Source organism: Sarcophilus harrisii, chromosome 3 (assembly GCF_902635505.1).
Source record: "Sarcophilus harrisii chromosome 3, mSarHar1.11, whole genome shotgun sequence".
NCBI lineage: Eukaryota > Metazoa > Chordata > Mammalia > Dasyuromorphia > Dasyuridae > Sarcophilus > Sarcophilus harrisii.
The window spans coordinates 556,987,680-557,131,858 of NC_045428.1; the positions used below are offsets into that span (position 1 = coordinate 556,987,680).

At 38.2% G+C, this 144,179-nt stretch overlaps 5 protein-coding genes and 2 long non-coding RNA genes across 9 annotated transcripts; 2 read left to right on the forward strand and 5 right to left on the reverse strand.

Moving 5' to 3' along the window:
• Positions 1-18,064: 18,064 nt before the first annotated feature.
• Positions 18,065-43,619, reverse strand: LOC100917674 (selenoprotein N). Of its 3 annotated transcripts, none has more exons than XM_031962557.1 (12): positions 43,348-43,619; positions 42,683-42,800; positions 36,927-37,069; positions 30,670-30,816; positions 29,979-30,103; positions 29,163-29,300; positions 28,268-28,361; positions 23,222-23,404; positions 20,286-20,391; positions 19,929-20,041; positions 19,724-19,822; positions 18,065-19,100 (listed from the first exon to the last, which is right to left on the reverse strand). In XM_031962557.1, exons 1-12 carry the CDS (start codon positions 43,576-43,578, stop codon positions 18,948-18,950), a joined length of 1,650 nt encoding a protein of 549 aa, XP_031818417.1. In that variant the 5' UTR covers positions 43,579-43,619; the 3' UTR covers positions 18,065-18,947. The 3 variants fall into 3 exon arrangements, with proteins under 3 accessions (XP_031818417.1, XP_031818416.1, XP_031818418.1); XM_031962556.1 differs by having other exon boundaries at positions 30,616-30,816; positions 43,348-43,618; XM_031962558.1 differs by lacking the exon at positions 23,222-23,404 and having other exon boundaries at positions 30,616-30,816.
• A 6,612-nt stretch (positions 43,620-50,231) lies between these two features.
• On the reverse strand, positions 50,232-51,677 carry LOC116422816 (selenoprotein N-like). Its single transcript, XM_031962562.1, has 2 exons — positions 51,379-51,677; positions 50,232-50,748 (listed from the first exon to the last, which is right to left on the reverse strand). The coding sequence occupies exons 1-2, from the start codon at positions 51,535-51,537 to the stop codon at positions 50,614-50,616; spliced, it is 294 nt and encodes a 97-aa protein (XP_031818422.1). The 5' UTR covers positions 51,538-51,677; the 3' UTR covers positions 50,232-50,613.
• A 4,934-nt stretch (positions 51,678-56,611) lies between these two features.
• Positions 56,612-65,096, forward strand: LOC116422818. Its single transcript, XR_004233353.1, has 4 exons — positions 56,612-56,700; positions 62,573-62,683; positions 62,883-62,968; positions 65,045-65,096. It is a non-coding gene; the product is annotated as an uncharacterized LOC116422818 (long non-coding RNA).
• LOC111719887 (selenoprotein N-like) lies at positions 57,838-76,168 on the reverse strand. Its single transcript, XM_031962560.1, has 12 exons — positions 75,842-76,168; positions 75,391-75,502; positions 74,986-75,131; positions 72,244-72,456; positions 71,357-71,481; positions 67,976-68,113; positions 66,924-66,999; positions 61,800-61,988; positions 60,843-60,948; positions 60,517-60,629; positions 60,307-60,405; positions 57,838-59,393 (listed from the first exon to the last, which is right to left on the reverse strand). Exons 1-12 carry the CDS (start codon positions 76,016-76,018, stop codon positions 59,226-59,228), a joined length of 1,662 nt encoding a protein of 553 aa, XP_031818420.1. The 5' UTR covers positions 76,019-76,168; the 3' UTR covers positions 57,838-59,225.
• An 84-nt stretch (positions 76,169-76,252) lies between these two features.
• Positions 76,253-101,407, forward strand: LOC116422817. Its single transcript, XR_004233352.1, has 2 exons — positions 76,253-76,584; positions 101,111-101,407. It is a non-coding gene; the product is annotated as an uncharacterized LOC116422817 (long non-coding RNA).
• Positions 90,997-109,741, reverse strand: LOC100917415 (selenoprotein N-like). The gene is given in 13 exon segments (XM_031962559.1): positions 90,997-93,957; positions 94,797-94,895; positions 95,007-95,119; positions 95,333-95,438; positions 96,269-96,457; positions 102,315-102,390; positions 103,385-103,522; positions 105,957-106,081; positions 106,615-106,830; positions 108,482-108,627; positions 108,887-108,998; positions 109,338-109,370; positions 109,372-109,741. Coding segments are annotated over 13 exon segments (1,665 nt in total). The 5' UTR covers positions 109,516-109,741; the 3' UTR covers positions 90,997-93,789.
• A 10,899-nt stretch (positions 109,742-120,640) lies between these two features.
• On the reverse strand, positions 120,641-121,874 carry LOC116422815 (selenoprotein N-like). The gene is made up of 2 exons (XM_031962561.1): positions 121,598-121,874; positions 120,641-121,128 (listed from the first exon to the last, which is right to left on the reverse strand). The coding sequence occupies exons 1-2, from the start codon at positions 121,835-121,837 to the stop codon at positions 120,994-120,996; spliced, it is 375 nt and encodes a 124-aa protein (XP_031818421.1). The 5' UTR covers positions 121,838-121,874; the 3' UTR covers positions 120,641-120,993.
• Between the last annotated feature and the right edge of the window lie 22,305 nt (positions 121,875-144,179).

Genomic DNA, 144,179 nt, shown 5'->3' on the forward strand with positions numbered 1-144,179 from the left:
CAACAGTCTTTCTTTGAACTGCAGCTTCTGAGCTTAATAATAATTCTCTGATATGGATGTACTTATCATCGCTAATCCACAGTTATGAGAAGAAGTGCTTTTGCTTATCTGCATGCATCTTGATGAGGGCCCCTAGTCAGTCAATGGCCTCGTGCTAAGCAATAATGATTTTTAAAAAGAAAAAGACAAAACTCAGCCTCTAAGCTCAAGTTGCTAATGATCCTGTATCAAACTATTGTGTTTCTGTGCAACAAGAAAACTGCTTGGTTCTGCACACATACATTGTATCTAGGATATACTACCACATATTCAACATATATAGGACTGCTTGCCATCTAGGGGAGGGGGTGGAGGGTGGGAGGGAAAAATCGGAACAGAAGTAAGTGCAAGGGATAAGGTTGTAAAAAAATTACCCTGGCATGGGTTCTGTCAATAAAAAGTTATTATAATAAAAAAATGAAGAAAAACAAACTATTGTGTTTCAATAGTTTTTCGGGATCCAGGATAACTAGCCTCCCTGGGCCCATTATTTATTTTCCAAAACTGATTATTGGGAATTCAGCCTCAAACAGCAGCTTTGAAGTTTTTCTGGTGCACTCATCACTCATTCATGTCTCCAGCCAGGTCATACTGTGAGGAAAACTGTTTCTGCTACTTCTTCATTTGTATTGTTTAGAGAGTAATTTTGTATCATACGAAGCATAATTTCTGGTCCTTTGACCCTGAACCATTTCAAGAGCAATCATCCTTCAGGTTGCTCTGTTTCTCATCAAGTTTTCTGCAGATTTTTGCTAGGGCTATGCTGATAAATATTTGACAACCAGCTTTCTGGGAGGAAAAGTACACACAAAACACTCAGAAGTTCAATTAGAATTTTTGATATTTTCTCCACCACTTCTTAAGGCTAACCCCCTCCCCCCCAAGAATAAATCAAGTTCTAAGCCTAATATGAGCCAGTTTCCAAGGTGTGAATGCTTACACTGAAAAATGGAACAATTGTCTTTGTGAACCATTTGGAGTTGGTGCCAGCACATCCCTGTTTCTTCTTGAGAAACCAGAGGTAATTGTTTGCCTGTTTTCTGTAGTCTACACTTGAAAGAATGTTCTATTCCAGACAGAAAACTAAAAGCACTTATGTTAGAATGACTTGCTTGTTACAGCTTGAGAATTCAAATGTTTTAAGTATTTAGTGAACAATATAGTTTAAAATTTTTTAAATGAATATTATTGAGCCATTTTTAGTGTTATCTGAATTTAGGTACTAGCTGAGCTGAATTTTCCTAAGTTGAATTATTCTTTGCTGCTTGTAAATCATATTCTGATCAGTTTTTTATTTCTAAGAAGAGATAAAAATTTGGCAGCTTCTGTTCATAATCAAGACCAACTCTGCATTTTGTTTGCAATCTAATTGCATCTGCTCTGTCAGATTTCATTGCTCTTCTTTTTATTAGTCTTTCTTTTTGAATGTCCACTAGAGTTACAAACTCAAATAGTCTTTCCCCTTTTCAACTTTATGACAGAATGAATTGTAGCATGAATTTTCTTATCAATTTGACTAACCAAGAATGTCCAGGGTGGAGTAGAGGAAGCATTCAGTTGAATTATCCCAGCATTCCCCTCCAAACAACTTTAAGATAATGCCTCAAGTTGAATTCTAGAATGGCAGACCCAATCAAAGGTTGGGGTATGCCAATCTTTCAGCCCAAGAAAACTTGAGAAGTTAGACAGCAAGATCTATGGCATGAGGGTAGAGACTGGCTGGGAGCCCAATGTGGGTGAAACGCCAATGATGGGACTAGTGGTGTGACAGAAACAGCACCAGCAGCTTCAGGGACTCTCACGCCAAAAATGGTAAGGGGATCTGAAAGTAATCACAGGGGTTCATTGCAGTGGATCCAGATCTGCACTTGCTTGGCAACTTTGAAGTGTGTGAGAGTCATGTTTTAAAGTTTGAAAGAATTCAAAGAAAATCTCTTAAAGTCACAACAGAGTTTATTTACACATAACTGGTGGGCTAGCCTCTAAAGGAAGTCTAGCAAATTAGAAATAGTTCAGGAGGGCTTTATATACTGAAAATTTGGGGCTTAGCTAGCAGGCTAACAACTTATAAGGTTGTAAATTATAAAAGAAAGATAAGAAAGATAAAATTTAGGAAAAGAGACAGGTAAGAGCTTTTACAGAAAGACAAATAAGTTAGAATGGGATTTTTACAGAAGACAAATAAATAGTAACAGAGAAGGGGTTTTAATCGCTCCACATTCTTTAATTAGATAATTAGTTTCTGTTGCTTCACATTCATCAGCTAGATATGCAGTTTTGAGTAGGTCCTGAGTTCTGACTTGTCAACTTTATTACCTATATTCGCTTTTGGGTAACAATTCAAGGTGGAAGAAGACAACTTTTGGTTAAAGGGAGTGGGGATCCTGAGGAGCTATATCATTTGCAACCCCAACTGTTCAGGAGACCAGAGTGCAGACCACTTTTCTCCAGATCTCACCATGTTGGAAGCACTGAAAATGTCCAAATACCTAAAATTAGCTCTGAAAATAGTAGGCAAAAAATTCTGAAGTTTGGAACAGTTCTCCTCCTTCCATTCCCACTTCCACCAGAGTACATCTTCAACATAAAGTTCAAACTCAAGAAATAGATTTTTAAAAAAGCACAAACAACAACAACAACAAACTTTGACTATAAAAATCGATTGTGCTAACAGGAAAGATAAAGACACAACAGCTACAAGCAAAGTTTCAAAGAAAAATGTGAATTGGATACAAACCCAACAAAAATTCTTTGAAAGGCTAAAAAGTGATTTTAGAAATCAAGAGTGGTAGAGTAAAAATCAGGTAAAGAAATGAATCAAGGAAAAAATTATGAAAAGTCAAAACTTGGTAAAAGAGACACAAAATAATGAAGAAAATATCTTTAAAAAGTATTGGACAAATGGAAAAAGAGATACAAAAGCTTACTAAAGAAAATTAGCCTTAAAAATTAGAATTAGGCAAATGGAAGCCTCCATGGAAGACTCCATGGAACATCAAGAAACAATAAAACACAGGCAAAAGAATGAAAAACAAATTGGAAAAACAAGTGACTTGGAAAATAGATCAAGGAAAGATAATTTAAGAATTACAAAATTATCTGAAAGCCATGAACAAAGAAAGAGTCTAAAGATCACACTTCAAGGAATTATCAAGGAAAATTATCCAAATATCCTAGAACCAGAGGGTAAAATAGAAATTAAAAGAATCCACCAATCACCACACAACAGACATCCCCAAATGGATACTCCCCAGGAATACTATAGCCAAATTCCAGAATTCCCAAATCAAAGAGAAAATACTTCAAGCAGTTATAAAGAAACCATTCAAATACCTTGGAGATACAATCAGTATCATACAAAATTAACTACCATGTTAAGAGAATATGATATTCTGAAAGGCAAAGGAGCGAGAATTAGAATCAAGAATAACCTATCCAGCAAAATGGAGTATAATTTTTCAAAGGGAAAAATGGATATTTAATGAAATAGCACCCAGCTTCTTGAACTGTGGGTTATAACTCCATACGTGGTCTTATAACTGAAGGTGAGAGTTGCAAAATTATGACTTACTATCAGTATATGTTTGATTTGTAAACCTATTTCACATATTTACATACCTAGAGTATGTAAAAATTTCTTGGGCAAAAGGGATTGTGAGTGGAAAAAATTTAAGAATCTTTGAAATAGAGGCCTTTCAAACATATCTGATGAAAATATCAAAGCTGAATAGAAAGTTTGACTTTCAAATACAAGACTTAAGAGAAGCACAAAAAGGTAAACATTAAAGAAAAACCATAAGGGAACTCAATAAGGTCCAACTGTTTACATTCTCTATGGGATGAGGATACAGGTACTTTCGATTACTTTATCTTTATTATGGCAGAAGGATTCTGCATAGTCAAAGGGTGCAAAAGTTGAAAATGTTGAGATGGCATAAAAATAATGGTTGGGTGAGAAAAAGGATGCCTTGGGAGAAGGAGGAAGGGAGAGGTAAAATGGGGGAAATTTTCTCATATGTAAGAGGAACATAAGGAAAAGCCTTTGCAGTAGATAAGAAAATGGTAATAGTGGTGGGGATGGATAGGCAATGCTTGAACTTCACTCAGATCTAAATTGATTCAAAAAGAGAAATACACATATATACACACACATACACCCCCTCCTCCCCAATTCACCCCACACCACACTCAATTAGGTATAGAACTTTAACCTACCCAAAAGGAAAATAGAAGGGGAAGGGAATCCATGAAGAGGGTGATAAAAGGGAGGGCAGATAAAAGAACCCAGGGATCAGAAGCAAAACAGATCCTAGAGGAGAGGAAGAATAAAGAGATAGAGAAAAGTTAAAATAGAGAAAAGAAAACAAGTTGGGGGAAATGCACAATTAGTAATCAGAACTGGGAATATGAATAGGATATGAACACGAATTGTTCAGTCACAAAATAGAAGTGGATAGCAGAATGGATTAGTAGCCAGAATTCAACAATATATTGTTTATAAGAAAAACACTTGACCAAAGAGACACAGAGTTAAAATAAGGGACGAGAACAGAGTTTATTATGCTTCAGTTGATGTAAAAAAGGCAGGGGTAATGGTCATGAACTCAGACAAGAGCAAAACAAAGAAACTACATTTTGCCAAAAGGTATTATAGACAATGAAGTAATATCAATATTAATGCCCTAAATGACATACTATCTGATGAGAGTAAAACTCTGCTTAATCTGAGAGAGCCTTGTAAAGTTATGTAAAATCACCAACAAAACGTATATACAAACCCAAATGGTCTTGCATCTTCTGGAGACAGGATTCTCTTAGACTCATGCATAAAATGGGTCTTCAGAAAATGTCTCCTTTGATATACAAACCCAAATGATCTTGTATAAGCGCTTGGAGGAAGTCTGACAGGATGTCAATTTTTGGACTCATGCATAAAATGGTCTTCAGAAAATGTCTCTTTGCAGATCACTTCTCTCTTGAGAATGATATGTTCACCAAGAAAGTCTCTTTTGGTGTTTCTTTAACAATAAAAGCTTTTTTTTTTTTTTTTTTTTACTATAACCTTTGAGCTTAGCAAAATTCCTTCACTGTGAACCTGTGCCTTGAAGAACATGGAACCTCACCCATTCCTTTCTAACCTCTTCTTCTGTACCCCCAGCCCTCATCACCATCTAAATTCTTTTTTCCCCCTTTAAAAAAAGTATTTAATATTTTCTCAGTTACACTTAAAATAATTTGTACATTTGTTTTAAAAACTTGAGTTCCATATTCTCTTATCCCCATCCCCAACCCCCATTAAGAAACCACATGTGAAATTATGTAAAACATTTCCATAAGTTATGTTATGAAAGAAAACATAGATCTCCCACCCTAATAAAAAAAACTATCAAGAAAAAGAGAGAGACTGAGAAAGAGAGGGAGTGAGACAGAGAAGGAAAGAGAGAGACAGAAAGACAGACAGAGACAGAGACACAGAGACAGAGACAGACACAGAAGGAAAGAGGAAGAGAAAAAAAAGGAGGGAGAAGGGAGGGAGAGAGTCTATTCAGACATAATCAATTTCTTCTCTGGGTATGGAAAGGATTTTTCATCATAAGTCCTTCAGAGTAGTCATGGATCATTGTACTGCTAAGAATAGCAAAGTCATTTATAGCTGGTCACCCAGAACGCTGTTATTACTTTGTATACAGTACATTTCACTTTGCTTGAATTCATGAAGGATTTTTTCTGACAGCAACCTGTTAATCATTTCTCATAGAGCAACAATATTCCATGACAGCTACATATCACAATTTATTCAGCCATTCTCCAATTGATAGACATGCCCACAATTTCCAATGTTTTTTTGCCCTAAGAAGAGGACTAACATCCAAATTCTTCCCCCCCAATCCCAGGATTTCTTTTTATTGTAATAATAGCCTTTTATTTTCAAAATACATGCAAAGATAGTTTTCAACATTCACCCTTACAAAACCTGTGTTCAAATTTTTCCCCTCCCTTCCCCTAAGAGCAAGTAAACCAATATATATTATTCTTCTATATATATATATATATACTTCCACATTTATCATAGTATTTGAATTCTTTTTTTTTTTTCTGTTTTCCGTCTCATTCCAGATCTTTTTGCTTTCTTTCTTTTTTTTTATTTATTTAATAGCTTTTTATTTACAGGATATATGCATGGGTAACTTTACAGCATTAACAATTGCCAAACCTCTTGTTCCAATTTTTCACCTCTTACCCCCCCACCCCCTCCCCTAGATGGCAGGATGACCAGTAGATGTTAAATATATTAAAATATAAATTAGATACACAATAAGTATACATGACCAAAATGTTATTTTGCTGTACAAAAAGAATCAGACTCTAGTATTTGAATTCTTAAAGGAAGAGTTAAATGAATTGCAGAAGGAAATAGTGAAACTATACTAGTGAAGGACCTCAACCTTCTTCTTTCAGTGTTAGCTACATCTAACCATAAATAAATAATAAAGAAGTTAAGAAAATGAATAAAATCTTAGAAATCTTGAATATGATAGCCCTCTGGAGAAAACTGAATGAGAATAGAAAGAAATATACTTTTTTCTCAGTTGCGCATGATACCTTCATAAAAACCAATCATGTATTAAGGCATAAATTTCCATAATAAAATGCAGAAAAGCAGAAATATTAAAAGCATCTATTTCAGACCACAATGCAATAAAATTACATTCAATAAAAGGCCATGGAAGCAGAGATGAAAAATCAATTTGAAACTAAATAATCCTAAAGAATGGGTAGGTCAAAGAAGAAAACCATAGAAACAACAATTTAATTAAAGATAATGACAACAATGAGAAAACATACCAAAATTTGTGGGATGCAGCCAAAGCATTACTTTAGGATAAGCTTTATAGCTTTAACAGTATTCATTAATAAATGAGAGAAAGAACAGATCAATGCAACTAAAAACAACTAAAAAAAAAACAAGAAAAAGAACAAGTGAAAAATTTACAATTAAACATCAAAGTGGGAAACCTGAAAATCAAAAGAGATATAAATACTATTGAAAGTTAAAAAATTAAACTAATAAATAAAACTAAGAACTGGTTTTATGGGGGAGGGAAGCTAAACCATTGGTTAATTATATTTCAAAAAAGAAAGAATAAAACCAAATTATCAGTTTCAAAAATGAAAAGGGTGAATGCATCACCAATGAAGATGAAATTAAAACAATTATTAGGAGTTATTTTATCCAATTATATGCCAGTAAAACTTGACAATGTAAGTGAAATGAATATTTACGAAAACATAAAATTCCCAGATTAACAGAAGAGAATACCGAAACAACTCTATCTAAGAAAAAATAAATTGAACAAGCCATAAATGAATTTCCTAAAAAAATCTCAGGACCAGATGGATTTACAAGTGAATTCTACCAAATATTTAAGGAGCAATTAGTCCCAATTCTATCTAAATGATATGAAGAAATAAGTAAAGAAGAAATCTTACCAAATTCCTTTTATGATGCTTATATGGTTTATATGCCTAAACCAGGGAGATCAAAAACAGAGGACAAAAACCCTATAAACCTATTGATGCAAAAAATTATAATAAAATACCAGCAATGCATTCATTTCTCACATGGTCAGGTTATAAAGGTCTTTAAATGTCAAATAGAATGGGAATTTGATTTGTTATGAAATTTATGTTATGAAAATTAAATTGGAAAAATGAAATTTAAATTAGAAAATTGAAACCCACAAGGGCATCAAAGAACAATCCAGGATGGAGGTTTTAAATTTGAACAAAAGTCTTCTGAACTTTGCCTCCAGAGGAATATAAGCTCCTTGGGGTCAGGGACTGATTTTTGTACTTAGGAGTTGCGGCCTGAGAATCCTTTGAACTTTGTCCCTTGCACTTGGTAAGTGGTGTAAGATTTTGGTCTACATCCAATTTCTGTCAGACTACTTTCGAGTTTTCTGAACACATTTTTTTAAACCAAATAATGAATTCTTATCCCCAAAGTTTAAATCTTTATATTTATCAAATACATGATCAATGTATAGCTTGTTTATATATAGTTGCTTGCATGCTGTCTCCCTCATTTAACTATAAGATCTTCTAGGTCATAAACTGTCTTTTCTTTGTATTTGTCCTAGTGATGCGGATTTACTCTCTTCCCCTGTCAGGAATATGGCTATTTTCAGGTATAACCAATTTCTGGACTATCCTGTTTGTATAAAGTGATTGTGAGGATGGGGCTTTTTATCAGACTCCATTGTCTATTTCCCAGTTCTAACCTGCCAGTCAATCACATACCCAGGCCTAATGGCATGTTCTTTTAATGAATTGTTCCAAACTCCTTTCCTTGATAATGATAACTATTGTTCTCCCAACTCTATATTTGCCACTCCTGCCACCTATTTTGCTTCTTATTTGTCTGTAACCTCGTCCCCTAAATAAGTAGGAGACACCCCAGAGGAAGAAATAAAAAAAATCCGAGGAGTTGCATGGACTATTTGGTAGAAAATCATTAATTAGCTCTATGCTTCTCTGAGACATGACAGCAACCCCTATAGCTTTCTTGACAACATGGAGTCCACACAGATGTCAGATATTGATGCTGAAAGTTCCATTACAAATCTATTGATTTGTAGGTGAACTGCTGAAGATGTTTGACTAATGAAGATGCTTTTAGAGATCTAAGATCAGAGTCTGGTAGCACTTGTGTTAATGAAAATGGTCTAGTCATAATTATAGAGATTTATCCAGAGCTAAGTCTCAGAGTGACAAAAAAACTGCCAAGAAACACTGATTAAAACCAAGAAAGTAATGGCAACGGAGGTGATTGAATCACATGCTTCTTCAGGAAGGTCATTAATTACCTATGAGTTTTTCAAGCAATGAGGCATCTAAATTGCAGTATAATACATGAAGAAGAAAAAATAATCATCTTAGAAGATAGGATATTCCTGAAGAAGCCTCCATACACAATGTTGTTTCATAAATGGAAAGTCTTAATTCAGTCTTTTATATTCCATTTTCCAATAGTACTGATAGTTTGCCAAAGTCAGTTCCCTTCCCCATTCTCGGCTTCTTAGGCCTTAGCCATTGTCATGTACTCTTCCATCCAGTGATACTGACTTCTTTGATCTTGCTTGCACACAACACTTTTTTCCCCACTGGCTGTCCCTCCATGATTGGATTTCATTCTCTTCTCATCTATTTCCTGGCTTCCTTCCAATTTCAGCTAAAATTCTACTTCCTACTAGAAGCTTTTCTCAATCTCTTTTAAAGCCAATGCTTACTCTCTATTGATTATCTACAATTTATCTTCATATATATTATTTATATATAATTTCTTGTATTTTGTCTTAACCATTAATTGTGAACTCATTGAGAATACAGACTGCCTTTTGCCTTACTTTGTATTCCAAGAACTTAGCATAGTGCCTAACATAGAGTAACTGTTTGATAAATTTTTGTTTATTGACTGATCAGTTCTCTTCATTTGGAATACAAAAATGAGAGGGATACTGAAGTAATAATATATTAAATTATTCTTTAACACTATGTTACAAATATATTATTAGATATTGATAGTCTATTTTTGAGATAGTCTGTTTAACATTAAAAAAATTGACTATAGAAAATGTTGTTTTGTTCTTTATATATGGCAAAGTGGGCTAGAAAGAAGATCTCTAATGTGATATTCTTCATAAAAAACATTATTTGCTTTTGTTACCTTTTAAAAAACTATTTTTCACTTAAAAACTTGGAGTTTTTAATATTTAATAGTGAATTGTAATTTCTCTATTAGTTTAGTCTAGAAACTGTTTAAAAATGCAACATGTAGAAGAAAAAAACTACTGTGACATTTATTTAAAAATAAGTTTTTGCTAATATTTTCTATTTCTTATATTACCATAATGTTAAATGTAGCCTTTCTCCTGCATCTAGAGAACCAATTCCATTTGACAAATAATATTTGTTTAGAGAGGAGAGAAAAATCAGCACAATTGATACATAAATTGAGAAAGTCTGAAAACCTATCCAATGTATAATACTTGTGGACTTTTCACCTCCGTGAAGGGGCATCTTCTCATATCTCTTTGTTCAAGTTTTATTTGATCTTTATAATTTTATTTTACTTACTTTTGGTTTTTGGTGTTTTGTACTGTCCACATACCTGCCTGTCATTGCCTTCTCTAAAAACTCTTTAAAATTCACAAATAAGCCAGTATCTGTTATCCCCTGTGTTAGTAAAATATACTTTCAGGAACTTGACTTTAGGTAATAAAGCTATCAGCAAGCAATTAGAATTTTCATGTATTTTTAAAGGATATTCCTCTTGGGCAGAAAGAGAAGTAGAAAAATTATGTTATTCCATAGCTCATTCCAGAAGAAAGGCTTAAAGGAAAAAATATTGGCTGTGTTTTATTTTTCTAAAATTCAATTTCATTTTACCCTTTCTTCTACTCCCCTATATCCATTGGGAAAGCAAGAAAAACAAAACCATTACAAATATTAATAGTTCTGTAAAACAAATTCACACAATAGATAGGGGAGAGAGTGAGAGAAAGAGAGAGAGAGAAAGGGAGAGAGAGAGAGAGAAAGAGAGAGAAGAAAAAGGAAAAAAAGGAAAAATTTGGAACTGTGATTGGTCATTGTCTTGATCAGATTTCTTTAATTTTTTAAAATATGATCTTTTAATTAAAGATTCTTATTTTCAAAATATATACATGGATAGTTTTTCTACATTGATCCTTACAAAACCTTGTGTTTCAAATTTTCTCCTTCCTCCATTCCTCCCCTAGGGGCAAGTAATCCAATATATGTTAAATCTAATATATGTATACATATTTATACAATAATCTTGCTGTACAAGAAAAATCATGTCAAAAAGGGAAAAAATGAGAACGAAAACAAAATGTAAGCAAAAAACAAAAAACAAAAATGCTATGTTATGATTCATACTATCAGAGTTCTTTCAAAGCTGATTATTTTTACAATATTGTTTTTCTTCTATAAATTATTCTACTAGTTTTGCTACCTTTGCACCAATTTATACAAGCCTTCCCAGGTTTTTCTGAAATTATTTTCTTCATTATTTCTTATAGCACAATAGTATTTCCTACCATACATAAACCATAACTTATGTACCATTACCTAATTGATGGGCATCTTCTCATTTTTCATATTGTTTGCCATGATACAAAAAGTTTTTTGTAAATATTTTTGTAAAGAAAAGTACTTTTCTTCTTTGTTTGATTTCTTTGAATGTAGCCTGGTTAGTAGCAACATTGCATTTTCAAGATATGTGCAGTTTTATAGCTTTATGGGCATAGTTCCAAGTTGCTTTCTAGAATGGCTGGACCAATTTACAGCTCTACCAATAATGTATACTAATGTTCTCATTTTCTCATAGCTTCTCCAACATTTGCCATTTCCTTTTTTGTCAACTTTGCCAATCTGATGACTGTGAGAAAATACTTCAGAGTTGCTTAAATTTATATTTCTCTAATTTTTAGTGATTTAGGGCATTTTTTCATAATTATTATTAGTTTGTATTTCTTCCTCTGAAAATTGCTTATTTATATCCTTTTCCATATATTAGTTGGGTAATGGCTTGCTTCTTATAAATTTGTTACTGTTCTCTCTATAGCTTAGAAATTAGATTTTTATCAGAGAAACTTTAAAAATCCTCATTTCCTTCTTCTCTAAATTTTTGTTCATGTAAAAACTTAAATTTTATATAAACAAAATTGTCCATTTTACATCCTACTAACTTTTCTGTCTCTTGTTTGGTTATGAATTCTTCTTCTATTCATACATCTGACAGGTAATTTTCTTGTTCTTCTAATTTGTTTATGGTATTATCCTTTATGTAGCCATTTGGAATTTATTTTGAAATAGTATGAGAGATGGTCTAAATCTCCCAGGCTATTTCCTATTTTTCCAAAATTTTTTTTTATCAAATAGTGACTTGTTATTCCAATAGCTGGATTTTGGAATTAATAAAATACTAGATTACTATGCTTGTTTCTTTTTGTATATCTTTATATCAAATTTGTTCTACTGATCAACCTCTTCATTTCGTATTCAGTTATAAATTATTTTGATGATTATAGCTTTCTAGTATAGTTTGAGATTTGGTATTACTAGGTCCCCTTTCCACTTTTTTTTCCTATGGATTTCCTTGATTTTCAATTTCTCCATGTGGATTTTTTTCTGGCTAAGCAATCTCTTGAAATTTAATTGCTATAATGAATCAGCAAATTAATTTAGATAATATTGTCATTTTTATTCTATGAGTTTGCCCTACCCATGAGCATTGTATACTTCTTTAATTATTTACATTTTAAAAGTATTTATGTAAAAATTGTTTTGTAATTATATTCATATAGTTCTGCATGTATCTTGACAAGTGTATTCTCAAGTGTTTTATATTATTTGTAGTATTTTAAAGTGCAATTTTTAATCTTTATCTTGCAGATTGATATAGTTAGTAACATAGAAATGCTGATTATTTGTGTGGGCTTATTTTATATTCTACAACTTTGCTGAAGTTGTTTCATAAATTTTTTAGTTGACTCTGTAGGGTTTTCTAAGTAAACCACATCATCTACAAAATATGATAGCTTTGTTTCCTCATTGTCTTAGCTTCATGTAATTGCTATAGTTGGTATTTCTAGAATGACATTGAATAGCATTTGTGATAGTGGACATCTGTGTATTTTACCCTTGATCTTATTGAAAAGACCTCTAGCCTATACTCATTAAAGGTAAACCTGGCTATTGGCATTAGATAAATACTACTTATAATTTTAAGGAAAATAATGTTTATTCCTATGTTTCTGATGTTTTAAACAGGAATAAATGTTGTATTTTGTCAAAAGCTTTTTTTTTGGAATCTATTAAAGTAATTATATTATTTTTGTTGTGTATAGGGTGTTTTTTAGCTCTTAATATGATTATGTTTATAGATTTCTTATCATTAAATGAGCCCTGCATTTATTATATAAATCCTACCCACTCAATAGTGTAAGGTCATTGTGATATATTGCTGTACTCTCCTTGCTGATATTTTATTTAAATATTTTTGTGCATCAATATCCATTAGGAAAATTTGATCATAGTTTTCTTTCTGTTTTGGTCCATGTTTCTATCATAGAAGAAATTTGGTAGAATCTCTTTCTAAATCTATTTAAAAATTTTTATAGTATTAGACTTCATCATTCTTAATCCTTCTTTAAATCATTTTTAAAAGTTTCTCTGAAAAATCTAATTTCTAAGGTATTTAGGGGACAGTAATAAACATTTAAATATTGAATACAAATTATTCATTTGTAAAAATATCTGATTCTGGTTTTTTCCTTTTTGGGAGCTAATTGGCTTTCTTGTTCTGTTAATATATGAGAATCCAAATTTTTTGCAAATTTTTATCCTTTTAATTTAGATGGTCAATTTTGTTGTCATATAGTTGAACAAAATAGTATCTGATTCTTGCTTTTCTTTCTTCATTGATTGTATTCACCCTTTTCACTTTTGATAACAATAATTTGAAAAAAAAGATAATTTGATTTTGTTCTTTCTTCTTAAAAATCAAATTAGCTTATGGATTGTCTATTTTGTTCACATCCCCCAGCAATAGTTCTTAGCTTATTTATTAGTACAACGGTTTTTAAAATTTGTTTCATTAATTTCTTCTATTTTCAGGGTTCTTATTTTGATGTTCAATGATTTAATTAATAATTTAATTTAATTTCGTTTTTAATTTGTTGGTTTTCTCATTTGCTGCTTTTTTAAAAGTTTCACACCTAATTTGTTCATCTGTTCTTTCTCTATTTTAGTGAAGGAAGAGTATAGAGAAACAAATTTTCCCATATTTAGGTATATTGCCTTGTTTTTTATTATTATCTTTAATGAAAGGATGGATTGTTTCTATAATTTGTTCTCTTTCCCACCCATTATTTTTTTTATTATAGCTTTTTATTTACAAGATATATGCATGGGTAATTTTTCAGCATTGACAATTGCAAGACCTTTTGTTTCAACTTTTCTCCTCCTTCCCCCCACCCCTTCCCGCAGATGGCAGGTTGACCAATGCATGTTAAATATGTTGAAGTATAAATTAAATACAATATATGCATACATGCCCAAACAGTTATTTTGCTGTACAAAAAGAATCAGACTTTGAAATAGTGTACAATTAGCCTGTGAAGGAAATCAAAAATGCAAGTAGACAAAAATAGAGGGATTGGGAATTCTATATAGTGGTTCATAGTCATCTCTCAGAGGTCTTTCGCTGCCACCTGTCACGACCCGTGAGACAGAGCGTGTGGACCCTAAAAGAAAAGAGAAGGGGCAAGGGACAAGAGACGCGAAGAATGGAGACAAGACAAGCTTTCTGATCAAGTCTCGTTTATTGTGGGCAAAAGTACAAGCATTTATAGCAAGAGGAAATGAAGTAGGGGTCACACAAACTCAGGACAGAGGGGCCCTAGACAAAAGATTAGTTTCCTGCCAAAGGATGAGTTGACCAGGGTCTTTGGTGAGTAGGAAGCTCCAGGATGTGATTAGAAGGTGCCTAGATGTCTGCCTATTCAAGGTTAAAGCAATCTTAGGAATGTGGTCTTATCACCTGTAGATTAGTGCTGGCTCCCCACAGCCCTTTTTAAAAAATTTTATTAAAGCTTTTTATTTACAAAACACATGCATGGGTAATTTTTCAATATTGACCCTTGCAAAACTTTCTGTTCCAAATTTTCCCCTCCTTCCCTTCACTCCCTCCCCTAGCTGGCAGGTAGTCCAATACATATTAAATATGTTAAAATATATATTAAATACAATATATGTATACATATTTATACAGTTATCTTGCTGTACAAGAAAAATTGGATCAAGAAGGAAAAAAAAACCTGAGAAAGAAAACAAAAATGCAAGCAAACATCGACAGAATGAGTGAAAATGCTATGTTGTGGTCCACACTTAGTTCCCACAGTCCTCTCTCTGGGTGTAAAAGTCTCTTTTCATCACTGAACAATTGGAACTGGTTTGAATCATCTCATTGTTGAAGAGAGTCACATCCATTAGAATTGATCATTGTATAATTTTGTTGTTGCTGTGTATAATGATCTCCTGGTTCTGCTCACTTCACTCAGCATCAGTTCATGCAAGTCTCTCCAGGCCTTTCTGAAATCATCTCTTTTCTTACAGAACAATAATATTCCATAATATTCATATACCACAATTTATTCAGGCATTCTCCAATTGATGGGCATCCATTCAGTTTCCAGTTTCTTGTCACTACAAAAAGGGCTGCCACAAACATTTTTGCACATGTGGGTCCCTTTCCCTCCTTTAAGATCTCTTTGCTACCTATTCTATAGGATTATTTAGTTTTTAATGAACTTTTAATCTTCAAAGGCCATTGCTGAATATAATTTTTATTGCATCATTGTTAGTGAAAGATGCATTTAATGTTTTTATTTTCCCATATTTTTTGTTTGTGAGTTTTTAATGGTTATTTGTGTGTGTGTGTGTGAAAGTGTTGTGTATAACTTAGAAATAGGTATACATTTTCAAAATTCTCATTCAATGTTCTCTAGAAGGCTATCATGTCTAACTTCTTAAAAATTTTATTCAACTCTTTAACTTCTTTCCTGCTTATTTTTTGGTTAGATTTATCTAGACCCAAGAGAGATAAATTGAAGTATCCCACTCTTCAAGTTTTGTCTATTTCCTATAATTTATGTAACTGTCCCTTTAAGAATTGCATAGAGTCCTGACCAGACCCCATTCTTATGTCTGCAAAACTATTTTAGCTAAGATAAATGACTCACTATAGCTTTTTCTTGACTTTAATTATCATGGAACTTCCTCAATAACCTTCCTTCCTTTTGAGTTCATTTTCCAGATCTTCTCTTCAGAAATTCCCCCCAGAAAACTACAATTGGGAGAGGGAAGATGAATTTCTCTGTATTGGCTATAATTTATAGATGGGAAAAACTGAAAGTTTAAATTAGACAGATTAAGTGACATAATATTCACATGCTCAACTGAGTGGGTTAGGTTTCAGTTCCCACTAGAAACATTGATATTTATAACTAGTTTCTGTAAGATTTATGGCAAGAGCCAAGGTCTTCTGATTCTTACTTCAGTTCTCTCTTAGACATTCCATAACCTCTCTAGACTTTTAGGAATTGAATCAATCCACCAAGGGAAAGGTGTTTTCTTCCATTTTTGTCTTTCTTTGGAAGTTAATCATCTAGTTGGTTAAATGACCAAAAGCTACTATCATGACTAATATCATTCATAATGTCCAGGCTAGCTCTCTGGAGGGCCTTAGGATCAGTCAGAGTCAGGATCAGTCAAAGTCCTTGATCTTTAGGAGGAGAAGTGAAGGAGGCAGGCAAGTTGCTACGCAAAAGATGAATCTTGGACTCTGGAATCTGGAGCCTGAAATCCTCTCTCCTCAACTTACTGTGGTAGTGAGACTCTAATCCTTTCCCTCAGCCCTCCAATCCTTGCCTCTGATTACCTTATCACAACACATTCAGCAAGTGTTAATCCTGAGAGCTCCTCCTCTTCCTTTTCCTCTTCTTCCTCTTCCTCTTCCTCCTCCTTCCTCTTTTATTTTTTCCAGATTTTTTTCTTGACTTTTAACTTCATGTTAAAGTTGGGTTCTGATATTGCCAAAGGACTATCAAACTGTGCACACATACTCTTTGATTCTGTAGTGTCTCTACTGGGTCTGTATCCCAAAGAGATAAAAAATAAAAAAGTGAAAAGGACCCACATGTGCAAAAATGTTTATAGCTCTTTTTGTAATGACAAGAAACTGAAAACTGAGTGGATGCTCATCAGTTGGGGAATGGTTGACTAGGGTATAGTATATGAATGTTATAGAATATTATTGTTTTATAGGAAATGATGAGCAAGATGATTTCAGAAAAGCTTGGAAAGATTTAGATGAATTGATGCTAAGTGAAGTGAATAGAACCAAGAGAACATTGCATACAGCAACAAGAAGATTATGTGATGATCAACTATGATGGACATGACTCTTTTTAATGAGGAAATTCCAATAGACTTGTGATGGAAAGAGCTATCTGCATCCAGGGAGAGTTATGGAGGCTGTATGTGGTAAAAAATATAGTATTTTCACCTTTTTTTCCTCATTTTTTTAACCTTTTGTCTGATTTTTCTTGTTCAGCATGACAAATATGGAAATGTTTAGAAGAATTGCATGTTTTTTAACTTATATTTCTTGCTGTCTATGGCAAGGAGTGGGGGATAAAAAGGGAGAAAAACTTGAAACACAAAATTTTGCAAGGGTGAATGTTGAAAACTATCTTTGCATATATTTGGAAAGCATAGCTTTAAATGTATTAACTGTGCTGGTGCTTCTGCTTACCAGGGACTGTGTATGGGCAACGTAACAAAGTTCTGCACCCAGTGCTAGCAAAATGTACCCGGTAATCTTTCTCTGACCAATTGTTTGACCTCCTTATTGTTTGTGGGCTAAACTATCTGCTTCCTTTTTACTCATATGAGGCCTACTGCTGGCTTGCCAGGGGCAGCCTGAATTCTACTCTCACTCCAGTGAGAGGGACTTTTCCTGTCAGCTTTCTCAGTAATCTTGGGCTGGAAAGTTATTTTACCTCATCATTTTGTCAGTTCTGCCACTTCAGAATTTATTTTGAAGTATTATTTTAAAGTTGTTTAGATGGGAATTTGGGAGAACTCAGGTGAGTTCTTGCCCATACTCTGCCATCACAGTTTTACCCAGGCTAAAATTTTGAAATCATTATTACTAGTATTTGAGGATTTCTTGAGACATAGGGTTCCCCTACTGATTCTTGCTTTCTGCTGTAAGTACCATACTTCTCCAGTGCATATGTGGTTAACAGGTTAAGTCCTTGTTCTGGCACCCAATTTATGTTTAAGTCAGAGCTTGTGGACAATGAGAATACATTAAATAGAAAAACATTAATGAATTCAGATGTGAGAATAACACATAAAACAATGGGAATTATTTCAATTTAAAATTTTATTGCAAGCAGTCAGGAAGGAGGAGCAGGGAAAAGAAAAAAGGAAGACCTGATATATAATTCATACATGCTCACTAACTAACACACAGGTAGCTCACATAAGGGCAGTGCTATATGGGGAACCCAGAGACACAGGTCTTTAGCAGGAAGGGGTGACTCTCTGGAGCTGGCTGAACTCAGGGGTCAGGGAAAACATTTTGGGGTTTGCAAAGCAGGGAGAAAAACAAACTGGTGGAAACAAAATTTGCTAACCTTCAAAAATGTTATTGTCAGTATTTTTCTCTGAGTATGTTCTATAAGCTTACAGACTCTCTTAAAGGAGACTCATGATGGCCTCAAGTCTATCAGGTCTACATATTAACTATTGGTTCTATGTATAGTTTCTATAACTTCACCTAAGGGGAGACTGTCATAATGGCCTCAAGGTCAAAAGGCCCAAATATTATAACATTATTTAAAAAAAAATTTCACTCCATCCAGAAGCAAAGCTAAGGAAGCATCAACAGATTGGAAAGAGGACAACTGATAATTAGATCCTAGGAAAATAGATAAAGAGAAGTCTACTTTATTAGATTTTTGTTTTTAAACAATTATCTTATAACCAATATATGCTACAATTATACGAACCTTAGAAACATAGAATATTAAAATAATTGGTGAAGAGAGGAGAGGAGAGCAGGTTTAGGGTACAATGCTCAGAGGTGCTACTAGAGATGTGGCTCAGACCATCTTAAGAAAACAAGTCTTGGGAGATTATAGACATCAGTAGGAGATGGCAAAGGTACACCTGGGGTTTCCACTGAGGTTTATAACTTTTTCTTCTCTGAATCCCAGGCTATGAGGGAATGCCCTGCCCTGCCCATTATTCCTTTAAAAGAAACCTCCAAGCTTTCTTTGAAGAAAGGGCTGAGCTTGAGAAAGTCCTTTCTGCAGGAACTGTTCATACATCGTTACTGAGTTCAGTTGTTTACCACTGCTTTCCTTTGAGACTTGGCACAGCTCATTAGCACTTATGTGGTGGACCTGAAATTCAATTGAATAAACATTTGTTTTCCAGTCTTGCCTGATAAATGTTCGTTTGTAATTGAAATGACTGTCAGTGGATCTGGAAGAGAGATAAGATTTCTGCCAGTTCTCTAGCACTTGGGGGCCTCTCCCAGCTAGCTCCTCTGAGCCAGGCCGAGGACATCTGTTTCCTGCTCTTGGCCTTCCTGGCCCCCTCTTCAGATCCCATTCTTCCCTTTCTCCCTTCTGGGGTAGAACCAGAGATGTCAACAGGGGCCCCTTGCCAACAATGTCACTCTCAGGTTTAAGAACTAATCACATGCTAAAGCCCGTAGCCTTTCCCCATTTTCAGTCTCTCCCAATCTGCCACTAAACCCAGGTTTCTCTTAATGTCTTCCACAATATTCATTTCCACTCTGATGGAAATCAAGGGAAAAGTTCCCGAACTGCAATATACTCTGTTCCCTTATATTTCAATAAATTCTACCTATCCTTTAAGGCCTCAACACCAATGATGTCAGAGAAAGTATATCCTGTTTTCTTTGCATATAGTGGATGCAAAATCAATACTAGTGTTTACTGACTCAAAAGAGAGGATGTGGAAAGTGGGCAGGCAGAGAGGGCAGAGGAAAGGCACAAACCACAGTCCCATTGGGGAGGCAGAGAAGGATCATCACATGATCGCTGTACTTTTCCAGGAGGAGTTCGGCCAACTTTTTGTGAGATTTATTATCTTGGTTCTGGAGGCAAAGAAGAAGATAGGACTCTTTTTTTTTCTCAGCTCCTTGCATTGATGGACCTCCCAAGCTTGCTCTGGCTCAGCAGTTAGCAACCGCCCTTGCTCACCTGAATCTCAATCAGCTCATGCACCTGAGACCAGCTGCTGATAAAATTCTTCCGGAGAAGCATGAGGATGAAAGGATTTCCTAATACTTTGTCTCGCAGACACTTCCCAGGACCTGTTCCCAAAAGCAGAATGTTGTTTATACTTGACAGTGTAAATGAGAGACAGCGACAGTCTGGACCTCTCCATGGAGAATCCAACTTGACCACTGCGTCTCTCACAGATCCCTCTAGTGTATCCACTCTCAGAAATTTCATGAATTCTGAGTGGCAAAAAGCTTCCACTTATTCCTCCTCCCTGTGTCCTCCTCTTCCCATTTTCCCAGTCCTCCAAAACCTGCCTGCAGGGAGACTCCTCACCAAAGCAGGATTGATCATCCAGGGATCCCCAGAGCACAATGGAGTGCACCAGCTTTTTTTCAATCCTGGCTCGTTCAAATGCTTTGATAAGAGGCAGGTAAGTGACCTGAGAGAAAGCCAGATAAAGTTTCTTTAGACCCAGGAGGGAAATGCTAGATCCTGATTCCAGCCTCAGAACTCAGTAGTACTAATATGCATATTGCATCAAGAAGGCAGTTTGTTGGGAGTAGTTAGCCACTGGACTTTTCAGGGGTTGCTGCAAAGAACTATAGCCCTCCAGCATAATACCAGGGAAAACAACGTAATTGTCGCTCTGGCTTTTAGATAAACTACAGCATGATTTTTTTTTTCCTGGAAGAAATCACTTAGGTATATGACTCTGAAGTGCAAACAAGTCTCCTCCCCTAAAGAGAAGGTGAACGGGCTTGGCAAATACTTATCTATGCTTTAGTTTTTAGGATAAGGAATTCTTCGGGAAGATGGAAGAAATTATTCAAGAAAAAGACCATGAAGGAAAATGTTCTGAAGGAACAATGATTGATCAACATCAGGGCTGAAAGGTTGACAGTGGGAGAATTTCCCCAAGGGAAAAGGGAAAAGATAAAAGAAGGTTGATACGAAACATTTGAGAATTATCAGTATAATGACCAACCATGATTCCAGAAGATTAATGATGATCTTACCCTCTGGCACAGAGTTAGTAATAGGCCCCAAATGCTCAGAATGAGACTTATGGTTTTGGACATGGCCTTTTTGATAATGAAATTATAATTTAATAATGAAAAAGAAAAAATGGAGTTTCCTGGATATTCTGAGATAAAGGTAGCTTCTAAGGATCAATGGAAGGATGAGGCATTTAAAGCCCTCAGTAACCTGGCCCCTTCTTACCTTTCCATTCATCTTAAACCTACTGCACCCATGTTCTCTGTAATCCAAAGATATTTGGCTTTCTCAAAGTCTATCACTGACTTCTCTGATTGAGCATTTTCAATGGCCATCCCCATGTCTAGAATTCCCTCCCTACCTATCTTTGCCTGTTGGATTAGCCCAGTTGAAATTATACCAAAAATAAAATCCACACCTGAATCACCAAATAGGGTTTTGTTTTTCTTCAGCTCTGTTCAGCAGCAAAAGAATAGGAGGAAAGGTTGCAAATGGTTGGGGGAAATGTTTATTTGGCAAAATAAAGACTAAATTGATTATTTAAAAATATTTTTAAACTTATAGAGAAGAAAATAGATATGATGTTATTCCTAGAGAGTCTGTAAGAAAAGATGGCTGAAAAAGCAGAACGGTTTCTTTGATACAATAGCAAAGGATCTTTTTGAGGAAGAAAAGTGACAGGTAGCTCAACAGGTAGATCAACAGATGTTGGTTCATGTCTTTTGGCCTACGTAAAATATAATTTAAGTGTGATCCAGTGGCTCATGGTATTTAAGGAAACTTGGTGAGTGGAAGAGGTATTGAAAAACTGGAGCAGTCTGTCCAAGTTTTTAATGAGAGAAAGAAGACAGTTTCTGCAAACTATATATAGATAAACTTGGTACTAACCAGAGGAAAAATACTAAAACATTATTTGATATGTGCCTGGGGAGCACTGAGATAGAAAAGTGCTGATCACAAGTTCACAATTGTTTACCAAGAACAAATTATGCCAGCCTTAGCCCATTTTCCTTTAATACAGGTTCCTAGACTGAGGATTCAGGGGAAGGCTCTACACTTAGTATGCTGAAATTTTAATAAGTCATTTGACAAAGTCTTTTATAATGGTCTTGGTGACTAGATAGGACATATATGTCTATTTAAATGGACATCAGATTTGAAGATAACACAAACATAGGAGGAATAGCAGACATACAATGGTCTCATCACATAAAAAAGATGTATCAAATTTGACAAGATTAAATTTACTAGAGACAAAATATAATGTTACATGCTTATATTTTTAGACAAACTGTTACAAATATAGGATGGAGGAAACACTAGTTAGCAATTCATGTGGGAAAAAAAAGACAGGCTTAACTGACTTAAACTCAAAGAATTAAGAGAATTCTCTTGTAAATAAAAGTTAATGCCATTTTAAATGACATTAAGAGGTAGAGTGACTAAAACAAAGGAAGCTTAGCTCCTCTATGTTCCTGGTTTGAGAGACACATTTTAAATGAGATATTGACAATTTAGCCCATTAAGGGGATAAGAAAGGAATAGAAAACAACACCATATGAGGAATGGTTGAAGAAACTGGGGATATTTATATCAGAGGAAAGACTGCATAGGAGCCTTGATAGCTGCCCAGAAGTTTATTTGGATGGCTGTCATGGGAAAGAGGGACTAGGTCTACTTTTGCAAGTCAGAACTAGAATCAAGGGTGATAATTATAAACAGGTTGGGACTCAATAAAAGGATTGGCATAAAATGGAGTAATTACTTCAGGAATAGTGAAATGCCACTTGAGGTACTTGGACAGAATCTAAGAATCGCTTGCATGAGGATGTCCAGGAGATTTCATGGATTAGGTGGGGACAGTATGATCCTTAAGGTTCATTCCAAGTCTTGCTTTCTATGATGGTATTATTCTAGGCAATTTCCCACTAAGGATTTACATATTTATATATATTTGAGTGCTAACTTCTACCCCAATGTCTTTACCTGAGAAAGCTTATATTTCCCAAAGGAAAAGGGAGCTTTTGATAGGGCCATATTTTCTATTCTAGTATTTGGTGTTAGGAGTAACAGAAAGATGCAAGGTTCCTTTTGCACTTTTCCCTCAAATCAAAAAGCATCTCTTCCATTATTCACGGAGAATTGTAAAAACCTTGTATCTAACTTTTTGCCCCCTGCTTCTGTCATTCTTGCTAACATCCTAGCAACTCCCACCAATTTGTCCTAGAAGGGCCAATCTGATTCTGCCCTCTAATCAGTCTAGATGACCTTACCTTCAAGAAGGGATACATGGCAACTTTTAGCCTCTGGACTGCCTTCTCCCAGCTTATCTCCTTCTGCCACACAATGTCCTCAAAGACAAACTGGCTGGACTGCTCAGAGGGTCTTCTGTAGGTTATTTTGCCCTTCTTGTGAATCTCAGTTGATCCTGACGGTCCCCAAGACTCTAGCTCCATCTGAGAGAGTAAGAAGTCACTGATGACTCAAAAATTCCCTAGTGAATTTTCTGGTTATGGTCTGGGGAGAGATTAGTCCTTTTGTGAGAAGGAAGCATTTTTCTGGACCTATCCTGAGTGGTCCCTATGATCTGAGCTCTGGATCAGTCTCTTTGAGAGGATTCAGAAGAGGGAGAAGATGTGATTCTCACTCTCCGAGGGCAAATTAAGGTGAGCAAAAGTGTGAGTGGGATATATTATGTTGCCAGAAAGTCAATTTGATACATTCAAAGAGAGAAAAGGATCCAGCCATGACTGTTTAGTTGCATTAATTACAGATCTAGGAGTCTGGGTTAGTTAACTTTAGATGGTTAGATGGAAATAGTGCTATGGTTCAAAGTTGGTTCCTCAAACAAGCCAATGAGATTTGAACAGAGAAAACTCTGTCCTTTACCCTCGAGGCATATCCCTCACTGCATCTAGCAATGTGTCAAGCACATGTATGCTTTCTTCTACAGGAAGCTTTTACCAATAACCTCAATTATAGACCTTCTCCAATTGATTACCACCAATTTAATTCTGCTGATATTGTGTTAGTATTTGCAGTCTTTCTCCTCATTAGGGTATAAGGTCCTGAAGAGCCTTTCTTTATAGCCCTCGTTGTTGGCATAGTATTTGGAACATAATGGGCACTTAATGTTTATTAACTGATTGTTAAGCTGAATCACAAGTTACAAGGGAGTAAAATATAGAGGATCTCACTTATGGATGAACATTTCATCCTACTGAAGATGATCTTTGTTAGCTAAGTGCTATATAATCTTCACATGCACCAGTAGTGACAGGAGCATCCAGGAGAACGACACTAGGTTATCTTTGTACCTTTCATCAAAGTTAAAAGGATTCTTCTCTTTCATAGTCCTTCTGGACCATCGCCTCAAAGCCCAGAGTGTGACTTCCTGGAGTAAGAAGTTGAATGATTGAGCTGAAGTGAGGGTCAAGGTTTGGTTTAGCCATTTAATTGGCTATTACCTCTAGGACTGAATGTGAAATTCTCTGTTGGAGTTCATAACTTGGCCCTTCTTACCTTTGTAGTCTTCCTTCTCCTTACTTTTCCCCATGTGCTTTGTGAGGTGGTGTCACTGGTTTCCTTGATCATCTGCAACTCCCTTTTGGGGGCATTTTCTCAGGCTGGATCCTATGCCTAAAATACTCCTCCTTCCTCCCTCTCCACTTTCCTGGTCTCCAAGTTTCAGATAAAATTCCACTTTCTATAAGAAGCCTTTTCCAATGTTCTTTAATGCTAGTGTTTTCTCTCTGTTGATGTTCTCCATTTTGTATATAATCACTTGCATGTTGTTTCCCCCATTAGACTGCGAGTTCCTCAAGAGTAGGGATTGTTTTTGCCTTTCTTGTACTTAGCACAGTGCCTGGCACATAATAGGTGCTATATAAATGCTTAATGACTCATTGAACTCTATATCTACACAGAATGAGAATATGTACAATGAGATTAAGAGGAAAAATTATGGAGAAGAGGAAAAGTAGCATATAACTAGAGAAAAGCAAATGTTATAACTGAAAAAAGCAAGAGAATGGAACCTATAAAATTAGGCACATAAACTTGACTTTGGTTTCTGGAAAAATATTGGAATATTTTTGTAAATTTGTAGAATAGTGACCACTTCACCAGAAACAAGACCAGACTAATCTACTTTTTTTATTTGGGTTAATTAGATTAGGAGAGGAATGCTGTAGTTATAGTTTACCTAGATTTCAGATTAATTTTTGTCAAAGTCTCTCATTTTTATAGATAAGTTGAGGATTTATGAGTTAGACAGATGTTCAGTTAGGTAGATTTATAACTGGTTGATAGATCAGATGAAAAGAGTAAATCATTAATAAAGAGTTGATGGTTAGTGGAAAGAGAAGTCTAGTAGAATGCCTTAAGGATGCCAATTCCCTTGCCATTTAACACATTTCATCAATCACTTAAATTAAGGTATAGATGGCATGCTCATTAAATTTGTGGATGTCACCAAACTGGGAAGGATAGTTATCAGTTTTCAAAAGAAATCTCAAAAGGAGAGATTACCAGGTTGAATCTAAGAAGAAGGATGACTTGATATCAATTACACAGAAATGATCTGAGAATTTTAGTGGACTGCAAATTTGGGCCTAATGTTATACTAGGCAAGAAGTAGGAACAGAAAAAAGTGGCAATTCTGTAGTTTTGACCCTAAACAGTGATTGTGCATTTAGTCTCTAGCTCAGATTGAGACAAATAGTCAAGCAACCAGGACAAGTAACACAGATCAAAGGGAAACCTGAAATTCTGTGGCTGGAAACCTGCAGAACCCTCCAGGTAGTTGACAGAGGATGCAACCATCAGTAGTTTACTAGAACTAAAACTAAAGGAAAGCCTACATTTGTATCACCCAGACCCAAATCAGAGTCAGGAGCTTGTAAAGCTCAGAATAGGAGGGCAGCAATCAGACTTTGTCCTAGAAGATCATACCACTTTGGATGCATTAAAAATTTGCATACCCTGGCCTCAGCTGCCCTAGAGATAATTGTAGCGCAGAATATTCAAAATCCAGAGGAAAAAATAACAGGACTCCAGAGAATACAAATCAAGGCCAAAAAAGACACATATATTTTTCCCTTAAAGGTTCAGAATCAGATGTTAACATGAAGTCCCAATCCAGAAAGTACAGCTCGAAGAATATATGTATATTAAACAAGCAAACAAACAAACAAAAAAACCTCTTCTACTTTAAGGAAAAAAGACAAAAAACATTTATTAAATGTTTATTATATGCAGAAACTGTAATAGGTTTGTTGAATGGTATTAATAAATGAATGAATAGGTATAAACGAATAGTTATGATAATCTTTGAGATACCTAAGACAGAAACCTAGAAGAAGAAAATTCAAAACATCTACAAGAAAAGTGTCAAAGAAAAATACAGATTGGATGCAAGGTCAACTAGAATTTCTGGAATAAATGAAACAAAAATTTTTTTTTAAAAGAGTGAAAATAATTTTATAAATGAAATGAAAATGGTACAGAAAATGATTAGAAAATACATGAGTATTTTGGAGGAGATTGGAAGGTAGAATTGATGGCTTAGTACAAGAGATACAAAACTTAATCCAAGTCACTGGCCATTTGAAAACTAATGACTCTATCAAACAACATAAAATAATAAAACAGTCAAAAGACTGAAAAAAATACCAGTAAACTAAGATATTTCACATGTGAAACAACTGATCATCTCACATCTAAAACAACTGACCTGGAAAACAGATCAAGAAAAGGTAATTTAAGAATCACTAGATAATCTGAAAACTAGGACCATAAAAAGAGCCTGGATATCATATTTTGAGAAATCATAAAAGAATACTGAACCAAAGGGCAGAGTAAAAATAGAAAAAATGATCTATTGGTCATATCCTGAAAGAAATTTAAAATAAAAACTCTCAAAAGCATCATGGCCCAAATCCAGAACTTTTGGGCATACTCAAAATGCTAGATGGCATCCAGAGAGAGCCTAAGTACTGAGGCGCCACAGTCAGGATCATACAAGATTTGGCAACTGTCAGAATATAAAAAGGGGGAGTATGGAGTGCTTAGAGGAAAAGAAGAGACATCCTAATTGTGAATTATGTTGGAAGAGAATTGCTATGCTGGACTCTTAGAGATGGTGCTGTGTCTCTGAAGAATAGAAGAATGGAAGAAAGAAATAATGAAACATGGGAGTAGAACAAAGTATAAGCTGTCACATTTAAGGAATAAATTTGTTCACATTTCTCCTATTTTAGGATAAAGATTATAGTTAAGTAAAAATAAAGATCTAGATAGGTTTTTAATGAAGATTTTAAATCCCTACTAATTTAAGCTGGTAAGCTAGGAACTCCTCATTTCCCATAATTACACAAAAATTTTGGGATTTTTCGGACTTTTAATATGTTCTAGGAAATTCATTACTGGGAAAATTTCATTATTCTGGAAGATCAAATCAGCTTTACTACTAATATTTCCTTAATACCCTCTGGCCCTCTTAGTGGAGGGTGGAGCCATAATAAATAAACAGCCTTCTTTTAAGATTGACTTCTCTATCATGGCCCTACTTTAGGTACCTTTTCCCTCCACCCCTTTTCAATTTCTTTTTATGGGATGTCTTCTCCCTTTAGATTCTAAGTTCCTTGAGAACAGGGACTATCTTTTTTTGCATTTGTATCCCAGTGATTCACACAGTGCCAGACACAGAAAAGTCACTTAGTAAATAGATATTGACTATTGTTGAAGTACTAGGTATTGCCATTGCCTAGAAACAGAATAAGCCCAAAGCTACATTTCACCAAAAGAACAGGAATCTCCTAGATTGGAGTGACTATTGACATCTAAACTATGAATTTTCAAGGGAATCAGATCTTAAGCAGATTTTTCTTGGGGAATATTCACCATTCGCCTTCACACAGAGTACATTTGTAGAGTCCACCACTGGGGCAGCTAGGAGTCACAGCAAATAGAGTAGAGTCAGGAAGATCTGAGTTCAAATCTGACCCCAGACCTATTAGTTGTGTGACCCAGAACAAGTCACAACTGTATTTGCCTCAGCTTCTCATCTATAAAATGGGGACACATTGGAAATGGCAAACCACTCCAGTATCTTTGCCAAGAAAACCACAACTGAATGATGGAACAACATTCAGGCTATACTTTTCCTCTATAAACAACAGGGGGTCCAAGTGAATTGGACACTTTCCTCTCTGTAATCTTGTTCCTAGTGCAATATAATCAAAGGAATTACTTAGACTAGAAGATAGAACAGAATTGTAGAAAAGCTCTGTCCAAATGAAGCAGCAGATCACACACACCTGAGGGAGATAGCCAATATCCATGTTCATTTTGGTCTTGGGGTTGCCATTTTCTTCACCCTGGTAAAGCCAATCCATTTCCACATTCAGAGGCCTTATAAAAGAAGTACATATGAGGGTTTGATGAGTGAAAACCGAAGAAGTTGGCTTATATCAATGAGTCAGTGGTGTCAGGGCTGAAGGCAGTGGCTAAGAATATACTATTGAATGGATGGCTTCAAAATGGGCAGAAATCTGGAAAGGAAGTTGAGGAAGACAAATAGAGACTCAGAAGTCTGACAAACTAGAATGATCATCTCAAGATTTTAACATGGAAGAAGAAGGCTGAATTTTTGGTAAGTAAAATTCTTTCAAAATAATAAAAGGGTAAGTCCAAAAGTTATCTTAGGACACTTCCAAGGGTCTGAACAATACCTCTCTCCCTCTTCTATTTCCATTTCCTATAAGCTATCACCTATAAGATTACTGAAATCTGGAATATACAAATATTCCATCTGCAAGTTGTTTCTGTTATGCAGGATTTTTCCAGGTATGTGGAGACCCCTCAGAACTGATTAGCTAGGAGAATGTCTTTGGAAGGGGACGCTATCACAGGTAATCTTCAGATCTACTACTCTGGGGAGCTTTTGACATCTCAAGGTAAGGAGAAACTACCTTCTCCTTTCCTAGGCCAAATTATGAAAATAGATGGGCTTTCAGGGTTGTATCTGTGGGCTCCCTTCACTTTGTTTCCTTCCTGTCAAAGATGCTGTTATCATATCTTTTCCAGAAAAATATCTCTGAGGAACAAGGAAAGGAAACTTGAAAGTGATAGTAATATATTCTGCTGTCTTTAAGACAAGTCAGAGTCCCTCACTTGGCTGAATTGCCCCAAAAGGGGTTATGAAAAACCTACTTGTGATTGGGCACAAAGAGCTTGAAGTCACGGACATGGGAGGAATCCTTGGAGAGAATGATGTGTCCAGTGAACTGTCCTGGAGAGAACCAGAAGGGGAAGAGGGGTGGTTCATTGAGCTGGAACTCAGCATGGATCCTATGACCAGAAAGGGTAAAGAATCTCAGAGTTGGAAAGGCCCTCAGAAGTCATCCAAGTCAAATCATCCCTGAACACATTCTTTTCTACTTCATCCCTGAGAAGTTGTCACTTAACTTCCACTTGAAGAATCAACAATGGGATTAGAAAATAGCCCACTCTATAGTATATTAGTGCTGAAAGGAACTGTGGAGATAAACTAGTTCATTTGAAAACAGCTATAATTATTAGAAATATTTTCCTTATATCAAGTAAAAACTGCATCTTTGCAACTTGCATTCATTGTTCCTACTCGGTTTTGTGGGGCCAAGGAGTATAAGCCTAATCCTCTTCCTGCAGCACAGCCATGATGCCTTCACTAAATCTTTAGGTTCAAGAGTTCAAGTTCCTTCAGCTAGTCTTGCTATGGCATGGTTTCCAATCCCGTCACCATCCTGGTGACTTTTCTCTGAATGTATTCCAAAAGTAAGCTTGGCTAAGAATTCTGTCTGCAGATGGGAGAAACTCTTCCTATCTTCCCCCCCCCCCCCCCCCCCCCCGCCAAAAAAAAAAAAAAAGCTGGCTGGGAGTGATTAAGGTGTTAAGATATTCTGTAGATTCTGTTCAGAAAGATAGACTATGCCCACTATTCCATCCCAGCTCCCGCAGTCTAGAATGTAGGCAATGGGCAGTACTTGCCTGAAGGCCACTGTGTAGTAGAGGTCGCTGATGGCCATAAGGCAGGCCACTGTGCCCCGAGGACCAAATCGGGTCTTCACAAAGAGTCTTGGGTGGAACATGCTCAGGAGTTTAAAGATCAAGTCCTGTGGGGAGGCAATGGCCGACAACTTGGGAGCCTTCCCCAGGACATCTGCTTTCCTGAGGTTGAAATAGGTAACTGGGTCAAAATGTTATTGGTGCACTAAATGATGGGACACTTAGCTTTCAAATTGATTGGAATACTTGTGTTTTTCCCCCCCCAAGGCCTTGAAGCTTTCTTCTTTCCTCTTGGACTCAAGGGTGGGAAAATGGTTATCTGGAAACTCTAAGAATTGTCAGGGAAACAAGTTCAAGGAAAGATACAGGGAGTTAGTTGGGGCAGATCATTTCAAAGCAAATATACTCATACCCATGGATTCTGGACTCCTGATACAGATGAGTTGAGGCTTGTAGTTTAGGGCATCAGAGCTACTGTTGAATATAGAGATCTGAGGAATTTGGGTTGGATCTGAAGTAGGCTGAGTCAGGTCTGAGGCAAGAATATCAAACTGAATGTTTGGGGAGATTTGAGCAGGTGGAATAGGGATGGACCTAGGGCCTTAGGGTCTTTTCTAACCTCTTTTCTTTTGGATCTTGGTGGATAGAAGCGAGTGGAAGGGAGATGTTTCACCTCATTGGGGATAATCCACCAAGGCTCACCCAGCTTCAAATCCTCTTTTGGTGGCAGGAAGATGAAGAACTTTTGGGCTGAGAACAAGTGGAGCACTACATCAGGGACAGTCCAATTTCGAAGTCCAGATAGAGTGAGATGAGAAACCTAGGAGAAAGGGAGAGCAAGTGCTATAGAAGGAGAGGCAGTGAAGCTTAGAAACAGACTTAGACATGACTAGGCAGACTAGTTAACCAAAATTTTTACCTAAGAGCTCAAACTAGACCTAGAGTTCCTATTTCCAAGGGTTCTTGCTCAGAGGGTCTCAGCTTTCTTATACAATGAGATCTGAGTGCTTGATCCTCTGGCTTTGGTACCACTTGATTTTCATCTGGTATAGAGTCCTTGCCTACTTGAGATGTGGATTGGTTGGTTGATTGGTTGTTGTCCTTTATTCTTGAAGAGGATCAAAATGACATTATGTTAGAGTCAATTTAGCATGTTCAACTATGGCTGATAAGACCAATATGAACTTGAAATGCTCTGCCACAATTTGGACACAAATAATCAACCTCTTTATCATTGTACATCCCTGGAAAGTATATTGCCAAGATAAATGAATTTATCCTCAGCACTCAAAACTTCTCCATTTGCTGTAACTAATGGTTTCACATATGGATAGTATAGTGTTGGCAGATGGAAGACCTGTGAATCCTTGTTAGGCCAAAATTAGCACAAACAGAAAAGAATCCATACTTTGTTGCACTTCATTCAGCTTTAGAAGCTGCATTGAGTGCACAATCACACGCAAACAAAAAAGTCATATACCAATACTCCATTTTAGTTTTGGCTTGTAGCCTTTTCATGTTGAATTTACCATCAATGTAGTAGCTGACTTTGATGCCATGTTTGTCCTCCTTGAAGGCATTTGACAACATGGTTGCAAACATCATGCTAAAAAGCATGGGAGGGGCAAGTACACAACTTTGTTTCACTCCATTGGTTATTGGGAGAACTCAAGCGTACTGTCCATTGTCCAGAACCGAGGTGTGAAGACTGAGTTAGCTTCCTGTTGACCTCAGGATCAGCCAGAGTCAGGATCAGCAAAAGTCCTTAGTCTTTAGGGGGAGAAGTAAAGGAGATGGACAAAACTCCATGAGGCTCGCCACCCACTTTCCTTCTCCTTGTCCTTCTGCAAAGTGACCTCAGCTTGTCTTATTACTCCATCCCCTAATCCCTCCTACAATTATCTGTATACACCAAAAGGTTGAGCCAGCACAGAATAGTGAGAAGGGCCATTTTTCAAGCATATGCTAATAGAGTATTGTCCAATAGGTAATTAGCCTTAAGTGCTCAGTTGTCTGATTCCAGTGCACCTATTCAGAATTTTAGCCCTTTACACCCAGGTAAGCTTGCCATCATGAAATTGACATACCATGCTGATGAACTTCTCTGGGTAACCAAATTTTGATTTTTTATAAGTTCTCATGACTGGCAATATTAAAAACCTTGGTCAGATCAGTAAATGCTGTATACAGATCTCCGTTCTGCCCCTAGCATTTCTCCTGGAATTGTTGGGCAACAATACCTAATTGACAGTTCCTTGACCCCCTTCTGAAGCATCACTGGTTCTCAAGTATAGGTGATCTTCTTCTAGTTGTAGGATTAGCCTATTAAAGACAATTCTGGCAACAATATTGCCAGGAATGACTAGGAAACAGGACACTCCCCCCATAGTTCCCCATGATAGTCAAAAGACAATCTATTCCCTTTACCTTTATAGAGATGCACAATAGAGACATCCTTGAACTAGGGGAATAACTTCCTCTTGTGATATCTGGAAAATTTCAGTCAGCCTTTGTATGAGCTGGACCCCCCACCTTGTAAATCTCAACTGGAATAGAATCAACTTCAGGGACTTTGCCACACAAAAGTAACCCGATGGCATTCAAAACTTCAGTTGGAACTTCATTTAAGAAGAGATTAATTTCAATCTGAGGTAAATGGGCAATGACTTCAGCATTGATTGATGACATTCTGTTGACAGCACTATGGAAGTGTTCAGCCAATCTCTCTAGGATCATGTCCTTATCACTAATCAATGTGGTTCCATCATCACTGAGTAGTCAAGATGCACCATAGGTCTTTGACCCATAAATAGCCTTCTATATTCTATAGAATAGAATCTCTGAAAGTTGCCCACTCCTTTTCTGCTCCAATCTTGTCAACTGTGTGTTAGTTCAACTTACCTAAGTTAGCAACAAGTGTTCTCTCTGGGAAGTGTTCTAATCTGTTGACATTAATTCTAATTGGAATTAGAACCTTGGAACCACTGCTTTTGTTGAATGCAAATATATAGCTTGGAGAGGATAAGTCTATGAACAGTCCAGTATTCTGCTCCAATCATTGTCTTCATCCTTCTCACATCTTGTCTCTCCTCCTTATAACCAGAGTCTATTAAATGCCAATGTTTGCTGGAGGGTGCATCCATGAAATTTTATTGCATTTGGTGTTGGTGTTGAGGTGATCAGTAGTAAGTGACCATTGCTGTTGCTGTTTTCAACTCCTAAAGATTCCCTGCCATGTCTAATAGTCTGAGCCTAGTGTAGCATTAAAGTCACTCGGAATAATTAACTTGTCATCCTTTGGCACACTGATAAGGGCTCCAGGTCTTCATAAAATTTTCCTTTAACCTCATTATGGTTTGTCATGGTGGAAGCATAGGCATCGATGATAGTGGCATTTTCCTGTGAGTGGCAATTGCATTGTCATGAGTCATTGTCAAGGCGGGTAAGCTTGTTTACTAGATTTTTATTGCAAAACCTACACCACCTTCATTCACAGTGCTCCTTTTTACTGTGACCATTCTGAGGAAAAACTTGTATCCAGCTCCAACTTCAATAAACTGGGCTTCATTTGTCAACCTTGTTTTATTCAGGGATGCTATTTGAATGTGATACATATTGAGTTCTCTCATAACAAAGGCAGTTTTGTCTCAGTTCTACTGGATTTTGAGTTGTCTATAAGTATGTGAGCAGAATGAACTTTGCACAAGTTTTTAAATATATTTTTGGTGTTTGATCACAAGGTGGGATTCCCCACCTATCATAGTAATCAGACTAGATTTGGGTAAGCAGACCTTTTTTTAGGGCATTTTTTCGAGTCTTTTCCTTGTACCTGAAGGGAAGCAGTGCCTCTTTTTTTTTAAATAGCATTTTGTTTTTCCAAATACATGCAAAGAGTTTTTAATATTCATTTTTGCAAAACCTTCTGCTTAGAATGAACTGACAACTCAGTGTGCATTGAGCAAATCATATTTTTTTCCCCTTGCATTTAGATTTACCCCTGATCTGGTCTGCTTACATGGCTAAAAGTTACCATTATAAGAATACAGTAAGAAGAAATTATATACTGAAAATCCAAACCTCTAAAACTTTTATAATGTATCATCATGAATCTCTCAGTGTGACAGAGTAGTCTACAAGATACTATAAATCCTTATTTGAAAACAATATACTCCACTTATCTTCCCTTGTATGAATGTGTAACCTCAGACCTGGCAACAGTTCATAATTCAACACAACTGCCTTCAATATTTGTTTCTTTATTCTTTTCTATGTTTGTTGTAGAGATGGTTCACTTAGTTGGTTTACAGGGATTTCTCTTGAGACCAGCTGATGTCTCTTTTTACTATGCCTTGTAATATCAATAATTTCTTCTTACTAACTTGTACTCTACATTTGAGCTGTGGGTCCTTCTTTACTATGATAATTGATTCATTTGCCTCTATTTTTTCTTCAAATAGATAAAAATTTTAAAACTCCACAAAAAAAAACACTTTCTTATGATTCTATCTGAGCTGACTTGGTTCCATGAGGTAGAATTGTTTTCTTTATTTGGCTGATCTTGTTTTATTCTATCCAGTAGATTTTTAGGAGGACGGAATCAGTAATTACCTTAACTGAACCATTGCCTATATCTATTATTATCTATATTGTCTGTGTACTCACATAGCTTCTTTTAAGATTTGAAGAGCTTTTATAGACACTCAGCAAGTGTGTGTGTGTTGTCTGTTTCCTCCTTTCTTTTTGTTTCTGGTTTTGGTTTTTGATGCTTGTTAAGAAACTGAGTGCCATCCCTTATGAGCTTTATGAGATGAAGAGGCTATGGGATAGGACAGACAGTGAATATCCCAAACAAGATTCTTTTCTTCCCTCTCCCTGTCAGTTCCAATGGGCAGGTTAGTTTGAGTTTGAGTTTTCCTCAGCTCCAGTATCTCTATGATTTATTCCCCCAAGATGTGTTAAGTATAGTTAAGAGAAAAAAAAATACTTAGAATGACAAGTGGAAAATGTAGGGAGAAATTAAGTGCTTAATTCATGCTTAAGAAATTGTGCATAGGCTTTTTCCATCCTAAACCTTCAGAGGAAGTTAAACTAATTGTTTGTTCACTTTTGCCTTATTTAGTTAATCCTTAAATAAAAAGGAGAAAATGCGATGCCCTCTTTGACACACAGAGGATCACAAAGACTATTTTGACTTTGAGGTCTTATTATCTAGGGCAGATATTCCTAGCAAAGGGAATGTTGTCTGAGCAAGGGTAAAGAATTGAGAAAGTATGGGGAATAAGTCAAGGACAGAGTACATGATGAATGAGAGAAGGGGACACTGAAAAGGTAAACCAAGACCTCTTTCATAGGGTGCACTCCACAATCAGACTTCCAGTGGCATCCTTTCTCTACTTTAAATAAGTGATCCTTTCTTTACCCTTTGGCAGCACTGTTGGTAATTCACTTTGATGTACAACTATTAGTGTGTTTATTGAAAGAATCAAGCAGATCTGGGTTTGAATCTCTCAGCTCTACTCATTATTTCTGAGACCTTAAGCAAGGGCTCCATCTCTGTGGGTTTACCTTTCCTCATTTGTAAAATGAGGGGGTTGGACTAAATGTCCTTTTAAAATCCCTTCCAGCTTTAAAACTGTGATTGGATTTATTTTTTATATTCCCCCTTTTTATACTTCCCCTTGTTACTCTTATGATCAGGTTCTTTGTGCCATGGGAGGGAGAGGAGATATTGAGGGATGTCCCTGTAACCAAGGTTTCATTTCCCTCTCAGCTGTGGTTCTAACTCACTGGTCTTCACCACTGTGACTTATCTGCCTTCTCACCTTAGAACTTTACTTTACACCTGGAACCTTCTCAACCCAGAACTTCTCTAATACCTGTAACCTTCTTGCCTTGGAATGTACTTCATCTTTCTGTGCTTCCCTCTTTCCTCCTCTTCCCTAAACTGTTGAATCCTTTCCCAGGCCTACATTTTGGGGATGGGCCTAGGCCAGCCATGTTTCATTCTATGGCTTGACCATCAAGCTTCCTCACTTGGATATTCCTTTGGACCCTCTCTCCATTATTTTTTACCTCCTTTTTATACATTATCTTCTAAATTCCTTAAGGGCAGCAAATGTTCTTCTTTATGCCTGGCAGAAAGTAAATACTTAATAAAAAGTGCAGACTGCCTATCCATCCAAGGCTAGAATTCTGGAAAGGAGCACAAATTCTTAGCTGGTATCTGTGAAAATGACTCAAAATCCTGATATTCTGTCATCCTTCATATCACAACTGTTTTTTTTATAGATGTCCAAATACACCTTTGGCTTTGAAGGCACCAGGTATTTTTTCTTTCCTCTTTCCTGAGAAGAAAAATATATGATTTCTCCTTCCTTGTTGAAAAGACTGAGGAAACTTCATCTGAGACTGCAGTTGTGATTGGGGATAAGGAAGGGTAGGTAGGTAAGTGAACAGGGCAAAGAGTTCCCTATGAGATGGATTTAATACCATGCAAATTTAATGTCTTGTCTACAGAGCTGGGTCTGATAAGGTGACTTTAGGGGTTTATTAAGGACTCATCCCAGGAGGGATTTTTGTTAACCAAAAATTTTAGAGGCTGTGACTTGTCCAATATTAGGTAGATAGTAATTATTGCTAGAGGTTGGATTTGAAGCTATATAAGCATTCTGTCTAAAACTGAATTTATTTCATTGTTAACCTGAGTTAAATATTACAAAGAAGGTTTTTTTTCTTTTTCTTTTCTATCTATGCTTAGGAAATATTATTACATTTAATATTTGTCTGAGGAAGGGAATTTTGTGCCCTTCTCATTGGAACTGGAATGGGAGAACACAATAGACACTTCATAGTCCCTGTTCTCTAAGACCTCCCAAACCTGTAACATGGCCCCTTCAGTTCAGTACAGCCCAATTCTCCCTTCAGACTTACGTGCAGGAATCCATCTTTGCTTTTGTACATAGTTTTTGGGAGCAGTGGCTGAAATCTTGCCATGATAGAGAATTTCTCCTCACTGAGGTCAAGTGGAGAGTTCTGAGACACTTCCTCCTCAAGGATGCTGATAGATGTGGCTGCTATGGAGCACAGACAGACATGTTAACAGAATCAGTTTCCATACTTGAAAGAGTTGTAAAGTTCTTTTCTGGTATCAGGAAGCAAAGTATTTCTGTTCTCCTCTCCACCAGGGAGAATTCTCTGTCAAGTACTTACTTGTTCAAAAAGAGAGGGAATGCTGTCAGACAGAGAACTATATGGGGTGGGGATTGGGTCTTAAACTTGACTTTGCAACCCATTTTTCTTCTTTTCAACAAAAGAAGAATATTTGCTGCCCTTAAGGAGCTTAGAAGATAATGTATAAAAAGGAGGTAAAAAGCAATAGGGGTAGGGTCCAAAGAAGAAAGAAGAAAATTATCCCCATTGTGAAATGGGGCTCTACTATGTGGCAGGCATTGTGCTAAGTGCTGGGGATAAAAAAAGAGGCCAAAGACATTCCCTGATCTCCAGAAGAAGCTACAAACAATATGCAAACCAATATATACACAGCAGTCTATATATAGCATTTTGTATTTGTTTCTGGAGGTGACTGAGAGCCAGTGGAGTAGGGGATTAACATGGTTGCAGGCTGTATTTGTGCTTTAGGAAAATCACTTGAGAGGCTGAATGGAAGGTGAATTGGAATGAAGAGAGACTTGAGACAAGCAGACTCACCAGCAGGATGGAATCTGAGGGAGGATTCAAATTCAGGTCTTTCTGACTCTGATTTCAGGGTTGTTTGGTCTACCAGTTAGCTGCATAAGTTTTGGAATGATAATGATCATATACTGATCTCAGTACCACCACAATCTAACAATATGGTATTGGGAAAATTCCTTCACATGTCTAAACTTCATTTTTCTATCTACAAAATAAATGGGTTAACCTAGATGTTCCTTGGGGTTCTTTTTTCAGTTCTGTATTTCTGTTGGTACTATATTTAAAAACATAAGTGTTCAGAAACTAGAGGATGTAGTTGTGTTTATTTGGATACACATTTCATTTAAGAAAGAGTTTGTTGTTTATAAAAGTCATACTCCAATGTCTCACTATGGTGTGGAGATGACTTTGGACTTTCAATTCATGTTGGAAGGGAACAAACTTGGGTAAATTCTACTGAAAAGAAGTTGTCTTCTATCTCAAAGCTTCTTTAACTATGAGCTGTATCCCTTTGTGGGGTTAAATAACTGAATATGGGTTAGTCAAAAAGAAATTTAGCAATTGTAAAAGGTTTTTGAACACAATGACCAAAATTTAATTCAAAATCAAATGTGCAATGAATTCAAGGTGTTTCTGCCCATGTTGCATTGTATGACTTCACTGCAGCCTTGATTCTGAATACCCATTATGTGCACTTTGTACTGTGTGTGAAATAACTCTACCACAACAACTTGGTTTACATTGGAGATAGGATTGCAGAAAAATTTCTTGGGCGAAAAGGAATCACAAATGGAAAAAGTTTAAGAAGCCCTAGTCTATCTGAAGGCCAGATCAGTTATATCTGAAAAGGCTCATTACCCCTAAATTGGCCACAAGTGATCAGTTTTTTTGAGAATCATAACCCATAGCCCTCAGAATGCTCCTCCCACTTCTGCTTTTGCCAGTTGGTAGGAATAGGGGTGAAAGGGACCAAGAACCATACCATTTTTGGACTGTCTATAAAAATTAACTCCTGCTATTTTGAAAATAAGGTTCTTATCGATAGCAACCAATGAGCATTACTAGAGGAATTGCATCATATCAATTTTGGCAACTTCAATGCAAATGAAAAGACAAAAGGAAATTGCATCTAAATGAAGTATATCAGAAAAGTTCTTGGAGAGACAAAAAAAAAAAAAAAAAGTTGGCTTATTGCCTATCCAAAAGAAACAAGAAACTTTACTTCATGGGATCCTTGGTCCTCTCTTATTGTAGTGCTCATGAGAGAGCCTCATGAAAAACCATCATGAAGGAATTGCAACATATGTGCCAAAATCTGTTGTAGACAGTAAGAAAGTAAAGGAACACTATGAAGAATTCAAGCAAGACCCTCCAAATTAACCCAACATATATTTTAATACTTAATGTCTTCTATGCAAATATATGTATGAAGGCTAATGGAAAATATGACTCAGGATCAAGAAATTAAAGAAGCCTAAAACATACTGTATATAGAGAAGTCTCACCCACTTATATGTAGTATGTTCTACGAACATTTTCTTCAAAAATAGAGTTGTGAGGTGTTGGACATGGTGAGCAATGAATTGTATGATACACAAAAAATGAAGTTAATTTCTTAGCAGATAGAAAATAATCGGAGACATTTCCATATTAGCTATGTATGTAGCCAGACTATTGGTTAGTTATGTTACAACAAAACTCAAAATCAATAAGAAATAGAATATAAATGAGAAATTATTGCATAAATTAACACATCTCCAAATTGACCTCTTTAAATCAACTGTTGACATTAAAACATGGGAAACAGATAAAAGAACAGTCATTGACACAGATTATCACTATTTTCTTAGGAAGTTTAAGTAATATAAGTCAGTCACAGAGCAAAGAGGCTAAAAAATTTAGAAACAATGTCAGCCAGTAAATGTTCGACTTCCTTTTAAAGAGGGGAAATATGGAAAGTTAAAGCAATATTTCTTTAAAATACAAATTTATTTGTAAAATTTTATAGCGGAAAATGGCAAATTATAAGCAGTATCATTTTTATAAAAGTGACAAACAGTAGAGGGAAAACACATTTATGGAAAACTTAGAGACTTAATTAAGTCAGATCATTTTGAGAACGTTTTAGGATGAAGCTGGAAGAACAAAGAACAGATGAGAAAATGGAAAAGCTCTGCCAAAATTATTCTAAAAAGCTATTCAATCATTAATAAGAGTCATATACTATGTTAATACTCTAATAAAACAGTTCTTGTTATGCTGTATGACAGAGGCATCTGAGTATGGATGAATTAGATTAAGATGTAATTGGAAAATACTTAAAGTAAATAATGCAATAAAATGTAGATAATATTAATTTGGGGTTCCCTAAGCTAAGATGTGGTTCATGGTATTTATTTTATATTTAAAAGGGTGATTGAGCACATTGAGAGACTGATTTGTCCAAGATCATGTAGTATTTGTTTTGAGCCCAGGTATTTGGTTCCAAGGATACCATGTTTCTCTGATAAATATCAAATGAAACAAAAACAGGAAGAAGTATGTTTACAAAGAGTTTGACATTTTCATGAAGAATGTTAAACTCAAGAATCTAAAAATAAGAGCAAGGCTTATCGATGGTGAAAATCTCCTAGGTGCTTCTATTTGTGGATAATGTGCTAATTGCATCCTGTTCCCAAACACTGCAGTGTTATGAAATCCATAATTATTAAGTCCAGTCCAATTATTTGCCTTACAAAAACCAAACAGAAAAAGAAAGGCATATTGTTTAGACTATGAAAGATAAAATTATAGAACTTATATATATAGAACTTACATAGTTTGGCCAGATGCTGCTGATGGACAATGAACTGGGCCAATGACTCAGAATTAAAGAGGAAGAGAGAGCAGGCTGAAAGGCATCTGGGAAATTGCTTAGTGCTTTTAATGACCTTTCCCCTGAAGGAAAGATCATCTTTGGAATATCAATGTTTTTTGACAATCCTACTGGCTTTGAAGCTTGAAATACCACAATCTCAAGGATATTCAAGGATATCTACTTACAAAGCAATATAGAAATGAATGACCAAGTGCCAAGCTTGAAGGAGAAATAGCTTAAGTATATTATCAAAACAATGGAGGAGATGGTACCGGCTTCATGTTGATTGTTTAGCAGAGGAATTGATAAAAAGTTAATAAATTCCTGAAGCAAGCAGAGAGAAAGCTCTGTGGTCCTACCCTCTGGGAGTCTGTCCAGTCATCAATCAAAGTTATGTCAAACCCCTGAGGTCCATCCTCTGTAGGGATCCTGGGCAGTCTCACCTTGCCATGCCCTCTCAGAAATCCCAGGTAAGTCCCTGAATTTTCCCTATAAATCTACTGATGGGCCATCCAATGGCTGCTGCCCTCCTTTGGGTCAGTCTGCCTGTTGGTGTCTTTCTCCTTACCCCTCCTTCATGCCACGTTGTATCTCCTAACCCCACCATGCCTTGTGGCGTGCCTCCAGACCCCACTTCTCCTTCCAGCTAGCTAACTCTTAGGATTTTCAGGATTTAGCCTGCCAGCTAAGGACTTGCCCCAACCATCGGGTAATTGTGAGTTCCACAGAGGAATTTATCTTTCATTTGCTATCTCACTCTTTCATATTTGCCATTCCTAGTGTCTATTTGTATCTCTTCATTTTGCCTGTAACTTCTTCCCATAAACAAATGGCCATTGTGAATTCCTCACATGACCGAACCCCAATCATCATCTGGTGCCTTCATAACTCACATCAGTGAGAATGAAGAATTAATGAGAGTATTTATTTCCCATTGGTTCCAAGTAATGTCAGATCTAAAGCTGGGGTTCATAAAGCAGGCAGCTGGGTGGTACAGTGGATAAGGAACTGGGCAGGGAGTCAGGAAGATCTGACTTTTTTTTTTCCTCCCCATTTCTTTGACTTTGTTTTATTGTTACTTGGTTTCTCATGGAGTTATTAGTTTCCATTTGCCTAATTCTAAATTTTTTTTATTAAAAAATTTTTTTTAATTATAATAACTTTTTATTGACAGAACCCATGTCAGGATAATTTTTTACAACATTATCCCTTGCACTCACTTCTATTCCGAAGATCTGACTTTAAATCCAGCCTCAGAAACTTACTTGCTATGTGACCCTGGTAAGTCACTTAATTTCTGTCTCTGTTTCTTCATCTGTAAAATGGGAATAATAATAGCAATTATCTCCCAGAATTGTTGTATCAAATGAAAAATATTTGTAAAATACTTTGCAAATTAACATTAAAGTGCTGTATTAATGCTAGTTATTATAACTGGGAGTCTATAACTTATTAAAATAGTGAGAACTGTACTTTATATATTGAGTTCCTTAGTAATATTATATATTTTGTTTTATACACTTCTTATTATGACAAGGGGACCATGGGTCCAAAACACAAAAAGGTGAAAAATCTCTTATCTTGTTGGAAGGGCTCCAATGAGCTGGGCAGACCTGGGCAGACTTCAGCTGAGAACCTATCTACATCTGATACTGTGTGACCTTGATCAATCATTTAATTTCCTTCTCCCTCAGTTTCCTCCTGTGTAAAATGAGGGAATTGGACGAGCTGGCCACGGAGATTTCTTAGGGCTCTAAATCTACGATTCTGTGAAAAATTTATAGATCATGGAGAAGAGTCACACACGTTAAAGGGAAGATGGATTTTGACCAGTAGTGGCAAGAAGGCACACAGGAATATATTCAAAATACTATTGAGTGAGAAAAGCTAAAATCAAAGCCTGGGAAGAAAGCAGCTCTGGGAATCTGAGGGGTCATTAGTCTCCCACCACCATCACTGATAATGATCATCACTATTGCCTCATGTTTGTACAGCCCTTTTCTGATGAGTTCTCTCTTTTATCCCCTCTTTGACCAGTGAGACAGAAATGGAATTATTCTTTTTAGCTGGGGAATGAACAAATTCCGCTAATTTCCCCCGAGGTCTTCCTCATGGGCCCCTAGGGACTCCCAAGTACCTATCAGTCTCTTCGCATCACGCTTGAACTCTTCAGGGTTGATGTACATGTCTCTGTCTCTGTCCAAGGAGGAGAAGAGAGAGAATCCATCTTCCCCCAGAAACTTCTGTGCTGCCTCCTGGGTCAGAGCAAGGCGACAGAGGGAGAGACTGAGGATGCGGGAAGAGCCTCGGGACTCCCGGGCTTGTGTCTTAGGGATCAGACTCAAGAAGGGAGGCAAACGGAGCTGGCAGGAGGGAGCGGGGAGGGGAAGGGGGGGGGCAGGGGGGATGGAGACCTAGTCACCGCCTTTTTTGGGGGGGGGTGTTGTGGCTGAGGTAAATGAAGGGGGGAGTTTGGGGGAGAAGAAAAGTGATGAGGGGAGGAGGAAAAGGATAAGAAGGAGGAGTTTGAGGAAAAGGAAGAGGATGAATGGGGAGGGAATCAGAAAAGGGATAAGAAGGGGAGGGGTTAGGGAAAAAGGAGGAGGGAAGGAATGGATGGGGGAGGAGAGGAGGATAAGGTAGGGAAGATAAGGAAGAAAAGGAAAAGGAAGGGGATGAGTGGGGGTAACGCCCCCCCCCCCCAGCGCGTCACCGCCGCCCCCAACGCGTCACCTCCCCCCCTCAGCGCGTCACCTCCCCCTCCCCCCAGTCTCCCCGCCCCCTCCCCTAGCCGGGCCTGACCCGCAGCGCCTCGGCCTGGAACTCCCTGAAGCCCACGAAGCTGCGGGTGGCGACGGCCAGCAGCGCCCCCAGCACGGCGGCCAGCAGCGCCAGGTCCTGGGGGCGGCGGGGACGGCCCGGGAGGCCGCGGCGGAGGGGGCGGCGGGAGCGGCGAGGTGGGCGGGGCGGGCGGCCCGGGGGCGGGGGGGGTAGGCGGGGCGCGCTGGGCCCCGGGCTCTCGGCAAGATCCATGCTAGGAGACCGCAGCTCTGCCTCATTAGCGGCGAAACTACCAACGGCCGACCAATGGTGGGAGGGGGCGGGGTCACCATTCCTAAGCGACTAGTTAACCTATCGGGAGGGGTGTAGCCAGAAACACTGACTGACAGCCGGGGAGGGGCGGGGCCGGAGTCTGACTGACAAGTGGAGACCCTGGGTATCTTAGGCTCGTAGCGGTGGGGGGTGGGCTCTGGAGTGGGGGGCGGGGTGAGAGGTTCTATGAGGGTATAACCTGCCAGCTCTCGGGAACTCCTGAAGCCACCCTCTGTTTGCCAGGCCCAACGCAGGAAAAGTATCTCCTTAAAAAATACAATCTATAGTCATATGAAAAGATGCTCCAAGTCACTACTGATCAGAGAAATGCAAATTAGGGCCACTCTGAGGTCCCGTTACACAGCTGTCAGACTGGCTAGGGTGACAGGGAAAGATAATGCGGAATGTTGGAGGGGATGCGGGACAACTGGGGCACTGATGCATTGTGGGTGGAATGAGCCAACGGAGAGCAATCTGGAACTATGGCCAAAGGCCTCTAAAACTGTGCCTACTGGGCCTGTATCCCAAGGAAATCAGAAAAAAGAGGAAAGGAGCCACATGTGCAAAAGTGTTTGGAGCAGTTCTTTTTCTGATGGCAAAGAACTGGAAAATGAGTAGAGGCCCATCAATGGCTGAATAAACTGTGGTATATGGAGGTAATGAAATATTATTGTTCTATAAAAAATAAATAAGTTGATTTTAGAAGGGCCTAGAAAGATTTAATGAACTGATGCTGAGCGAAACAAGCAGAACCAGGAATTCATTGTACACAATAACAGCAAGAGGGAAAGACTTGGTTCTTCTCAGTGGTTCAGTGATCCGCAGCAATCCCAATAGACTTTGGATAGAAAATGCCCTCTGCATCCAGAAAAAGAACTATGGAGACGGAATATAAATCAATACATGCTATATTCATCTCTTTTTTTGTTTTTTGCCCTCCCGTCTCCCATGGTTTTTCCCTGTAGCTCTGATTTTTCTCTCCCAACATGATTCATAAAGCAGTATGTATTAAAATAAAATTTTAAACAAGAAAAAAATTAGCATGTCTGTTGGAATCCTTACAAAGTGTTAACTCATTAGAGTTTATGATTGATCTGATCCTACGAGGATATGTTATAGGCCAGAACTTGGAACAAGGTACTAAATGGAATTGAGGAGACAATGTTTAAATCTAGTTTAGCATTGATTTAATCCTACAATAAATAATGGTTTCCCAGTGATAGAATGGTTGGTGTGTACTCAGTGAACAGCATATAAGCAAGAAACTCTCAGGGCCAAAGAGCACTCTGGGAGATTGAAAGCCAGGAGCACTCTGGGAGATACAGAAGGAGATACAAGGCCACTCTCAGAGGCAGGGTCAGATTCATTCCATCTTCCACCTTTGTGCTGGCTCGAGGCTGAAGAAAGCAGAGGCAAAGGACAAGCCTCAGGAGCTCTTGGAACCAAGCAGAGAGATAGGCCTCTAAGAAAACTGAAACTAAGGCTGCCTCCAGAAAACGTCCCCAAGAAACCTGCTCCCAGAGAGAACCATCATATATATTATAAAAAAGGAGAACACCTCATATATCTCTAACAAAAATAAAAAAGTACATTTTTTTCAATGAACAATTGTTTTTCTCTCCCTATCCTTCAAAGAAAAACAATTTTTTTGCAATACATATGTATAGCCAAGTCAAATAAATTCCAAATTCCTAAATTTTGGACTATTTCCAAAAATGTTTGTTTCCTTCTACACTTTTAGTCCATCATTTCTATCAGAATGTTGATGAGGTTTGGCTCCCCTCAATTTCTAGTCAGGGAGCCGAAAATGATGAGGTTCCGCTCAGGGCAGGGAGTTGTGGGAACCCCCTTCTGGTTAATGCAGGTCCTTTGTAAATGAATTTACAAACCCAAAAAGTTAGACTGGCAAAAGAAGTTTATTATTAGAACTGAGAAGTCAGCTTTTGCAGGCTAACTTCCTTAGTGGCAGGGTCCCGACAGAGAAGTAACAATCTAGCAGAGAAATCCTGAGAGAGAGGTAAATAGAGTCCTATTAAGGAAATAGGTGAGAGAGATAGAGAGGGAGTAACGCTGAAAAGAGAATGTCTTTTCAGCGGGCAGAGGGTTGCAGAAATGCCAAGAAGAGAGAGAGGTTCCTTGACATGGCATGTTCCTGCTTTTAGGTCCTCTGCAAGGAATGAGCCCCAAGTTGCCTTTTTTTATAATTGAAACTTTGGCTGGTGGCTGGGGCGCAGTTCATGTTGAAATGAGACAGATTTTCAGAATTGAATAGAAATTTTCCATTTGAATGAGTGACCCTGGATTAATTTCCAACTCAGTAGAGTTGGATAGAAATCTTGATCTCCAGCTTGGGCTAAGTAGGAGTGATCCTGGACTCAATTAGTCCCACCCAGATAGCAGAATCTTGATTCCCTGGGGCAAGTATCTCAGGGGAGAGCTTCTTTGATCGAGTTTCCAAGCTTCCCCCCCCCCCCCCCCCCGCAAGTCAGAGATAGATAGGGTTTTGGGGCTCCCCTTGTCAATGGGAGCAGTATTCTTCCTTTACCCTCAGAAGTCGTTGCATTTTATTAGCCTTCTGTGGTTTGGGCCTAATTTTCAAATCAATAAAGTGTGTTGATTGTTTTCCAGACCAAAGTGATTCCCAGATTAATTGGAGGTGGGAGATTCCCGTGGGAACCAGGTAGGAGAGTGGGGATCATCTTTAGAAATTTCCCTAGGCCAGGTGGCCCACTCTCCATAAAGATCAGGGAACATAATTCTATTACATCACTTCTACTGACCAGATTCTAGCAGCGTTTTCTTCTGTTTTTTGGACCACAACTGATCCTTTCCATTGAGTTTCATTGTAGACTCTACCTTGTGAAGGAGGAGGGCAGGTTCTTAGGGTCCTGTGCCAATCTAGGATATCAGTCTGGATTCATTTGGATTTCTCTCAATTCCTCAATTCTGGGAAAAGTGGCAGGAAGTCTGAAAAGTGCGGAAAGTAGGATGGGGAGGTTGGGCATAGTATATTTTGTTCATACAAGTTGGAATGACAGGACAGTATGGGAGATTGTCAGAAATGAGAACCTATGCATCCTAAAGCCTTTTCCCATTCCCCACCTACTTCCACATGGAGGAAGGAAAGCAAGATTGACACCTCATAAAACTTGATCTCTGAAGTCTTTTAGATCTGAATTAGCGACTCCCAGGGCACTATCCTAATGGTCTCTAAGTCAAGTTAACTAGCATTTATTTATTAAATGGCTATTCTGTGCCAGACTGTCCAGTGCAGGATACAAAAAAAATGCAAATCCCTTCTTGATTTACCTTCAGTCAGTCTTGTTCATTCTTGGCTGTGGTTTTAAAAGAATAGGCAGGGACCCACCTATTATTGGCAGCTTTTTCCTGTCAAAGTCAGTGCCAAGTGTGACCTCTGCAAGGCACATACCCATGAATAATACCTGTTCTGGCCCTGGCAGGGTTTTGTGACCTTGTACATGTTGTGCTAAGTCTGACTACAATGGAACCAGGAGATAATTCTTAATCCTGTTGGTTTTCTGAATTGTGGAATTTAATTATCCATCTATTTAGTTGTAAGTCAATATTGCACAGTAGTTAGGGAGCTGGTTTCCAGGTCAGGAAAATCAAGGTTTAAGTCATCCCTTTGTTATTTATGGGCTGTGTAACCTTGGGCAAGCCAAATTAACCTCAAGGTTCCAAATCACACTCTAAGATCATAACTTGTAAAATACTGGGGAAATTATATATAAATGCATACGTGTATACACATATACATATGTATACATGGATATATACACATAAGTATATTCAATACATTTGTACACAGATGTATATATATACTCTGAGTATATAAGTTTTAGAGATAGGTTTAAGAAGCAGCAAATCCTCCTAATATACATATTATATAGATAATATTCATTACATTATTTTTATATATAATAATATATAATGCCAAGTTTATAAAATGTGGTGGGTGATAAAGATTTGATTTTCTAAACATATTTATTATTTTTGATAGTATTTTATTTTCCTGAATACATGTAATTTTCAAGATTCATTTTTATAAAATTTTATGTTCTAAATTTTTTCCTTCCTTCCCTTATTTCTCCCCAAGTCAGCAAGTAATGTGATGTAGATTATATAACTGCAATCCTTTTAAACATATTTCCATATTTGTTAGAACATAATGATTTTTTTAAGCAATGTATGTCAATTTCCTGACAAGCTAGGATCAGACTTCCTCAGCATAGGCCTGGACCTTGAATAGAGAAGGAGAAAGACTTTTATACATTAAAACAATAAAAATAAGCCAGTTAATTAAAAGGAAACAATTAACCAGAAGACAGCATTAAATAATCTGACTTCCATTTGGAAGATAGATTATGAATTTTCCGAGGTGGGAAGAGAAGAGCCAACCGGTGCACTTCCTGAAACCATAAAAGACACCTCCCCCAGTGTCTGTGAAAAATCAAAGGAATGTGGAAATAACTTATTGATCAGTATGGGGCCAGTTTTCAAATAAAGCATATGAGTTGTTTGAGATGTATAATTGAAGAAATGTATGGGAGAGAATAAGCATTTATATAGTACCCACTATGTGCCAGGCACTGTGTTAAGTGTTTTGTAAATATTATCTCTTTTGATTTAGATGTTAATTCCCATTTTAATAGAGCCATAGAGTAGATACAACATTTTTTCTTTACAAAAATTTAGGATGAATACAATGATTATTTTTAATAACATACAGGGAGACAGCCTCAAAAGAGTTAAGAACTTAATTTGTCCAGGATCCCTCTGATAGTGTTCTAGCTGCTTTGTGAGTCTAAGTCTTCTGGAGGTGGAAGCAGGGCTGTGGTTCATGAACTGAGCCGGGGAAGCTCCTTTTTGGGAAAACCTCATCATCCAGCAAGATTGAATCAGTTTTGGTTCTCATACCTCAGAGACACCTTCTGATTTTCTGATTGGAGGGCAGCAGGAAAATTCCCAAACTTCCATTTAAGGAGTTTAGGACACATATATCATTTTTCCCTTGGCTATAGAATTTGGGATTCCTCTCCCTTCTCTGATATGTGACTTTTGAACTTGTGTCTTGAGACTTTGCAATAACAAGTTGAGCTATGCTAAATGCTGCAGACATTCCATTGTTTTCAATGACCATTTTCTGACCATCTCTTAATTAGCATTTAAGTACTTTTTTTTTTTTTTTTTTTTTTTAAGGCAATGATGGCTTTGGGAATTTAGGTAACAGAATTCTCTCATTCAAGAATATCTGCTTGTACAGCAGTTCTCTAGGAAAATTTGTTTCTTTAGACAATGAGAGAAAAGATTAAGGTGGGGGGCGCTTCTGGTCCATTGAATCTTGTGTTTTGCAATTTGTGCATTGCACTCCTCTATTGACATCTTGTCTGTTGGGAGTTGCCCTTTGTCTTGAAATTGTAATCTCTTTTTGCTTCTTTTTACTCTGAGATTGTCTGACTTTAATTTGGGTAAGGGTCACCGTCCCACACTCTGCCTTTAGCCAACCTTCCCCCTTCCAGTTTTCTTTTGTGTGCCCTTTTCTCCTATTACTTACTCATTATTGTACCTCCATTTAAGGAGGGATCTTAGGACACATGTCTCATTTTTCCCTTGGCTACAATACAGAGCTTGAACTGGATTCTACCATGCCCCTTCATTGAATACTTTCTTCCCCAGCTCTTCCCCCCTTTCAGCTCCCTTTGTGTGTTATCTTTCTCCTTCCTCATTAGAATGTAAGCTTTTCTGGGGGCAAGGACTGTTTATGTTTTTCATTTGTAATCTCAGAGCTTGGCATTTTGCTTGGCATGTTTTAGGCTGTTAATAAATGCTTAATGAAAAAATTATTATGGGGCTGAATCTGTGTATAATTATGAGTATTTTAAAAAATTTCTACATCCCTGAGTCTCAGCTTCCTCCACTGTAAAACATGAGATCTGGTCTGTAATGCTGCAGAAACTGAGGCAAGATAGAGATTAGAGAGTTTTTAATATTTTATTTGAAAGGGAGAGATTGTGTTGGGGGCATGTTGCTCCCAGGGCTGATGTCCAAAGCATCCAGCAGCTAATGTGTGCTTCCCATGAAATATATATATGTATATACACACACACACACATGGCTTTAAGCTACCAGGGACTAGAACCGAGGCAGGGTCGGAGTCAGAGCACTGAGAGCAGTAACAGACTATCAATCCAGTTCTGACAGGGTGAGGGGAGGCACCAGACATTCTGATAAGTTGGGATAAAGAAGAACAATGACAGAATGGGGGTAGGCACTGATCATTCTGATAAGTAGGAAAGGGCTGGGGTCATGATGTCTAAGACAGAAGGTCTTTCTCCTTATCTGGATCATGATGATTAAGAGGGAGGGGTGGTGTTGCAGGATTGAGCAGAACAATTAGGAACTGAGTCAGAACAATTCAGGGAAACTGAGGCAGGACAATAAAAAGGAACTGTTGCACAACAGATCAACATAAAACTTCAAGACTCTCCCCCCCTTCTTGCTTTAGAATTCTAGAATTTCCTTTATATTGTTTGCAATGAATGACTGTGAGGTAGAATAAGGATGAAGTCCTATTTATACTTATTTCACTTCCAAAGCTTTTATTATTTACACATTTGTAAACTGCAACCATAAATGTATCTGAAATTCCATTTCATGAGAGCAGCTGAGATCATAATAAAACCTAAGACAAAAGGAGCTTTGAGGATCTGAGAAGACTAGTCATTAGCTTGCCTTGATTCTTCCAACATGATTACTCTTCTTCCTCAGTGATAGTGCCCATTAATAATGATTTTCAATATTTAGGTCCAGAGATTTTCCCAGGAGCCTTCTCGTTTGCCCTCATCTTGTCTTGGAGAAGATAGGGTATTGCTCAGATGGGAAAATGAAGCTATATGTTAAGGGGATGTGACAATATTTCCTCTTCTCTTATGTTCATCATCCATCCATCCACTTCTAGTCTCTGTTGATTTCCCTCAGTTTCTCAGCAATGGGTCTGAACTCCTCAGGGCTGATGGATAAGTCCCTGTCAGTATCCAGAGAGGCAAACAAGAATTGGCCTTCTGTCCCCAGAGACTTCAGCACTGCCTCCTGTGTAAGAGCAAGGGGACAAATAACAATAATAAATGCCACTTTCAAAAGCATTTTACAAGCTAGTATTTAAAATTTATAAAGCACTTTTTCACACTTCTCATTTTAACATTACTCTGGGAGGTTATTACTATTCTCATTCATTCTCATTCTCTCTCTCTCTCTCTCTCTCTCTCTCTCTCTCTCTCTCTCTCTCTCTCTCTCTTCCTCTCTTACAAATGAAGAAACTAAGGCAAACAGCTGTTGAGTAATTTGTCCAGGATCGCACTGATCTCATTTGACTCTCCCAGCCACTGGTTATCAGGTGCTATTATAATCCCCATTTTACAGATGAGGAAACTGGATCCCAAAAAAGTTGCTTCACTTGCTCAGGATCTCAGAGCCGAATTAAGCGTTAGACGCAAAGACTTGAGTTGCTTGGGGGTTCCTGCTTCTTAAGGGGCCAGTACAAGAGTCCAAATGGGGATGGGGACGGTGGTTGCCTTTCCTTTCCCGATTCAGGAGCTGGAAACCCTAGTCCCACCCACTGCCTAGCACTGATCCCCAGTTTGCCTTGGGTGGCCCCAATCCGGATAGCCCCCAACCCAGTTGATCCCGGTCAGGGATCCCGCTCACGGGGCTAAGGCTGACCCGCTGCGCCCTCGTCTGAGCCTCTCGGTAGCCCGCAAAGCCCCAGGTGGTAGCAGCGACCCAGAGGAAGGCCAGGAGCAGCGCCAGGCTCCAAAATGAGCTGAGTGAATGGACTGCGGGCCCCGGAGGGCTGCGGCCTGGGCGCCGGTGCCGCGCCATGGCGGGGGCTTCTGCTCGGCCTCCGGGAAGCCCTGGATGTGGATGCGAATAGAACGGGGGTGACAAAGGGATGGAATGGAACGGAAACCAAGGAAGAGTGACCAGGAAGGGGGAAACAGAATGGAGACCAAAGGGGGAGGGGAGGAGAATGGAAGGGAGACTGCCGCACTGAAATGGAAAAAGATAGAATGGAACGGAGACCTTTGAGGAGAATGGAAAGGAAGAGAGACCAATGGGGGGCGGGGAGGGAGAGGGCGTGGCATGGAATGTGGACTAAGGGGGCTTTGGAAGGGAGGATCACGGGGAGTGAAAAGATCATCAAGGGGATGGGGCTGGACACAGGAAGGACAGTGGGAAGAGATCGGGGAAGACAGGGTTGTTGGGGAAGGGATACTACGGGAGCTTGGGAATAGAAGTGAGGATGGGAACAGGGTTGAAGGAAGAAGGCATTTGTAGATGAACGGGCCAGAGGAAAGGAAGCTGGGGATGGAAGATGTGGTGGGGTGATCGGACTTCAGGGACACTCCTTCCCTGAGGAATATTCTTTGAGTCATTTGGTTTGCCTGATGCTCTAGTTATTTTTTGTGGTGCTTCCTATCCCTAACCTAGATGCCCAGGTAGTATTGAATGTCCTTCCTTTAATTCTGATTCTAAGTGTCAGCAAACTCTTCTCCCAAAACAATGGGTGCTACTGAAGAGTCTGATTATGGAAAAAAGAGAAAGAAAAAGTGAAAAAGAAAATTAGATGAAAACTGGAATCTGCTTCTTAATGTTACTTAATATTTCTGTGACATTTCACCCCTTAACTTCAACTGACACTGACAGGCTGAGTCTCCAGAGGACTCCTGCTGTCTTGGGTTCAGGAGCTCCTTGTGGATGGCTTGCCTTCTAACAATGTGTCCCACCAGAATTTCCCTTTTTGGTCGTAGAAAAGATATTTACAAAAATAGCATAGGAAGAAGGGTAGTTACAAGACACTCAAGCCCAAACCTGGGGTTCCCTCTCCTACTGATAGAGAACTTGGGGGATAATATGGGATGAATTTAAAGTACAATGGTTCAAACGTTTAGGGAGCACTCAATGCCCAAGGGGACTCAGGAATGGCTGAGTGTTGATAGCCTCTCTTTCTCTGGAGAATCCTCACAAATTTGATTGAGGAATGATGGTTTTCCTAGGCACTCTGCTCCTAGGTTGGACAGTCTCTTTACAGAGGATGGAATCTGTTGGACATGTCCACCCATAGCTATACTGGCTTGGTCTGGACAAGTCACTCTGCTGCTGATAGCTTGGTTCTTTACTGAACATAGCTACTTTTGACTGTTTGAGGCAGGTGTCTTGTCATTTGGATTGCTATAAGGTTGGGTTGGGCAGTTTGCTTTTCTAGTGGATAGTTATTGCTATACAAGGTCAGGTAAATTAGCTGGCTGCTCATCTCTTTACCAGGGACTATGTTTCTATTGGGTCAGTCCAATGGAATCACTCTTCAATGGGCAGCTTCCATCTTCACAACCTCTAGTCTTGGGCTTTGCTGACTATTGCAATACTGTTTCCAGCAAGAGCAATGACTTTTAGCCTCAGATTGGCAGAAGTCTCTTTTTGACTGGAAGAGACAGACCTCAAGAGTTGAGGGAGTCCAACCTTTTCATTTTCACAGGTGTAGAATGCTTCTTTTATGAGAAAACTAATATTCAATATGGTTTTCATTTGTATGTTGGGAATTAGTCAATGGAAGTCCTTGATCAGTTTGATGGGCTCACAGGTGGTAAGTCTTTGTTATTTTGATTACACCTCTTTTATTGGGGATGGACTGGTTGTTTTGAACTGTTGTAGTTTGTAGCCACCCCTGGAAGAGGTAGTTATTTGAACAGTTGTTTACTCCTTAATTCTTCCTTTTTTTCTTCCCAAAAGATAGTCCAGAGGACAGCAAACTTAGAATGGACTAAAGGCACTGGTCAACTGAAGGAACTGCAAATATCTAAACAAATTGGGAAATGAAAAAAAATCTGGGTTTTACCCTCTTTTTAAAGATCATGAATTGGTTGGTCCATGTGAATATGAAGAGAAAGTGAGTCATCTCTTCATCAGTTTCCAAGTTTATCTTTTTCCCATGGAATCTAATCACCCAAGGTAGAGCTCTGGGGTAAGGACTAAAAATGTCCTAAAGACTAAAAGACTAAAAAAGAGTCACAAAAGCAATTTGGGAATTTACTTGTATAGCAATTCCAATTGTGTTTTATCTTTGATCAAATCCAAAGCTTCTGGACAATATTTTTATGGCTGTCCAAATGGGTTTCTGGGATGACAAAGATACATGTTGATGGGTACATTTCTCCATCTCCACCACTACCAGATAACAACACTCTTGATCATTACTTCACTATTCCTTTGGTTCTCTGTTCTATTCACTCATTAGAGGCAATCTCAAAAGCACTGAGGGTTTACAGGTTGACATTACTTTTCAAAGACATCTCAATTTATGATTCCTGTTATTACCAATTAGGTAGGTAGGTACCTTATTACCAATTAGGTAGAAGAATAATTCAAGAAAACAAAAAGCATTTTTTCTTTTCCATGTATATTGGATCCATTGTGGGTTTGCTATGAACTAAATCCAGCAATTCTGGATTAGTTCATATTTGGAAGTATTTGGAACCTCCGAAAAAAAAACCTCACTAAATTTTTGTACCCTTTGGACCCAATAGTCCAACTATTGAGCTCCAAAATAGCTCGTAATGCTTTGATTTCATTTTTTCATTTTTTATACTGGCAATTTGATTTTCTTTTGATCAATGGCATATTTTTATTGCCCACCCAACCTACAGCTCTTAATTTTATTTAATATATTTTTTAAAATTTCAATTCTGTTAATCTCTCCTTTGATCTTTAGATTTTATATTTTTTGTGTTCAATTTTTTTCTAATTTTCTTTTAGTTGCATGCCCAATTCATTGATCTGCTCTTCTATTGATGTAAAAATATAAATTTTCCCATTAGCACTATTTTGGATGCATCCCACAAACTTGGATATGTTGTCTAGATTGTTGTCATGACATTTAATGCAATTATTGTTTCTATGATTAGTTCTTTGATCCAACCATTCTTTGGATTAAATTTTTTAGTTTTCAATTAATTTTTCCCCTGTGAAGCAACTGGAGTTAAGTAACTTGCCCAGAGTCACACAGCTAGTAAGAGTTAAGTCACTTAACTCTTAACTAAGATTGGTTTTGAATTCAAGTCCTCTTGATTCTAAGGCTGGTGCTTTATCCACTTTGCCATCTAGCTGCCCCTCTCCCCAATTAATTTTTAATCTACACTTCAAAGGCTCTTTACTGCATATAATTTTAATTGCATTATGGTCAAGAGAAAAAATTCATTTAATATTTGTTTTTCTGAATTTGTGAGAATTTCATGCCCCATAGGATGGTTTTTTGGTGTGTTTTGTAGATGCTATGCTGAGTATTAGGCATATTTACTTTTCTCATTACTTTCCTGCATTTCCTTCATTCAATATTTTCTATCATATCTAATTTTTCTAAAATTTTATTTGATGGGATACAGCTTTTAGGGGAAATATAGCAGTGATCCTGAGATCCTCTGACCTTAGATTTCTATTGTTCTAACAATCTGTCAATGATTCTAAAGTCTTTTGGTCGTAGGATGCTCCTACAAATATTGCTGACTGTCAGATAATCTGCTGGTCAGTGATAACCAAGTTCCTGAGACAACAGTGAATAGAATATCCCTCAAACCTATCTGTAAGCTACAGAATTAGCAAATAAGTAACATGAAGCTCTGTTCTACCTTTGTCCTGTAAATTTATCTTCTTTCTCTTGGTTCTTTGTTAAATTCTTTTGGAACTTAGCTTGCTTCAATTGGTGTTACAATTACAATAAACTTTGCCCCTTGACTTGGAGATGGGTTCAAGCCTGAGAATTCTTTTGAGACACCTTGTGACACCAGTCTGTGACCTCAACCTTTTGGGGTCTCTTTTGAATCTCAACATTATTCATTTCCTTAACTTTTAAAATAAGATTTATTGAGATCTGAGAAGGGCAAATTGAGGTCTTTTCTCCCCCTATATTTCCTTCTATACTTCATTTAACTTTCCTTTAAGAATTTAGAGACTATGCCATTTAGTGCATATATAGATATTAATACTAAACGTATTAACAGTAATTTAATTACTGTTAAATTATTAAAACAGTCTGTGTCTGTTAGCAGAATATAGTTTTCCTATTTGTCTTTTAGATATTTTTGCTTTTGAGATCATGATTGTTACCCCAGCCTTTTTTTTATGTATGCTTTGCATTCTGTGGAGTTTGCAGTTTGCAAGAGAATGAGCACTAAGTCCTGGAAGAAGCAGAGTGGGAAGGACCTTACCAGATATTACAGATGACTAAGACAGTAGTCTGGAGGCTTTGAACACCAGGCTTACAAGACCTGTGGAGGAACCTCAAGAATGGACTGTTAAGGACAATTTATAACCTTTAAAATTGACTTTGCAATTAGAAATGTTTTGGTGAGAAGTGTGAATATTTGTGCTTCGTAGAATTTTTTTTTAAACAATATTGTTGTTGTACCTGTCATTTATATTTCCAAAAAAGTTTATAAGGACTCAGTTGGAGGAAGTTGGATGAACATTTTTTAGGATGAATATTCTGATAGAGGTTTTTAAATGTGAAATTAGGATATTCTATATTGTGTTCATTTTAATTGGTTGTATTGAGTCATCTTAAAGTTGTACCCATTTAAAAGGACTCTTGGGAGTAATAGTTTGACTTTGTCCCTTTGAAAATGTATAAACTTTGACAATATGCAGTTTATCATTTTTCTATGTATTGAGCATTTTAAAAGCAAAATGATTTGTGTAATGTTTAAATTAAAACCATCTACCTAGATATGAACAATAAGCTGTGAATTTTCTAGGATGAATCTCTTATCAATGTAAGGTCATAGTCAATATCTATTTAGAATATGTGATCCTCGAGAGCTAAATTCACCTAAAACTGTGATTAAACTTGAGATAAAATATCTTGGGACTGTAGCTGATATTTGGAATTTTAAATTCAAGATATTGTCTAATGAATCAAGCAAGTGATCCACCATCTGAAAGGAATATGACACAAACTACTCAGAAGAATGTGATGAATTGTTACAGGTGGAGGTTAGTATCTGGGCAAGAGTTGGAAGGACAATCTTGGCCTCCACTTAAAAGTGGGATCTTTCTGATTTAAGTCTCCCAGTAGTGTTCCTTTGAATAAGAACCTACATGATTATTCTGAGTCTGGCTATAAAGTAGGATTGTTATTGCATACAATTATCCAAAGATGCTTTATTCAGTCATGTGCTCTCAGGCTGAAGCCTGAAGGACCAGTTTTTGATTATAATTATGTCCCTGCTTTTTCCTCTTATAGAAAATTTCTGTAATCAGGACAAGTGTTCAGTAGATGTAAGATCTTGCAGTTTCCCATCTAAAAATGTGGTCATTATATCCTAAATAAGTATTTGGCCTAGTCATCTGTTGCTAGATATATATATATATATATCTGTTTAGCATTTTTGTTGCTTTTGTGATGGGCGTTTTAATTTGTGAAAGGTTATCTCCTCTAATTACTGGGTACATAACTGGTTGGGATGATAGGTAACCCTGATACTTGAGCCCAAGAAGAAAGCTAGGATTATAAAACTCCATTCAATAAGGAGATATCTGTGGAAGGCTATCCTTATAACACTTAATGGGGTCCTCCTATTCCCAATCTGTATTATCCAAGATCATTAGAATGAAGGGCAAGGAAGGGAGGAAACTATCTGGATGATTTATAGCTAATATTCCCATGAGAGAAGACTCTTTCAAGGAAAAAATATTTGTACCTTGGTAAAAGATATAAACAAAGACATCAGAAAATTAGCACATGTTCTGATTCAAACTTGGACCTCACCTTTTAACATCCTTCGTAGTTTTAGTTTGGAGAAGCCTGTTGGAGACAGGCTTTATGCTTTCTCCTAATAGCCCTCAATAGAGTTATGTCTCCTGGTATGCCATCACTAATTACCAATATGGTTCAGAAAACTGTCCAAAATGATTAAGATAGTAGCTATAGTCATGGGCTTAGCACATGAGACAAGGGTGGGAACCATAGCCTGGGGGGTAGGTCAGACAGACCCAGAAGTGAAGTTGACCAGGAAATAAGGAAAAGAGGGGGGTCAGGGGAATTGAAGTGAAATCTGTCTCATTAAAATGGAGATTATGTTCTAAAAATTGAGTGAAGGTCAGCTGTGCCCCAGCCTAACTTTTTCTCCAGAAATTGTGTGGTTTTCAAAAAATGAGATCATGTAGCCCTTTTGCCACACTTTAGCCTCATCTTGGCATTGAAATACCCATATAAGGTAATGTAGTAATTTTAAAGATATTGTTGGGTCAGAAGTTTTTCCTCATTTATCACTTAGAATCTGAAGTCATTTGTCTTGATTAATCAGGGCAAAGATCAAGTCTATAGAGAGCATTATCCTAGACCCATATATAATCATTCTTTGCTTACTATACCTTTTCTCTCCTTGTCTAACTGCTTGTTGGGAGGGAGATGCTCTTCTCACAAGATTGAAATAAAATTCCTTTCTGCTTTTACCTTGAGAAATCTTGATTTATTTGAACTGGTGGTCTTTGTCCCATACATGGGAACACATAATTCTTGCCATCAAAGAATTCAATGTGAATGAAATAAAATTCTCTTGAGAGGGAGGTGAACATTCAACGGATTATCAGTTCTGACCATGAAAATTGCAATGTTTCTATTGATATATAAGTCCCTAACCAGATCTTACAAAAAGGGAGGAAGTTGCCAGCCAGAGAAAAGTCACTAGTTATTTACTAGGCCTGCCATCTGATACTTGGAGGAAAGGAGTAAGACTATCTCTTAATTGGTCAAAGAAAGCATGGAGAAATGATGGCAGGGAACTTACTCCTTAACATCTGTTCCCACACAAAAAAGAATGCTTTAAAGTCCTGACCAAGAGAAGAGAGAACTTTCTCCTCCAGTTGAGACTGTGAAGACATTAAGCTTGATCCATCTGGGATTTAAGATCCAGCCATCATAAAGCACAGTCATTGGAAGGAAATAGAATCTCTCTCTCCTACTCAGTGGAGCTATCAAAAATTATCTTCAAACTGTGTGGAATATTTAATTATATTTCACATTTACATAATGAGGTTGCAGATATGTACTGGTCTTGGTCATTTCTTTGTGGATGCATTAGAGGTGGCCCAGAGGGAGGTTGGAGAATGAGGTTATTACCAAGAAGCAAAAAGATAATTTGGTTCTATGCCCCCTTAAACAAACAAACAAACAAACAAACATTGCTGACTTCTAAACTGTCAGGGAGGTTACAGCAACCTTATGTCACATGGCCAGAAGGAACTCTGCTACTTTTAGGCACTATCATCAGGGTCCTGAAATTGCAGATGAGATCCTGAAACATGGGATCTTTGGTCACTATTTCGAATTTCAAAGGGGGTGATATTGGCTGCTTTTTAGTAGAGAATCAGTGACCTTGAAATGTACTAAAGACCACTTTGACTTTAGGGTCACATCTCCATTCCTTGTTGTATAGGGAGGGAAATGTCAGATCTGATGATTGAAAGGAGCTTGCTTGATTAGAGAATAAAGTCCCCAATTCCTATAGTCTAGGGCTTTAGGGCTGGAGGAAGACCTGAGCTCTGAGGAGTCCTTCTCTCAGGAATTCTTCATAGATCTCTGGAGATTTCAAGGACATAGGAGAGTAGAAGGCTATGACTTTTTCATTTTCCTGGTGTCCTGGGGGACTCTTGAACAAGAAATCATTAGCATGGATGTTGTTGACCTAGGAAAAAGGTGAGAGGTAAGGGTGAAAGAGAGATAGGAAGGGAGAAAGAGAAGGGAAGACAGGAGAGACAGAGGAAGGGAGGAAAAGAAAGAAGGGGAGAGAGAGAGGAAGAGGGAGAAGGAGAGGGAAAGAGGGAGAGGGAAGGAAGGAGGGAAAAGAGGGAAGGGAAAAAAGGGAGAGAAGGGAGTTAGGCATAATGGCTCTGCCAGCACCACAGGGTTTAGTTCCCAAGTCAGAGGAAGGAATTGAAAGAAATTGGCCAGAGCTCAGGGAAAAGAAACCCTTCTAGTTTTTCCTCATTCAATAATACTGTATTTGTTGCCAGAGTAATTCCCTAAAACATCTCTCACAGGTTTCCCTGCTCAATGGCAGCCCAATTTATCTGGCCTCCTTTTCTAAGAGTGAAAAACACTGAATTCACTCAAAGACTTGGGTTTTCAGTTTCCTCTCTAACCCACATTATAATTAGCTTGATTACTGTGGACAATTCACTTAATTTCACATCTGTTCTCTAAAACATTTTGCAAACCTTAAAGAACTATAAAATGTACTCATCCCTATGATTGTACTCATCCCTATGATCCCACCTAACTTGTTACAATCTCTCCTACTATTAACAATCCTTCCATACCAGGCCCAGTCTTCATGGTTCCATGCAGAGGTCATATTCATTGCTACTTTGGCTCCTGCTACATCTTTGTCTGGATGATTATATCTCAGTTTCATCTATGAAAAGTTACCATCCTTCAAAGGCCTAGATCAAAGTCTCAATGCTTGTATAACACCAGCATTCTTTTCTACATAATAGATACTAGAACAAATTCTCCTTTGGGGAGGGGGGGGGGTGGTAGAATGGTTCCTGCTGAGTCAGCAGAGGTTAGGGGAAGGTGGGTGGGGATGAGACACAAACCACTGTTCCATTGGGTAGGCAGACCAGTGATTCTACAGGGAACTCGTATTTCTCCAAATGCAGTTGAGCCAGCTTCTTATAGAATTCGTTCTCTTCATTCTGAGGGGAAGTCACAGTTGGAGAGGGGCCTTGTTATTCCATTTCTTGGACTTGAGGTACTTCCAGAAAATTCTCCCAGAAGCCCAACTCCCTCCCTCCCTTTATATTTACCAGTATCTTTTCTAAGTCCTCAAAAAGAGACCAAGTGCTGATGAATTTCTCATTAAGGAGAGTGATAATTGATGAATTTTTCAGGACAATATTCCGAAGAGTGTGCCCTGAACCTGTTCAAGGGAAAGTTATTTAGGGAAAATGGCTTGAAATAATAGTAGTCTGTAATATTGGGGAACAGTTGTAATATCTATTTCCCTTTTGGAACCCAGCATAGAAACCCCTTACTTGCTCACTGAATTCCCCATACCTCCATCCAGGGCATCTGGTATGAGACTACCATCTTTTACCCTTAACTCTACCAGGAATTGGCCAAGATTCCTCACCTCAGCAGGACTGGTCATCTAGGGCTCCCCACAAAATGACTGAATGCACCAGCTTCTTTTCAGTTCTAGCTCTGTCAAAAGCTTTGGTGAAAGGTAAGTACTGGACCTGAGGAAACAGCCAGCACAGAGAGAAAGGCTGAGGTCTCCTTGGATGCAGGGATGGGGAGTGGTGGCACTTGACCCTAATACAGGTTGGGAGCAGGATGGGTAGAGTGAGGCAAAATCCACCCTCCCATCACAAGAACTCTGTTTAACTACGTTATATCTCTAGTTCCCTTCCTTGGTGAAGCCACTACAGAGCTCTGAAAGCCAAATATGTCATTAGGAACGCCTGCCAGGGTCAGATTGTATGGTGGGAGAAACAATATGAACTTCTCAGTCTCCTAAGAGCTTCCACAATCTGATTCAGATCTCTCCTTTTCTCTTTAATTTCTATCATCTCTTTATATGCTTTTTATTTTAGAGAAACTGATATCTGTCAATCACATTACTACTGCTTGAACTCAGTATCCTATCTTCTGTCTCTATTGAGTTGGATCAACTTTCCTTCAAGTCCAAAGGCATTGTTCCATCATATCTATCTCCAGGAATCTTTGCTGCTCACCTCAAGTATCATCTCCTCTGTGGCATCTTCCCCAGACCCTTCAGTAGTCAATATTCCCTCCCCTCTCAAATGATCTGTATTTACTTATCTGTGAATAATTTATATCTTCCAATGCAATGTCAGCTTCTTGAAGGCAAGGACTGCTTTGTTTTTGTCTTTGGATCTCCAGTACCTAGCCCAAAGCCTTCCACATAGTAGGCACTCAAAAAGTAAGTTGAATTGAATTGAACCCTAAGAACCTCAACTCCTCACACTCAATCTCTTCCTATAACAATGTTCCCCCTTTCTCAAGATCTTTGTTTAAGCTAGGAGCACCAAAAGCTGGAAAGGGCTGCCTTTCCAAAACTCCTCACCTTCTTGAAGTCATACATGGCCCTTTCTAGCTGCTGGGCAGCTTCTTCCCTGCTCAGCTCCTGCTGCCACACAATATCCTCCATTTTAAACTGGACAGCCTCCTTTGAGGACAGACAGCTGTCAGTTTCATTACTCTTCTCATCCTGGATGCTAGATGGCATTGAAGGGCCAGAGGCTTCTAGCTTCATCTGGGAAAGAAAGGACAGGGAGAGCTTAGCCTTCTCAAGGAATTCTTTGGATTATGGACCAATTTTTAGGGACACAAGAAGGGACATGGAAGATACATCTTTCCAAAATTTGCCCTTTTGGTCTAGTAAATAAGTTTTTATGTAGGGAAAAACCCAGTTCTAAAGTTATAAAATAGCAACGCATGTTTATCAGTGTGTGATTTCTTATTTTAAGAAAGAAAGGATATGGATGGTTTAGTGCAAACTTATTCTAGTAGAACAGAGCTTAAACTTTCCCACTCTTGATCCCTTTTTGCCTGAGAAATTTTTACTGAACCCTGTGTTTATAGGCATATAAAATAATTATATAAAAATCACATATTTACTGATAATAAATCATATTTTTTGCTTCCCTTATTCTAATTACATTGCTGCACATGGGATCACAACCCACAGTTTGAGAAAATTTCTATCAGAAGATGGTGGGCTTAGAGTGGTATTTTCCTGCAAAAAAAAAAAAAAAAAAAGAGTATAACCTTCATTGCATCAGCAATGGTTGAGGGGTAAGAAATAATTCAGGTTTCTGTTTTTTGCCTCCTTTGAAGTTCCATTCTCACTGAAGCCCCAATTTTTAAAAGTAGAGACTGTGACAGCTATAGAGGTACAAAGGAAGTTGCTGAAGGAGGAAAACCGCATCTCAGGAAGGGGAATTTGAGGTATATATTTTGCCAACTTTTGGCTTACATGGGAATATTAAGGGTGGGTCCATTTGCTTTTAGTTTCAGAAGATTAAGTTAGGATATAAGTCCCTTTTCACAATAGTTGTGAAATAGCTACAGATGATTTATCCTAGGAGTTTAGTAACATATCAGAGAGTGGGGAGATTTTAATTATAAACTATACCTCTTATTATAGGAGTTTGTGAGGGAAGAAAATTTTGTGTCATGTCTCTGGGAATGGAGCAGTATGAAGAAAAAGTTACTGAGTAGGACAACACAATGGTAATACTCCACCCCCCAAAATAGTTTAGTCTTAAACGGAGTCTAGTTAGAAGACCTGGGTATGATTTTATTATATTTGGGTGATCTCAAAAGAACAATGGAAGGATGATATAGAAGAATACACTGAAAAAAGGGGAAAAGAGAAAAATAATAGGTAAGATTATTTCCCTTAAGTGGGACATATAAGAGTTTATACAAATGATTATGCAACCAGTAAGTGTCGGATGGGGTAGAATATTCAACACTTGAATCTCTCATCTGAACTTGTAAGAATAGAAATACTCATATAGTTGGGTTTCCTTCAGCAAAGTAGGAAGAAAAGGGGTTAAGAAAGAGGGGAATAAGAGGGAGAAAAGATTAAGGGAGGCAGTACTTAGAAGAGAAACTCTTTAAGAAGGGACAATTAAAAAGAGAAGGATAAGTATAAGAGAATAAAATGAAGACAAGTACACAGCAGTATAAATATAAATGTGAAGGGCATGAGCTTATTCCTAAAATGGAAGAGGATAGCAGGATGAATTGAAAAACCAGAATCTGACAATGTTGTTTACAAGAAATATTAAAACAGAAAAATACACTCAGAATTAAAATAAAGAGCTGAAGAAGAATCTATTATTCTTCAGCTGAAAAAAAAAGCAGCTTTAGCAATCATGATCTCAGATAAACAGCAAAAATAGACCTAATTAAAAGACAAATAGGGAAGCTCCATTTTGCTAAAAGGTACAATAAATAATATATCAATATTGAACATAAATACAACAAATAGCATAGTATCTAAATTCTTAAAGGAATGATACATGAGTTACAGGAGGATGAAATAGAAATTAAAACTATAGTAATGAAGGATCTCAATTTATCTTTCTTACCTATCTCATAAATCTAACACAAAAAATTAAGTTATGAAGATGAATAAATTTTTAGAAAAGGTCCATATAATAGATACTAGGAAAATACTGAATGGGAATAGAACCAAATATGCCTGATAATCAGCTGTACATGTTGCCTTCACAAAAAGTGACCATTAGAAATGTAGGTGATGCCCATTCGTTGGGGAATAGCTGAACAAGTTATGGGATATGAATATCCTGTATGAAATGATGAGAGATGAGTTCAAAAGAACCTAAGAATAATTTCATGAACTGATACAAAGTGTAGAGGGCAGAGAACAGATACAATAATATCAATATTGCAAAAACAACTTTGAAAGATTCTAGAATTCTGATCAATCCAATGACATTTCCAAAGGACTTGTGATGAAATATACTATTCACCTTGAGATGGAGGGTTGATAAGACTCAAGAGTCTAGACAAACATTTTCTTCTCTTTTAAATTATTTTTAGGAACATGGCTAATATGGGAAATTTTTTTTTTGCATAACTACATATATTTTTTAAAATTATTTTTTGCTGAGGCAATTGGGGTTAAATGACTTGCCCAGAGTTACACAGCTAAGAAGTTTTAAGTGTCTGAGGTCACATTTGAACTCGGGTCCTCCTGACTTCAGGGCTGGTGCTCTATCCACTGCGCCACCTAGCTGCCCCAACTACGTATATTTTTAATGAGTTTTTGTTTTTCTTGACTTTTCAATGGGTGAAAGGAGAGAATTTGGACTGAAAATAAAAATGAATCAAAAAAAGCTTGATTTCATTAGTGTGGTTACTTTCTCTAATCTGGCAATGAGTACTCAACTGGAGCCTTAGCAAGCATTGGTTCCTTCTATGCCATTGACCAGAAGAGCACTTCAAAGTAGATAATGTGGGTACTTTATGTATTGCAGTAAGGTTTACAAAATATTTTGCATGATCTCATTTGTCCCACAAAAACTTGGTAGGTTGGACTTAATATTTCCCCCCCCCTTTTATAGATGAGGAAAAAGCTTAGGTTGTGATTTCCCTAAATCCACATAGCAAACAGGCAATTTAAATCTAGGACTTCTGACTTCTTTTGTTCCAAAGCCTTCCAGGGGAAAAGGAAGAAAAGGCAAAAAGGCCAAAGTCTGCGCTGTGGCATTTAGTACACAGGCAAGTTAAAATAGAGTGATATCCAAACATAAAGATTTTTTTTTTTGTTTGAAGGCTTGATCCTGAGATGAGAGTGGAGCCCAAAGTAATAAATAATTGCATGCTGCATGTTGTTTCTATTGACTTCCCACAAATCACAGAATTCACTTGTTTGTTTATACATTATATTGCTTTGATAGAATGTATCTTTGTATCCCAAATTCCCAGCACGTATAAGGCAGGTAGGTAGTACAGCGGATAAGGGCCTGGATTTGGAGTCAGGAAGATCTAAGTATGAAACACGTCTCAGACATTGGCTAAATAAGAGAGCTTGGGTAAGACACTTCTGCCTTTCTCAGCTTTACCTCAATTTCTGCAACTGTGAAGTGAGGATAAAAATGGTATTCTAGTGTTACTGAGTTTCCAATAGAATCAACATATGAAAAGCACCTTGAAAATTGTAAAGTGTTATATAAATCTTAGCTGTTCCTATTATTATTAACAACCACTAATGCTCTTTAGGCTGGATATTTAAGATTAGTATAAGCCTTCAAGAGATCTGAATCTCACACTGGCTCAATTTAATGAGATATAATCATGTCCAAGGCATCAAGGATTGAGTCTCTCCCTGAAGAAATGGGATAAGAGTTACTGATCTTCATACAACATCTGATAAGAAGAAAGCACTTCACACATATTGCCTCATTTCATGCTCACAAAACATCTGGGAAGCAAATGCTACAAAATATCTCTATTTTACTGATGGAACCTGAGGCTCCACAGCAAGGTTCAGACACTTACCCAAGAATAATTTGCAAATGACAAAGCCAGGACTTGAGCCTCAGACTTCTTTGGACTTTTTGCCCATGACCCATGGCAGACAATTAGCCAACAATCCCTGACTGGGGGAAATCCTAGAGCTCCTGATAGAAAGGCTTTGGGAGGCAGCCTGGTCTGGATTGGAAAGAATACTGTCCAAGGACAGGTTTACATTCTACCTCTGCTGCCCAAAAGTTCATCTGACAAATCTGTTTAACCTCTCTTTGGGCCTTAGTTCCCACAGTGCCAGGTCAGATCCTGGGACTGGGTAGTTCCCAGAGAGTAGATGAACCAACATCACGACAGGTATGATTTGCCTGGACCAGGTTTCTTAATATGAAGAATGGGAGATGAAGAGTTCTAGTCAGAGCACCTGGGCTGAGCTCCTGACTCCCATTCCACTTCTCTATGTTATGGTAAAGTCACTTAGCTGGACAGTCTGTTTCCTCTTCTCTACATAGGAATAGCAACATTTAAATTACTCATCTCATAGGGTTTTAGTGGGTTCACACTTATAAAAATGGGCCTATTATCATTCTTATTCACAATTATTCCTAGTAAATGTTCAACTGTGCTTCTACAGGCTAAGGCTGTGGAGCCCTATGCTTGTCATCCCTCTGCATCCATAAGGGTAAAGTTGGCAGGGAATGCTCTAGCCTCACCCTCCAGTCCTAATCATACTAGATTTGGAGTAGCATAACTAGGGAAACACTCCTAAGAGTTAGGATGGGAATATAATGATAGAAGACTAGTGAGAAAACTCATGTTAGATTGGATTCAAGTGATATAAGTGATGTGGAAGAGGAAATTTAATCAGACCATTCAGCCTCACTGTCGGAACTTTTAATCACCTATCCTGCCCCCTCCCACAACACCTCTCTAATTCCTTCCTTATTTCCTAAATCCTGTCCTTGCTTCCTTCCTCATCTCCCCTCTGACTTTAAAAGTCCATGACACCTGAAGCATGTTGCTTAATCATATTTGGTGTAGTTTATGAACTGTTTCATTTAATAAATAGCATCCTTTGTCCTATGATAAATGTCTTCTGAGTTTTACACACCTCACACTACTTCTTACCTAGTAACATGAAAATTCATTTATATTATACTACTCTTAAGGACAAAGTCAGACATACCTGAGGGAGATAACCAAGATCCACATGTGGATTCAGTAGGGGCCCATGCAACCACTGCAAACCCACGTTCAGAGACCTGATGAGAGAAGTGGTATGCTGGGAAAGGATTGCATGTTGGGGATAGAGCACTGATAGGTCTCACTCATACAGTAGAATCTGAGCTGTATGAGGAATATTTTCATTTGGGGCAAAAATAGTTGAGGGAACAAGGGAGGCAAGGTAGGTAGCTTTGAGGACAACCTGGTGTAATGGGGAGAAGGGATGACATTTCCCAAATAGTAATGGGAGAGGCCCTTTTTCCCCCACTTTTCCTTGTTTCCCACAAATCTGAATGGGGAAAGAGTTGAAGATGACAGCTAGGGAAATACTGTTAGCTGGAGGAATAGCACCAAGAATGGAGACATTAAAAAGTACAGGAAGGGATTATCAAAATATAGGGGAAGGCCACATAGCATGAGCATGTTTAAAGAAAGTAATACTTCAATAGGAAGGAAGCAGGAAATTGAAAGGCCAGATTAGAACAAAACCAGGGACTGAGCTATGTTGCCTTGTTATCCTGAGGATGAACAATAAAAGTGGGTACATGGGGCTTTGGGTTAAAATATGGTTATGAAAGACTTACTTGCTATCTACTCTTTCCATCTAGGTTTTCTGAAATCAAGTTCTGAGTGTGGGAACCCTTTAGATCTTACAGATTTTGGGTTAGAGTTAGATGACTAGAGGACAACTCTCCTGTTCTCAACCAATTTTTGAATACAGATTGTGAAGAGCATTAGGCCTCTCAACCTAGGTCTAAGGATAGGCTGGTGCTGTCAAGCAGTCCTTTGCTTTTTTTGTCCTGGGGTCCCAATATAATGCAAGTTATTTATCTGGTGTTGTAAACACCATTTCCCGCTTAATCTATTGGCTTTCCTCTTTATTAGCTCTGAGGACAGGAAAAAGGGTTGAAAGAGGATGTTGACAATACTTGTCCTCTAGGCCATAAGCCAGAGCCTCAAACTGCACTAAAGGGACATGTATCTGATGGGGCCCTCTCTACCACAGATTCCTACCTTTCATTGGGTACAAAGAGCTTGAAATCCTGGACATGGCTGCTATTTTTGGAGAGGATGATGTGTCCAGTGAACTGGCTTGGACAGAACCAGAAAGGGTAGTGGAGTGGTTGGTTGAGTTGGAATTCTGCATGAATCCTGTGGGCAGAAGAAACAGAGAAGGGAGGAAGGAATGTTTCTCTCCAGGTGTGAGGATGGGAATACTAACGCAAGAATTCTCTAAGCCTCAGTTTCTTTATTTGTAAAATAAATGGACAGAACTTCAACTCTACAACCTCTAAGGACCTGTCCACCTTGAAATCTTTATACTATGACCATTGGGCTTCACAGAATTCAGAAGGTTTTGATAAATCAGTAGAAGAAAGGAGCTTAGAGAACCTGAAGAGGGAAGGAAAGGACATAAAAGGAGGGAGTACCCAATGGAACAAGGAGGAGGAAGGCCACTGGAAATGGGAAATAGCATGAGGAGGAAGGGGGTTTTAGGAACAAAGAGAGGGAGGGAGGGAGAGAGGGAGGGAAGAGATGAAAAGGGAGACACACACAGTCACACACAGAGAGAAAATGCAGGGAGTCATCTCCACCTGCTGGTAGGAAGAATATATTGAGTACTTAACACCATTCAGCCTATGAAACAATTGGATGATGACCCAATCTTGGTGTTCAGGCACCAAGGGCCAGGTCAGTGGGTGTTGTACCAGATAACCCCAGATTTCTTCAGGCCAATCACTCCCACTTAGTCTCTCAAAGAGCCAATGACAAGGGGCAAAATAGATGATTCCTGGCTTTTCTGCACAACCTTCCGCCTCTTTGGGCCCATATGAGCAGCAAAAGGAAAAAAGATTTCTACTGACTTGTTGACTTTCTCCAAGGTCATCAGTGATCTGTTGATTGGTAAAGTCAGTGACTTCTCATTCATCCTGACCTCTCTGAACCATCTGTTGCCCACTCCTTCCTCTTGGACACTCTTCCTTCCTAGGTTGTTGTAATTTTTATGTTGGTCTGACTTCCTGCTCTTCCTCAGTTTTTTTGTTAAGATTACTGTGCATGAATACCTCCCATCTTTGAGATATTGAGTGCATCACAAGCTTCTTTTCTGGGCCCTCTTTTTCTTTGTTTCCTTCTTTTATTATCTCATCTACTCTCAATGATCATCTCTATACAAATGACTCTTGAATCTTTCAAATAAGTTCCAGTTTGTTATCATCATCATTTTGCTAGACATTTCTACCTGGATGCTCCATGAACATATATCCCACAGACTTAACATGTCCAAAGTTCTCAGTATTATCTTTTCTTTTAAACCCATTTCTCCAAACTTTCCTACTCTTTTAAGGAAACTACCATCCTTGCAATCTACTAGGTTTGAATCACATAGCATCATTCTTGACTTCACTTCTCTCTCCCCAGCAACTGCTCTGATCCAGTCAATTATCAGTTTTATTTCCATATTATCACTGATACCTATATACATTCCTCCATTCACATGGCCATTACCTCAGTTGAAACCTGCATCACCTCTTGCCTGCACCACTACAATGGCTTATAGGTCTCCCTTATTAGTCCGTACTTTATACTTAATTGCTATTTGTAAGATACAGATATGACCATATCACTGTCATGGTCAAGAAGCTTTTTCAGTAGCTTTTTTTTCAGGATAAAACATAATCTCTTTTGTATTTGGTATTTAAAGCCCTCTACATATTAACTCCTTTCTCTTAATTTTTTTTTTTATTTACAAAACATATGCATGGGTAATTCTTCAACACTGACTCTTGCAAAACCTTGTGTTCCAAATTTTTCCCTCCTTTTCCTCCCTCCTCCCCTAAATATACATGTTAAATGTTAAAATATATGTTAAATCCAATATATGTATACATATTTATACAGTTATTTTGCTGTATAAGAAAAATTAAATCAAAAAGGAAAAAAAAACTGAGCAAGAAAATAAAATGCAAGCAAACAACAAAAAAAGTGAAAATGCTATGTTGTGATCCATTATCAGTACCCACAGCCTTCTCTATAGTTGTAGATGGCTCTCTCCATCACAAGATCATTGGAACTGGCCTGAATCATCTCATTGTTGGAAAGAGTTACATCCATCAGAATTGATCATCATATAATCTTGTTGTTGCTGTATATAATGATTTTCTGGTTCTGTTCATTTCACTCGACATCGGTTCATGTAAGTCTCTCCAAGCTCTCAGTATTCATCCTGCTGGTCATTTTTTACAGAACAATAATATTCCATAACATTCACATACCATGACTTATTCAGCCATTCCCCAATTAATGGGCATCCATTCAGTTTCCAGTTTTTCGCCACTACAAAAAGGGCTGCCACAAACATTTTTGCACATGTGGGTCCCTTTCCCTCCTTTAAGATCTTTTTGGGATATAAGCCCAGTAGTAACACTGCTAGGTCAAAGGGTATGCACAATTTGATAACTTTTTGAGCATAGTTCCAAATTGCTTTCCAGAATGGCTGGATCTGTTCACAGTTCCACCAACAATGTATCAGTGTCCCAGTTTTCCCACATCCCCTATAGCATTCATCATTATCTTTTCTTGTCATCTTAGCCAATCTGAGAGGTGTGTTCTACCAGACTTTTTAGACTGACTACACATTACTTATCCCTATGTGCTTTACACTACACCAAAAGAAATTTATTGATATTGCCAGTAAATTATATTCTATCTTTTACATCTAGTCCTTTGTTCAAACTGTATCCTATACCTGGAAAATTTTCTCTCATTATCAGCTGATGAAATTCCTAGTTCACTTTAAAATATAAGTTGCTTAGAAGGGATGTTGGTTGACATTTCTACAATATTCCTTTGCAATGGTGGGAGATCTGCAGAGGTGGTATGCCAAAGGTATTTTTAGACTTTTTATATGGTCTGATCAGTTTTGCCTATTTTTTATTTTCTTTAGAAATATTTGTTATATGGGGTGGCTTTCTGACAGGAATGAGATACTGGGAGAAGTTTTGGTCATGTAAAGAATGTCCATGAATTTATTTTTCTTTCAGGGATAGTTCAAGTGCTACCTTTTATAAAAGGTAGATCCATTGACTTATTTAACATTTTTTTCTGTTTCCCTTGCCCCTTGTAGACTTTAAAATCATTGAAGTAAAGTATTGTTTCATTTTTGTGTTTCTATTATCAGTACTTAACACAGTACCCAGAACATAGTAGGCATTTAATGCTTGTTGAACTGAAGTGGTTGGGCTGATCTCCAAAAGAGATAATCAATCTATGATAACCAGAGCAGATAGCTGCTTTGCATTCTACAACCATTCTGATTCCCTGTTGTACAAAGCTATAGTTTTTGCCTCTTTTCTTCTTACTTGCACAGGAAAGCCAAAGGTAGGAAGTACTCACCTAAAAGCAACAGTGTAGTAGGAGCCACTTATGGCTGTAAGGCAGGCCACTGTGCCTTGGGGTCCGAAGCGGGTCTTCACAAAGGGTCTTGTATGGAACATGCTCAACAATTTGTGGATGATGACCTATGGGAAGGAAGAGCCTAGTTCATCTGGACCCTTTCTCCTCCTGGATTTGACAAGAGGAAAAATGACTACAATGATACATTTGTACTAGATGAGGATGAATTTGTTCCCCCTTCCAATTTTTCAATAGATTGAAGAGAAATTATTCTGAAAGACTTTTGATATTTCTTTCTTCCTTTGATCCTTGAGCTGTGGAAATCATCTGAGGCCTAAGGCACCAAATCCTTGAGAACTGTTGAAGAACCAAGCTCAGGAGAAGACCTGAGTAGTGTGGAAGTAGGGAAACTATTATTTTGATACTAAGGGAAGGGGATTCCTGGAATTTGAGCCTGAAACAGCAGGGAGGGAAGAGGGAAGAATGGGGAGGAAACAGTAAACACGTAATGTCAGTCAGGCCTGAGCAACAAAATGAGCATCTGAGTTGAGAAGGATTCCAATCTGATCAAGGCTGGGGAGAAATAAGGTCTGAATCATTAGATCAAATTTAAGGCAAAATGCTACATAGTGGCTCTGGAACACTTTATGTTTGGGGGAATAGAGGTTTAAAATGCATTGGGATATGCCTATAATAGGAAAATTATCTTGGAAGATAGACTGAATTGAATTATTTCAGCCCTTATCCATTAAATTATTCCTCCAGATATCACACAATCCAATTTAATTCAGCCCACCTTTTCCAAATTTTATTTCCCAACTATAGGGAAAGTATAATGTTGGCTATAGAACTTGGCTCCAACACAGGGCCCAAGGTTCCTTCCTTACCTCCTTGCCTTTGGGAGGTGGTGGATAGAAGCGGTTGTCAGAGAGGTATACACCTGTAGTAAGCACTGTGTCTGGAATGATCCACCAGACTTCACCCAGCTCCATGTCATTCCTTGGGGGCAGGAAAGCTTTGAATTGGCTGGCAGAGAACACACTGGATGATAGTGCAGGGTTTGTCCAGTTTTTTAGCCCAGAAAGAATAATGTCAGAAATCTGGAGAAGACCAACAAGTAGAGAATGATGAACTACGATCCTGTTGAGATCAGGCCTTTGAGATTCTACTAAAAAGAGGTACAGGAACATTTGTGTTCCTGTTGTGTTATTTCTTTCGTTAGTTGGAGAACCCTGATGCCCTCTGGCATTGATGCTATTTGGCCACATGAAGGTACCAGCTCCTATCACTTCATGCCTGGACTGTTGTCAATAGCCTACTAGGGTTGGCTAGATCCTCCTTTCAGTCTTGCCCCCAATTTTTTATGGGGGCACAATGGAACCTCCTAATATTACCTTAGCTTCATAGTTCCCCTTTGTATTTTGGTCAAAGGGAGTTTCTGGGATGATTTGAAGATTTGCAAACTGCCAGCCATGGGTATGACAGGACAGAAAACATTTTCTAACCCTAAATCACAGAGGACTCAGGGATCAGGGAGCAACAGCCCAACAAGAGAAAGGTTTTAAAACCTTAATCTTATTTTGCTGGCTTTTGCTATCCATAGTAGTCCTAGGTTGTTAGTCTTGTCCTAAAATAGCTGAACCCTCCCTTTGAAAGCGAACTTGGTTCTGCTGACTCCAAACTTAATGCTCTTTCCATCATCTCATGAACAAGGTAAAAAAAAAAGTGAATCCATACAATTTACTATAAAAAATGTTGAGAAATAGTAGATAAGATGCAAAGAAAATGCTAGAAAAGGGAGGCAGGCCAGGGGATTACTGAAATCTTGGAGGACAATTCATATTAGCAGTTTCTGAAAGAATAGATAAGATTTCAACATCTGGAGATTTAACATTTAACAAGAACAGCCTATGCAAAGAGAAGAGCATTACAAAGGCATACTGAGGAATGTATAGATTGTGTTTAGGAGTCATGGAAATAGCAAAATGTGGAAGACTTGGACTGAGTCTATTTACCAATTGTGGGATCATGGGCAATTCATAATTTCTCTTTGTCCCAGATTTTTCAACTGTGAAATGGGATTACTACTTATTTGTCAATATCATATAGGTTCATTAGGGAGGTAGGTAAAGACAGTCTGTCTTGGAGGTAGAAAGATCTGATTTCAAATCATGTTTCAGGTACTAATAGCAAGTGCCACTAGGCAAGTCATATAACCTAAGTAAGTTTTCTCATCTGCATAATAGGAATAGCCCCTCCTAAATGATCAATAAAGAGACTTTGCAAATTTCAGTGTGCTATATAAAAGCAAGTTTTTAAAAAAAATTATACTAAAAATGTATCAATTATTTTCACTGGTCTAGTTTAATGGAATGCAGGATGCATGGAAAGTTGTTATTGAGAGGGCTACAAAAGCAGATTGGATCCAGATCAAAGTACTCCGTCCCTGGAAACTTAGTTCATTACTATCTTGTATTGGGCATTATCTTTCCCAATATGAATCCTGTCTGCAATTTGTTATCCCCCAGAGTGGATTGAAGACAAACAGGAGGGTTACACAGCCCTTCTGTGTAGGGGAAGAGCAGATAATTAATGTGTAAGGGCTCAGGAGAGGTTTACTGTTGAAGAGGAGGCAAAGCACCAAGCCCTCATTATCCTATGTTCTTGTCCCTGTTCTGGTCACCACTTAGGTACTAACCACACACATCAGTCTTCCTAACACTCTGTTTTTTGAGGGATTGTACTGACTCTTGGGAAAGGGACATATCTGCCTTCCTCTTCTGTCCTAGGACTTGAAGCAGAAGGTGAAATGTCGGCAGTTTGTAGTCAACCTTTCAATCAAGACCTAAAATAGCAAAGTCTCTCTCCTCATTTCTCACACTTCCAGAGAGAAAGGGATCCCATTCTGTTGTCTTTTTTCTGCTTTCTCCACTTTGCAATTTTGAGCAGAATTTTTCTTTTTTCTTTTTGATGGATTTAATTCTTAGAAAAACACTTTCAATCAGTGAAAGTCAGTCATGATAAAGAAATTGGATGATCAAGCTAAGTAATGCTTTTTTGTTCAAAAACAACTTAAGTACTTTTGAAACAATAAAATTTTCTTTTGTGATTTTTAAATTGCTTCTAAAGGTTCTCCCTAAAGAAGACTCCATAAATGGTTTGAGCAATTGAGACCCTGGTAGAATATGTGGCAATGTACCACCTCATCTTTGCTCAAGTTATTTACATAGGTGCCTTGCCTGATCCATGTCTCTTGTTTTTGGGGCCTCCAGAATCTTCTCTCCCCCTTCTCCACTGATTACAGCATGGGAATCCCCTGTGCTGATGACAAGAGCCTGGTTTCCTTTTTTTTTTTTTTTTTTTTTTTGGCTTGTTAAGTGAATTGTCCCCAGTTTAGGTAGTAGAGTCTGAAAACATGAAGCGCTTCTTGGTCAAGAAGCACAGGAAGTGTTCACTATGGGATCAGGACTGCGCTAGGTCAGCACATCCTTTGTGTCCCACAGGGTCCAGGCTGGCCCTTCATCCAGAGCTGTTTTGGGTCTGAATTCTCACCTTTGACCTCTATTCAGTTTTCAGGCTAGTACCCCTGCCCCCACGTTCCGAGTCCCCCCAAGCCTTCCCCCACTTGCCTCTCTGAAACCACTTTTACTGTTTGACATGGTGTCTAGCAGCAGAGGCTGGAATCGAGCCACTATAGTCAGCTTCTCCTGGAGAGAGGACTTCTCTTCCTTCACCACCTCCTGGGCCTTCTCAGAGCCAGAGAGAGGCTTTATCACTGTGGGACACAAACGTGTTAATAGTCTTTCTGCTCCTGGGGGTGTGTATGTGGGGGGATGGGAGGCGCAGGGACGCGCGCAAGTCAGTGCCCCCCGTTTCTCGGAGAACACCGGGGCCCGATGACAAAGTTTATCCTTCCCCCTGGAAGGAATCAGGATGGACGGGGGAAGAGAGGGGAGGAGCAGCAGTCTCGGGAGGATCCCGGCTCGGGGATCAGTCCCCCGGGTCTGGCCCGGAGCCTCCTGTCCTGCCGCTACCTCTCAGCAGCTCCGCGATGGGCTTGAACTCCTCGGCGCTAACGTACATGTCCCTGTTCACGTCCAGAGCGGAGAAGAAGAACATGGTCTTCCTCCGTGTCCTGGCCGACTCCTGTTTCGGGGCAAAGGCGCCGATGAGAGGGGCGCCGACCTCCCCGCTGTCCCGCAGCCCCCAGGGATCCCGGCTGGGTCTCAGGCCCTCCTCCCGCACGGGATCTGGGGATCCGTGGGGGGACTTCCGTCCGGCTGCTGGACATCGGGAATTAGCCTCTCGGACTGAGGACCTACGCCCTCTGACCCCCAAGAGCAGGATGAAATCTTGACGTCTGTGCCCCCAATAGCAGCAGCTTTCATCCCGGGGCGGGGGCGGGGCTGGGGCGGGGCTGGGTGTGGTCCCCTCCTCCCTCTCCCGCTGCCACGCCCCCGATCCCGCCCCTAGGTCGGGCCTGACCCGCGGCCCTTGGGCCTGGGTCTCCCTGGAGCCCACGTAGCCCCGGGCGGCGAGGGCCAGCAGCGTCCCCAGCACGGCCGCCAGCAGCGCCAGGTCCCGGGGGCGGCGAGGGCGGTGGCACGGGCGGGCCGGGGGCCGCGGAGGTAGGCGGGGCCCCAGGCTCCCGGGGAGGTCCATGATAGGAGGCCGCGGCTCTGGTTCCTTCTCAGCTGCTCCGGCTCCAACTGCTGACCAACGGCCGGGGGCGGGGCTGAAGGCCGACTGAGGGGTGGGCGGGGCTGGCCCTGAGACTGAATGACAGCTGTGGAGGATTAGAGGTGCACACTGAGGGAGCGCTAGGCAGGGAGGGGCGGGACCTGACTCGGACTGACAGCTTGAGGGGCGGGGCCTTAACGAAGTGATTGACAACAGGTGGAGGCAGTTAGATAGGCGCGGGGCAGGATCCTTGAATAAAATGGGGGGAAGGATGGACGAGGACTGGAGCCGACAGACAATTTGGGGAGAGGAAGAACTAGATAGCAATTACGGGTTGTAGATGGGCGGGCCAGATCATAAGGAACAGCTGTCGTTTATCTGTTAAAAAATGAAGTAAAAAAAGAAAAAGGAAAAAATAGAAATTAAGAAATTTGAATTCATTTTCTTAGGTCAATTACTGTAAAAGTCTTTACAATAGATTCTTGAACTATTTGTGTGGTGGATCTCTGACAATCTGGAGAAGTCCTCTCTCAGCATTGTATTTTCAAGTGAGTACAATAAAATGCACAGACATAGAAAGAAAAACAATTATGTTGGAATAAAAATGTAATTTTTTTCCCTTTCAAGTTTGTGAACCCCCTGAAATCTCTTCATGGAGTTCATGGACTACTCTTACTCTATCTACTCTTGTTTGTTTTTGTTGTTGTTGTTGTTTTTCTTTTTTTCTTTTTTTATTATAGCTTTTTATTTACGAGGTATATGCATGGGTAATTTTACAGCATTGACAATTGCCAAACCTTTTGTTCCAATTTTTCCCCTCCTTCCCCCTGCCCCCTTCCCCAGATGGCAGGTTGACTGATACATGTTAAATAAAGTATAAGTTAAATACAATATATGTATACATGTCCAAATAGTTATTTTGCTGTACAAAAAGAGTCGGACTTTGAAATAATGTACAATTAGCCTGTGAAGGAAATAAAAAATGCAGGCAGACAGAAATAGAGGGATTGGGAATTCTATGTAGTGGTTCACACTCATCTCCCAGAGTTCTTTCACTGGGCGTAACTGGTTCAGTTCATTACTGCTTTATTGGAAATGATTTGGTTGATCTCCTTGCTGAGGATGGCCAGGTCCATTGGAATTGGTCACCATATAGTATTGTTGTTGAAATATATAATGATCTGTTGGTCCTGCTTGTTTCACTCAGCATCAGTTCGTTTAAGTCTCTCCAGGCCTTTTTGAAATCATCCTGCTGGTCATTTCTTACAGAACAATAATATTCCATAATATTCATATACCACAATTTATTCAGCCATTCTCCAATTGATGGGCATCCACTCAGTTTCCAGTTTCTGGCCACTACAAAGAGGGCTGCCAGAAACATGCTTGCACATACAGGTCTTTTACCCTTCTTTTAAAATCTCTTTGGGATATAAGCCCAGTATTTTACTCTACTCTTACCTTTCAACTTTCCATTTCAGTCACTCATTTCCTCAGCTGAAGATCTCACTTATTCCATGGCAACCAGTGATGTATTCTTTTCCTAATACAATGAGGAGTCTCCCTTTCTGTGCGCTAACAGGGAGAGTTTTCCTTTGTTCTTTGGTTTTGCATTAATGGGCAAATTGTATTGAGTTTTAGTGAGTGTAGTGAGTTTTTTTAAGGAGTTTAGAGCACTGAGAGTTTAGTGCTGTTACTGTATGAAGGATGGCAGGAGTCAGATGTGGAGATAGCAAGAGTGAGGCGGTCTGGTCCCTTTTTGTGGCTTTACAGTGAGGGACCTGGAAAGGGAAAAGCCAGGGTTTAGAGCCAAAAGAGTCTTCAAAAAAGTAGGAAAGGAGAGGTGGTTTTTCTAAGCTGCCTTATTCCTCCTGGAAGAATGTAAACTCCTTAAGGGGAAGGATTGTTTCATTTTCATCTTTTATCTTCAACATTCAGTTAATAAATGGTTTTTGATTGGAAAATGGTTATGGACTGCGTTGTACCTTTTAAGTTTCCATTACCCGAACATGGGCAATATAGAAATCAAGTTAGTAATTGAGCGTTCTCTCTGTGTGTGTGTGTGTGTGTGTGTGTGTGTCTCCATAATCAAAACAACACATGGCTCTTGATATCAGACTTGCTACCAGTCTCATCTCATTTAGGCATTCTCTTTCAGTATGTATGGACACCTTAGCATAGAGAGGATCTTGGTGGGGTGAGTTAGGTTGTAGGGAATAGAGAAGATGGGCTTTTTCTTCATAAATGCTTGTTTATTGATTGATTGGCATCAGCCCAGTTGCCACTTGGAGGAGTTCTGAGCCTGAGTACCTTGGCTGGGTCTAGATTGAAAGACACATGTGGTCTCTTTTAGCTGCCCTTACTCTTCTTGCTTTTTGTTTTACTTTTCAGTCGGTCAATTCATATTAATTAAGTATATATGATGTAAATTGTGTCCCATTTGACTTTCGGGGGCCCTGAGGCTTTGTCCCCCTTTTGGGGGGAAGTTCCTGAGTCTCAAACTCTCCTCTGAAAGAGGCCCACTCTTCAGGGCAGTTAAGTGGTCTCAGTTGTGGTTGAACCCTCTAGTGAGTTGAAGATTAGTCTGGAACCACTCCCAGTAGCTCAAAATCCGGAAGTCATCTCTTTTCAATTGGAGATCTAGGCCCGAGGCATTGTCAACATTGACTCAAACTTCCAGTTAAGTTAATCTCATTCAATTTTGAATTGAATTGAAGCCTCCCCAGGCTAATAAAAGACAACTCTAAACCCCAAATCTTTGCAGAAGTCCTAAACAGGATTGTGCTTGCCAAGGAAATTGTCTTCTCAGCAAGCTGTCCTTCCAGGACTTTTTGTCCACTGGTGAAGATATTCTCTTCTCAGTGTTAATCTTTGCTATCTTCCTAACAGGACCTTGCCCTCTAAGAAGTCTGTCTTCCTAGCAAGCTAGCTTCTCAGTACCAATAAATCCCTTTTGCCACACAGATTTAGGATTTGCGAATTCTTTCACATAGGAGCTTTGCTTTGACCAGAGGGGATTTCCCACTCCAATTCTTACACCTCATCATATATAATGTACAAGACACTATGCTAAACATTGGGGAAACAGAGAAAGGTCAAAGACAGTCCCTCAGAAAACTTAACAGTCTAAGGGGAGAGACAACAAACTAGGCTTGATATAGGCATGAGAACCTGGAGCCAACTTCAGAAGGAAGGTACCAGCATAAAGAGGGATCAGGAAAGTCTTCTTTTAGAAGGCAGGGACTTGACAAGAGATCCAGAGGAGGAGGGAGAGAATTCCAGGCTTGGGGAACAAGGAGTGAAAATGACTGGAGCGGAGAATTGGTGAGACAACAAGGTGCAGTGGTTAGAGAACCAGCCATTCAGCAAGGGATGGATTCAAATCTTGCCTCTACAATACACCAACCAAACAACCAAACCTGAGTTTGAATTTGACTTCAGCTGTGTGACTTCTGAACTTCTCCCAACTTCAGTTTCCTCATCTGTAAAATGGGGATGATAACATATCTTCCTAAGTTTCGGTAAGAATTAAATGAGATAATATATGCAAAGTACTTTGCAAATCTTAAAACATTTTGCAATTTTTTTCATCATTATTGTTGCAGTTGTTTAAAGTATACCCGGCTTATAATGAGGAGCCCTGGTTTTACATTCTAGCTCTAAGGATTGATTTGATGTTGGATTTTGGACAAATCACATAACACCTCTGTGACTCAGTTTTCTGACATAAAACTAAGGTAATAATACTTACGCTACTTAGAGGATGGGGGAAAGTGTTTATAGACCTTAGTGTTACTACTACTACTACTGCTACCATTGCTGCTGTTACTGCTACTAGTAGTAGTTACTACAGTGTGGGACAGTGACCACTAACCCCAAATAACTTAAATAAATGTTTCTCGGAGCCGGAACAGAAAGCAGTTTATTCAATTCCCACAGGAAAAGGGTGTAACCTCTATCAGCATTGTCTAGTGGAGTGAGGCAGAGGAAAGGCAACAGAGCAGGCTTTTTTATATCCTGAACTTGGGCTCCAGCTATTCCTGATTTAGTATCAGGGCTCACAATCTGTCATTAGAATCTACTCCACCATCAGGATACAAGAATAGGGGGACTATAGATTACAAAGCAGTTTGTGTGAGATTAAGCAAGGGTACAAGCAAGTGGGGGGTTTTCTTGGAACTGTAGCCTTAAACTATGGCAAGGGTCAACTTTCTGAGAATACCTCATGTCCGTCCCACTTAATCCTTCTTTTTTGTGTCTATTTAAGGATTTCTCACACCAATCCTCTTACAATTCTTCAACTACTACATCCACCATGCTTTCCAGGCTTCCCCTATCTTTCTGACATATGGGCTCCTACCTCTGATTCCCCATTAATTGAATGTTACAGGACATGAATCTTTACCTCTCATTGTGATGAGGTTAGTGGCAGCACAGAGAGTTGTGGGAATCCCCTTCTGGTTGGCACAGATCCTCTGTGAAAGAATGACAAACTCAAAATATTGAATGGCAAAAGAGAAGTTTATTGTTGGATGAGAAGTGGATTTGCTAGGAAGACTGACTTCTGAGTGGCAAAGTCCTATTAGGGAAATGGAGGCTAGCATTGAGAAGAGAATGTCTTCACAGTGGGCAGGAGTCCTGGCAGCTATGCCAAAGAGGCAAAGCCTTGGGACATTCTGCAAAGAATGAGTGAGCAGAATTTATCAATTCAATGTCTTTCCAGGTTTTTCTGAAATCATCCTGTCATTTCTTAGCATAATAATATTCCATTACAATCATATACCACAACTTGTTTAGCCATTCCGTAATAGATGGCATCCCTTTGATTTCCAATTCTTAGCCACCACAAGAAGAGGTGCTATAAGTATTTTTGCACAAATAGGCCCTTTCCCCTTTTTTGGTTTTCTTTGTGATATAAAGAGTATGCACGGTTTTATAGCCCTTTGAGCATAGTTCCAAATTACTCTCCAGAATGATTGGATCAGCTCACATTAACAGTGTATTATTATACCTGGCTTTATTCTTACTAAGTCCTCCCTTACCTTAGACTTCATTTTCCCTGAAACCTTTAGATCCTTCTCTTTTTCAGTCTGGTGATCATCCTTCTTGACAGAGAAGTGGAGCAGAACGAGTTTGTTTCCCTTAGGTGATCCTTTGACACATTACTGGGAGGTCTGAAGACACTGGAAAGGTGAACTGTCATTGTAATTCCTGACAGTGATTCTAATTATTTCTTGCTTTCCTTTTTGCCAACTAAAAAAAAAACCCTGTTTGTATTTTATATTATTTTCTCCATTCTTAGCCCACTTTTTCTTTTAGTTTCTCTGACATTGTTCTAATCAGCATCATGCTGTTCTATGTTTCCCATGAGTTAAATGCCCTGGCTCTTCCCTTTTGTGAAGTTGATTTTAGTGAGGGAATTAATTCTTGATTCTGTATTTTCTATTTCATTTTACTCTCTGTTTTTATTCTAGAACCATATTCTATGTAACTATATAAACAAGATATGTAACTGTATCTGTACTATGAAGTTGAGTGAAGAAGCTCATTTTGTTAAAGTTAAGTCTCTCTCTCTCTCTAAAAACTTAAGCTTGCCAGTTAAAGAACAACTTTATTCTCAAAGTTCTCATAAAACATATCAGCATTTCCTGCAAAATTTGTGGGGCGTCATTGAGAAGCTTGCACTACCTGACTTTGTCCTGTCTTTAGGTCTTATATCATTTCCCATTTGGCAGTAGGGTTGCCCCTGGGAAATGATATAAGACCACCTTAATCTTAAGATATAAGACCATAGTAATCTTAGGATGCAACTAGGAAACATAAAATTCACAAAAGCATTTCACAGAGGTAGAAAGAGATGGCTGTCATCCCACCTGGGGTAATGCTTGCTTTCTTTGATGTAGCCAGTGCACTTAATTATACTTTCACTTCTACAATATTGATTCATTACATGATTTTTGTTCCTTTTTTGTTGTTCTATGCTTACGTCAATGGAATTTTTTAAAAATGACATTTAGATTGGATTAGTCTAATCTGGGAATGGCTACAGCAGAACAGAGCAGGCTAGAGGTAGATGTATTGGGGTACAAAATAGTAGTATAATGAGGAAAATGATTTGCAAGCAAGGGACTACTCCCTCTCCCTTCTTGAAAAGGCGGGCTTCACATGCTGGGGTAAGGCAGTGCTTAGATACATAAGGGGGCTGGACATTGACATAATCATTTTTAGGTCTTGAGACCATTCTCATGAAATAATACAGACATTCTTGTGTCCTGTGGGAATAGTCATTGTCTCAAAAACTGGGGGCTGTGATTACTTTGTGGGGTCTAAGAACCAGAGGTATCTGATGAAAACAGTGGTGTAGTACTGGCAGTTACATGGAATAGACATTGTGAACATATGATGGATGGCTCTAGGAAATAGGAGCTAAATCCCTCAGTGAGCACCTGGTACTGATCCAAGCTATATACTTGGCCAGAGGTGAGGTCATTCAGAACACAAAGGATTATTGTTATGCCAAGCTCAGAGCACAGTTTGCTTGCTGGGCCTTAGCTCTGGGAAACATGGTATCTCCAAATATTTTGACATTTATAAAAATGTATTATAACCTCAATCTGAGATCTTCTGGCTTGGAGGCAGGGCCATTTGACTCATCCTTTATTATCAGACTAAATGCATCACACACTTTGATATGTTGTCTAATTGTTGTAATGATATTTAATGCAATTATTGTTTCTATGTAGAATTGGCCAAATGGAAAAACAGGTACAAAAATTCCCCAAAGAAAAGAACTCATTAAAAAGTAAAAAAAAAAAAAAAAAAAAAAAAGTAAAAAAGGGAAAAGGAAGTACAAACGCTCACTGAAGAAAATAATTCCTTAAAAATTAGAATTGGGCAAGTGGAAACTAATGACTATGAGATATCAAGAAACAATTAAAAAATCAAAAGAATGAAAAACTAGAAGAAATTGTGAACTATCTCAGTATTAGAAAAATAATTAACCTGGAAAATAAATTTAAGAGAGATAATTTAAACATGAACATAAACCTAAATGTAGTGATTTTTAAAAAAGCCCAGACATCATCTTTGTTTTTTTAGGTTATGCATGTATAATCATTTTCTTTTTTTGTAAGTTTATTTATTTTTAATACACATTGCTTTATGAATCACATTGGGAGAGAAAAATCAGGCAAAGGGGTAAAACCATTTGAAAGATTAAAAAACAGAAAAAAAGTTAACTTAGCATGTGTTGATTTACATTCGGTCTCTTTAGATTTTTTTTTCTGGATGCAGATGGCATTTTCTGTCCCAAGTCTATTGGCATTGCTTTGGATCACTGAACCACTGAGAAGAACCAAGCCTTTCACAGTTGATCATCGCCCATTCTTGCTGTTATTGTGTGCAAGAATTCCTGGTTCTGTTCATTTCACTTAGCATCAGTTCATGTAAATCTTCCAGGCCTTTCTATAATCATCTTGTTCATTTTTTAAATAGAAAAATAATATTCCATTACTTTCACGTATCACAACTTGTTCGGTCCCCAATTGATGGGCATCTACTTCTTTTTCTATTCTTTGTTACTACAAAAAGAGCTGCTAAAACATTTTTGCACAGGTGAGTCCTTTTTCCTCCTTTATGATTTCCTTGTATACAGTCATTTTCAACATGTTTTCTTTCACATTTGTTGTATTGTGAAAGAAAAATCAGAATAAAAGGGAAAAAACCACAAGAAAACAAACAAAAAAGGTAAAAATAGTATGTTTCAATCTGTATTTAGTCTTCATACTTCTTCTGGAGGCTGATGACATTTTTCATCCCAAGTCATTGTAGCCCTTTGGGCATAGTTTCAAATTGCTCTCCAAAATGGCTGGATCAGTTCACAATTCCAACAATAATGCAGCAGTGTTTTCAGTTTTTCTGCATCCCAACTATCATTAGTTTTTCCTGTCATCTTTGCTAATCTTGATAGGTATAAAGTGGTATGTCAGAATTGTTTTAAGTTGCATTTCTCTAATCAATAATGATTTAGAGAATTTTTATATGATTATAAATGACTTTAATATTTTTATCTGAAAATTGTTCATATCCTTTGACCATTTATCAATTGGGGAGTGACTTTTATTTTTATAAATTTGATTTAGTTCTTCTATTTTATTTTGAGCTTTTTTTTTTTTATAAATGAGATTTTTATCAGAAACACTGGCTGTAAAAATTGTTTCTTAGCTTTCTAATTTCCTTCTAATTTTCATTGCATTTGTTTTGTTTGGGCAAACCCTTTTTAATTTAGTGTAATCAAAATTATCCATTTTGTATTTTATAATGTTCTTTATATCTTGTTTTGTCATAAATTCCTCCCTTCTTCAAAGATTTAAAGATAAACTATCCCTTGCTCTCCTAATTTGCTTATAGTATCACCCTGTATGTCTAAGTCATGAACTCATTTTGACCTTAGATTGGTATTGGGTGTGAGATGTTGTCTATGCCTAGTTTCTGTCATACTATTTTCCAGTTTTCCCAGCAGTTCTTATGGATTTATCAAGCAGAAAGTTACTATGGTCATTGACTACTGTGTCTTGTGTAGCTTGCTTATTCCCATTGTTCCACCACTCTATTTCTTAGCTAGTACCAAATGGTTTTGATTATTGCCCCTTTATAATATAGTTTTAGGTCTGATTTTCTTGACCTTTTGTTCTTCCAGTTGAATTTTGTTATTTTTTCTAGTTATATAAATTTTTTGGTATAGCAATTTGATTTGTAAGGCACTGAATAATCAGATTAATTTAGGTAGAATTATTATGAGCAATTGATATTTTTCCAATTATTTAGATCTGAATTTGTGTGAAAAGTAATTGTATTCTTATAGTTCCTCAGTTTGTCTCAGCAGGCAGACTCCTAAATACTTGATATTGTCTACAATTATTTTAAATGGGATTTCTCTTTCTATCTTTTGCCAGTGGGCTTTGTTGGTAATATATAGAAATCCCAGTGATTTGTGTGGATTTATTTCATATCCTGCAACTTTGCTAAAGTTGATATTTCAAATAGTTTTTTAGTTGATTCATTAGGAATCTCTAATTATACAATCATATCATTTGCAAAGAGTGAAAATTTTGTTTCCTCATTGCCTATTCTACTTTAACATTATCTTTCAAGAAGGAAAACTGCCCTGATATGTTAGAATGAGAGATTAAAATAGAAATGAAAAGAATCTACTAATCACCTCCTGAAAGAGATCTCAACATTAAAACTCCCAGGGATGTCATAGCCAAATTTCAGAGCTCTCAAGTCAAGGAGAAAATATGGCAAACAACCAAAACCAAAATCAAAAACCAAACCCCAATTCAAATATCATGAAGTCAAAATAACACAGATATATGATATTCTGGAAGGCAAAGGAGCTAGGATTACAACCATGAATCACCTACCCAACAAAACTGAGTATAATCCTTCAATGGGAAAAATAGATTTTGAATGAAATAGAAGACTTTCAAGTTGAATTGAAATTTTACCTTTCAAATATAAAACTTAGGAGAAAAAATATAAAAAGGTAAATATAAAAGAGAAACTGTAATGGTTTCAAAAAGGTTAAACTGTTTATATTCCTAGAAGGGAAAATGATACTTGTAAATCCTAAAACCTTTCTCATTATTACAGCAGTTAAAGTGTATATAAAGGGTATGGGTATGAACTGAATATGATGGGATAATTATCTAAAGAGTTGAAAAGGGTGAATGCAATGAGAGAAGGGGAAAGGAAACGGCAGAATGAGGGATAAATTATATCTCAGATAAAAGAGGCATGAAAGAGCTTTGGATTGGAAGATAGAACAGGTGGGAAGGAACAAGTAAACTATACTGTCATTGGAAATAGCTCAAAGAAATAATAATATACATACTCTGTTGGGTTTCTCTACAGAAAACAGAAGGGGAAGGGAATAAGAGAATAGGTAGTGATGGAAATGAAGGTGGATTGAGGTAGGTAAAAGACAGAAGCAAAATGCTTTTGAGGAGGAACGGGGTGAAAGGAAAGACAGAGAATAAAGACAAGCAGGGGAAAATAGGATGAAAGGAAATACACAGTAATCATAACTGAAAAAAATTTCACAGCAAGGTTCTCTGATAAAGATTTTATTTTTCAATATACAGAGAACTGAATCAAATTTATAAAAAAATAAGAGCTATTCCTCAATCAGTTAATATTTAAAGGATATGTAAAGCAGTTTTCAGATAAAGCAATTAAAGTTATCTATAATCTTATGAAAAAAATGTTCTAAATAACTAGTGGTTAAAGAAATATAAATTAAAACAACTCTGAGTTACCATACTATACTTATCAAATTGGATGATATGACAGAAAAGGAAACTGTCAATGTTGGAATGAATATAGGAAAGTTTGAGCTTCATACACTGTTGAAGTTTTATTTAGCCATTCTGTAGAGCAATTTGGAACTATAGCCAAAAGGCTATAAAACCATGAATACTCTTTGATCAAACAATACCATTACTAGATCTGTATTCCCCTCTCCCCTAAAGGAAAAGGACCTATATGTAGAAAAATATTTATAGCAGCTCTTTTAATGGTGGCAAAGAACTGAAAATTGATGGGTTGTTCATTAGTTGAGGAATGGCTGAAGAAGCTGTTGTATAAGATTGTGCTATAAAAATTACTTGCAAGTTGTTCTCAGAAAAATCTATAAAAACTTATATGAACTGATGCAAGGTGAAGCAAACAGAACCATAACATTATACACCACAATATTGTAATATTATATGATATCCAACTGTGAATAATGGCTATTCTCAACAGTATCAACTTGATCTAACTTGATCTTCTGAAGGATTTAAGATGGAAAAATGCTATTTACTTCCAAAGTAAGATAGATAAGTAAGTATGGTATATGAATGTTAGTGTATTATTATTATTCTGTAACGATCAGCAATTTGATTTTAGAGAGGCTTGCAGAGACTTACATAAACTGATGCTAAGTGAAATGAGAAGAATCTGAAGATCATTGTACATGGCAACAAAATTATATAATGATCAAATCTGATGGATATGAATTTTCTCAACAATAAGATGATTCAGACCAGTTCCAATGATCTTGTGATCTGTCATTCCAGATAGAGGCTGAATGCAGATGGAAATATACTTTTTTCTTGGTTTTCTTTTTTTATTTGTGTTTTCTTTCACAACATGGTAATATGGATATATTTTTCACAACTGCATATGTATAACCTATGTCAAATTGCTTGCCTTCCCAATGGAGGGAAGGAGGAGAAAAGGGAAGGAGAAAATTTGAAACTCAATTTTTTTTTAATAATTATAACTTTTTATTGATAGAACCCATGCCTGGGTAATTTTTTTTACAACATTATCCCTTGCACTCACTTCTGTTCCGACTTTTCCCCTCCCTCCCTCCATCCCCTTCCCCAGATGGCAAGTAGTCCTATACATGTTAAATATGTCACAGTATATCCTATATACAATATATGTGCGCAGAACCGAACAGTTCTCTTGTTGCACAGGAAGAATTGGATTCAGAAGGTAAAAATAACCTGGGAAGAAAAACAAAAATGCAAACAGTTTTTATTCATTTCCCAGTGTTCTTTCTTTGGCTGGTTCTTTTCTTTGGCAGCTGCTTCTGTTCATCATTGATCAATTGGAACTGAGTTAGATCTTCTCAATTGGAACTGAGTTAGATCTTCCCTTTGTCGAAGAAATCTACTTCCATCAGAATACATCCTCATACAGTATCGTTGTTGAAGTATATAATAATGATCTCCTGGTTCTGCTCATTTCCCTTAGCATCAGTTCATGTAAGTCTCTCCAAGCCTCTCTGTATTCATCCTGCTGGTCATTTCTTACAGAACAATAATATTCCATAATATTCATATACCACAATTTACCCAACCATTCTCCAGTTGATGGGCATCCACTCATTTTCCAGTGAAACTCAAAATTTTAAAAAAGAACATTAAAGTTGCTTTTACATATAATTTGGGGAAAATATTAAATCAGAAAAATTCAGAGGCTATGTAATTTGGTGGATATTTATTCAGTAATGATAATTCATTGTCTTTGGTACTTTATAGCAAAATGTAGTTTTCTTCTTTATGCCTTTTAATTAGTTCTGCTCCAGATTCTTTTTTTTTAATTAAAGCTTTTTATTTTCAAAACATATGCATGGATAATTTTTCAACATTGACCCTTACAAAACCTTGTGTTCCAAATTTTCCTCTTCTTCCCTTCACTACCTCCCCTAGATGGCAAATAACCCAATATATGTTAAACATGTTAAAATATATGTTAAATTCAACATATGTAAACACATTTATACAATTATCTTGGTGCTCAAGAAAAATCAGACCCAAAAGGAAAAAAAATGAGAAAAAACAAAATGCAAGGGAACAATAACAAAAAGAATGAAAATGCTTGTTGTGATCCACATTCAGTTCCCACAATCCTTTCTCTGGTTTAGATGGCTCTTCATCACAAGGTCATTAGAACTTGCCTGAATCATCTATTGTTGAGAAGAGCCACATTTTTCAAATTTGATCATTGTATAATCTGTTGCCATGTTCAATGATCTCCTGGTTCTTCTAATTTCACTTAGCATCAGTTCATGTTAAGTCTCCCCAGGTCTCTCTAAAATCATCCTGGTGATCATTGCTTGCAGAATAATATTCCATAACATTTATATACCATAACTTATTCAGTTATTCTCCAACTGATGGGTGTCCATTCAGTTTCCAGCTCCTTACACTACAAAAGGGGCTGACAAAAATATTTTTGTACATGTGGGTCCCTTTCCATCCTTTACAGCTTCAGACTCTTATTCTAATTCTGTATCTTTATTTTAATTGTGTTTCTTGTAAATTGTTAGATTCTGGTTTTAAAATCCATTCTGGGATGTTCCATTTTATGGGTGAATTTATACCATTCTCATTCACAGTTATGATTTAAAACATTTTTTTCTATTTATCAAAAAAAAGAATAGAAAAAAGACAGGAAAAGAAAAAGTGAACAAAAGAAAACATTGTCATGTGCCCAGCAGAACATCAAGAAGGATTAAAAACATATAACAATAAAGCACCAATTTAAGAAAGGATTTATAATAGAAGAAAGTATATTCATGAATGTCCATCTTTGCTTCCTTATAGGTTGTTCTTATGTTCTCTGCTGTGCATTTTTTACTTTATTCTTTTTTCCTTCTTTCATTCTCCTTCCCATCTCCCCAAGCTGACTATATTTAAGCACAGCTATATTTATACATACATACATACATATACACACAAATACACCTGTCCACCTCCACACACACACAGACATCCACTTACTCCCACATACACACATATATACATTCACACCTATCCACATACTTATGGTGGATACTTATGCATACTTATGCATATCTCTCTCTATATATACATACATATCTACATTTACTCAGATATATGTATGTGTATATACATATACATACATAAGTATTTACTCATATGTAAACATTCATCTAAAACAGTATTAGTATGGCTGATATATGTAGATTTCTCTCTTGATCGAATCTTTAAGTTTGATTGATAAAGATCGAAACTTTATCAAAAATCAAGGATTACTAGCTGTACTTTTTTTCCTAGTAAATTCTAACCCAATCTTTTTGAGCTACCCAATTGCTGATGTCAAACATATGATGTTCATTTACATGTAAAAAATAATTTGTCTATATTTATGAAGTCCAGGTTAGTTCCCTGGAGGTCTTGGGATCAGCCAGAGTCAGGATAAGTAAAAGTCCTTAGTCTTTAGGGGGAGAAATAAAAGAAGTAGGAAAACTGCCATGAGGCTTGCCAAAAATGTATCCTGGATTCTTGAGTCCAAAGTCACCAACTTCTCTCCTCCTCACCTTTTCTTTTTTTTTTTTTTTTTATTTTTTTTTATTTTTTTTATTTTTTTTTATTTTTTTTCTTTTTTTTCTTTTTTTTTTTTCCTCCTCACCTTTTCCTCTGCAAAAGTCACTCTCTCACCCTTCTCTTACCCCATCCTCAAATCTTTGTCTATGATTATCTTAACACCAACATTCAGTAAGCACCAAACAGTGAGAAGAGCCATTTATCCGAAACATATGCTAATAGAGTCATTGTCTCACATCAAATAGGTAATTAGCCTTAAGTGCTTGTCTGATTCAAGCACACATTTTTCAGAGTTTCAGTACTTTACACATATTAAGTTTCTTGAAATTGATCTTTGATATTCAATTTTATATGTTAAATTTTCTCTTGAGTTAAGATTTGGTTGAAAGTTCTGAAAATCTAAGTTTTATTGAATGTCTACTTTTTTCATTCAGTATTATGGATAATTTTGCTGAATATTTTTGGCTACAGGCCTCATTCTTTTGATTGTTGGAATATATGATTCCAGGACCTGCAGTTTTTTCTTGTTGCTACTGATAAGTCCCATACAATTCTAATTGGAGCTCTAGCATGTTTGCATTGTTCTCTTCAAAATTTTCTCTTGAGGGGTTTCAAAATTTGGCAATGATAATCCTATGTGTTTTTCACAGAGGATCTCTTTGAAGTGGTGATTGGTGATTTCACCTATTTTCTACTTTCCTCTAATGTTTCATCATTCCAGGACAATTTTGTTGGATTATTTCTTGTATTACTGTGTCAGTGTTCTTTTTTTGGTCACAGCTTTCAGGTACTCCAATTATTCTTGTATTTCTTTTTTTGATCTGTTCTCCAGATGTTATGTTTTACATTTTTCCTATTTTTCTATTCTTTATATTATTTCTTGGTTTCTTATAGTTTTATTGGCTTCTCCTTGCCCACTTGTAATTTAGAAAAAGTTATTTTCATCTTTCTCTTCTTTTCCAGTTGGTTAACTTTTTTCATACTCTTGGTTTTCTTGGATAATTTTTATTTTTAGTTTTTAGTTTTTCCTCAATGTGTTTCATTTGATTTTTGAAATTTTTGAGTTCTATAAATTCTGAGCAGGGAGCCAAGAAAATAGAAAAATAAAACAAAACAAAGCAGAACTTTGTCATGTGCTCAACAGAATGTCAGGGAGAATGCAAAATATAACAATTTTCACCAACTAATTTTCAAGTAGTTTTCTTCAGTAACATCTTGTACCTCTTTTCCCAAGTTTTCATATTTTTTCTTAGCTCTTATTTTTTCTCCACTGCTCATTTTATTTTAAAAAAATATCCTTTTTTCACCTCTTGCTTGAATCCATCTAGAAATTATTGAACAAGCTTTCTTTTTGAGGCTTTGCTAGTCATTTTTCCCTATGTCTTGAACTTCCCTATCACCATAGTATCTTGTTATGGTGGTATTCTTTTATTCTTCATTTTTTCAACTTCCTGACTTGGACTTCTTACACACTTCGAGGGGAATGTCTAACTTCTTGCTTCTGAGGACTTTACAGCTCAGACTGGGTGCCAGCAAACTCCTAGCTTCCAAAGCAGTGTATTCTGGGGTGAGGTCTGTCTTCTGCTCTCATGGTCTGAGCTTTGAAAGTTCCTGACCCAGGTATGACTCTTTCTTATTCCACAAGGAAACTTCTCTTTAGAACTTCCAGTTCCCCTTTGATCTGGATTACTTATCTGGTTATTCCACTGATACTTATATACTGACATAAAGACTAGGGATGTGTACATGTGCTTTTCCTGACATCAGAACAAAAGTTACATTTCTGGAACTCATTCCTTGCTTTGTACACAGCTCACAGTTTATGGCTCACTTCATGCTCTGGATTTGTGTCTCAGAATTGGGTAGTAGATGATATAGCTGCTAAATACTACTTGCTCCATGCTAAGAAATCATTCAGGGATCCTTTGGGATTTCTGTCATGGTGCTTCTTGCTAAGGTGCCCATTTCTTTCCTTGACTCTGGAAAACTTTGTTATGTGTCCTGTAGGCCAGAATTATTCCTAGTATCTGCAGATAATTTTTTCTCTTCCTAATTTGCCCTGTGTGGGACACTGAACTCAAATTAAAATCAGAAACTCTCAAGAGTAAGAAAAAGCAAAAAGGAGATTTTTTACATTCTTGGGATAAAAGGGCAACTCCTAACCGACAAGATGTAAAGTTAAAGGAGTGCAAGGCACAAACTGCAAAACACAAGATTAAATAGAACAGAAGCACTCCTCTCCCCCGCTCTTGACATTTTCTCCTATTGTCTGGGAGATCTAGGTTTATATTGGAAACATGGAAGCCTATCCCAGAAAAAAAAATTGCCTTTAAAAGAGGTACTTAAATGCTAACTAAAGAAGTGGTGGAAAACTGGAGGGGAATGTCCATTCAAGACAATGGGACACCTGAAGCTTTTTAGCTATAGCTTAACTTATTGCAAAGTCTCAAGTCATAATTAGAGCATAGGCTGAAGCCACATCCTTATGAGTTTTCATTCATTTATCCCATATGCTATGAGCTAGAAAAATGATTTTCTTAATTTTTCCAAGCAGAATTTGGTACATTTTCTAGATAGTTGGAAGCTATGCTGACTGCTTGTTACTTCCCCATTTGTTCTGGACTCTGGCCTTCAGTTTAGAAATGAATGCTCATTAAATGAATGGCATAGAGACACAAGGGGAATCTACTCAGTATACTTTCTTGAATGGGATTAGGATGGAAATGGGGATGATTAGGAACTTCTGCTAGATTTTTTAAAAGTTAAAATATATATTTATTTATACCATATTTTTATAATTTACATGTACTCAGAAAACATGGGAAACACATAATTTTTTGCCATCAAATAATTTTCAATGCAAATGAAATAAAATTCTCCTGAGTGGGAGGTGAACATTCAAAGGCATCAGTTCTGGCCATGGAAACTGCAGTGTTTCTTCTATTCAATGTAAGTCCCTCACCAGATTTTACAAAAAAGGAGAAAGTCTCCAGCCAGAGAAAGTCACTAGGACTGCCATTTGATACTCGGAGTAAGGAATAAGACTTGGACCAAGGAATAAGACTAACTTTACTTGGTCAAAGCAAGCAGAGAGAAATGATGGCAGGGAACTTATATCTTAACATCTTTTTCCACAAAAAAGAATGCTTTACTTTAAAGTCCTAATCAAGAGAAGAGGGAACTTTTCCCCCAGTTGAGACTATGAAGATATCAAGCTTGATCCATCTGGGATTTAAGATCCAGCCATCATAAGGCATAGTCGCTGGGAGTAAATAGAATCTCTCCTACTCAGTGTGGAGCTATCAAAGATATCTCCAGACTGTGTGGAATATTGAATTCAATTAATTATATTTTACATATACATAATGAGGTTGCAGATATGTACTGGTCTTGGTCACTGTTTCTGTGGATGGACTAGAAGTGACCCAGGGGGGAGGTTGGAGAATGAGATTATCATCAAGAAGCAAAAGACAATTTGGTTCTCCCTTAAAACAATATTCATGGTTTCTAAGCTCTTATGGAGTTTCTTTCAGGTTACAGTAACCCTATGTCATATGGCCAGAAGGAAATCTGCTTCTTTTAGGTACTATTATCACAGATATGGAATTGTAGAAGGGAGCCTAAAACATGGAATCTTCGGTCATTATTGCAATTTTCCAACGGGGTGATATTGGTTGCTTCTTAATAGACAGATAGCAAACAGTGATCTTGAAATGTATTGAAGATCATTTTGACTTTAGGGTCACATCTACATTTCTTGTTGTATAGGTAGGGAAATGTCAGATCTGATGTTTGGAGGAAGCTTGTTTGAGTAGAGAACCAAGTTCTTGCTTCCCATAGCCTGGGGCTTTAGGGCTGGAGGAAGACCTGAGCTCTGAGGAGTCCTTCTCTTAGAAATTCTTCATAGATATCTGGAGATTTCAAGGATATAGGAGAGTAGAAGGCTAAGACTTTTTTCTTTTCATGATGTCTTTCAGGAATCTTGAACAAGAACTTGTTAGCATGGATGTTGTTGACCTAGAAGGGCGGCCAAGAGAGTCAGTGAGAGAGAGGAGGAAAAAAAAAAGAAGAGAGGAGAGAGAGAGGGGAAAAAGGGAGGAATGAAGAAAAGAGAGAAAAGAAAAGAAAAGGAAGAGAAAAGAAGAAAGGAGATGTGGGGAGGGAAGAGAAGGGGAAAGGAGTTAGGCATAATGACTCTGCCAGCACCACAGGGTTTAGTTCCCAAGTCTTAGGAAGGAATTAAGAGATTGGCCAGAGCTCGGGGAAAAGAAACCCTTCTAGTTTTTTCTCATTTAATAATACTGTATTTACTGCCAAAGTAATTCCCTAAAAACATCTCTCACAGGTTTCCCCTGCTCAATGGCAGCCCAATTTATTTGGCCTCCTTTTCTTAATGTGGTAAGAGTGAAAAACACTGAATTCATCACTCAGACTTGGTTTTCAGTCTCTTTTCTAACAATTCACTTAATTTCACATCTCTAAAACATTTTGCAAACCTTAAAGAACTATAAAATGTACTCATCCCTATGATCCGACCCAACTTGTTTACAATTTCTCCTACTATTAACAATCCTTCCATACCAGGCCCAGTCTTCATGGTTCCATGCAGAGGTCATATTCATTGCTACTTTGGCTCCTGCTACATCTTTGTCTGGATGATTATATCTCAGTTTTATCTATGAAAAGTTACCATCCTTCGAAGGCCTAGATCAAAGTCTCACTGCTTGTATAAGACCAGCATTCTTTTCTACATAATATTTACTAAAACAAATTTTCCTTTGGGGAGGAGGGTGGTAGAATAGTCCCTGCTGAGTCAGCAGAGGTTAGGGGAAAGTGGGTGGCGATGAGACACAAACCACTGTTCCATTGGGTAGGCAGACCAGTGATTCTACAGGGAACTCATATTTCTCCAAATGCAGTTGAGCCAGCTTCTTATAGAATTCGTTCTCTTCATTCTGAGAGGAAGTCACAGTTGGAGAGGGGCCTTGTTATTCCATTTCTTGGACTTGAGGCACTTCCAGAAAATTCTCCCAGAAGCCCAACTCCCTCCCTCCCTTTATATTTACCAGTATCTCTTGTAAGTCTCCAAAAAGAGACCAAGTGCTGATGAATTTCTCATTAAGGAGGGTGAGGATTGATGAATTTTTCAGGACAATATTCCGAAGAGTGTGCCCTGTACCTGTTCAGGGGAAAGTTATTTAGGGAAAATGGCTTGAAATAATAGTAGTCTGTAATATTGGGGGACAGTTGTAATATCTATTTTCCTTTTGAAACCCATCCTAGAAACTCCTTACTTTCTCACTGAATTCCCCATACCTCCATCCAGGGCATCTGGTATGAGACCACCATCTTTTACCCTCAGCTCTACCAGGAATTGGCCAAGATTCCTCACCTCAGCAGGACTGGTCATCTAGGGCTCCCCACAAAATGACTGAATGCACCAGCTTCTTTTCAGCTCTAGCTCTGTCAAAAGCTTTGGTGAAAGGTAAGTACTGGACCTGAGGAAACAGCCAGCACAGAGAGAAAGGCTGAGGTCTCCTTGGATGCAGGGATGGGGAGTGGTGGCACTTGACCCTAATACAGGTTGGGAGCAGGATGGGTAGAGTGAGGCAAAATCCACCCTCCCATCACAAGAACTCTGTTTAACTATGTTATGTCTCTAGTTCCCTTCCTTGGTGAAGCCACCACAGAGCTCTGAAAGGCAAATACATCATTAGGAACTCCTGCCTGGGTCACATTATATAGTGGGAGAAACAATATGAACTTAAAAAATATGTCTCTTAAGGCCTTCCACAATCTGATTCAGATCTCTCCTTTTCTCTTTGATTTCTATCATCTCTTTATCTGCATTTTATCGTAGATAAACTGATATCTGTCAATCATATTACTACTGCTTGAACTCAGTATCCTATCTTCTGCCTCTGTCTATCTAAGTCCAAAGGCATTGTTCCATCTTATCTATCTCCAGGAATCTTTGCTGCTCACCTCAAGTATCATTTCCTTTGTGGCATCTTCCCCAGACCCTTCAGTAGTCAATATTCCCTCCCCTCTCAAATGATCTGTATTTACTTATTTGTGAATAATTTATATCTTCCAATGCAATGCCAGCTTCTTCAAGGCAAGGACTGCTTCGTTTTTTGCTTTGGATCTCCAGTACCTAGCCCAAAGCCTTCCACATAGTAGGCACTCAAAAAATAGGTTGAACCCCAAGAACCTCAACTCCTCATACTCAATTTCTTCCTATGACAATATTCCCCTTTTCTCAAGATCTTTGTTTTAGCTAGGAGCACCAAAAGCTGGAAAGGGCTGCCTTTCCAAAACTCCTCACCTTCTTGAAGTCATACATGGCCCTTTCTAGCTGCTGGGCAGCTTCTTCCATGCTCAGCTCCTGCTGCCACACGATATCCTCCATTTTAAACTGGACAGCCTCCTCTGAGGGCAGACAGCTGTCAGTTTCATTAATCTTCTTATCCTGGATGCTAGATGGCATTGAAGGGCCAGAGGCCTCTAACTCCATCTGGGAAGAAAGGACAGGGAGAGCTTAGCCATTTCGTGTAAGTTATGGTCTTATGTTGCTGAACTTAGTTCAGAATCCAGTGGCATATAATGGGGTAAAATTAGAAAAATGGTTTTCTTGCTAATCACTATTTTATTTTTGCTTCAAGCAATTCTGCTAACCTTGGGGAATGCATTGTACCAGAAGGGAGGTATCCCTAATATTGTTACACCAAAACAGTCCTTCAAGGATATTTTGTTTGCTCTCCAAAGAATTCTGGGCCCTTATCTTTGACAGACTCAAGGGGGACTCAAATAATGAATACTTCTTAGTCTTATGAGTGAAGGAGGATTATTGCTATTCCTTCATTACAAATTTCTAGCCAATTATGGTTCTCTTCACATCACCTATGTTCCCAATCATGTTTCTCTTAACCCTATGGTGTCACTTATCCTGTTCTGTTCTTTGTTTCATATTCCTCTAAACTTATATAAGGGGAGATGTCCCTTTGCTTGGGATTTCTTGCTGGAAACTGAAGCAGTCATAGACCTATCTTATGCTCAGGTAATTAACCATGATAATAAATACTCAGAGGAACATGCCTCAGTTTACCTTTTTGTTAAATTAGGAATAAACCGTAAGTAGAAATAATTAAATGCCACTTTTCCTGAACAAATTTCAGTCAAATTATATTTAATTTTTAAAAAGCCTTTGAATTATAGATTAAAAATTGGAAACTAAAGAACTTAATCCTAAAGAATGGATGGATTGAAGGAGAAATTGTGGAAACAATATTTTGATTAAAGTTCATGACAATTAGACAATATACTAAAATTTTGGGATTCAGCCAAGTACTATGTGTGAGAAAATTTATATCTCTCAATTCTTATGTCAGTAAAAGAGAAAGAACACTAAAATGAACTGGGCATGGTTCTAGGAAAAAAAAAAACAGATCAGAGCCCCCAATTAAACACCAAAATAATAACCTTGAAAATCAAATATAAGATTAACAAAACTTAAAAAAAATCAATAAAATAGATAAACTGTTAATTTGATTTTTTTAAAAATAGGAAAACTAAATTACTAGTATCAAAAAATGAAAAAGGTAAATTCACAATGAAGAAAAAATTATTAGCAGTTATTTTGTGCAACTATTTTTAAAAAACTGACAAAAAAATCACATAAATGAGCATTTAGAGAAATACTGGCTTTAGAGAAACATCAGATTAATAGAAGAGGAGATAGAATGCATAAATATCCCTAACTTAGTTCACTTATGGCTTGTTTAATTTTTCTATCAACAACAACAACAAAATCCAGGACCAAATGGATTTACAAGTGAATTCTACCAAACATCTGAAGTATAACTAATTCCAATACTATATAAATTGGAAAAAAAAAAAAGGAACCCTATTACATTCCTTTTATGACACGAATATGATCCCAGTGCCTAATCTAGGGCAGTCAAAAGAGAGACAGAAAATCATAAACAAACTTCCCTAATGAATACTGATGCAAATATTTAAACTAAAATAGTAGATTATAGCAAATTATAAAAATTATAAAGCATGATCGGATTCGATTTATGTAGAGAATGGAGGGTGGTTCAAGATTAGGAAAAATATAAGTATGATTGATTATGTTAATAATAAAAACAACAACAAAAAATGACTAATTCAATGTCTGCACAAAAATCTTTGGACAAAATATAATACCTATTCCTGTTAGAAATACTAGAAAGCATAGAAATAAATGGAGCTTTCCATAAAATGATAAGTAATATCCATCTAAAATCAAGAGCAAGCATTATCTGTAAAAGGATAATCTAGAAGCTTTTCTAATATGATCAGGGGTAAAAGCAGGGATGTTCATTATCTCCATTACTATTCAATATTTTACTAGAAATAATAAGAAATAGTAAGTAGAGGTAAGAAAAGAAGAAATTAAAAAAATAAACACAGACAATGAGATTACAAAATGATCACTTTTTAGCAGATGACATGATGGCTGGCTTAGAGGATCCTAGAGGTTCAACTAAAAAACTAAAAGAAAACTATGGCAAAGTTGCAGAATGTAAAACAAAACCATGCAATTCATCAGTATTTCTGTATATTATCAACAAAATCAAACAGGAAGAGAAAGTAAAAGACCTTTCACTTAAAATAATTATGGATAATATAAAATATTGGAGAGTGTACCTGCCAAGACAGATATAATAACTATATAACACCACAAAATACTTTTTATACAAATAGAGATTTCTATAATTTAAAATTTTACCTACTCATGAATAGGCCAAGTTAACATATTAAAAATGATAATACTATCTAAATAAATTTATTCAGACTCATACCAATTAAACTACAAAAGAAATTAAAATTGCTCACTAACATTTAATAATTGATTCTATTTTGTAGAATTTAGTATTTAGTAAGATTGTCCCATTTTGTCTAATTTCTCAGTCCACATTTCTCTGACTCTTGAGTCAGGTTTTCCTCTGAGTTATTTTTAAATTACAAGTTAAGTTGTTATCATGCTCAAAAAGGTAAACTGTCCATTCTTGCCTATATTTGTAAAATTCTTATTGCCCTAACAAATCCTTCTAAACACTAGGGAGGTTCCTAACTCAAGTCTACTAACAAAGTTTGCAAGATGTTGATGCATCCAATAAAACAATGAACATTCCTTAATAGTCAAAGACAGATCGTCACTAGCCCTGTGTGTTAGCCCATTTTCTTTAAAATAACTAATCATGTTCTCCCCGCCTTGAACAATGCTAATTACCTTGTAACCAACTGTATTGTTTTCCAAACCTACCCAACTCTGTATTATTATATTAAGGCTGGTGAATTCTATATCAGAGTCTTTGGTGTTTGAGGGAGGCCATTGATTAAATTTATTGGTTACTGTTAGCCTAACCAAGAAATTGATCATGCTCAGACCATTGTATTTCACTTGTTTATAATTTTCAAATGTAATGCTATCAAAGAATTATTTTATAGTACCAGAACTCAAATTATACTACAAAGTTCTAATCATTTTAACAATTTGGTAATGGATAGGAAAGCAGTTAGTTAGTTAAACAGACTAATTCCATAATTTTCACAAGCAAATGAACACAACCTAGTGTTGAGTGGGGGTAGGGGGTGGGGTGGTGGTGGAGGAAGAGGGCAAGTGTTCACTATTTTACAGTTGGGAAAACTAGAACAGTAGTATGGCAGAAACTTGGTATAGATTAATATCTTACATTGGATATAGCAAGATATACTCCAAATGGATACAGTACTCAAGACATCATAAGCAAATTAGTGAGATGTAGAAAAAACTTCTCATCAAATCTATGAATAGGGGAAGAGTTTGTGATCAAACAAAGAATAGAGTTTATTGGAGATAAAATAAGACAATTTTGATTCTATAGAATTTGCACATACAAACCCAATGCAGGTAAAATTACAAGAAAAGCTGGAAACTGTGGGAAAAACCCTTTGAAGTGATTCTCTTTGATAAATGCATTTCTAAGATACATAGGGAACTTGAAACATCTAAAAAGAAAGTGTTTTCCCCCAGTTGATAAACTGTCCAAAGATATGCACTGGCAGTTTTCAGACTTAAAATTCAAACAAGTAAGTTGAAAGTAACAACAAAATTCATCTGGGAGAACAAGGTCAAGAATATCAAAGAAATCAATGAGAAAAAAGGAAATGTGTCTGGTAGAACCAGAACTCAAATTATACTACAAAGTTCTAATCATTTTAACAATTTGGTAATGGATAGGAGATCAGTTAGTTAGTGAAACAGACTAATTCCATAATTTTCACAAGCAAATGAACACAACTTTTTTTGTAATGGCCAGAGAATTAGAAAATGAGGCAACATCCATAAGTTGGAGAATAGCTGAACAAGTTATGGTGTATGAATATGTTGGTAAAAAATGATGAAAGGGGATGAATGCAGAAACATCTGAGAAGAATTTCATGAACAAATGCAGAATAAAGAAAGCAGAAATAGGAAAAAAATATATACAATAGAAACAATATTGTAAAGACAAACAACTTTGAAAGACTCAAGAATTTTAATCGTGATCAACCACAATTCCAAAGAATTTGTGATGAAATATACAATATCTTGTGATAGAGAGTTGATGGATTGTAGTTATATAGACTGAAGTATATTCTCTTTATTATTATTTTTTAGGAACGTGGCTAATGTGGAGATTTGATCTGCATGATTCCATATATTTTTAATGAGTTTTCTTTTTGTCTTTTCAGTGAGTGAAAGAAAGGGAGAGGAGGAAGAGATATTTTGGAACTGAAAATAAAAATGAATCAAAAAAGTTTTCAATACTTTAAAAGTTTCTGATTTCATTAGTGTGGTTATTCCCTCCAATCTAGCAATGAGCATCTTTACACTTGGCTAGTCTTGAGACAATAATAGCTAATTTGTCATGCAGCCTGGACCTAAAGTCTTTTTAATAAGACTTGCCAGAGGCTGTACTTTGCTGACAGCCTTAGTAAGCACAGGTTCCTTCTAGGCCGTAATTGGAATACACTAAGAATAGAATAATAATGTGGATATTCTATGTATTGCATCAAGGTTTACAAAATGTTTTTCTATGATCTCATTTGACCCACAAGAACTTAGTAGGTTGGATTAATATTTTTCCACTTTTTACAGATGAGGAAACAAGAAGCTTAAGTTATGATTTGACTAAATCCACATGGCAAACAGATAATTCAAATCCAGGACTTCTGACTCCTTTAGTTCCAAAGCCTTCAAGGGGAAAAGGAAGGAAAGAGCAAAAAGGCCAAAGTTTGTGCTGTAGCAGTTCGTACACAGGAAGTTAAATAAGAATGATAACAATGTATGTAGTCATTGTCCAAACATACAGCTTTTATTTTTCATCATTTGAAGGCCTACTCCCAAAATGTGAGATTGGATGGAACCCAAAGTAATAAATGATTGCATGCTGTATGTTGTTGTGTCTATTCAATTCCCAGAAACCCCAGGAATTCATTTGTTTCTATTCACTTGTTTATATGTTGTATTCCTTTGGTAGAATGTATCTTTGTGTCTCATTCTCATCACAGATAAGGCAGCTAGGTAGTATAATGGATACAGGCCTGGACTTGGAAGTCAGGAAGACCTAAGTAAGAAATGCATCTCAGACATTAGCTAGCTAGTGAGCTTGGTAAGACATTTCTGTCTTTTTTAACCTTACCTTAACTTCTGCAGCTGTTAAATGGGGCTAATAATGACATTTACATAGTGTTTTTTATTGAGGCTCAAATCAACATATGGAAAGCACTGTACAAACCTCATGTAAAGAAATGGTTCTTATTACCATTCTTATTCATAATTATTAGTAACATATCAAACTTCCTAGTTAATATTCAGTCAAACTAAGATCTGTTGAAGACCTTAGCTTCAAAAGGCGAAGGTCTCCCTCTGTATCCAGGGCCATTTGCAGCAGTTGTTCTGATCTATATCTGGCCATTGCCAGATGGCTCTGGAGGGGAAAGTGAGGCAGGTGACCTTGTGTAGCCTTTCTCTCACTTAAATCCAATTCACTTGCTGTCATAGCAACCCCTCTCTGATGTCATGGTCCTCTTTGAGAACAAGGGACAAACAACAATAACACAGGCTAAGTTTGTAGAGTAATCTCTCTGTGCTCTGTCATCCCTCTGCATCTATAAGGGGAAAGATGGCAGTGGATACTCTAGCCTCACTCTTCAGTCTTAGTCATACTAGATTCGGGTTAGTGTAACCTGGGAAACCCTCCTAAGAGTTATAATGGGAAAATGATGGCAGGAGGCCTATGGGGAAAAATATAATCAGGGTTGGTTCCAAATAAAAAATATAAGGATAGAGTCAGATATACCTGAGGAAGATAACCATGATCCACATTTGGATTCTTCAGGGGTCCATGCAACCACTGCAAACCCACGTTCAGAGACCTGATGAGAGAAGTGGTATGCTGGGAAAGAATTGCATGTTGGAGATAGAGCACTGATAGGTCTGATTCACTTACACAGTGGACTCAAGAGCTTTATGAGGAATATTTTCATTTGGGACAAAAATAGTTGAGGCAACAAGGGAGGCAAGGTAGGTAGCTTTGAGAACAACCTGGTGTAATGGGAAGAAGGGATGACATTTCCCAAATAGTAATGGAGGAGGCTCTTTTTCTCACTCTTCCTCATTTCCCACAAATCTGAATGGGGAAAGAGTTGAAGATGACAGTTAGGGAAATACTGTTAGCTGGAGGAATAGTGATGGGGTTTTGTTAAAGCACCAAGAATGGAGACATTAAAAAGCACAGGAAGTAGAGGGGAAAGCCACATAGCATGAGCATGTTTAAAGAAAGTAATACTTCTTCAATAGGAAGGAAGTGGGAGATTGAAAGAACAGATTAGAACAAAACTAGGGAATGAACTATGTTCCCTTGTTATCCTGAGGATGAACAGTGAGTGAAAAGTGGGTACATGGGGTTTGGGTTACAACATGGTTATGTAAGATTTACTTGCTATCTATCTACTCCCCCCATCTAGGTTTTCTGAAGTCAAGTTCTGAATGTGGGAACCCTTCAGATCTTACAGATTTGGGGTTAGAGCTAGAAGACTAGAGGACATCTCACCTGTTCTCAATCTTTGAATACAGATTATGAGAAGCATTAGACCTTCCAACCTAGGTGGTATAAGGATAGACTGGTGTTGCCAAGCAGCCCTCTGCTTTTTTGCCTTGGAGTCCCAATATAATGCAAGTTATTTATCTGGGGTTGTAAATCCCATTTCCTCCTTAATCTATTGGCTTTCCTTTTTACTAGCTTTGAGGACAGGAAAAAGGGAAACTGAATGAGGATGTTGACAATAGTTGTCCTTCAGGCCATAAGCCAGAGCCCCAAACTTCACTAAAGGGACATATGTCTGATGGGATTCTACCACTGAATCCTACCTTTCATTGGGTACAAAGAGTTTGAAGTCCTGGACATGGCTGCTATCTTTGGAGAGGATGATGTGTCCAGTGAACTGGCTTGGACAGAACCAGAAAGAGTAGTGAAGTGGTTGGTTGAGTTGGAATTCTGCGTGAATCCTGTGGGCAAAAGAGAAAGAAAAGGGAGCAAGGAATGTTTCCCTCCAGGTGTGAGGATGGGAATACTAATGCAAGAATTCTCTAAGCCTCAGTTTTTTTTTATCTGTAAAATAAATGGATAGAACTTCAACTCCACAACCTCTAAGGACCTGTCCAACTTGAAATCTTTGATACTATGACCATTGAACTTCAGCCAGAATTCAGAAGGTTTTAATAAATCAGTAGAAGAAAAGAGCTTGGAGAACCTGAAGAGGGAAGGAGAGGACATAAAAGGAGGGAGTACCCAATGGAACAAGGAGGAGGAAGGCCACTGGAAATGGGAAATAACATGAGGAGGGGGCTTTTGGGAAGAAAGAGAAGGGGAGGAGGGAAAGGAAGGAGGGAGGGAGGGAGAGGGGAAGACAGACAGACAGACATACAGACAGACACAGAGTCACACAAAGAGAGAAAATGCAGGGAGTCATCACCTACTGGTAGGAAGAATATATGGAATACTTAACTCCATTCAGCCTATGAGGCAGTTGGATGATGACCCAATCTTGGATCTTCAGGAAGCAGGGCCCAGGTCAGTGGGTGTTGTACCAGATAATCCCCGACTTTCTTAGGCCAATCACTCCCACTTAGTCTCTCAAACAGCTAATGGCAAAGGGCAAAATAGACGATTCCTGGCTTTTCTGCACAACCTTCAGCCTCTCTGGGCCCATGTAAGCAGCAAAAGTAATTAGATTCTACTGACTTTCTCCAAGGTCATCAATGATCTATTCATTGTAAATCTAAAGACTTCTCATCTATGCTGACTTCTCTGAACCATGTAATACTGTTGCTCACTCCTTCCTCCTGAATATTCTTTTTCTTCTTATGTTATTGTGATATTTTATGTTGGTCTGACTACTTGCTCCTCCTCACTTTTCTTGGTAAGATTATTGTCCATGAACACATATTACCCTTGAGGTTTTAGTGCATCTCAGGCCTCTTTTCTGGGCTCTCTCTCTCTTTTTTTCTTTGTTTCTCTTTTTCTTATCAACTCTCAAATGATCATCTTTATGCAAATGACTCAAAGTTTCTTCTTCTTTTGAACTCTTGAATTTTTCAAATGCATTCCAGTTCATTATCACTAAGCTTCTTGCTAGGCATTTCCACATGGTTGTTCCAGGAGCATTTCAATATGTCCAAAGCTCTCAGTATTATCATTTCTCCTAAACTCACCTCTCCTCCAAATGTTCCTACTGTTGCTGAGGAAACCACTATCCTTGCAATCCCATAGATTTGAATCACATAGCCATCATTCTTGACTCCTCTTTCCCAATCCTTGCCCCTGATCCAATCACCTGAGCACTGTAAATTTTATTTCCACATTATCAGTGATGGGGATTACACAGTCATTACCTCAGGTGGAGCCTGCATCACCTTTTGCCTGCACCACTACAATGGCCTTAATAGATATCCCTGCCTTTAGACTCTTTAGTCCATATTTTGTATAACTACTCAATTTATATTTGCAAGGCACAGGTCTGATCACATCACTGTCTTGATCAATTTTCAGTGAATTTTTTTTCAGGATAAAACATATTCTCTTTTCTGTTTGTCATTTAAAGCCCTCTATATGCTAGCTCCCACCTCACTTTCTAGACTGATTACACATTACCCAAGTAACTTGTTGATACTGTCAGTAAAGTACATTTTATCTTTTATATCTAGTCCTTTGTTCAAGTTGTATTTTATCCTTGGAAAACTTTCTCTCCTCACAATCACCTGATGAAATTTCTTAGTTCATTTAAAAATATTAAGCTGCAAAGAAGGGATGTGAGATGATACCCTCACTCCACTCCTTTGCAGTGGTGGGAGAAGTGCAGGTAGATATGTTATATATTTTTTCATATTTTTGGATGTACTGATCTGTTTTGCTGATTCTTTTTTATTCTTTAAAAATATGTTATATGGGATGGCTTTCTGGCAGGGGTAGAGAGGGATACTGAGAGTTTGGGCCATGTAAAAAAGTCAACAAAATGTTATTTTTAAAGAATTAATTCGAGGGACACTTTCTAAAAGATTTCCTGATTCACTCTGTTACTAGTACTTACCACTAAAAAATATTGTTGCTATTTTGTATCTCTTTTATATTAATTATTTACACATTGTTTCTGTCTTCTCTGCCTATATCACATACCCCCATAGAATGTGAGTTTCTTCAGGTAAAGGATTGTTTCATTTTTGAATTTGTAATACCAGCATTTCCTATAGTGCCTAGACTTAAGGCTTGTTGAATTGAAGAGGTCTGATCTTTAAAAGAGACAATCAATTTATGATAATTGGAGCTAAAAATTGCTTTGCATCCTATAACTATTCTGGTTCTCTGTCCCACAATACTGTAGTTTTGCCTCTTACCCCCTCCCTTACTTGCTCAGGAAAGCCAGAGGTAGGTCGTAGTATTCACCTGAAAACCACAGTGTAATAGGAGTCACTGATGGCTGTGAGGCAGGCCACTGCACCCTGGGGCCCAAAGCGGGTCTTCACAAAGGGCCTTGGATGGAACATGCTCAGCAGTCTGTGGATGATGACCTGTGGAATGTAAAATCCTACCTTACCTGGGCCTCTTCCTGGGAAGTAACCTCAATGGCACATTTGTACTAGGTGGTGAGGAATTTGTCCCCCCTTCCCACTTTCCAATGGATTGAGGAGAAACTACCCAGAAAGACCTTGATATTTCTTTCTTCCCTTGATCCTTGAGGTGGGGAAGCCATCTAAGACCTAGAAAGCATCAAATCCTTGAGAATCATTGAAGAACTAAGCTCAGGGCAAGAGCTTGATAGTGGGGAAGAAAGGAGACAATTCTGCTGCTCTTAATCCTGGGATAGTTGGGAATAGTAAATGGGTAAGAAGTCAGGCCTGAGTAATAGGAAGTGCATCTAAATTAAGAAGGATTCAGATCGGTCTAGTAGTTAAAAAGGCTTAGCACTGAATCATTAGCTCAAACTTCAGGCAAAAATGCTAAATGGTAGGCCTGGGATAACTGATGGTCTGATTTATAAGCTTCCTGAAACCACAGGGCCTAGGGCTTGATTCCAGGCAGGGCTCCGAGGTTCCTTCCTTACCTCTTTGCCTTTGGGAGGTGGTGGATAGAAGCGGTTGTCAGAGAGGTATGCACATGTCTTATTAATCATCGTGTCTGGAATGATCCACCAGACCTCACCCAGCTCCATGTCATTCCTTGGGGGCAGGAAAGCTTTGAATTGGCTGGCAGAGAACACATTGGATGATAGTGCAGGGTTTGTCCAGTTTTTTAGCCCAGAAAGAATAACGTCAGAAATCTGGAGAAGAGCAACAAGTAGAGGATGGTGAACCAGGATCCAGTTGAGGTCAGACTTTTGAGATTAGACTGAAAACAGTACAAGCACATCTGTGTTCTCCAGAGCATAGATCCACATGAAAGGAAATGAAAGGCTGAGGAAACCTTTAGATAGTTGGAAACACCTGATGTCCTCTGGCATTGATGCTACTTGATCACATGAGGGTACCAACCCTTATCACTTTATGCCTGGATTATTGTCAATAGCCTACTGATTGATCTCCCTGCTTCAAATCTCTCCCCAGTAGTTCAACCTCCATTCAGCTGTCAAACTTATGTTCCTAAAGAACAGATCTGACCATGTTACTATATTCTGTCCCCCACTTCTCCCCTTCTCATCATTTAAACCCCAATGGCTTCCTTTTACCTCAAGGATTAAATATAAAATCTGCTGTTTGGTTTTTAAAACTCTTTATAATTTGTCTCCTTCCTATCTTTCTAGTCTTCTTGCACCTTACTCCCCTAAACATAATCTAAGTTCCCAGTGATTCTGACTTCTCTATTCTTGGAAATCATGATCTTCCTACTTGGGGTTGTCTCCTCATGCCTAGAATTCTCTCCCTCATCTTTATTTCTTGACTTCAAGACTTAACTAAAGTTCCTCCTTCTGCATAGTTTCTCCACTCTTTTATCTTTGTGTCCTTCTGAGATTATCTTCAATTTATCCTGTTTGTATTCTGTTTGCGCCTGATTGTATATTTTCATAATACATTAGGAGATCTTGGAGAGCAAGGATTGGCTTTGTTGGGGTTGTAGGGTAAGGTGTGGGAGTTTTCTCTGTATCTCTAGCATTTAATCCTGGGCCTAGTATATAGCAGGTGCTTAGTAAATGCTTATTGACTTGATATATAATGTGCTTTATAAACCTTAAAACACTATATACCTTGCAATCATTATTACTCTCTGTAGGGAGATCAGCAGTTTTGCTGTTCACTGAAAAAGAAACTGGCATTGGTTAGACCCTCCTTTCAGTATTGCCCGCAATTTTTTTTATGGGGACACAATGGAACCTCCTAATAACCCCAACTCCATTGAGCCCATTTGCATTTTGGCCAAGTGTAGTTTCTGGGGCGATTTTAAGTTTTGCAGTTTCCTAGCAATGCGTATGATAGGACAGAAAAGCATTTCTAATCCCAAATCACAGAGGATTCTGGGGTCAGGGAGCAGCAGCCTAACAAGAGAAAAACCAGTCCCAAGCTTATTCTTAATCTTAGTTTGCTGGTTCTTGAATCTTTGTTTGCTGGTTCTTGAATCTTTGTTTGCTGGTTCTTGCTAGACACAATAGCCTAGCTCTTGTCTTGCTCTAAAACAGCTGAATCTTCCTCCTGAAAGCAAACTTGGGTCTGCCGACTCCAAACCTACTGAATTGTCCCCAGTTTAGGTAGTAGAGTCTGAAAACATGAAGCGCTTCTTGGTCAAGAAGCACAGGAAGTGTTCACTATGGGATCAGGACTGCGCTAGGTCAGCACATCCTTTGTGTCCCACAGGGTCCAGGCTGGCCCTTCATCCAGAGCTGTTTTGGGTCTGAATTCTCACCTTTGACCTCTATTCAGTTTTCAGGCTAGTACCCCTGCCCCCACGTTCCGAGTCCCCCCAAGCCTTCCCCCACTTGCCTCTCTGAAACCACTTTTACTGTTTGACATGGTGTCTAGCAGCAGAGGCTGGAATCGAGCCACTATAGTCAGCTTCTCCTGGAGAGAGGACTTCTCTTCCTTCACCACCTCCTGGGCCTTCTCAGAGCCAGAGAGAGGCTTTATCACTGTGGGACACAAACGTGTTAATAGTCTTTCTGCTCCTGGGGGTGTGTATGTGGGGGGATGGGAGGCGCAGGGACGCGCGCAAGTCAGTGCCCCCCGTTTCTCGGAGAACACCGGGGCCCGATGACAAAGTTTATCCTTCCCCCTGGAAGGAATCAGGATGGACGGGGGAAGAGAGGGGAGGAGCAGCAGTCTCGGGAGGATCCCGGCTCGGGGATCAGTCCCCCGGGTCTGGCCCGGAGCCTCCTGTCCTGCCGCTACCTCTCAGCAGCTCCGCGATGGGCTTGAACTCCTCGGCGCTAACGTACATGTCCCTGTTCACGTCCAGAGCGGAGAAGAAGAACATGGTCTTCCTCCGTGTCCTGGCCGACTCCTGTTTCGGGGCAAAGGCGCCGATGAGAGGGGCGCCGACCTCCCCGCTGTCCCGCAGCCCCCAGGGATCCCGGCTGGGTCTCAGGCCCTCCTCCCGCACGGGATCTGGGGATCCGTGGGGGGACTTCCGTCCGGCTGCTGGACATCGGGAATTAGCCTCTCGGACTGAGGACCTACGCCCTCTGACCCCCAAGAGCAGGATGAAATCTTGACGTCTGTGCCCCCAATAGCAGCAGCTTTCATCCCGGGGCGGGGGCGGGGCTGGGGCGGGGCTGGGTGTGGTCCCCTCCTCCCTCTCCCGCTGCCACGCCCCCGATCCCGCCCCTAGGTCGGGCCTGACCCGCGGCCCTTGGGCCTGGGTCTCCCTGGAGCCCCACGTAGCCCCGGGCGGCGAGGGCCAGCAGCGTCCCCAGCACGGCCGCCAGCAGCGCCAGGTCCCGGGGGCGGCGAGGGCGGTGGCACGGGCGGGCCGGGGGCCGCGGAGGTAGGCGGGGCCCCGGGCTCCCGGGGAGGTCCATGATAGGAGGCCGCGGCTCTGGCTCCTCCTCAGCTGCTCCGGCTCCAACTGCTGACCAACGGCCGGGGGCGGGGCTGAAGGCCGACTGAGGGGTGGGCGGGGCTGGCCCTGAGACTGAATGACAGCTGTGGAGGATTAGAGGGGCACACTGAGGGAGCGCTAGGCAGGGAGGGGCGGGACCTGACTCGGACTGACAGCTTGAGGGGCGGGGCCTTAACGAAGTGATTGACAACAGGTGGAGGCATCTAGGTAGGCGCGGGGCAGGACCCTTGAATAAAATGGGGGGAAGGATGGACGAGGACTGGAGCCTAGAAATCTAGAAGTGCTCCAGGTGAGGAGCAGGGAGGCCCTTCTAATGTGGGCCTGTACATACGTCTCTATCTCTTCTCCACTCACTGACCAAAGCTTGGACCCCCTTTTGCTGAGAGCAGCGTTTTGATCTCCATCTAGTCTTTTGTTTGCAAGTTGATTGTCCCCAATTTGGTAGCAAAGATCTGGACACGGGTATAGGGTATTCTTATACTGTGGGTCATACATTTGGGAGTCAGTCAGTAGTTTTAAGTCAGTCAGATACAAATATTGTGTTCCAGGCACGGTGCTCTATAAGTACTGGGAGATGCTTTAGACCCCCTCATCACTTCCCATTACTGATGATTCATTTAAGGAGAAATAATAGTTAACAAAAGAAATTTATAGTGTTGCAGGTCTAGGTACCACCTTTTAAAAAGTCTTGTATTTGTCAATAGCTTTTGTTTTTACATCCCCTCCTGGGGGGATTCATCCCTTCTTATAAAGACTAAAAAAACAAAAGGGGGAAAGTGGTCAGTAAAGCAATGATTTGTGACAGGATAGGCAAAATTCCACACCCACAGACTTCCACTTAAATAAAAAAAAAAAAAAAAGCAGGGAAGGAGGGCACCACATGTTAAGAGGGATGCTATTGATCTAGAATGGATCCAGGGAAGGAGAGACTAGATTGGTGGGGAAGGAGGGGAGGGAACTCGAAATTATGTCATTAAAGGAATGGTTAAAAGAAGCAGGTATGTTTATCTTGAAAAGTGGAAGAGACTCAACCTTCCTGATCACTTCTTATTACTGATGATTCATTTGAGAAGAAATCAAAATAAAAATCAAAATAAAAATTTAGCAAATAACTTGTAGTATTGACAGGTCTAGGTACCACATTTTTGGTACCTAGAAACTCTTCCTGAGTTCAAATCCAACCTCAGACTCTTTCTAGCTATGTAACCCTGGGCAAATCAGCTGTTTGTTTGCTTCAGTTTCCTCACCTACAAAATGAGCTGGAAAAGAAAAAAAAAAGGCTTGTGTTTTTACATCACCTCTATTTCTGAATATAACTTCCTATAGCTCCTCTCCTGGGGGGAGGGGAAGATATCCCTTTTTACGAAGATTAAAAAACAAAAGGGGGAAAGCAGTTCAGTAAAACATCTGTGATAGGATAGGCAAGATTCACAGTACTCCATCGCTGTAAAGAAAGCAAGGGAAGGAGGGTACCCCATGTTAAGGGGAATGATGTTGATCTAGCATGGATCTAGGGGAGTGGAGACTAGATTGACGGGGAAGAAGGAAATGAGACAGAATTATGCCATTAAAGAAATGATTAAAGGAAGTAGGTACATTTATCTTGCAAAGTGGAAGACAAGGGAGTACAAAAGAACTTCAAATATGTGGAGGGTTACTCTATGGGAGGAGTAGATTAACAGATATCAGAACCAAAGAGTAGAAATTAGGTAATGTAAAGAAGGACCTACAGTAATGTAAAGAAGTGCCTATCACAAGCTAGGCAATGTGCTAAGCCTAGGAAACTTTTCTTATTCCAGTCTAGCACTGTATCACCTCAATGCTCCTCTTCCTGAGTTCAGATCCAGCCTCAGACTCTTCAATTCATGTTTGTTTTCCTCAGTTTCCTCACCTGAAAATGATCTGGAGAAGGAAATAGCAAACTGTGACGACCGTGCTAGCACCCCAGACACCCCAGAATCAGCCGGAGTCAGGATAAGCAAAAGTCCTTAGTCTTTATTCTTGATCTTTAGACTCAGGATTGAACAGGATGGAAGCAGAATCTCCACGACCTCTTTCTCCCTCATCTATCCCAAAAAGTGATTCTGGCTCATCTTACTCCACCCCCTAGTCCCTCCTACAATCCTCTGTATACACCAATCATTGAGCCAGCACAGAATAGTGGGAAAGACCATTTTCCAAGCATATGCCCATAGAGTATTGTCCAATTGGTAATTAGCCTTAAGTGCTCAAACCGACCTCAGTGCATCCACTCAAGAGTTTCAGCCCTCTACAGCAAACCACTTCAATATCTCTGCCAAGAAAACCTCAAAAGGGATTGTGAAAAGTTGGAGACTGGAAAAAAAAGAAACAAACTGCTAAGCATTGAACAGACCCTGCCTTCAAGGAACCTACAATGTAAGCAAAGCAGACAACACACAAATGGAAGCTGAAAAGTGAGGGAGAAGAAATTCCCACCACCCAGTGGTGGGAATATGATGAAGAAATGCAAAAGAATGAAGCTGGTGGGAAGGAGGAAATGAGGGGAGGAGTGTAGTTGCTGCTTCTCTGCTATGTGGGAGCCTAAGGATAATGGAATGCTTGAATTCAGGGGTTCTGAACTGCTGACCAGATGTCTATATCAAGCCTAGGTCCAAGTGCATAGAGGGGTATAAAATTCAAGAAAACTGGAAAGATATTATGGGTCCAGGTTGTGAAGGGCTTTAAAAGAGCAGTATATATAGATATAGATATCTATATATCTATCACTTTTAGGACTCTCTATCCCTAAAATAGTCTGGGAGATGTAATCTAATCCAGAGCCTTTTAAATTTTTTTCCATTTATGAGGTTTTTTTGCCCAAGAAATTTTTATTTGACCTTCAGAATAGATCTCTATTCAGAATAGATATCTATATCTATATCTACAAATCTAGAGTTTGGAATGATGTGGCCAAACTGTGCTTTAGAAAAATCACTATAGCATTATAGAGTGGAAAGAAATTTGAGACGGAGATCAACCAGTAACTTCTGCAATAGTTCAAGTATGAGGTGATTCATCAGAAATAGAAGACTGAGAATATCTCTTCCAAGCTCTTGCCAGTTCTGCTTCTAATTCTCCACCAATGAGGAGAGTCCTACACAACAAACAAGCTTGAACCCCAGGTTGCAAAAATATTTTGAAGACTAAGATCCAGAAATACTAGCTTTCTACATATGACATTTCATCTCTCTCCTTAGTGCATTTCGACTAGCTTTTCATTTGTCTAGAAATTCTCTCCCTTATGTCAGTCTCATGTCTTCCCTAGCTTCCTGTAAGACTCATCTCAATCTTAAAGGAAGGAAAGGGACCCACATGGGCAAAACTGTTTGTGGCAGCCCTTTTTGTAGTGGCAAGAAACTGAAAACTGAGTGGATGCCCATCAGTTGGAGAATAACTGAATAAGTTATGGTATATGAATATTAATGGGATATTATTGCTCTGTAAGAAATGATGAGCAGGATGATTTCAGAGAGACCTGGAGAGACTTATATGAACTGATTCTAAGTGAAATGAGCAGAATCAGGAGATCATGGTACACAGCAACAACAAGACTATATGATGATCAATTCTGATCAACATGACACTTCTCAACAATGAGACGATTCAGACCAGTTCCAATGACCTTGTAATGAAGAGAGCCATTTACACCCAGAGAGAGGACTAATTGAGAACTAATTGTGGATCACAACATAGCATTCTTATTCTTTTTGTTGTTGTTTGCTTGCATTTTATTTTCTTTCTCATTTTTTTTCCTTTTTGATTTGATTTTTCTTGGGCAGCAAGATAATTGTATAAATATATATGCATATATTGGACTTAATTATATTTTTACCATATTTATATTTTTACCATATGAATTACTTGCTATCTAGGGGAGAAGTGGGGAGAAGGGGAAACTGGAACACAGGGTTTTGCAAGGGTTAATATCAAAAAATTATCCATGGGTATCTTTTGAAAATTAAAAAGCTTTAATGAAAAAAAAGACATCACAAATCCCACCTTTCATAAGAAGTATTTCCCAGTCTCCCTCAAAGTTAGTGCCTTCTCTCTGAGTTTGCTTCCCCCATGTCCTGTATATATTTTCCATGTACATAATTTTTGCATCTTATTTTCACCAAAAGAACATGAGTTCTTTGATAGTAGGGAATGTTTTGCCCTTTCTTTGATTCCTCAGCATCTAGTCCAATACCTTGAGCATAGTAAGTATTTAATAAATGTTTGTTGGTTGACTGACAAGAGTGCAGCTTTTTTAATATGTTTCATCACTATATAGAGTCTCATAACTGAATGTGGACATTGTGAAATTGTGATTTATTATCAGTAAATGTTTGATTTGTATATTTTATATACCTATATTCTGAAGGTCAAATAAAATTTTCTTGGGCAAAAAAGGCTCACAAATGGAAAAAAATTAAAAGGCTCTGGATTAGATTACATCTCCCAGACTATTTTAAGGACAGAGAGTCCTAAAAATGATTTTCCAAGGGCCTATTTAGGATTGTAGCTAGATTTCATTGGATAACCTTAACATTCACTAACAGAGCATGAGAAATCCAACAGAAACAAAAGATTAAAAGTCTAATAACTGTGCATAAAAACAAGGAAAGATCTAAATAAGTTCACACATATTCATTGTTCATGACTCGGCTATGCCAAAGTATTAAAAATGATAAATTAATCCATAGATGTAATGCTATAGCAATCAAATTATTAAAGGCATTTGTTGTTCTTGTTCAATCATGTCTGACTCTTTGTGACCAGACTTGGAGTTTTCTTGGCAAAGATACTGGAGTGGTTTGCCATTTTCCTTCTCCAGCTCATTTTACAGATGAGGAAACTGAGGCAAACAGGGTTAAGTGATTTGCTCAGGATCACACAGCTAATAAGTATCCGAAGCCAGATTTGAAGATGAGTCCTCCTGACGCAAAGTTGGCACTCTTTCCACTGTGTCACCTAACTATCTCTATCAAGGGCATATTTTATAGAATTAGAGAAAATAAAGGCAAAAAATATGAAGAAAAAAATGATTGAGGATCTAGGAAAGTAATAAAAATATGATTTTATGATCAACTAAATAATGATGAAGTCTTTTAAAAAACAGAACAGGAATAAAGAAATTTGTAATTCTTCTTGGCTCAAATAGCTATAGAATCCTCTACTATGAGTAATTTTGGATCTATGCCCAAAGGGCTATAAAACTGCTTTAACCCAGAAATACTACCATGAGATCTACATTCCAAAGAGATTTTTCAAAGTATCTATATGTATAAATATATAGCAGCTCTGTTTGTGGTAGCAAAGAATTGGAAACTGAGGGCAATGCCCATCAATTGATGATTGTACATGTTGTGGTATATAATTGTGATGAAATCCTATTGTGCTATAAGAAATGGCAAACAGGAGGAACTTGCAAAAAAACCTGGGAAGATTTACATGAACTGATGCAAAATAAAGTGAGCTAAATTAAGAGAACACTGTGCAACAGTAACTATAATACTGTACAATTATCAATTGTAAATGACTTCGCTATTCTCAGTAACACAAAGATTCAAGAAAATTCTGAAGGACTTATGATAAGAAAAATGTGTCCCCTACTCGAGAAAGAACTGATGCAATCTGACTACAGATCCAAGCATACTATTTTTTACTTTCCTATTTTTTTTGGGGGGTCTGTATTTTCTTTCACAGCTTGATTTATATGGAAATATATTTTGAATGATTGCACATATATAAACTATATCAAATTGCTTGCCTTCTCTATGGAGAAGGAGGAGAAAAAAGGGAAGGACAGAATTTAGAACTCAAAATTAAACTAACCCCCAATGTTAAAAATATTTTTATGTGTAATTGGAAAAACATTAAAAAAAGAAGTCTCTAAGGGTTCTTGACTTATTTGCATCAGTAGTTCATTTTAGCATCCTGGAGTTTATGAGCCCCTTCTCAGCATTGTGTTTTCAAATGAATATAATAAAATCCATAGGAATACAAAGAAAAATGATTATGTTGAAACAGAGATGTAATTTTTCCCATTCAAATTTAAGAACTCTCTGAAATCTCTTCATGGGGTTCATGGACCACTCTTACTCTGCTCTCACCTTTCAACTTTCCATTCCGGTCACTTATTTCCTCAATTGGAGAATAACTTACTTATCCCATGGCAACCAGTGACAGATTCTTTTCCTAACAGAATAAGGAGCCTCCTTTTCTGTGCACTAACAGGGAGAGTTTTCTTTTGTTCTTTGGCTTTTCACTAATGACCGTGTTAAGGGGGAAATTGTGTCGAATTATAATGGACAACTCTATAAGGGATAGCCCAGGTTAGGTATGGAGATAGCAAGAGTGAGGAAATCTGTTCCATTTTTGTGGTTGTCACAATGAGGGGCCTAGAAAGGCGAAAGCCAGGAATTAGAGCCAAAAGCCTGTTCAGTAGGAAAGGAGAGGTGGTGTTTCTAAGCTGCCTTGTCTCCCCTGGAAGAATGTAGGTTTCTTGAGGGGAAGGATTGTTTCATTTTCATCTTTTATCTCCAACATCCAGTACAATGGTTAATAAGTGATTTTTGAAAATAGTTATGGAGTGAGCTTTATCTCTTAAGTTCCCCTGATCTGAAGAAGATGGGTAATACAGAAATCAGATCAGTGTGAACACACACACACACACACACACACACACATACACACACATAAATACCAGCTTCTTAAACTGTGGTCATTACCCCATAAAGGGTCTCATAACAATGCATGCATGCATTGTGAAATTATGATTAGCAGTAAATTTTTATACCTATTTCATATACCTATTTACCTGGGCTCTTGTAAAAAAATACCTGGCAAAAAAGGGTCACGACTGGGAAAAGTTTAAGAAGCCTTGCTCTAAACAACCAAAATAATGCATGATCTGATCTCCTATCTCAAAGCTTTGGGGCTTTCTCTTTCAGTATGTAAGGACTTAGCACAGTCTCTTGAGATAAGGGTGGCAGTCAGTGGGTAACAGAGATTAGCTTCTTACAAAATACTTGTTCATTGGCTCAGTAGCAATCATTCCAGTTGCCACTTGGAGGAGCTCTAGTCCTGACTAGCTTGGCTGAGCCTTTTAAGAAACTTTACTCCTTTGTACTGCGTTTCAGCTACAAGACATTGATGGTGGTTTGCCATTTTCTTCACCAGCTCATTTTACAGATGAGAAACTGAGACAAACAGGGTTAAATGACTAGCCTAGTGTCACACAACTAGAAAGTGTCAGGTCAGATTTGAATTAAAAAAGATGAATGTTCCTGTTTCTAAGCCCAGTGCTCTATCCTGTACCACCTAGCTGCTCACAAAGCCCCACCAGGGCCAGAATGGAACATTATGTTAACACTTATTAATGTGGAGGAGAAGAGGTCTCAATTTGAGCCCATTAAGGAGAAGCTAACCAAGAAAGGAAGGATTCCTAAACATAAATGAAAAGGAGGGGAATCAAGTGGCAATCTGAGGACCCCTTATTTATCCAAATAGTCTCAGGAATTTGGAATCATGAGATGTCAGGTCTGCTTTCCTCCCTCTGGATGGGGATGAGGTGAGAGTAGTTAGGATGGCTAGGGTATCCTCATTTCTACCAGTCTATCTCCCATCCCACTTTGGGCTATATAAAAATAGCATCTTTAAGTGCTATATAATTGTTATTACCACTACCCCTCTTAACCCTCCTACCTCAACCCTCACCTTCGTCATTACTACTACTACAGCACAATCTAATAATCATCAAAGAGATCCATGTGACTAATTAGGTATGATTTTTTTTACATCTTTTATAAAATATACTTTTATTTGTTTGATTAAATATTTCCCAGTTACATATACATTTTAGGGAACCCATGTTGCCTACAAGTAATTGCTTTATTTTTGTGAGTGATCACAGATCACCCAGAGTCTCTTGTACAATGATGAGCTCTTTGCTTTATAGAGACCATTTTTGAAGATTGGAATATTTCCAGGAGTGTTCCAGATCCAGTTCCAATTGCCTGCAAATGTAAATTAAACTTGAACATGTGTCATACACACATACACACACACACACACACACACACACACACACAATTTGCATTTCCTTGACTTCAGTCTTGAGATTCCTTGGAGAATACCTTCAGCAGCTGAGCAAGGATATTTATTTCCTCTTTAAATTATTTATTCTTATCCTTAACAATTTACTTTAAAAAGTTTTTAATAGTATATTATTTTCCCAATTGCATGTAAAGATGTTTTTCAACATTCATTTCTGTAAGATTTTGAATTCTAAACCCTTTTGTCCACCCCACCCTACCCCATCTCCACTAGCAAGCAATGTGATACAGGTTATACACGCACATTCATTTTTCAACATATTTCCATATGAGACATTCTGGGAAAGAAAAATCAGAACAAAAAGGAAAAACCATGAGAAAGACAAAAAAAGGTGAAAATGGTGTGCCTTGATCCACATTCAGTCTTCACAGTTCTCCCTATGGATGTGGATGCATTTTCCATTCAAATTTATTGGAATTGCTTTTAATCACTGAATTGCTGAGAAGAGCTGTCCATCATAGTTGATCATCATACAATATTGCTGTTGTATTTTCCTGGTTCTACTCACTTCACTCAGCATCAATTTATATAAGTCTTTCTAGGATTTTCTGAAACCAGTCTGCTCATCATTTCTTATAGAATAATAGTATTCCATTACTTTCCTATACCAAAACTTATTCAGTCATTCCCTAATTGATGGCCATCCACTCATTTTCCAATTCTTTGCCACTGCAAAAAGCTTCTACAAATATTTTTGCAGGTGTGGGTCCTTTTCTCTCCTTTATGATTTCCTTGGAATGTAGACCCAATAATGGCACTGCTGGATCAAAGGATATATATGCATAGCTTTAAAGCCCTTTGAGTTTAGTGTGAGCAAAGACATTTAAAGACTCTTCCAGAACCCACGATGTACCTGGGCTGAGTCAGTTGACCCCAGCTCCTTTAGTACACATAGGTATATTCTTACTAACTTTTCTTTTATCTTGGACTTCAATTTCCCCTGAAACCTTTTGGTCCTTCCTCTTTTTGAAACAGTGATCATCCTTCTTGACAGAGAAAAGTAGTAGAATAGAAGCTGAGTTATCTAGGTTTGGTTCCCTTAGGATGACCTAAGTGCCATATTATTGGGAGCGAGGTGCTTTGTGACCTGAAAAGACCCTGGAAAGGTGAGCTAGTTGTTGTGACACCTGCCAGATAATGATTCTAATCCTTTCTTGCTTGCTTTCTAGCCAGGACAGAGCTTAGAAAATTCTGTTTGTGATCTGTATCATTTTCCCCAGTCCTTAGCTCATTTCTGCTTTTGGCCTCCCTGACATTGTTCTAACCAACATGCTGCTGTTTCATGTTTACCAGGGCTAAGTGCCCAGGCTCCCATCTTTTGTGGGGGTGCTTATGAATTATGAGCACATTAATGAATTTCCTGAAGCCACATCAACCTCAATTCTCCCGCTTTTAAAATGGGGATGCCTTCTATCCAGCTACCCTGGAGACCTTTGTGAAAATCAACAATAGATCAACAGAATAGTAATAAAAAGTTAGTATTTAGATAGTGCTTTAAACTTTGCAAAGTGATCAAGTTATATTTTCATTTGATCCTTGTAATGTCCTCATGAGAAGGTGCCATTTTTATCTCCACTGCGCAGATGAGGACATGAAGGCTGAGAAAGATTAAGGACCTTGCCAGATTGAAAAACTATCTGGAGCAGTATCTGGGGCAAGATTCAAACTATGCTACTAACCACCTCTATTATAGGAACCCAAGTTGCAAAATAAAAATTAAAAGACTACATTATTCTTGATATAGTTAAAAAAACCACTCAAAATAGGAGTCAGGAGAGTTGAGAGCTAGTCCAACTTTTTAATATGGAAGAAATTGGGGGAGCCGCCTGTCACTAATGGATTGTCCACTGGACTGTAAGACCCAGGATCTTAGGAACCATGTCTTAGCTTTCCTTAGTGAAGCATGCAGAAGGGAAATGTTTGGGGAATGTAAATGCCCCCAATATTTGTGAATGAATGGTAAATGACTATGTCTTTGGGCATGTCCTTCCCCCTTTAGGCTTTAGTTTATTTTTTTAATGGTAGAGTAGGGATGGGTAGAGAAGAAAGTGGAACACATAGAAAGACTAGGCCTGTCACTTCATTGGTATAGAGAACTCCAGGATGAGGGCACTTCTTCTACCATGTAAATCTTAATAATAATAGCTAGCAATTATATAGTGTGTGCAAATATCATGTCATTTTATATTCAAAATCCTGAGAAGTAGGTGCCAGTTTTATCTCCATTTTGCAGCTAAGGAAACAGAGGCAGAGAGCAGTGAAGTGACTTGTCACACAGCTAGGAAGTCTCTAGGTTGCATTAGAGTTCAGATGATCCTCAATTCATCCAGCTACCTAGCTTCCTCCCCTAGCACCTTCTTTGCAACTTGTCATCTTACAGAGATTCCTAGCATGCTGAGAAGTGACTCACCCAGAATCATAGCCTGGATCTGTCTGTCAGAAGCAGGACTTTAGATTTTCTTGTGCTTGGAGGTCAGTTTTCTATTCATTAAAACATATTGCCTCTCAGTTGGAGAAAGAATATTTGATAATAATATTTCATATATTTAAAAAGAGTTTTAGGCTTTGTAAAACATTTGTCTCACAACGTTCTTGTTCTAAGTCTAATCTTTCCTTTTTTAAACATTAGGAAATTGAAGCTCAGAGAGGTTAAGTCACTTGCCTGGAATGACACAGCTAGTGTGGGATGTGAATCTAGGTCTTTTGGAGTCTATATCGGTGCTTTAATCTGTTGTATCACGCTGACTCAGATGATGGTTCATAGGTGAAGGAACTTCTTTTATAAGGGACTTCTATGTTTCTTTCTGGGTCTCAATTTCCTCAACTGTGAAATGTGAGATCAAGACCATATGAAACTCTAAGAAGTCCCTTTCTTGCTCTAGGATTCTACATTTTCCTTTATGTTGTTCCCATGCCAGGACTGTGGGAAAGAATACAGATGAGGTCCTATTTATACTTATCTCACTTCCAAAGCTTTTATTATTTACACATTTGTAAACTGCAACCATAAAAGTATCTGAAATTCCATTTTGTGAGAGCAGCTGAGATCATAATAAAACCTAAGACAAAAGGAGCTTTGAGGATCTGAGAAGACTAGTCATTAGCTTGCCTTGATTCTTCCAACATGATTACTCTTCTTCCTCAGTGATAGTGACCATTAATAATGATTTCCAGCATTTAGGTCCAGAGATGATCTCATAAGTCCTCTCATTTGTCCTCAGGGAGCAGATGGGATATTCCTCAGATGGGAAAATTAAGCTTTACGTTAAGGGGATGTGACAATGTTTCCTTTTCCCTCATGTTCATCCATCCACCTCTAATCTCTGTTGATTTCCCTTAGTTTCTCAGCAATGGGTCTGAACTCCTCGGGGCTGATGGACAAGTCCCTGTCAGTGTCCAGAGAGGCGAACAGGAATTGGCCTTCGGTCCCCAGAGACTTCAGCACTGCCTCCTGAATTAGAGTAAGGAGACAGACAATAACGATAATAATAATGATAATAGCAATAAGAAGATCACTTTAGAAGTCATCTTACATACATAGTAATAGCTAACAGTTTACAGTTTTAAGCATCTTTTTAGATGTCCCACAAGAATTCTGGGAGGTTGGTGCCTATTATCAATCCCGTTTTACAAATGAGGAAACTGACGCCAAAACTATGCTGTCTGACTGGGCGAGGACCACAGAGCCTCAATGGGTGTTCGAGGCAAGGGCTTGAGATTCTCTGGGCTTGCGGCTGGGCAGAAGGGGCGTGGGTGAGGTGCTAGGGGTGTGGCAGGGATGGCGTGAGACGGAGGTTCCTGGAAACCCTGGTCCCACCCAGTGCCCAGGACTGGTCCCCAGGTTGCCTCGGGACCCGAGAGGACGCCGCCCCCAACCCGGATGATCCCGCCAGGGCTCCCGCCCCGGGGCTGGGGCTGACCCGCTGTGCCCTCGTCTGAGCCTCTCGGTAGCCCGCAAAGCCCCAGGTGGTAGCAGTGGCAGCGACCCCGAGGAGGGCCAGGAGCAGCGCCAGGCTCCAGAGGGAGCTGGAGGGGGGAGCTGCGGGCTTTGGGGGGCTGCGGCCCGGGCGCCGGTGCCGCGCCATGACGGGGGCTTCTGCTCGGCCTGCGGGAGGTCCCGACGGACACCAACGGACCGGGGCTGGCGTGGTGGTGCGCATAGAACCGGAGTCAGGCAAGGATGGAACGGAACGAGAACCAGCGGGAGTAATAGAATGAATGAGGGACCAATGGGGAAGGGCTGTTGACAGTCGAGGGAGAAACAGAATGCAGACCATGGGGGAAGGCTGGAAGGTATTGAAGACTAAGGGGACAATGGATCCGAACTCAAAGGCGGGGAGGGGTATGGGAGGGAGAAGAACAGAGACGGCTGGAGAGGAATGAATGTGTGGGGGGAAGGTTAGAGAAAGAAATAGAAATGGAAAGGAAATCAAGAATGGAGGAGAAAGGACTGGGTCCTGTGCGAATTAGAACAGAGAAGAAAGAGGAAATGGAATAAAATGAAGATCAATAGAGGAGAGGGATAGAACACAGGGGTCTAATGGGAGTGGGTGGCATGGGGGCCAAGACCATATGGAGAGAAAGAGAATGCAAAGGAGGCTAAGAGGGATTTATTTGGATAGAGATAGAGGTGGGGGCAGTCAGGAGTGACAGAGAAAAATGGGGTTGGGGAAGCCTCCTGATGGTGGTAGGAGGTCAGGAATAATGGACATGGTAGGGATCAGGCCCCAAGGACTCTCTTTCATCTGGACTTCTCTTTCACTTCATCTGAGAGCCAGAGAAGTTCCCAGAGTATGGTGTCCCCCACTCCAGGATCGTAATCCCCTAGTCCAACTTGATTCTTCCTCATTCTGGTTAGATTGGGTCTCCTCCCCCTCTTTTTCCTTCTGCTTTTCCTCCTTTTCATCCTCTTTCTCCTTCTCCTGCTCCTGCTGCTGCTATTACTACTACTACTACTATTGCTACTATCACAACTACTACTATTACTACTACTGCTACAACTACAACAACAACAACAACAACTACTACTACTACTACTACTACTACTACTATTACTATTATAATAACTACTACTAATATCACCATCACCTCCATTGCTACTATTGAATGGGTAGGGATGATGGCTAATAAAGACTAAAGTATCAATGAACAAAGCAGGCACTCACTGATCCAGTCTTCTCAATATCCCCTGGATCTATGGATTGTGATTGGTCTTTTGAGTTAGAATCATCCTTTAGTGTTGTCCTGGAAAAGAGGATCAGTTGAGGCATTCTTCCCCCCCCCATTTTCCATTTTTCTCCTTTCCCTCTTTTTTTTTCTTAGAAGACATCCCAGAGAACAGATGTGGGCCCTTGAAAATGAAGGAGTAGCAGATATCTAAAGCTATTGCAAGGAAGAAGATTGGGGATCCACAAGTTTAGAGAGGCTCATGTGTGGAGTATAGTGAACCCCATGTATCATGAGGGTCTCTTGTATGTAACTAAAAGGGAGACAGAATAAACACATCTTCCTTCTTTCCCCTAATTTTTCCTCAAGGGAGACTTTCATTTTAATTGGTAGGAGAAGCAGGAAGTTGGGGATGGAGGTCACTTTGCTTTCCTCAGAAAGGAGTACAGGACTAGAAGTTTATCAGTCTTCTCCCTTAAATATTATTAATGTAGGGTATATGATTGAATACCATTTAATTTTTAATCTCTATCATTTTTTGGGGGAAGAGAGAACCTAAGCTCTATATTCAAAGATTGATCCTTTTCCCACCAAATACCAGTTTCACAACTAGTACACCCAGAATAGCAAAGAAATTCCTTTATCCAAATCATAGCAGAACAGAAATCTGAGAAGATATTGGTAGAATATATGTATGTATATATGTATACACATCAAACAATACAGAATGATGGAACTTTCCCACTGGGAGTGAGATAACTCCACTCAAACAAGAGAAAGAATCCTAATCTCACCTAAGGCAAAACTCCCCAAAGTCTCTAGAGAGATAAGGACATGATGCAGACTGCCAGCTCCTTTCCTGTTTCCCAGAGTCTTTCCCTTCAACAACTTGAAGTAAGATTAGCCCCTTCCATCAAGCTGGAAGTGGACTTTAATCAGAGAAAACTTGAAACTTCACAAGCTCCAAGGTGAGGGGTGGGGAACTGCCCTTCGGAGATTCCCAAAAAGAGACTGGCTGAGAACTGAAGCTTTTACCTTTAGCCAACTCCTTCCTTCCCCTTATGCATGGCAGGTCATTCATTTTCACCAAGGAGAGTATCCTATGCCAATAGTTTTGGGACAGGGTTACATTCCTTCCCAGGGCTGAAACTCTGCAGTCCCTTGCAAAAATCAGCTGAAACAGATTTAAAACCCGCAAGTATATAATGTAAACACAAACATCATCTCTTTAAAATAAAGGATGATTTTCCTAGTTCCCAGGCAACTCATTTTAGGTATTACTGAAACTAAAATAAAATAAATTAACATTAAAAGCATATGCAACCCTCCCCCCCAACCAAACAGCACATGGTGACATGATACAGATGATACATGGTACCGTATACAGGTATACTATATACCTCCAATTACCATATAGAGGATACTACCTTGTGAGGATATTACATTGACAACATGCTAGATAACACATGCACATTTTGGAAGCACATACATATCCATGTTGTTGTTGAATCATTTCAAGTGGTCTCTGAATCTTTATGACCTGTTTTGGGAGTGCTTTGCCATTTCCTTCTCTGAAAATACTGAAAACAGTTTTATTCCTGCCTTCTCTCAGGTATAGAGATCTGGTAGAATATATACTATGCAGGTCCAGAACTAAAGACTATAGATGAAAAACCAAGGCAAGCAGGATTAAGTGACCTGCCCAGGATCATGCAGTCAGTGTCTAATACCAGATTTGAACTCATGAAGATGAGTCTTCCTGGATCTAAGACCAGAACTCTATCCACCATGTCATCTAACTGCCCTGTGTATATTCTGCTACCCAGCAATTATTCAAAAGCAGTAAGCCTCATTGATCAATGATGGACAGAAGCAGCTACACCCAAAGAAAGAACACTGGGAAATGAATGTAAACTGTTTGCATTTTTGTTTTTCTTCCCAGGTTATTTTTACCTTCTGAACCTAACTCTTCCTGTGCAACAAGAGAACTGTTCAGTTCTGCACACTTATATTGTATCTAGGATATACAGTGCCATATTTAACATGTATAGGACTGCTTGCCATCTGGGGGAGGGGTTGGAGGGAGGGAGGGGAAAAGTCGGAACAGAAGTGAGTGCAAGGGATAATGTTGTAAAAAATTTCCCAGGCATGGGTTCTGTCAATAAAAAGTTATAATTATTAAAAAAAATAAAAAAGATAAGAAAAAAAGCAGTAAGCCTCATTAATTAGCAAAGCAAAACTAGCTAGCTAATACAATATCAATAGGTCTACATATAATAGCATGAATATAACACAAAGTATAGTCAAAGGAACATAACAGCAACATAAAAACAAGCATTCTTAATCATGCAAAAATTCATATGTACAGGAATAAATGCATTCAATTCCATGAAAGACACTTTAATCTCCAGCAGTATTATCTAGAGATATGCATGTTTTCAAGTTTACCTGCAACATCATAATTAAGCTTAGTGGTTAGTAGACTTAGTTCTCATAATATTGATTGATTTCTCACTTCCTATATCTGAGCTAGTAGTTGGTAGGGGCTGACCATCAACATCATTGTAGAATTGTGTAGTTTGACAACCATTCCAATTTGGCTATTAGTATTTTTGAGCTTTATGGATTGAATGTGTACTTATGAGTTTCTGTAGCAGTTTGGGACGTGAAAGGAGTTGGCCTCTGTTCTCCCATTGATAATACAGTTTCCTTCATTGGACTTCACTTTAAGGCTCCATATCTGGGTCAGAAAGTGTGATGGTTTTCCTGGAGGCAGCCTTAGTCTCAGTTGAAATAAATAATTACTCCAAAATCGCAGCCAGCTGGTAAAAGTGCAAACGTTTATTTCTCCTTCCAAATTAGCCCGGTTAGTTGAGGCCTATCTCTCTGCTTGGCTCCAAGAGATCTTGCAGCTTTGTACTTGGCTTCTGCCTCTGCTTTCTTCAGCCTCCAGTCAGCTCCGACTTGTAGCTTCTCAATCTCCAGTCTGTCCCAAGTTCCAAAAGCTCCCTCTATTTATGTGATCTCCCAAAGGTTAACTCTGCCTTCTGGAGGGAGAGGGATTCTGGGTTATCTCCCAGAGTGCTCTCTGGTTCTAAGGGAGGTGTGAATTCAGATCTCATACTAGCCCTGAACTCTCCCAAAGGTGTGAACTCCATTGAATACTTAGATACTTATGAGCTCTCTAAAGGTGTGAACACAAGCATTGTTCAATCAGTTCCACTTAGTACCTAGTTTCAAGTCCTGGCCCAAAATATCTTCTTCTAAGATGAAATGGACTCCAATGTCTTAACACTTTGTAAAGATTCCAACAAGAAAGTCTTTGTACAGTTAATGGATTATCTCTTTTTGTCAGTCTTTTCCTATCAATTCTCTTCACCTGTTCATCAGCAAATCCAACCAATTCTTCTGTAATCATTAAGTGATAGTGGTAAATAGTTAGATGGGAACCTCTCCATTCTCTGAGATCATTTTGTAAACTAACATGTTGTCAAATCTCATTTACTTTGTATGGGTTCGCTTTCCAGCAGTATCCTAACTTGAAACTCCCGTGAATGAGGAAAGCAGTTTTATTCCTGCCTTCTCTCAGGTATAGAAATCTCGTAGAATATATACTATGCCCGTCCATAACTGAAGACTACTGACTGCTCAGAGACAACTATTTTGCTCCCATGGCATTGTGTACTGTCCACTTTAGCCTTTTGGTTCGAAATTTAGATTGAATCTTTTCATTTTTCTTAGGCACTACCACTGTGGATGATGCATATGACCTGCTGGCTTGTGCATCCATCATAAGGAAATCCTCTGATCTTTCTCTGAATGATCAAGAATCAGTGAGCTAGATTTAGTGGGTTGTATCTCAAGTATATCCCACATCCCACTCTTGCAAGGAAACATCTCTTCTTGCTGAGTTCCAGCCTCAATCTATCATTCTACTTTTGTGGTACTAGTGAGTCTCCAAAATTAAACCTCAGGATTTAGCACAAAAAGTGAATACTTAGGGCTTCTGTGATGTTCACCAGAATTTCTTGCCTGTATTCTCTTGTACAGCCTTTGCACAGTCTTCATGGAAGATCAAAGTATGTAGGTACTGGGCCCTATTTTGTTGCTTACAATATCTTGTTAAAATATTGAAAAGACTAGTATTAATTCTAATTAGTACTGACACTCTAGTGCAGTGGTTCTCAAAGTGCAGTCCAGAACATCCTGGGAATCTCTGAAATCCTTTCAGAGAGTCTACAAATTCATAATTAGTTTTTATTTTTAATGTGATCAATATCTATAACTATAAACCACATAAACAAAAACTTTTTGGACAGATCCTCAATCATTTTTAATAGGATAAAGATATTGAGAACAAAAGTTTGAGGACCACTGCTCTAGTGAATACTGGAGGGTTTAGACATACCAGATCGAGTGTCCAATTTTTGTTAACACCGACAACTTCCTTGGGAAATTTCAAGTTCATTTGGCTATATCTCAGGTATATATAATCTTTATCATTCTAACCACTAAGTCCAAGTCCCTGTCATAAGCTTTAATGGTATTTTATCCAAATACCTGTCATAAAAAGATGGAAAAATGATAGTAACTTGTCCAGGACAGCATTGCCATCTACATTTTTGATTGTTATATTTACTTCTGCAGAAGGTACTATGAGTCTAGGTGAAATAATAGACCCATTGGGAACTGATGATGAGGTCAATGTGATTGTCCTTGGGTTCCAAAGTGCATCTTTTTCTAATCCTGTTCTGATTTCTTGAATTTGGATCAGAAGATTTAAACTTCTTCATGATCAAGACTGTGTTCTCTTTGTCAGCACATTCAATGTAAGTATGTCCATCTAATCCACAATTATAATAGAAGGTGAACTTGTTATTCCAATGATTACCTGATGTTCTTATGATACTACCTTCCATTTGCTTGGTCCTCTACCTCTCCAAGTAGAATGGGATTCTGTACTGCCCCATCTCTTAACTGATTGTCTCTGATTCTATTAGTTCAGTTCACTAATGGTGATTCTGTGTTCTCCTGTGCCTCTGTGGCTTACACAAGAGAAGTCTTGGAGTCTTCTGAGTCTGAGCCCTGTGGATTATATTTATCCTTGAAGCTCAGAGTTCCCATCGCACTTCTACCATCATTGGCAATGGTTTTTTTGTATCAGCACACATCTGATGACATCAACTGCATGAAGTTCATGTATTCAGCCTTAATTTTTTTCCAATAGCATTTCATTTTTCCAAATGCATGCAAAGATATTTTTCAACATTTGCCTTTGCAAAACGTGGTATTTTGAATTTTTCTCCCTCCCTCTCCATTGTTGAAAAGAACCTTTTTATAGCAGTTGATCATTACATAATCTTGTTATTACTGTATATATACAATGTTCTCTTGGTTCTGTTCACTTCACTCAGAATCAGATCATGTAATTTTTTCCAGGCTTTTCTGAAATCAGCCTGCTCATCATTTCTTGTAGAACTATAGTATTTCATAACATTCATATACCATAACTTATTCAGCCATTCTCCAACTGATGGGGATTCACTCAGTTTCCAATTCCTTGCCATTACAAAAAGGGTTGCTACAAACATGTTTACACATGTGAACTCTTTTCCCTCTTTTATTATCTCTTTGGGATACAGACCTAGTAGAGACATTTAAATTGTATACTCTCCCAATCCTTTCCTCTTTTCCCATCTACTTTCCCAGTCCTCCCCAGTATCTTTAAAATGTCCACATTCTTAAAGTATGACTTTATTCCTGATCTTAGGAGACCTCTATTTTTTCAATGCAAAAGCAAAATAGTATCCCGCAATTTATTTTAAATCTCTATCTTTTTAAAGGGATAGCTCCAAGTGTTATTCCTCGCCTTCCTATGGGAATCTTAAGCCTTCAGGATGGTACCATAAGGCTTTTCCTATTTTGACAAGGAGACTCATGGATTGTTGGAGGCTTGTCTCTGAAGATGCAATTCTTTTCCTATAGGAGTGCAATACATAGAATCCTGTTATGAATTTGAGGATTCAGAACAGAGAGAAAGGTAAGACTTTTTATTTAAAGGGGGAAAACATATTCACTATTTATGATGTGTTTTGAATCTTTTATGTGTTTTCTTCATTTCCTATGGGGAAAATAATGGCTTTCCTGTTCCTCATATCCATTGTTACTCTGAGTGCTTGTTATGAATATGGAGACCAGACCCAAATGATATTTGAACTACATTCTGATATTTTCCAGAAATGAATGGGGCCAAATGGAGCCAAAGTTTGATTTTGTGGGGGGTTAGTCCCCAGGATTTATTCTAGTTCATGAAATCTCAGATCTTGGGGTTCTGGATCATGCAGTATATATAAAATGAGAGAATTGGACCAGATGATGAGTGCATTAATTGAGAGAAGGTAGAACTCAGTGTCTTTTCTACATGCACATAGTAAGGCTTGGTGATTTTTAAATGAAATCAGTGTAACAGAAAAGGCTACTTGAAGAAAGGAATGGCAATAGTGGGGGTGAGTTTTAATAAGATTTTAATAGGTAGGAAGAAGGGAAGGAGAAAGAATTCTGAGCAAGGAAATAGTTTAAGCAAAGGTTGGAATGAAGAGGCTGAAACTCAGTTCATTTAATTTCAATTCAATTCAGTTCAAAGACCTCTGTGAAGTTATTCTGGAGATCGACAGACAAAAAAAGAGAAAACAGTCCCTGCTCTCAAGAAGCTTCTGTTCTAGTAGGAGATTAAATTTGCCCAAATGAGTAGTACAATGGAATTTTAGGAGGGAAATTTCAATGAGGGGGAGGAATCAGGAGTTACCAGGGTTTGAGCTCTGATTTTGAACAGAAAGGAAGCTAACGATTCTTTAAGGTAAAAGGGGGAAGGGTATGTATTCCAGACCTGGAGAAGGTGTTAAAAGCTATAGGAATGGAGACAGTTAATAGTCATGAAATCTATAAGTTATCATTCAGCATAGTGAGTTAGGGAATCAGGCCAGTTTGTCTGGAATAGAGATCAAAAAAGGGGGAGTAATAAAATATAAATTAAATCTGGAAAGGCAGGTGGGAATCAGTTTTTAGTAAGCTTTATTTTTTAAAATTCAGTTTTATTTTATTTTCAGTTTCAGATGCTCTCCCTTTTTCTCTCTTCCTTTCCCCCACCCATACCCATCGAGAAGAAATCCAAAATCTATTATAAATATGAAGTCATGCAAAACAAATTTTGTGGAAAGCTTTAAATGCCAAGGAAATGAGTTTAATTCTATCCTAGAGATAATAAGAATTCATTGAAGATTTTTGAGCCTGTGATTGACATTATTAGACCTGTGAAATATTAATTTAGAAATATTAGCAATATTAATTTAATATCAGGAATATTAATTTAGAATTTATGTAGAGCATAGATTGGAAGGGGAGAGAGTGGAATAAATAGGCTAATTAGGTGACTGGAAACTGTTCAATTGAGAGGTAATAATGATCTGACCTAAGGCTGAGTGAGTAGAGAGAAGATATTGGATGAGATATACATTATAGAGGTAAAATGGACCAAATTTGGCAATTGAAATTTTGCAATCCAATATTGGGGGTGGGGGTGGAAGGAGAGAAAATCAGGGGGGATGACCAGGAACCTGTGTTCCTGGAAAGATGGAGGTGGGATGAGTTGGGAGGGATATTTGAGGAGCTAGAGAGGTGATAAGTTATTTAAGACTGAAGTTCCTTCAAGGTTGAAACTGTTTCACTTTTGTCTTTGTAGCCCCCAGGACCTAGCACATATTAGGTACTTAATAAATGCTTGTTGGTTGATTGATGAATCCCATCTTGTTTTTTTTTATTTTTAAAACATATGCATAGATAATTTTCAACATTGTATCCCCAAATCTTGTATTCCCCAAATTTTTTTCCCTTACTTCCTCCCATCCCTTCCCATAGACAGCAAGTAATCCAATATATGTTAAACATGTGCAATTCCTCTCTATATATTTCCACAAATATCATGCTGCACAAGAAAAATCAAATCAAAAAGGAAAAATCGAGAAAGAAAACAAAATACAAACAAACAACAATAAAAAAGTGAAAATACTATGTTGTGACCCACACTCAGTTCTCACAATTCTCTCTCTGGGTGCAGATGCCTCTCTTCATTACGAGACCATTGGAACCAGCCTGAATCATCTCATATTTGAAATGATTCATGTCCACCAGAATTGATCACTGTGTAATCTTGCTGTTGCGGTGTATAATGTTCTCCTGGTTCTACTCACTTCACTTAGCATCTATTCATGTAATTCTTTCCAGACTTTTCTGAAATTAACCCTGCTCATCATTTCGTATAGAACAATACTATTCTATAACATTCATAGACCATAACTTATTCAGCCATCCTCCAACTGATGGGCATCCACCGAGCTGATGAATCCCATGTAGGACATGTATTTGAGAGAATATCTAGGTGTAGATGGCCACTGGAAAGTTGTCATTATGAGGCTAGAACTCAGGAGAAAGACTAGAGTTGGATACATATGGATTTGGGAGTCATCTGCAGAGAGTTGATACCTGAACCCATGGGAGCCAATTAAGTCGCTAAAAGAGATGGTACATAAGCAGAGAAAGGATTTTTTATGTTATATTCTCCCCAAGAGCCCTTAATTCAAGGGGAATTCTCCTATTACATTTGGGGACCTGGAAAAGAAAATATCTCAGAAAAGACCTTAATGTTCTGAGCTCCCAGATAAAGCATCCTAGGCTTTTAAGGGACCTTAGGAATCATCTATTCCAATACCTCATTTTTATAATGGAAAAAACTGAGACTATGAGGGGAAATGAAAGACAACTGGTAGCAGAACAGACACTAGAACCTAGTTATTCTGCTTTTTAGTTTAGCACTCTTTTCTATACATCCTGCTTTCCTAGCCTTGAGCAATTGGCTCCATAGCCTCAGGGGAAAACATCTCCATCATTTCTATCTTTCTATAGTTATTATCCATTGATAGTAACCAAAACCCATCTCTATCCCATTTCAAGACTTATGCTCATCACTCCATTGCCCATGCTGTCATCCCAGGTTCTCAGAAAGGTGTGCTGAGTGCTTGTAATCTGGTCTTTAAAACGCTTGTTATCCATAATGTCTTAACTATGACAGATGCTATTTAAGAAAACAAATCCAGACAAAAATTCTATTCTTTCTGGGAATAAAGCTACAGAAGCATAAAGTAGATTAGGAAGAAAAAGACTAATGAGTCCAAGTCCAGGAAAACAAAGGGGAGTGTTTTTTTTTCCAAATCACTTCTGTATTGAATTTTCCCATGGGGAAAATAATGGTTTTCCTGTACCTCATATTCATTGTTACACTAAATGCTTGTTATGAATATTGAGACCAGACACAAATGATATTTAAAGGATATTATGATATTTTTCAGGAATATTTGTGGATGGGGGCAAATGGAACCAAAGTTTGATTTTGTGGGGATAGTGTCAGTGTCACTGTAAAACAGTGGCAGATTCTGTACTGGAACTAACAGAGCCATAAGACCATAGAATATTAGCAGAATTGAACTACTTGCAAGAAGCACCCACTAGGGTGACTTTAAACAAAAAGCAAAATCATTGGTTGTGTTTTCTATTCTGCCCAGGTATATGACTTTGCGCTTTTTATATTTCCTTTTCCTAAGCTTTTGAAGCCCTCCCCCCACCTATGCCAGTTTTAAAAGAAATTTTCTTCTAGCCTGGGGTCAGTTATTAGCTATGGTGGGATGATGAAACTGATATATCTAGGAAATGATCCATTAGCAGCTGAAGTGATCCAAGAGAAAATGGGGATGGTAGAGAAGACTTATCACCCAATGATAACCTCTTAGTCTTTAAAAAAATTATTCTTAAATTCAATTTCAGCTCCACATTCTCTTTCTTCAATTTCTAAAACCCCTTCTTATTCAGGAAGTAATTCTCCCCCTCAAAAAAAAAATCATTACAAAGATACAGTCAAGCAAAAACAAATTACTGTGTTGGCCATGTCATCCCCACACACATATACATATTCATACACACATATGTATATATCATTCAGTCGAATCTGACTTTTTGTGACCCCCATATAGGGTTTTCTTGGCAAAGATACTAGAATGTTTGGCATTTCTTTCTCCAGTGGATTTAAGCAAACAGGGGCCATGAATTGCCCAGGATCACACAGCTAGTGAATATCTTACACTGGATATGAACTCAAATCTTCCTTATTCCAGAGCCAGTGCTCTTTCCACTGAGCCATCCAGTTGCCTCTTATATGTATACATATATGTATATAATCATGTGCACACACATATACATACAGATATGCATGCACTTATAAATGTACACAAATATGCATGCATGCATAAATACAAATCCCTCAATCTGTACTTTGCATGTATCACTTCTCTTATTTAGAGATAGATGGCATGTTTCATCATGGATCTTCTGGAAATATGATAGGTCATTTTGTTTATCAGCATTTTTAAGTCTTTTTTTTTTTTTTTTTGAGGCAATTGGGATTAAGTGACTTGTTCAGAGTAATAAATCTCTTGACTCCAGAACTAGTCCACTCCACCACCTAGTTGCCCCATTCTTAGGTCTTTCAATGGACAACATCTTAATCTAAAAGAAAGTTTTAAAAACCTGGGAGTTTTCTTTTTTTTCTTCCAACTCTTGGATCTTCCTTATGATTATCAAGATATTAAACTCAGATTAATTTGGGTTTTAGGATCCAGCCAAGGAAAGAATTCATTAGGAGGAAATGCAAATTACCTTTCATTCCCCCCCCTCCACCCCCCCTCTCTCTTTCTCTTTTTAAATTAAAACTGTTCCCTTGCCCAATTCTTTTCCCTTCCCATCTTTGTGCCTATTAAATCCAGTGCTCATGGATTCAATGATCATCTCTATGCTGGTCATTCTTAAATCTGCTTATCCAGCCCTAATCTCTCTCTTGGTAAAATTATGAAAAAGTGTGATGCAGGGGAAAGCATGCTGAATCTGGAGTGGAGTTCAAATCCTGTTCATTATTCTTGAGTCTCAATTTCTTCCTCTATAATATAAAGGGTGATCTCAAAGATCCCCTTCAGCTCTAAATCTACATTTCTATCGATCCTGTGCCATATGAAGCATAAATAGGAAAACATACACATGGAGAACAAAATTGTTTTTTATAAATTTTATTATCTTTTATTTTTATACCATCATATTTTCTCCTCCAATCCCTCCATCTTCCCCTTTCAGAGAACAATCCCATAAATCAAACAATATTTTTATACAGAAAAAAAATGAAGAGAAAAAATCAGTACAACCAACAAATTCATTGAGATAGTCTGAATACATGTGCAATGTGTAACATGTATGTGCCTCCCACCTCCATGGAGATCCTCTCTAATCTCAGAGTTATCTCTTCCTTTTTCTTTTTCCGTTTTCCTTTACTCCTGCTCCTATTTCTTAGCAGTACTTAAGTCTTGATGATTCCATCTGCTTAAAACTTTTCACATTTTCATTCTCACATTCTCACAGTTCCGTCACTCTTCTTCAATAATTCCAAATTGGCATATAAATGGTTAGGTTATTTCATGGTGCCTCCTCAGTATAGATCCTAATTGCCTCTTGTCTGGGCTATTGCAACAGCATCCTAATTGATCTTCTAGCCTTGTCTCTTTTGTTTTCAATCTATCATTTATACAGATGCCAAAATGATCTTCCTACGTTTTAGATCATGATTCTCCTTAAAAACCTTCAGCAGTACTTTAGTCATTAAATATTTCTAGAAAAATGCAAGCTTCCAAAGTATATAGGGAAGTGCCATTCATGTGTACATGTGTTTATATGTGTGTATTGGCAAGAGCCATTTCCCCAATAAAAAAACCAAAAGATAGAAAGTTTTCATAAGAACTGAAACCTAAATGTAACCACATGAAAATATACTCCAAATCACAAGTGATAAGAGAAATACAAATTTAAATAATTCTGAATTTTCACCTGTACTCAGAAAATATGAGAAAAAAATAGGAATCAACAATGTTGAAAGGATCATGGAAATTGTTGTTTTTTAGTCATGTCTGACTCTTCATGACTCCATTTGGGATTTTCTTGTCAAGATACTAGAGTGGTTTGCCATTTCCTTCTCTTGTTTTACAGATGAAAAACTAAGGCAAACTGGATTAAGTGACTTGCCCAGAGTCACACAGCTAGTAAGTATCTGAGTCTAGATTTGAACTCAGAAAAATGAGTTTTCCTGACTCCAGGCCAGGTGCTCCATCCAATGTACTACCTGCAGCTGCCCTATCATTGGAATATAATACATGAAATGATATAATCATTCATATATCAATTTAGAATTATTTAAGAAGAATGATGGAACTGTCCACACCTTTTCAACTACTGGTCCCACAACTGAACATACATTCTAAGGAAGCCAAAGGTAAAAGATCTGATAGATATCAACATTTATTTTTAGCATATATTGTGGGAATTAGAAGTAAAGCAAGTATCCACCCATTAGAAAATGGCTAGAAAAACTTATGAGATGCTCTACAAGACCCTCTCCTATATCATCTGAACCCAATCTCCTCTTGGTCTTAAATGAATGGGTCTAGAGACAGCTCTGCTCCAAATGTTCTTATAGACAATTGGTACCTCCCCTGTGGTAGAGCCTTCCCAGCTCAGATTGGTCTGATTAGCCACAAGCAGACACATGGTACCTTTACTCCAACAAAATGATGCCATTTTGGTCCTCTTCCAGACTGAAGAACAACAAAATTACTAGTGGCCCTATTAATGTAAGTTTTTGTTTCATTGTTTCATTTAATGTATTTATAAACCTGATGCCTAGGATAACGTCTAGCTCAGAGGAGGCACTTAATAAATGCTTGTTGATTGATTGATTAAATGCACCCCCTTCTCAGTCAGCCTTCAAAGTTTTTGCCTTCCTTCAAAGCTCAGCCCAGGTGCCACATCCTCCCTCTTTAATTATAAATTTCTGTCTGTTTATTCTAAATCCCCCTTCAGTAGAAATGTAAATTCCTCAAATGAAAGGACAATTTTTTTATTATTTCCTAATACCTAGCTTAGAACTTTGCAAGTAAGTATTAAACATTTTTTGTTTTCTGAACTGAATTGGAGAAGGAGAATCATAATTTGATTTGGCAAATCCTGTTGAAGCCTTGGGGTCTCTATTGGTTTCTTTAAAAGTCAAGCCTTGACCTCAAAGCCTTCCAGGAAAAGCTGGGTAAGAAAAAACCCTCAATGACTCGGTTTTAAATTTTGAAATAGGGACTGGTATCAAATATTGTTTGGGATTATTAAAATAGAAATACTTCTGGGTCTAACTTCTCCCTTACACCCAGGGGAAATCTCCTCACTCAGTCTGGACTGCCTGTATTTATAGTATACAGAAAATAAACTTTCTGTAGACATGTGATTTATTAGATAGAGCAAAGACTACTATCATGTTCCTTTCAGGAGTTCTTTGCCCAATAATCTCCCCAAATCCTTCCTCAAAATCTTCCCAGCATTCCCTTTTTAGGTATGAGAGGGACAGCTTTGAAGCACTTATTTCAGGTTGCTTTGCCTTCTCTCCAACCCAGCACCTGACCAGTCCTGCTTTATTTTTATAACTCTCCTGGGCTCTGATCTCTCCATCAGTTTAGTCTCTCATCTCTCCATCAGTTTAGTCTCTCATAGTCATTTCGGTCACCCACAAGACAGCGTCTTAGGAGGCCGTAACCTGTGACCCCTGTCCACACATAGCCGAACTACATTCTTACTCAAATGCCCCACATTACTGCGTGACAATGAAGGAAGAATTTAACTTCTCAAGAGAACCAGGTAGAAAAAACAAACATTACACTTTACATATGCACCTAAGGGTTTCCTCCCTGATCTGTCTTCTTGTCAGTTTCTTTCTGTCATGAGCTTGTGCCTATTGCAGTCCTGATGATCAAAGAGCAAAAATGTTATCATTTATACAATGATAGCAATGTTTTAGAGAAAAACTGAGTATAGAGGAAATGCTGATTAATACCCAAGATAAACCTGAAACAGAGGACCAAAAATTAATCTTACCACTTGTCTCCTGTCAAAGAGGTGATGGGCTTAAAACAGCATGAAACATACATTCTTTTTAAAATTTCTTTTTTATTTTATAGTATTTTATCTTCCCAAATACATGCAAAGATAATTTTCAACATTTATCTTTGCAAAACCTTGTGTTCCAAATTTTTCTCCCTCTTCCCCTTCCTCTCCAAGATAGCAAGCAATCCATTATAGGTTAAACATGTGCAATTCTTCTAAACATATTTCTGTATTTGACATGCTGCTCAAGAAAAATCAGATCAAAAGGGAAAAAAAGCACAAGAAAGAAAAAAAGCAAGCAAGCAAGCAACAACAACAACAACAACAAAAAGGTGAAAATACTATACTTTGATTGATACTCAGTCTCCATAGTTCTCTCTCTGGATGTGGATGGCACTTTCCATCACAAGTCTATTGGAATTGCCTTGAATCACCTCATTGTGAAACATACATTCTTGATGGGGATGTGTTATGCAGAACTGCACATGATTATTTTGAGGGTTTAAAAATATTTTATGCAAAGGGGGTGTGGCACAATAGCAACAGTAGGAACGAATGATAATTTAAAAAATGGTGAATATCAAAGCCCTCTATTATTACTTATTTTTTCTAGACAAAGCCTTGGGGCAAGTAATAACTGGGGGCAGGAAGAAGTCACACAATCAATCAACAAACATTTATTAAACATTTACCATGAGAGAATATTGGTTTCAGAGATATTCAAATATAGGATGAATGAATACATAAGAGATGCTAAGGAAGTAAGGTGGCACAGTGGATAGAACACTGCAACCTGACTTCAAATTTAGCTTCAAATATATTTTAGCTATGTCACTCTGAGCAAATCATTTATCTTCTGTCTGCCTCAGTTTCTTCACTTGTAAAATAGGTATAGCAATAGAACCCTATCTCCCAGGGTTATTGTGAGGTTTAAATGAAATAATATTTGTTTTATAAATCTTGGAGTGCTATGTAAATGCTAATTATTATTATTTTGTTATAATGGGGATTTTCTTTCAGTTATTAATTGATCTTCCTTCTAATCATTCTTTTTATAGTGGAGATTTTCTTTCAGTTATTAATTGAGGTTCCTTTTAATCATTTAAAAATAATTCCTTTTTTAAAATAATTTCTTCCTCAGACACACCAAGATACTGGAGCATCACAGGTTAGGATATTTGCATGAGCCCAACAGGTGTCCTTTGATATTGAGGGGGAACCTCTTTTCAGCCGAATCCAGGCAGAGAAGCTTTGTGGAGAGACATAAGGGAAGACCCAAGTCCAAATGCAGCTTCAGACACTAGCTGTGTGATCCCGGGCAAGGCATCTTTGTTTACCTCAATTTTCTCACCTAAAAAAATAGGGATAATAATTTTTTAATTTTTAATTTTATTTATTAAATTAATGAATTCATTAAGATTTAATTAACTTCCCAGAGTTGTTGTGAAGATCAAATAAGATAATAATTGCCTGGAATATAGTAGGTACTATATAAATGCTAGCGATGATGATGACGATTGTGATAAGTGGCCCATCCAGTCCTATGTTTCTGCCAAGCCATCCAAAATAGGGAGCAGGAAAAATAAAACACAAAGGAGCAGAGATTAGGTGCTGATCAGATCTGAGCAAGAGAGCTCCATGCAAGTGAGACCGGGACAGGTTGAGGATCAAAGAGCAATAGGAAATAGCAGGTGGGTGGACTGGTTGAAATGATCACAGATCAGTCTGCAGCCCCTTTGCTTCCCCTTATTTACTAAGAGTGCTTCCTTTTTTTTTTTTTCTGAAAATGTCTTGTCCAATCACTTCCTACTTGAGAATCTGTAGAAACTTCATTTACCTGTCAAATCATTCCTCCCCCACACTTGAATTATCAAGGTCTTCACCCATCTGAGCCTGCTGATCTCTCCAACCTCATATCCCATTATGAACCAGACCAAGTTCTTCCCAGGTCACCTTTCTTCCTAGGTCTGGTCGTGCAATAGAGATGCCTGGAATATCCTGCTCTTTTTCTCTCCAAATCCAAAACCCCTACCCAATGGCTAAGGTTTAGGTCTCTGTTTCAGAGCTTCCTAGCTATGTGACTGTGAATAAATTACTTACACAACTGTAAAATGGGAATAATCACAATGGCATTACCTAACTCACAGGTTTGCTCCCCCTCACAGGGGAGGAAAGTATTCTGTAGATGTTAAAATGATATAGAAGTGAGTTATAATAATGATATTATATTATATATTTTTACTATTATTCTAAGTTTCACTTGAGGGCATAGAACATACATTTTGTTTCTTTTTCTAGGTATTGAATTATAATGGCTGAGCAAGTGAGAAGAAAAGGAAGATGGACTGTCAGGGATGATAGGTGAGGCAGCATGTTCTACAATCCCATTGGATAGACAGATGATTGTTTCTAATTGAGGCAGCAAGGGACCACAATGGACAGGCTGTTAGATATGGAGTCAGGAATATCAAGTCATATGACCTTTGGCAAATCCCTTTACTACTTGCAGCTGTGGTTCCCCCATCTGTAAAATGGGGATAATAACAGCACCTCCTTCCCAGGGCTGCTATAACGATCAGAGAGTACTTTGCACACCTTAAATAATTTGTAAATGCTTTTGTTATGATGATTGATAGTGATGATTACTTGTTGTTCAGCTGTACCCCCATTTGGGGTTCTCTTGGCAAAGATACTGGGGTGTTTTGACATATCCTTCTCCACCTCATTTTACAGATGAGGAAATTGAGGCAGAAAGCAGTTAAGTGACTTGACTAGGACACTAGCTGCCTTGAATTCAGGTCCTTCTATCTCCTGTACTACCTAGCTGTCCATTACTACCAACAGACTAATACCCAGCTGTTATCTGTTCAGCACTAGACTAACTGCCATTTAATACAAAATCCAAAAGGAGTTGCTTGATCTCAGCTCATCACAAGATATTTCCTGCATGTCATAATTGGCCTTTCATCTAATGGCCAAGAGCTCCACGAGTCTTGACATTTATTAAGAGATTGTCTCTACCATCTTATGAGATCATAAGGAAATTCCTTAATACCTAGTTCACTCTGTTGATTGATTAATTGGGTTAAGAATGGATCTCCACGCTTAGAATTGAAATCCCAACCAGAACCCCATGATCTCCAGGAGGAGCTTTCTTCTCTAGAGGCAGCTGGAGAGTAAGATTTAAGACAACTGGCTTCTGCCCAGAGCTACCAGGAAAATGAATCAGCACTGTGAATTGGCAGACAAAAAATTTGCTGCAATCCCAGGCTGCATTAGGAGAGACGGTGCTTTCAGGAAGAGGGAGGTGATAGTCCCTCTTATTGTGACCTTGTCAGCCCTCTCCTGTGAGCTGTTCCAGGCATCCTGGCTTCAGAAGGATTCTGATAAGTTGGAGAATATCCAGAGGAGGGCAATCAGACAGCTAAAGAGCCTTGAGTACGTGATAGATGAGAATAGCTTTCAGTGAAGAAACTAGAGTAGGCAGGTAAAGTCACTTGCCAGGGTCACGCAGTTATTAAGTGCTAGAGGCTGGATTTGAACTCAGGTTTTCCAGACTCCAGATGCATTGCTCTATGGTAAAAGCCTAAGTTCAAAGGAGATTACCCTTGGTTAGTCAAGGAGAGAATTGTTTTCTCTTTCCCACCTTCCCCATTGACCATATTATTGGAGAAATTGAACCACTAGGAAACAACTTATCCAGTTAGGAACAGAGAGAGACATAGCAAGTATAGGTAAGAGATCTGAGAAAACACTTCATACATGGAAGGTGGCAAGTCTCAGGATATTGCTCTGATGGAGCCAAAGGAGGAGAGGGGCTGCCCTGTCTCCCACTCAATCAAGGAGGATGTGTGCACATAGCTGCTTATGTCTTATATGTATTACTTGTTTATTTGAGAGTTAAAGGTAGACATGTTGAGGCATCAATCTTGGGAGTTATCAAGATCCAGAGGTCCTATCAGAGGTCTCATTAGTGACTGGAATCAATAGGAGAGTTCACTGAGACCAGTAGCACCAATCACAATTCTCAAGGGGTATTTTTTGGTTGTTATTCATCATTTTTTCAGTCATGTTTGACTCTTCATGATCCCATTTGGGGTTTTCTTGGCAAAGACAGGGAAGTGGCTTACCATTTCCTTCTCCAGCTTATTTTTATAGATGAGGAAACTGAAGCAGACAGGGTTAAGTGACTTGTCCAGAGTCCTATAACTAATAAGTGTCTGAGACCATATTTGAACTCATGAAGATAAATCTTCCTGGCTCCAAGTCCAGGGCACTATTCAAGTGTCAAGAAGTGACTGAACAGTAATTTTGAGATGGAAGTACCCAGGTATGTTTTTCAAGGTCTGGAAAGATTATAAAGTGGGAGCTAAGAAGCCTGGCCCAATAAGAGACTGGCCCAGCTCAGGAGTGGGTCAATTCTTCCAACTAAGATATATTACTTTGCAAGAGGCCAGTCATGTGGAGTGACAACTCCATTTTTGACATCCCACCCTGAAACAAACTTTATGAAGACTACTCAAAGGGAGAAAAGGACATTCAGAGCAAGGAACTAGGAGTATCCCTTTAATGTATCCTAACACCATTATACTATCAGTCTATTTCCCCAGGGACCTTGTACGTGTAAAGGAAGGAGGATTTTTTTTCCCTTTCATACTTCTGGGGAAATGTTCTTGCAATAGCAATTGCTCTGGTCTCATTATCTCTGAGCAGTTCTGACTATCCCTCCTTCCCCTCAGGATACTAGGGCTCATTTCCCTGGTCTTTCTCAGAGGCTATTAACTCAAGCTCCCATTCTGAAGTGTTTGCCCCTTCTTAGCTACCAGTGAGTTATGCCCCAGTTCCATTTAACCAAAACAATCTCGATGACTTTTTACAATAAGATATTTCCTTTAAAGGTTTAGTGGGAACAGAAGCACAAAAACACCCTGGAGGCACATCCTCCCCTATATCACCTTGATTTCTGAGGAGAGTAAGCTTAGATTTAATGCAATTTGTACACAGCATTGATTTTTACCAAGCTTATATACAAATGTAGCATAGCTGTTGTATCTGTCTACATCTCAACTACCCCTTGACTAGATCCTGAGGACCAGACCTTGCTCCTCAGGGCTTCATTTCCACTTCTAGTTCATTTGGTTGCAATGCCCATAATGAACTCTACTTCTGCTTCTCCTGGTGGCTCATTTTCTTCTGAAGTTGACAAAGTCACAACCATCTTCAGTCTCCTTAACCTAGAAATGGGATAGAATGAATACATCAGAGACAGGAGCAATAACAAATCCACATATATTTGGTTTCCTGCTATCTTTAGGTGAGAGAGACCCAGAGATCCTCAACAGTTTTTCCTTTCTCTCCAATGCTAGCAAAAGACGAGGGTCTTTTGAATGTATTCTTGTTTTGGCTCTATAACCAACCAATAATTCATGAACTCTTCTTGTGAATAGCAGACTAGAAACACCTATAGGAAATCCATACACATTCTAATTCCAGAAGCAAAGCACTTCTGAAGCAAAGTATTTCCATTAGAGATCATCATTTCTCTCTGGAAGCAGGCTCTACAGCTTCTTCTGTATGGGAGATTATATCAGCTGACTGTTTACCAGCTCTTCTTTCCATTTAAGTATACCACCTTAGTAAATATTTTCTGTAAAAGCTAAGTGAAGTCTGGTTGCTTAGTATAAATGTAAAACACATGTGGAGGCTTGTGACTAATAGCATTAGAAGCCTAACCCTTCAGGGTGACCTCTAGGACCTTTAGGTCCTCCTTCTGAGGATCCCATCCTGTGACAATGGGTTCAAGTTGGGATAGAAGTCCATTGAATTACTTACCTGCAACAGTTCCAAATCCATTAGACAAACTATTGATGAATTCCTTCTGTGAGAATGGATAACCTTTTCAGGATTGTCCTTTGAAAAGCTTGACTAAAACCTACTGAAGGGAAAAAGTAAGAATTTATCTGGGGAAAAATATGCATAATTTTGGGGTCTGGAGGGACAATGAGAATCCAGAACATTCCTTGGGAACCAGCATGGAAATTCTAATTTTCCTTAGATCCCATATCATCTATTTAATCTCTTATAGTTGTATTAATTGAGTCTAACCAGAGACTCAGCACCCTAAAACTTCATCCCATACTTCTTCCCATTCAATTTTTATTCTTCCAGGAGAACCCTAAATAAGATAGAATTTTCTAATTTGTTTTCCACTTTGGTTTATTTGTCTATTAAATGGCAAAAAATAACTTGTGACACTTCTGGGACAAAGAGAAAAGCAAGGGTTCTTGGAGTATAGTTTAGGGTAAGCTTACTGATATTTGACCCTACACTTCAAAGTCAGCTGCATAGATTTAGTCAACAGGTATTTTATTAAGACTGTTAGGATTGGAAAAATAGCTGCTTAGGATTTCAAGCCTAAACTTTTCTCTCCTAGGAGCTATGAGAAATGATGGAATTTCCTAGGGAAATGAAACAGTACTGTGCGCATTTTTTGGCCAGAGGAAATCACCAATTCTATATGTGTGTGAAATTCAAACTCACTTTATTGCTTGAGAAAGTGATTGAACTTGAAAACATTCCTCTCTAGTTATAGTTTATTGGAAATGACAGAAAAAAATGAGGCAAGGAAAAAAGCCAAGAACTAAAACTCTACTGTAACAGACAGGAATGGAAATGTGGGTTAATGGGATCCCAAGAAGAAGAAAGCAATCTAGAGGAAAAAGAAAAGTAAAAAGAGATCCTGAAAACTTGAAGCTAAACAATGGTCCTGGCTTTTTGGCTGGTGACCTGTCAGTGTCAGTGAAAGAAAGGCAACATCAAAAAAGGGGGTTGAGCAAGGAAAAGCTAGGAACTGAACTGATTAGTCTAGAAGGGCCACAAAACAAGAATTCAACAGGTTGAAGATGCAGTCTGGAGAGCTGGAAACTAGCTTTATGCTTTGGCGGTTCACCAGGTACTATGAGTAGGAAACTTCCAAGACAACTCTGTCTTCCCAACACTGTCCCACCAACAGGCATCCACTGGCACTGTGAAGTATCAATCTGGAAGTAGATCTTTACAAGACTGACCCCGAGTTCTCTCTTCCTTGTACATTCTGTCCAACATTTTTACTAGCCAGACAGTAATAACATGCCAATTAAATTGGTAATTGAAATAGAACTGGAGAGAGATTTGATTAAGTTGGAAGACGAAATCAGGATCCCAAAAAAATTGTGATTGGAGAATGATGAGCCAGTTAATGATATGAAATTCAACAGAGATAAGGCAATG

What these genes read in the sequence shown, in the direction of transcription:
- LOC116422815 (XM_031962561.1), bottom strand. Translation starts at nt 121,837, where the DNA reads ATGCGCACCACCACGCCAGCCCCGGTCCGTTGGTGTCCGTCGGGACCT. An exon ending in CTCAGACGAGGGCACAGCGG is followed by an intron (nt 121,129 to 121,597) that starts GTCAGCCCCAGC and finishes ACTCTAATTCAG; the next exon opens with GAGGCAGTGCTGAAGTCTCT.
- LOC100917674 (XM_031962556.1), bottom strand. Translation starts at nt 43,578, where the DNA reads ATGGATCTTGCCGAGAGCCCGGGGCCCAGCGCGCCCCGCCTACCCCCC. An exon ending in TCCAGGCCGAGGCGCTGCGG is followed by an intron (nt 42,801 to 43,347) that starts GTCAGGCCCGGC and finishes GCTCTGACCCAG; the next exon opens with GAGGCAGCACAGAAGTTTCT. An exon ending in GCCTCCCCAATGGGACTGTG is followed by an intron (nt 19,101 to 19,723) that starts GTTTGTGCCTTT and finishes ATTGAATTTCAG; the next exon opens with GTCCACCACATAAGTGCTAA.
- LOC116422816 (XM_031962562.1), bottom strand. Translation starts at nt 51,537, where the DNA reads ATGGCGCGGCACCGGCGCCCAGGCCGCAGCCCTCCGGGGCCCGCAGTC. An exon ending in CTCAGACGAGGGCGCAGCGG is followed by an intron (nt 50,749 to 51,378) that starts GTCAGCCTTAGC and finishes GCTCTTACACAG; the next exon opens with GAGGCAGTGCTGAAGTCTCT.